The 140,379-nt window shown below is 40.2% G+C and overlaps 6 protein-coding genes and 2 non-coding genes across 23 annotated transcripts in view; 6 read left to right on the plus strand and 2 right to left on the minus strand.

Annotated features, from left to right (window-relative positions):
- Window positions 1–291: 291 nt before the first annotated feature.
- Window positions 292–22,059, plus strand: lonp1 (lon peptidase 1, mitochondrial). The gene is made up of 21 exons (XM_040048406.1): window positions 292–976; window positions 1,595–1,683; window positions 6,009–6,128; window positions 6,269–6,437; window positions 8,347–8,460; window positions 8,585–8,646; window positions 8,982–9,111; window positions 9,525–9,608; window positions 9,700–9,768; window positions 10,617–10,768; window positions 14,100–14,238; window positions 14,344–14,522; window positions 15,191–15,278; window positions 16,533–16,655; window positions 16,734–16,850; window positions 17,434–17,574; window positions 17,815–17,980; window positions 18,060–18,146; window positions 18,373–18,500; window positions 19,696–19,860; window positions 20,463–22,059. The coding sequence occupies exons 1-21, from the start codon at window positions 446–448 to the stop codon at window positions 20,616–20,618; spliced, it is 3,009 nt and encodes a 1,002-aa protein (XP_039904340.1). The 5' UTR covers window positions 292–445; the 3' UTR covers window positions 20,619–22,059.
- Window positions 22,060–22,179: 120 nt separating this feature from the next.
- LOC120744208 (leucine-rich repeat-containing protein 24-like) lies at window positions 22,180–40,457 on the plus strand. 5 transcript variants are annotated; one of them, XM_040048408.1, is made up of 9 exons: window positions 22,180–23,220; window positions 23,479–23,578; window positions 28,505–28,692; window positions 30,616–30,702; window positions 31,859–32,050; window positions 32,143–32,311; window positions 32,512–32,774; window positions 33,130–33,702; window positions 39,221–40,457. In XM_040048408.1, the coding sequence occupies exons 3-9, from the start codon at window positions 28,522–28,524 to the stop codon at window positions 39,623–39,625; spliced, it is 1,860 nt and encodes a 619-aa protein (XP_039904342.1). In that variant the 5' UTR covers window positions 22,180–23,220; window positions 23,479–23,578; window positions 28,505–28,521; the 3' UTR covers window positions 39,626–40,457. The 5 variants fall into 5 exon arrangements, with proteins under 5 accessions (XP_039904342.1, XP_039904343.1, XP_039904345.1 ...); XM_040048409.1 differs by having other exon boundaries at window positions 23,479–23,564; XM_040048411.1 differs by lacking the exon at window positions 23,479–23,578 and adding an exon at window positions 33,821–33,899 and having other exon boundaries at window positions 39,221–39,361.
- Window positions 40,458–49,819: 9,362 nt separating this feature from the next.
- trnat-agu lies at window positions 49,820–49,893 on the plus strand. Its single transcript has one exon. It is a non-coding gene; the product is annotated as a tRNA-Thr (tRNA).
- A 1,692-nt stretch (window positions 49,894–51,585) lies between these two features.
- On the plus strand, window positions 51,586–51,659 carry trnat-agu. The gene has a single exon. It is a non-coding gene; the product is annotated as a tRNA-Thr (tRNA).
- A 2,531-nt stretch (window positions 51,660–54,190) lies between these two features.
- ahsg1 (alpha-2-HS-glycoprotein 1) lies at window positions 54,191–57,102 on the plus strand. 7 transcript variants are annotated; one of them, XM_040048498.1, is made up of 9 exons: window positions 54,191–54,421; window positions 54,775–54,885; window positions 55,046–55,130; window positions 55,704–55,873; window positions 55,959–56,075; window positions 56,371–56,448; window positions 56,555–56,645; window positions 56,679–56,738; window positions 56,772–57,102. In XM_040048498.1, exons 1-9 carry the CDS (start codon window positions 54,224–54,226, stop codon window positions 56,993–56,995), a joined length of 1,134 nt encoding a protein of 377 aa, XP_039904432.1. In that variant the 5' UTR covers window positions 54,191–54,223; the 3' UTR covers window positions 56,996–57,102. The 7 variants fall into 7 exon arrangements, with proteins under 7 accessions (XP_039904432.1, XP_039904430.1, XP_039904429.1 ...); XM_040048496.1 differs by having other exon boundaries at window positions 56,679–57,102; XM_040048495.1 differs by having other exon boundaries at window positions 54,192–54,421; window positions 56,555–56,738.
- Window positions 57,103–57,423: 321 nt separating this feature from the next.
- sass6 (SAS-6 centriolar assembly protein) lies at window positions 57,424–73,141 on the minus strand. Of its 3 annotated transcripts, XM_040048491.1 has the most exons (16): window positions 72,329–72,807; window positions 71,674–71,734; window positions 71,485–71,564; window positions 71,276–71,380; window positions 70,502–70,670; window positions 70,061–70,138; window positions 69,580–69,699; window positions 67,462–67,653; window positions 67,056–67,250; window positions 66,119–66,208; window positions 63,944–64,123; window positions 63,484–63,565; window positions 61,704–61,813; window positions 60,497–60,594; window positions 58,006–58,097; window positions 57,424–57,741 (listed from the first exon to the last, which is right to left on the minus strand). In XM_040048491.1, the coding sequence occupies exons 1-16, from the start codon at window positions 72,427–72,429 to the stop codon at window positions 57,689–57,691; spliced, it is 1,806 nt and encodes a 601-aa protein (XP_039904425.1). In that variant the 5' UTR covers window positions 72,430–72,807; the 3' UTR covers window positions 57,424–57,688. The 3 variants fall into 3 exon arrangements, with proteins under 3 accessions (XP_039904425.1, XP_039904426.1, XP_039904424.1); XM_040048492.1 differs by lacking the exons at window positions 57,424–57,741; window positions 72,329–72,807 and adding an exon at window positions 72,831–73,141 and having other exon boundaries at window positions 57,794–58,097; XM_040048490.1 differs by lacking the exon at window positions 57,424–57,741 and having other exon boundaries at window positions 57,794–58,097; window positions 72,329–72,808.
- A 2,414-nt stretch (window positions 73,142–75,555) lies between these two features.
- nfic (nuclear factor I/C) lies at window positions 75,556–128,211 on the minus strand. 4 transcript variants are annotated; one of them, XM_040048569.1, is made up of 13 exons: window positions 127,192–128,211; window positions 103,292–103,462; window positions 102,706–102,882; window positions 100,947–101,130; window positions 99,807–99,881; window positions 99,308–99,382; window positions 98,102–98,234; window positions 94,955–95,076; window positions 91,612–91,725; window positions 88,349–88,506; window positions 86,898–87,081; window positions 85,693–85,781; window positions 75,556–85,351 (listed from the first exon to the last, which is right to left on the minus strand). In XM_040048569.1, the coding sequence occupies exons 1-13, from the start codon at window positions 127,285–127,287 to the stop codon at window positions 85,331–85,333; spliced, it is 1,599 nt and encodes a 532-aa protein (XP_039904503.1). In that variant the 5' UTR covers window positions 127,288–128,211; the 3' UTR covers window positions 75,556–85,330. The 4 variants fall into 4 exon arrangements, with proteins under 4 accessions (XP_039904503.1, XP_039904505.1, XP_039904502.1 ...); XM_040048571.1 differs by lacking the exon at window positions 127,192–128,211 and adding an exon at window positions 115,721–116,018; XM_040048568.1 differs by lacking the exon at window positions 127,192–128,211 and adding an exon at window positions 114,351–115,714.
- A 10,830-nt stretch (window positions 128,212–139,041) lies between these two features.
- The window catches only part of lrrc40 (leucine rich repeat containing 40), a 10,157-nt gene continuing 8,819 nt past the window's right edge, over window positions 139,042–140,379 (plus strand). Inside the window, exon 1 of the mRNA XM_040048367.1 lies at window positions 139,042–139,259. Within this exon, the coding sequence (XP_039904301.1) occupies window positions 139,118–139,259 (142 nt within the window). The 5' untranslated portion in view covers window positions 139,042–139,117. The remainder of the gene's footprint in view (window positions 139,260–140,379) is intronic.

Raw genomic sequence — 140,379 nt, forward strand, 5'->3', positions numbered from 1 at the left:
TTTTTTTTACTATAAAAACAAAAACTCTCTCTTCTTGCTCTCTGTCTTTCTTTCAACAAACTGTGATTTGCTTTAAAAAAAAATCAAAACAAAAGACTCCCAGAAATTTATGTACTAGATAGTGGGAAAACGGGGATTTGTTTGTGTGTCATTTAATTTTTTAACTATTACTTAACTATTTTGGAGTAGTATGAATGCCAGCTGGTGAAGTCTTCAGTCAGTACAAAATCTGTAAAACCTAAAGTTAAAAACCTATGCACTTCATCATTTTTCCCCCCCAGAAACCTTAGGGTAGACTAGACAGGAGTCTTTCCTCGGTCGATTCTGGCCCCCGACCTTACGTTTGACACCACTGTTCTAGAATCGTTGCGTGAGCAACACTACGTCATCAATATTGGACGGAAGACGGATCGTCACGTGCAGCCGTAGAAGGCTCCAGATAAACATGGCCACCTGTGTCAAGATGATAGGAGCTGCTAAACAACTGCACAGAAATTCGGCTTTTGTTGCTAAACTACACTGGCCTGGCGTTGTCTCCCGCTTGACCGAGACATCACCACTGAGCCGGCAACAGCCAGCGCGGTTCTACACCAGCATCGGAACCCCACAGAAAACATGCACGTCCCCCACCACAGCACTGACAGCTGGCAGCAGGCTGACCGGCAGACCTCGCCGGTGGATACGTGTCGGGGCCGTTCCACACTTCCAAGACAGTGTCCTCACCCGGAGCTGTGGACCGTATACGCTTCAATGTAGGATGTATGGAAACCGGGAAGGTGCGGGCTTCTCTGGACAGGATGGCGAGGACGGCGCAAGCTCCGGGGGAGAAGAGCCTGGGGGAGACGGCGGAGCACCTTACAACGGGGTTCAGATGACGGCTCTCACCCCCATGATGGTCCCCGAGGTGTTTCCCAATGTGCCTCTGGTTGCCGTTAGCAGGAACCCGGTGTTCCCCCGCTTCATCAAGATCATCGAGGTGAATCTGATGTAACCTTGCACATTCTGTCCGCTACTTGGTCTGGTTGAAGGGAGGGTGACGCAATCACGCAACAAACTGAGAGTGATTTGACATTTAAACGGTCTTCGGTAAAACTTAGTACACCTTAGGTTATCAGAGGAAGTCCAGTCTTAAACTGAAGAGGCGATAGAGCCTTCTTTTTTGTGGTGGCTCCTAATCTTTGGAACATTTAGTTACAGTCATGTATAGTGTATATGTTTTATAACCTGTAAACTCTGGTTAATTAAGGTTGTTAAAATTGTGCTTCAGACGTAGAAGTGTATCTTCATTTCACTTAATGCCACATTACCATTATTATCTCAGTGTCTGTTTAAAACTACACATTTTGAAGAGAACACTATGTGACTGGCACAAAGGTGTGTGAGGAGTGGGTAGAAATGCTGTTGCATAGCACGTTGTTTTTTGCTGTTGTTGCTGCTGTTTGTTTTTTCTTTTTTTAAATTAAGACTTAGTTTCTCTTCTTTATTTAGTCAATAAAGTAAAATGTCTCACAACCGATAAGGTCATTTTCCAGACAACCCCTGGAAACTACTGTTTATTGTATTCCAGTGTGTGATGTTTCTCTCTTCATGTCAGGTTAAAAACAAAGCACTGATGGAACTGCTGAGGAGGAAGGTGCGTCTGGCTCAGCCATATGCTGGAGTCTTCATGAAGAGAGATGATGCGTAAGTTTGGAAGTCACTTCTCCAGTTGAATTACTGATCACCAGGTTGTTGCATGCCTCAAGATGAATACTGATCTCAGTGGTGTGTTTTTGCTCCATGTGGTTATACAGTCTGAGTGTACTTTACAAATATAATTTATTGTTATACTCAATTAGTTGATGGATTCATCTATAGGATACTAGTTGAGTGGCGTTTTTAGTTTGACATCTGCATCACAGCAGAGGGGTCGGACTGAACAAGTTACTAAAGCAGCTGTTTTCTTAAAGCATTTTCATAGAATTGCCATCCTTTCAGATGTCAGCACTTCTCCTTTGCCTTGGGGGGGGAAACTGAATGCTAATTGATTCACGATGTCATCATTGTGGTATAGACAAATAATACGCAAAGAGCGCTGTAGAGCAACATCAGACTTCAGGCTACAGTATAATGCGGGCCAAGAAAAATAGTGCAGTGATTAATAAGTGAATCATCCAATGCCAACTCAGACGTCTGTCTGATGGATCCATTGAGCTCACAAAGACATACTGCAATTGCTAACACTATTGCATTCCATTTATCCAACACTCACAGTGAGACCAAAGGCTTTGGGAAATGGCTAACCCTGGTAATTATGTTTCCCAAGCGGCAGTACCTGTACTGTATGCAACATTGCAGGTGAAATAGAAAGGGATCTCATAGCTGTTAAAAGTTTTACTTTAAACTTTATTCACATCAGAAGACTGGACTGGCTCAAGACTTTTGCACAGGACTGTGCATCTCACTTATGCTGCAATAGGTGTAGGCTGCTGTAGGGCTGTTCGATATAACGATATATATATATCGGATGTCGATATGAAAACGTCTATCGTTTCATTTTACGCTATCGTTTGTTTCGTGGTGTCACAAAATAAACTGTTTAGGACAATATTTTTTTATTGTTTTGGTGGTCACTGTAGAATTTCTTAAAGTTCTCTCTTTCTCTTATATTTAATATAACCACACTACGGACAGACAAACGACTGTTTTTAACAGTAAAACCATCGTGTGGCTCCGCCGTTGCACCTTCTTATCTAGTGCACGTCTTTTATTTTGACAGCGAATGCGCACCTGCGGACCACTTATGTGCACCCCTGATTATAAGGGGCACTGTCGATTTTCAGAAAAATCAAAGGATTGATTTTAAGTGTGCCGTATTTTCCAAAAAACACGGTAATAACGACGGCCCGCTAGCATGCTCTACCAAAAATAGTGCTTTGTTTTGTATCTGATGGACGAAAGCTAAACCAGTTCCACACCACTGAAGTTGCAGCATTTTTACAAACCAATTCATGCGGATACCCTTTTGGTTCATGCGGATACCCATTTGGTGCCAGCTGCGGTCACAAGGCTGGAGCCAAACAAAAACACCCTGATAACGACTGTGTTTAGTCTGTTCCTTCCCATTCCATGCAAGGCCACCTGGGTTGGCTGGAAGACTGTTTACTTAGCCTAGCAGGGCGAAGGACACTGTCTCAGCTGAACTCTGGACACACACACACATACATATACACTGATATGCACACACTCATCCCCCCTCCCTTTCCAAACACTGTGGACATTTATGTGCTTTTTTTGTGCAGAGGAGTTTTTTTGTTTCCTGTTCTCATGCTGGGCTCCTGGGAGGACAGCATGAGAAGAGGTCTCTTTTTTTCCTCTTGTACTTTCCCATTGTAGTGTATATTTCAGTGGGTTTTTTTTTCTGTAACGCTACCGATCTCCGACCTGTATCCCCATGTGATGTCTGTGTAAGGTCGGGGGGGGGGGGTCGTCCTATTTCACTGCAGGGCAACCTGCATGTGGCGAATAAAGCCTTGATTGATTGATTGATTGGTTCATCCGTTTCATTCAGCAATCCGCTTTCGCCCTTCTCGTTCTCCGTCGCCGCCATGTGCGTATGAAAACAAAGGCACTGCTCATGCGCGTTTTACCCATATTCTATCGTGATATTTCATTTTCTTATCGTTGCCCAACATTATACCGGTATTACCGTGAACGGTATGATATGGCCCAGCCCTACTCTGAACATAAACACAAGCTATGCGATGTCTCTGATGTTTATCTGTTTCTACCTGTGCTGATGCTAGCATGACTAAAGCTAGCCAAGCAGCAGTAAATATGTGAAGCAAGGCAGAAGGATATACTCATAAAATGAACAGAATCATAAGAATATAAGACCACAAGCACTGCATATGTAACAAAGGTATGTTGACATCAAATGGTATGTTATTTGAAATCTATATGAAACAATGACACATCTATTTTTTTCCCCAATTTATTTTTTTTCCCCAATTTTCCAAATTAGTCTGTGATTGGCTTTAGTGTCCCAGAAATCTTATTTATATACAACTAAATATGACTCAGCAAATATGTTTTAAACGAATGATTCCTCACTTGATGACAAATCATCCATTTCCATATCTGCTGAGTCCTAAATTTGATGTCAGTGAGCTTATCAGTGGTTGGTGTTAAAAAAAAAAAAAAGCCCCCAAATCCCCTATGAGCAAGCACTTGGCGACAGTGGAGAGGAAAAACTCCCTCTTAATAGGGAGAAACCTCTGACAGAACCGGGCTCAGGAAGGGGTGGCCTTCTGTCTCGACCGAGTGGGGTTCAAATGTTCACTGACAATTTAGTTGTATATAAATGTGATTTTTAGGACATGATGTTGAGACCAATTAGGTGGAAAGGCAACGCAGCCAGTTCCGCTTCTTCTTCTTCTTCTTCTTACTTGGCGGAATCTCTGGCAGGCTCTTAACTTCAGTCTCGAGTTCAGCCACCTTCACAGTGAGCATTTTCTGTGTGTCTCGTAGTCTTTGCAAAGATTCCTGTACAGACAATGCAGCTGACTCTTCTTTTTCTATCTTCTGTTGTTCTGTGGTGTCTTTTTCTTTCAGAGCCTCCTGCAGAGACATTGCAGTAGATGGCAGTGAGTCCTCTTTTTCCATCTTCTCCTGTTCTCCAGTGTCTTTTTCTTTCAGAGGCTCAGATTTTGACATTTCATTTGCATCGGTGGAATTTTGTTCTTTTTGCTGCTGTGGGATTTTAAGTGAGGAAGCTTTGGCTTCTTTCAGCTCCCACTTAAGAGTCTCTACCTTCAAATCATGAAGGGCCTTGTTGGAGCAGAGCTGGGATTTGAGGTCACTGATTTCTGTGTTGACTGTCTCCTGCTCCTGCCTATGTTTAATGTCCTGTTCTTTGAGTTGATTTTCAGCTGCTAGGAGCTGTTTCTGGAGCATCTCTATCTGCTCTTGTTGATTCCTACATTGGACCTCAAATTCAGCCTCCTTAGAGGACGTCAGGCCTACAGAGTGTGTGTGTGTGAAGCCTCCTGCAGGGTAACCATCACCTCATCAAGTTTGACAATTGCTTCACTGTCATTTGTGAGAGCCTCTGTCTCACTGTTGCTATTGGGCTTATTACTAGAAGCCTCCTCCAGCTGCTCTATGAGGTCTTTAATCGTTTCCTCAGGATTTCTCTTGTTCTCGTGCATTTGTGCATGAAGGTTGTTCACCTGAAACAGGTGATAAGAAGCCCTCTTGTTAGCAGCTACCATTTTCCAATAAAGGGCGTTCTGATGGCTCTGGGAGACTTCCAGTTGCTGTCTGAGAGCAGCATCTCGTGCCATGGTTTAAACTGGACACTGCCCTGATGGGGTCTAAATCTGGGATTGGGCTGATATTGCCAAGTCCCTCCATTAGGCCCAGGGTTTGGTCTGCTGGGGTTATTCACGTTTCCCTCTCTCTCCATATTTATGTCCTCCTTTGCTTTTGAGATAGTGAGGGATTCAGCTTTTTCCCTTTCAGAAGTGGCTTCAGTGTTTTCTTGCATTTCTTTATTTCTCGGGTTTGTTCCATCAGCTATGTTGTTTTGAGCTTCAACAAGAGCGCAGGCATATGCCCGAGTAATTGGTCTTCTTGGTTCTTCAGCCACTTTTTGCTTTTTTGTTTTCTTTGGTTTCACCAACATTTCATTTTGAGCTTGTGCCACAGGAGACTTTTCAGGATTTGGTCTTCTGGCTTTTTCAAGCTCTTTTTTTGGTCTTTGCAGGATTTATTTTTGGTGTGATGACCATTTCGGTTTGTGCTTCTGCCATCGTAGATGCTTCAGCGTTTGCGGCTGCGTTTCTCTGCGTCTGCCTTACCTTTGATTTAACAACCAGGTTGTTTTGTGTTTCTGCAGTCTAGGTGACTGACTGACCAATTTATCCACCTGATAAAAGCATTGTTTCATTTTCCTGGACAAGTCCATTTAAGAGACCTGCTCTCTGTCTGGTTTTTTGATAGTAAACATGTCTTTCTGTCTGTTGCAGTAACGAGTCGGATGTAGTGGAGTCTATAGATGCCATCTACACCACAGGAACCTTTGTTCAGATTCATGAGATGCAGGACTTGGGAGACAAGCTGAGGATGATTGTCATGGGACACCGCAGGTTAGATGTACTGCTATTACTGGTGGGTGAGAAATTTTAGGTTAAAGGGCATAGGGATTGGTGTCATTAGAACTCTGGAGACAGTGCTCTCACTTATGAGTATGTATGTTATTTCTTCTGTATATCATCTGGGCTGTAAGGATCCGGATCACAAAACAGCTGCAGGTGGAGCCTGAAGAGGAAATAGCTTCAACTGTGTCAGAGTTGGAGTCTGAGCCAGAGTCCCACCAGAAACCTACACAAAGACGCAAAACCAAACGCAGCCGCAAGGACCATCTCAGTTCTCTGCCAGAGCAGCTTGAGGACAAGGTGAGAAACAGGAGCCTAATATCACATATGCCTTCTATGCACGCAGTCGAGAGAAGGACACAAAGATTCATTTCACCACAGCGTTCATTTTCTTTTGGACCTCCTCTTAAGTTGTCTCGGCTTTAAATTAACTGTCAGTGGTGCAACGGATCACGGTTGAAGTTTTCTGAAATCCGAACGGATCCCACTCCACTTTTTAAGTCTGCTGGTCCTTAACTTTGGGAGAAGCAACCTGTCACTGAACAGACTCCTCTGGTTGTTTATGGCCGTGTGCAGAGGATGCCCAGCATGGTCCATAATGTCCATATTGCACCTTAATTTGTTTTTATATAAGTGAGTGGAATGAGTCTTCAGTTGAATGTTTTTTAATAGGCAAAAATACTTAAATAAGTAAATGGCGAGTCAAATTTTTGTTTTTTTGTTTTTGTTTTTGCTGATCCGAAAATTGATCCGATCCGTGACTTAAAACCGTGATCCGATCCGAACTGTGAGATTTTTGATCCGTTGCACCACTATTAACTGTATGCGGTGGTCTAAGGGGGCGTGCTTTTACATAAAGTTATGTGTAAGCAAAACAGTACAAAGAAAAAGTCATTAACAGGAACGCCTGAGGTTAAACCAACACAGTAGCATTGTTTAGGCAATGCTTCCTTGCACATGCCTAACTGCAGGAAACTTCAAGGTAACCACATGTAGACTAAACCAGCATCGTTTCTAAGCACAGGGTTCACAAGCACACTAAACCTGCTATAAAAAAGCATGGCAGGTTTGATCAGATTTCCCCCAAATGTACATAATCACAGTGTAAGGCGTTTTCACGTTGCCGCGTTGCTTGTGTCGTAGGTGTCGCTTGACGATTTTCACACACCCTGCGTCGTGAGACACAATCTTTGTGTCCCGTCGGTCGGTTGTGCACATCTTGAGCCGGGTTGAAGATACAACTGTACGGTTATGGTTTAGCTCCATTTTAATATTAATCCTGAACAGAAGCTCAGAGACATACACAGAGGAAGATGTTGGAGCAGTTTGAAATCGGTGCTTATGATTTAATCACACTCTAGATCTTGTTGTAACATATGATATAGAAACTGAACATTTTAAGAGTTTCTTGAAAACCCCTTTCTTGTCTGATCATTTCCTAATAACATTTCAATTTAAAATAATTGATCACACAGCAGTGGGGAGTAGAGTTCATTACAGTAGATGTCTTTCTGAACCTGCTGTAACTAAGTTTAAGGATATAATCCACCCGCTGTTATCATCTTGCCCTGTAACAACACAGAGCAGAGCAGCTACCTGAACACTACTGCAAGAGAGGTTGATTATCTTGTTTATAATTTCAACTCCTCACTACGTACGACTCTGGATACTGTAGCTCCTGTGAACAATAGAGCCTCAAATCAGACGTACTTGACTCTCTGGTATAACTCTCATACACGCACCTTAAAGTAGGTAGCTTGTAAGCTGGAGAGGAAATGGCATATCGCAAACTTAGAAGATCATCATTTGGAAATAGTTTGCAGCTTTATAAGAAAGCCCTCCATAAAGCCAGAACATCTTACTATTCTTCACTAATTGAGGAAAATAAGAACAACCCCAGGTTTCTCTTCAGCACTGTAGCCAGGCTGACAAAAAGTCAGCGGCGGTGCATGAAGCAACCACAGCGGAGGGTACATTGGCAGCTTAAATAAATAAAAAAAAAAAAAAAAAAGAAGTTCCTTTTATAGAAGTGTGTAAGCTTTCAACATGACCTACATTTGTTAAGGATGGTTTGAAACTATTTGGCTCAGTCAGTGTCCACCAAGCTGTGCATCTTGGTTTTGATAATGTGTCATTAGTGATGGGTATAGTAATATTTATATTTTACAGTTCTTTCCACATTGATAGTAATTATTTTTGTTCTATTCAGATATCAGAGGCAGACCTGAGTCCAGAGCTTCAACCTTTGCCCTCCTCCAACATCCTGATGGTCGAAGTGGACAATGTTCAGCATGAACAGTTCACCGTCACCGAGGAGGTCAAGGTACAGAAAACGCATCAAAGTAGCGCGTTATTACATCATCTTCAATCAAGTGATTTTTAAAAAAAATAAATAAACTGTTTGTCATTCTTTAACACACACGTCTGTAATGTCATGTGTTCTACAGGCGCTGACAGCAGAGATAGTAAAGACCATCAGAGACATCATTGCACTTAACCCCCTCTACAGGTCAGTTCTACCATTTCAGTTTTATCATATGCAATCTGTAAACTTTCATTTTACTTTACTTTTTTACTTTGTACTGCTTGTAGTTTCAGGTTTCCATTCTATAAACCTAGTAAGGGTGTTCTGCACTCAACATCTTAAAGCAATTTCCAGGCAATCTGTGCTCAGTGCACCTTTTCAGCTGATGCTGAATTAGGCTGTTTTCTAATTTGCCAATGAAAACACTTTAAAGTCAGATGTTTATATTAGTACCAGGCTGTCGGGATGAAAACAAAATCCAACTGTAGTATTGATGAAAGGGAAGTTTTCTGAAATGTGCTTGTTTGTGTGTGAACCAGAGAGTCGGTCCTTCAGATGATGCAGGCTGGTCAGCGTGTGGTTGATAACCCCATCTATCTCAGCGATATGGGAGCAGCTCTGACGGGAGCTGAATCGCATGAACTACAAGACGTCCTGGAGGAGACTAATGTGAGCAGTCTGCCTGCTTATAGACCTTTATGACACTCAGTGTGTGAGCATTTTCCAGAGCAACCAGTGACGTGCTAACTCGTGACTCCTTTTCTTATCCTAAAACTTGTTTTTTGATACACTAATAGTGTCCAGTTGATTTTCAACTCTGAGTGGAGTGTCTTTATTTCATTCTAATACCCTCGTTTATGCGTGTATACAGACTTATTAAGAAACGCTTTTCTCATACAAAATAATAATAAATCAAGAAAGCAGCGTTTTTTTGTTTTGGTTTTTTTTTTGTTACTGAGAGATTACTACAGAAACGTCATCTCCAACTCTGCTGTTCTATTTCATGAAATCAGTGTAGCAGAGTTCTGTTCATTAAAAGTTCTGTGTGCAGTTCATTGAGTCCTGTTTCTGTGTCCATGCAGATCCCGAAACGTCTCTACAAGGCTCTGTCTTTACTCAAGAAGGAGTACGAGCTGAGTAAGCTACAGCAGCGCTTGGGTCGTGAGGTCAGACGTCATCATAATGTTGAAGTATTAAATAACTTCTGCTTAGGTTGTTACCCTTGGCCATTCATCCGTGTCTCTTCTATGTCCTCAGGTGGAAGAGAAGATCAAACAGACCCATAGGAAGTACCTGCTGCAGGAGCAGCTCAAGATCATTAAGAAGGTACACCAGACTAATCTGTGACAGACCACCTCTGTCTTCCCTTTGCCTGACAGACCCAAAGTCGTTCAGGAGAAACACTTGGGCTCTCAAAAACTCTGGGGACTTGCAGCAGTCAATTGCCAGCATACTGTTAAGACACGTCTTACAAGCCAATAGTCTCAATCCGGCACAGCTGACACCTAAAGCACCTTTTCCGTTAGTACCTACTCCGATCGACTCGCCACGATTCAACTTAGATCGACCGGTTTTCTTTTACAAACAGTGCTATCTGACACGCATGTCGTCAGAGCGTCCCGCGAGGTAATTAGTATGCGACACGAATGCTACAACAAAGGTGGACGTTGAGGCAAGAATATACCTGCAGCTCGGTCTGTGGCATTTTGTAATTCTCTGGGATCACGGCGATGTTTTTGTAGCCATTTCTTGTTTTCAGGTTTCAAAAATGGCAGATTTGATTTTCGGGAACTCATCAAATGATCAGCCATGTAGTGGCATGTAGTCGTCTGACGTCACATTTTAGCACCTGCTCGTATCGCTTGGAACCCCGGGCGAGCAGGTACTAAAAAAGTACCTGGTACCAGGTACTACAGCATGACGTAATTGAAAACTGACTGGATACTACATCAAATCACCTGTCTGGTGTACTTTGAACCATATTTTCCATTTATATGCTTTTGGTATTGTTCTCTTGGCAGGTGCATACACAGTTTCAGATTCAAATGCATAATTTTATCTTTATCATAGGCAAAGAAAATGTGAGCTGCGCTCAGAGTACAGTAGGAGCATGTGCCGTGGATGCAGGTGTGTGAAGATGTGGCTCATAAAATATTCTGTGTTTTTGTCATTAGGAGCTGGGTCTGGAAAAGGAGGACAAAGATGCTATTGAGGAGAAGTTTCGTGAAAGACTGAAAGATAGGACGGTCCCTCAGCATATAATGGATGTGATCAACGAAGAACTCAACAAGCTGGGTCTTCTGGACAACCATTCATCAGAGTTCAAGTTAGTCATCTTGTTTTAGTCTTCAAAGGCCTTTGAACCACAATACCACTTTACACTAAAAAAAAAAAACAGGAGTCAACTTGAAAACTACTAAACAGAATAGAGGGAAATGTAGTTTATGTAGTTATGCTATTGGAAAATAGAACAGAGGAAGAGGAAGCAGAGTTTGGCTAAGGATACTTTAACACGTGTTATCTGAACCCCTCTTTGCTCCATGGTGCGTGTGCGCGCGCGCGTGTGTGTGATTGCATTGGTATTTGCACTTATGCAGTATCTAACGAACCCAATCACTAAAACAGTCTCCTGGCTAACACGTTACCTTGGAGACTTGGTTCGCGCACCCTCACTTCCTTTTATCGCTCCATTTTCTAACAAAATGAGGCATCTTTGCTTTTTAGCTGCAGTTTTATAGAAACATCAGGTAGGTGTGATGTGTTTTGCATTTTATTTGATGTAGTTCTGCTCCCACCATATTTCGTGCACTCCAGCTGTGTGTCACACCACTCTTATACAATACTGGTGTATAAAAGACGTCACGAAGCGAACACCTGTGTGTCTCCAGTCACAGCTCCCCTGGCAGCCTCCTTTCTCCTTGGTCCTCTTTCTCTTTGAGTTTAAATGAAGTAAATGAGTCGAGACAGTACGACGAGCTTACGTAAAGAGAGACAAAGGAGAGAAGATGAAGAGGAACAAAATAAAGAAATGAGAACATTTATGAGAAAGGAAATCTCAGTTAGGGCAGCAGCTATTGATTATTTTAGTAATTGAGTAATCTCTCGATTAGTTCATCGATCAGTTGAGTAATTAGATAAAAACAATAAATATTCAAAAGAGAAAAACCACAGGTCTTTCAGAATGAACTGTTTATTTCCATTTTAGGTATTACAATGTTTTAAAGTTTAGCTGCATACGGCATCTAATCTAAAGAAGGGCATCAAAAAAGCCAAACACCATTACAAAAAGAAGGTAGAAGAACACTTCTCCAACTCCAACCCCCGACGCATGTGGCAAGGACTCCAGACCATCACAGACTACAGGACCACCAAACCCTCCCCCGCATCCTCTGATGTCTCCTTCCTCAACGAGCTCAACAACTTTTATGCTCGTTTTGAGCGAGGGAACCCCACAACCACAACCAAAGCAGACATGACGCCAGACCACCAACCTCTGACTCTCTCCCCCACCGATGTAGGAGCGGTGCTGAGCAGGATCAATGTCCACAAGGCTGCAGGCCCTGATGGCATCCCCGGGCATGTTCTCAGAGCGTGTTCTGGGGAGCTTGCAGGAGTGCTCACAGACATATTCAACCTGTCCTTGGCCCACGCTGTGGTACCTGCCTGCTTCAAATCCACCTCCATCGTCCCGATACCCAAAAACTCCAACCCATCTTGCCTCAATGATTACCGCCCAGTAGCACTCACCCCCATCATCACTAAGTGCTTAGAGCGACTGGTCCTAGCACACTTCAAATCCTGTCTTCCCCCCACCCTGGACCCCCACCAATTCGCATACCGCCAGAACAGGAGCACAGAGGATGCAGTCTCCATCGCACTGCACTCTGTCCTCTCACACCTGGACAACAACAACACCTACGCCAGAATGCTGTTTATAGACTTCAGTTCAGCATTCAATACAATCCACCCCTCACAACTCATCAGGAAACTGACAGACCTGGGCATCAGTTCCCTCATCTGCAAATGGTTACTGGACTTCCTGACCAACCGCCCCCAACATGTCCGGCTGGGTAACCACTGCTCATCTACCATCACAATGAACACCGGTGTACCACAAGGCTGTGTGATGAGCCCTTTCCTCTACTCCCTCTTCACCCACGACTGCAGACCTGCTGATGGTTCCAACACCATCATTAAGTTTGCAGATGACACCACGGTGATTGGCCTCATCAGTGACAACGATGAGGCCGCCTACAGGGAAGAGGTGGATCGTCTGGCTGAGTGGTGCGACACAAACAACCTGCTGCTTAACACCGAGAAGACCAAGGAGCTCATCGTGGACTACAGGAGGAATGCTGACCCACATCCACCCATCCACATTAAGGGGACGGCTGTGGAGTGTGTGAGCAGCTTCAAGTTCCTGGGAGTCCACATCTCCGAGGATCTCACCTGGACGACCAACTGCTCCAAGCTGGTCAAGAAGGCTCACCAGTGCCTCTTCTTCTTGAGGACTCTGAGGAAGAACCACCTGTCCTCAGACATCCTGGTGAACTTCTATCGCTGCACCATCGAGAGCATCCTGACCAACTGTATAACAGTCTGGTACGGGAACTGCTCTGCCTCGGACCGGAAGGCGTTGCAGAGGGTCGTGAAAACTGCCCAGCGCATCGCCGGAGCACCACTTCCTGCCATAAAAGACATCTACAGGAAGCGGTGTCTGAAAAGGGCTGGGAAAATCATCAGAGACCCCAGTCACCCATCGCATGGACTCTTCACCCTCCTGCCCTCTGGGAGGCGCTACAGGAGCCTCCGGACTAAGACCACCAGGTACCGGAACAGCTTCTTCCCACAGCTGTCAGACTCCTGAACTCTGCCTCCTGACACCTGACCCACGTTAACACATGGACTGAACATACACACACCCACAATGGACAACTGTACCCTCAAACACACAATAATAACATGGACTGAACCACCACTCACAACCACTAGCACTTTATATAGCCTCTGTAGAAACTATCTACACCCTCACTTATCTTAACTGCACTACTGTATAGCTCTGTGTAAATAATCATTCTGTACATTCGATAATCTTTAATCCTACAACTGTTTACAACTTGCATAGTTCCCATTTCTGTATAGCTGTATATCTCAGATTCTGTAAAGTTATTTATTTCATATTCTGTATAGTTTTTCATATTTATATCCTGTTCATAGCCTGTACATAGCTTGTACTCACTACAGCCTGTACATACTTATAGTTATAGAATATTCACAACATACTTCATACCGTGTACATTATAACATACCATAATAGACCCATTTCTGTAATATACTCACATATCTATATTATTGCTAATATATATTGTAATATATCTATATCACTAAAGCACTTCTGGATGGATGCAAACTGCATTTCGTTGCCCTGTACCTGTGCATGTGCAATGACAATAAAGTTGAATTCTATTCTATTCTATTCTATTCTATTCTATCTGTTAAAAATAACTTAATGGGCTTAATGTTGTCAAACGTTTTATTCATATGCTGCTCATAACTACGTCTCCGTGTAGCAAAGCTCCATCTGTTTTAACATTGGCTGTCCATCTGCTTGTTTTATTGACTATTTGCAGTAATCAGGAATCTACTGTTTGTTTCAGTGTAACCCGCAACTATCTAGACTGGCTGACCAGCATGCCCTGGGGTACCAACAGTGAAGAGAACTTGTTACTGGACAGAGCGAAAGAAGTCCTGGAAGAAGACCATTATGGAATGGATGATGTTAAGAAACGCATACTGGTACGCACACACACTCTAATACTCTGTATTTGATACATCAGATATATCCACACCCACAGAACAGTGGATCCTTTTTTATAGAAATGAACATCTTTCTTTTTACAGGAATTTATAGCAGTGAGCCAGCTTCGTGGCACCACCCAGGGGAAGATCTTGTGTTTCTACGGTCCTCCAGGTGTAGGAAAGACCTCCATCGCCCGCTCGATAGCCAGAGCTCTCAACAGAGAATACTTCAGGTTCAGCGTGGGAGGCATGACAGATGTGGCTGAGATCAAGGGGCACAGGTATGATCTGTGCTACTGTTATTTCTGAGAGACCTTATCCTGGATTACATTGTCAGTATCATGTGCAGAGAAGGTGGCATCCTGCACAAGGGCAGATAATGGTAGAATTAAATGTGATGGACTATGATGGGATGCAAATCAAGATCAAAAAAGGCAACTGTGCACACATCCAAGCAACAAAAAACTTGGAGTGCTGTGGATTGAGTCGTTTAGTTGTTTTAATTGGCCAGTGTTAGTGTATTCTTCACCAAAATTTGTAATCATGGTGGAATTTTTTATGTCACTACTAACTATGGAATGAAAAATGATAGGGCGGCACTTTGCTAGTAACTTAAAGTACTGTTTACCTAAACTGCACAAGTGTTTTAGAGCAAAACTTGGATGGCACTGATGAACAGGTACGAATGGTAGAGTAATAACTTAATTGGCTGCTTGACTTTATAAAGGAAAAGTGAAATCTTCCTGGATGCCGCTTTCAGGTTGCCTCTCTGTGCGTCTCTGAACCAGTTTAAGACCTTCTGTAATTGTAGATCTCTTACGGATTAATGGAAACATCCACAGTGTGTCCTGGTCTTCTCCTCTGTGTCCAAATGGCAACAATTCAACTTTCATTTTGAGGAAGACGATAAAAATCACTCACTGTAAAAATTGCATGTGTGTGTATCCAGACGGACATATGTTGGAGCAATGCCGGGAAAGATAATTCAGTGTCTGAAGAAAACCAAAACGGAAAATCCTCTGGTGCTGATAGATGAGGTGAGTGTTGTGATGATGCTCTTGTCGTTGTCTGTTGATTTCAGCATAACGTAACCAAAGCAACATTAATATGAAGGCCATCTGTTCATGTGTGATTTTTGTGCTGATATGATGTTTTAGCTTCACTTTGATAAACAGATATTTTTGCTTCATATAATCTGGCACTGAATGACATCTATAACTATAACGTTCTGTAGTATATTGTTCATGGCAGTGCTAAAATCATGCACTCTATATCAAAAAATGCTCAGTCAGTAAAAGGAGAAACTGTCAAATTAATTTAAAGCCACTGAGTTGTTTTGCTGACAGCAGTTTGAGAGATCTGTTCAGGGACCATCAGTAAGTCAAACAGCAGTGTGATAGTTTATAGGCTGGGTAAAGTAGAAGCTCAGGCTTCATACTGCTCTGGATTTCTGTCATATTTTTTACTTTTTTCACTTTGCTGAGCTGATACAGTATCACGTCCTGTTCCTGCTACAACACACGTTGGGGGATAGTTTATCTGTGTAGCCCATTTAATTAACGTAACTTTAGACAGGTGTTTCATAGTGCAATCATAAAGTTTTATCTCACATAGGAGGTCATCTGATTGTTGGGGTTCTCTCTTTTTTCGGTATTGAACTAGCCTTTTTACCTTACAATGTAAAGTGCCTTGAGGCGACAGTTGTTGTGATTTGGTGCTATAGAAATAAAACTGATTGTATTTAACCCACGCAGACATTAGGATAATGCACATAGAAGTGTCCTGCCCAGATGATGCGTTCAAACCCCGGCCATCTTGCTGTGAGGCAACAGTGCGTCCCTGTTCTGGCTCAGCCAAAGGCTTTTCAAGGAGATTGTAGAGCAACCTGATAATGATAAATTCTTTAATTATTACATCCTATTAAGTAAAAAAGGGATTAACTAGTTTTTCAGCACTGTTCTAAAACAATATTTGTCTAATTATAACAATATTACACCAAAGACAGAAAGCAGTCCTACATATTTAGAAAATATTTAATATGCACATAGGACATATCCTGGTCAAAATTTACTCCAAATTCCTTTTGCCATCCAAATATCTGGTTATACAGCATGTTTCAAATGATTATTTTCATGGATCCAAACTGTCAGGCCAGGTCTGCAAGTGAACCTTGTGCACTGATTTTTGTGATCTAACCGGTTGGCATGGAGTTGTTGGTTTCCAAGTTTCATCAATAGTTATATAACTGGTGATAAAATGATGTGATGATGTTCATACCGTGTCATTACCAGGTTGATAAGATGGGTCGTGGTTACCAGGGCGATCCATCCTCTGCTCTGCTGGAGCTCCTGGACCCTGAGCAGAATGCCAACTTTCTTGATCACTACCTGGATGTTCCTGTCGATTTGTCAAAGGTAGGTACTGTGTAACGAGTGCTCCACAGCTCCTCATAATATGTGGTTTTAATGTGCACCGTCTCTCCTCCTGTAAAGGTTTTGTTTATTTGCACGGCCAATGTGATAGACACCATCCCAGAGCCACTCAGGGATAGAATGGAGATGATCAACGTTTCTGGATATGTGGCTCAGGAGAAACTGGCTATTGCTGAGGTAAAATCTGCAAATGCGGGTTACACGTTACAATGTCTGTAAAGCTCTGTTAAGGGATGAACACAGTTTGTTTAAATATATTACCACAGTGGGTGTTTTCATTGTGGTGGTGTAATAACGGCGAAGGTGACAGAATATGATGTGAACTTTTAATCTTCTTTAAACCATTCCACAAGCTCTTGCTCCCAGTGGAAGGGCCAGTTGCTTCAGTTTAGTTCGATTTAATTTTAACTATTTTAATTACCATCAGAATAGAAATGTTTAGGATAAATATGATCACTCAGAATTAATCAAAGAGCTAGCCCAGTGTAGCTTAATATTTAGGGGAAATCGCAATATTTGGGCTTTGCATCCCATGTATTGTAAAATTGAAATAATGATTTTGACACAAGGTTTCTGCCCTTGGCCGCCGCCCAGCATAGACAGTGCACCCGACCCTACAGCACCTCCTGCGGGTAGTGGACACGTCCTTTAATAAGTGGAAGAGATGGATGGATGGGCGGGCATTGCATATTAGCGTTTTCTTTTCTTTTGGCTCAACCTCAGAGTATTTTTTTGTTTGTTTTTTCATTTCTGTGTGTAGCGTTACTTGGTGCCACAGCTGCGCTCACTCTGTGGTCTGACAGAGGAGAAGGCTTCAATCTCATCTGATGCTCTCAGTCTGCTCATCAAGCAGTACTGTAGGGAGTCTGGAGTCAGGAACCTGCAGAAACAAGTTGAAAAGGTAAAATATTGTAAAAGTGCACTCAGAAAACAACATTCTGCTTGTAACAGAAGCTAAAGACTTCTTTGCTGGGAGTAGTGGTATGAATATAATGTGTGTATGTAGTTGCTGGTTCTTTGTGACAAAAACATCCTTTTTCATTTTAATAGCAGTTGTGCCAAAAATGATTTTTTTTTTCTGTGTCATCCGATTTTTTATCTTTTATTTATCTGCTTATTGTTCTTCGTTTATTACCCACAGGTTTTCCGTAAGGTGGCGTTCTGTATTGTGAATGGTGAACAAACCGGAGTGATGGTCACTCCTGAAAACCTGCAGGAGTTTGTGGGTAAACCTATTTTCACAGTTGATCGGATGTATGATGTCACTCCACCGGGAGTGGTTATGGGGCTGGCTTGGACCGCACTGGGTGAGAAAGAGAGACACACACGCACACGCAGCACCAGCAAAAGTTACCTGTACTGAGTGTGCATTTATCTCCTGTGCAGGAGGATCGACGCTGTTCATCGAGACTTCACTCCGCCGGCCTCCAGGAGGAGCGGACTCTAAAGGAGAGGGCTCATTGGAGGTCACAGGTCTGTCAGGAGTTTCCCATCTTGCGCCACCGCATTGAAAACAGTGTGTGGGTGTAGGGAAAAACATTCTTCCCTCAGTTAGTCCTTTACAAATGTAATCTGAGCTTTGTGTATTGGTCATAGGAGAAACAGAGCTAGAAAGTCTTCAAACCATTTCAGAGGTTTTAAAAACATGATCCTTAACAAATGCAGGTAAACTGATACTAAAGATGTGGCTCTCCTGCAGGTCAGCTGGGTGATGTTATGAAGGAAAGTGCGAAGATCGCTTCAACCTTCGCCAGAGCATTCCTTATGACTCAGGAACCGGAGAATCACTTCCTCATGAACTCCCACCTGCATCTGCACGTCCCTGAGGTAACCATTTATTTCATTTCAGTTCCATTTTATTTTAAATTTCATAAAGCGCCAAATCACAACAGTTGTCTCAAGGGGTTTTATATTGTAAGGTAAAGACCCTACAACACTGCAGAGAAAACCCCAACAATAAGGTGGTGCGGTATGACCAAGTATTTTGATGACAGTGGGAGGAAGAAAAACCTTTTAATAGGAAGAAACCTTGAGCAGAACCAGGCTCAGAGGGGGAGGCCGTCTGCCACAACCAATTAGGTTAGACTGACTGACTGAGTGCATCATGAGAATCCAGCAGCAGCCTACACCTATTGCAGGATTCAGGGTCACCTAATCCACCCCTAACTTTATGCTTTAGCAAAAAGGAAAGTTTGAAGCCTAATCTTAAAAGTAGAGATGGTGTCTGTCTCCTGAATCCTGACTGGGAAGAGAGAACAGGTGCACAGGCGACCTCCAGACTCACAAACAACTTCTTCCCCTGGGCCATTCGGACTGTTAACAAACACTGCCCACCCTACACTCCACTCCTACCCACCCACCTCACCAATCTGATCATGGTCTGAGTAACCTTCATCACTAAGGTCACTCACACACAGACTCTATACTCAGACCAAGTCCTTTTCCACTGCTTCCAAGCACTTTGTTCTCCAATTTGTGGTCGTCTATTGTTTGTATGCATTTCTCCTGCTTGTTATTTATTCCTCCTGTCTACCATTTATATTTTATTCCCACACAGTTGGCATGCAGCACCCATAATTTCGTTGTACATGTACGATGACAATAAAGGGCTCTTCTATTCTATTCTATTCTATTCGAGGGGGCTGAAGCTGAAGGCTCTGCCTCCAATTCTATTTTTAAATACTCTAGGAACAACAAGTAAGCCTGCAGTCTCAGAGTAATGTGCTCTAATGGGGTGATATGGTACTATGAGGTCATTAAGATAAGATGGGGCCTGATTATTTAAAATAAAATAATAATATAAAGCAACTAATTAATTAGTTCTAACTTCTGTTAGTGTCAGTTAAAAGCCTTGCTGCAGCAAGAAAGATAAAAGCTATAAGGGACTTTTTAGCCTACAGCCTACAATAATAATGTAATGAATGCATGAACCAGAAATATCCTGTTGATGCTTCTTGCGATAATGGTAGAACTGAACTGTGGCTGGCAGTGCTCATTCCTGTCTATTTTCACTTGTTTCTAGGGGGCAACTCCAAAAGATGGACCAAGCGCTGGTTGCACTATTGTCACGGCACTCTTGTCCCTGGCAATCAACAAGCCCGTGCGTCAGAATGTAGCCATGACTGGTGAGGTGTCTCTGATGGGCAAAATACTACCAGTAGGAGGGATCAAAGAGAAGACTATTGCTGTATGTACAACAAATATTCTTTGCTCATTTCTTTAACATGGATATCGTTCATTAACTAACAGCTAAAGTAACTGATGCTCACAAAACAGTTTCATGAAGGATTTTGAGGTCAGTACATCTCCCATTTCAGCAACTCTGAAGAGGTATCATAAATGTTAACATGGCCAGCACACATATTAATGTTAGCTGTTTAAAGAGTAGCTATTGCTCGATAGCTACATTAGCCATATACTAGCAGGTCATGTCTGTGGCTAACAATAATGAAACAGTTGCATTATTGTGGCAGCTGAGCAACAAGTCTTATCCATTCTGCCAGTCTGTAATAAAGTGTGTTCATTTAACAGAATAACACAATTATTTGTGTTGAAAAAGTGTTGAAATGGAGCTTACACTAGCCCAGGACAATAGTGGCAAGTCACCAGAAGCGTGTGTGTGTGTGTGTGTGTGTGTGTGTGTGTGTGTGTGTGTGTGTGTGTGTGTGTGTGTGTGTGTGTGTGTGTGTGTGTTAGCTGTCTGTCATGTCAACAAAAAATTATGATTACTTTCAGAGAAATCACTTGGAATCACTTTTAGTTAACTTTGGTCGTTTGCTCCTCTGTCAGGCTCGTCGTGCTGGTGTGACCTGTATCATCCTTCCAGTTGAGAACAAGAAAGATTTCTCGGACTTGCCAGACTACATCACTCAGGGCTTGGAGGTCCACTTTGTGGATCACTACAGTCAAATCTACCCCATCGTCTTTCCACAGAACGAGTCTTAGCCTGTTTTCAACTATAGCACCTGACCAAGATTGATGGCACTTGACAACTCGGTACCTATTTATTACCCAACAGCAATAGCGGTGTCATTCTCGTCGTACATGGTGAAATCAACTTGTTACTTTTTGACTGAATGGACTCTGAGGTCCTGTTATAGAGACTTGGCACTACATCATCTGTTGCAGTATCACAGTGGAGCAGCAGCCTTGTTGGTCACTCGCACATGATCCTGTTTTGGTTACCATAGAAGCCTTTACTGTGTGGGTACAGCTGTGACGGAGACAACAACACTGAACTGAAATGTGCCAAATATGGACACGGAAAGTCAAATGGTGACGGTAACACGTGACCATGTCACTGATTAGCAGAAGTCAGATTGAGGACTTTGCTGCCAGGCAGCTTGTTCATCCAGGTCTGTGGATGGACTCTTTCATAGATTTTGTGCATTTGTAGTATACCAGATGTCAGGATGATGATGTTGAAATCAACAATAAACAGACATAACTGAATGCTGTTGCCTGTTCTAGCCCACCTCTGACTGTGTGAGGGCATTTTAATGGTTTGATTAAGTTAAATAGACTGGAATTTATAAACCGCTTTTGTACTCTTGGTGAGCAATTAAAGTGCTTGTTTCAACTTTATAATTTTAAAAAAGAAGTATGTAATTAGATGAAAATGACAACAAATGATCCAAAAGTGTTGCAAACAGTCAAGTTTGAATCAGACATGATGAGAAAGATAAACGGAGTGTAAAAAACTTTGACTGATCACTCAGATTAATGCTATATAGATGCCAGAGCATTCCAAAGAATGGAGTGTTCTACTTTCAACTCACGCAGCTTTTCTGCACCAAAGCTACTTCCTTCTTTTGCATTTTTAATAAAGTTAAAAACCCATCAAATAATGACTTAAAGTAAGTTTCAAAGTAACTTTTTTTTTTTTTTAATTTCTGCTATATGACTGTCATAGACCTATGCAGTGTTGTAGCAAAAAAGGTGGCTACGAAGGTCTATTGTGATTCTATTATTGGAATTGAATTGAGCCCATACACAGTTAGCACAGTGTCAGAGTACATCTCATATACAACAGTTCACCACAGGATAACCCACTGAAAACTCTGTGGAAGAGATCAGGTTCAAATTAGCTTTAACATCCTGTCAGGCGTCTGTTTGGTCAAATAAAAAGCTGCTGATACTACTCAAGCAACCCTGACAAGTAGAAGCTGATGTATGTTACATGTATTATCCATTATGTATTTTAAAGTGTGTGGTTTTATGTCAGACACTACAGATTTGCTCAATGTAGATAATCTTGGGATAAAAGTAATTAAGAACTTGTTGCCTTTTCCTTTTTGTCTGGACAAGGAAACACATGTTTGTCCTTAAAACTGTGCCTACAGGTAAAGGCAAATAAAATCTGGGCTTTGACTAAGCCACTTTGTAAGCACCTGTCTGCTTTGGGTCATTCTTCAGTGGTTTTGTTAGTGTGTGCAGAATTCATTTCCTAAAAGGAACTGTTCCAGTTCATCAAACAGATGACCTCGCATCACTGTCACGCATTTGTATTTGGGAAGAGCAGTACAAAGATTAATCAGTGATGAGGATCCTCTCATAGACCTGGACCCGAACGTAGAGTTCTAATTTTTCTTGAAATAAAGGTGAACTTTTTGCCGTCTCTGTGATTACAGTAACTTGATACAAGAAGTTGCCTACCAGCAGATCTTCTGATGTCATTTGGATTTCATTAAACACAGTCGCTTGGGCTGGATTTGCAGGGCTGACCAGCCCTGAAAGCTCGGTTGTCATTAGATGATCGCTTGCATGTATCAGAAATCCTTTTAAAACCTCGCCACACTTAGTCTTTTTTGAACACACACTTTTCCAGCTGGGCTGAGATGTTCTTGAAACCCTGGTTGTCTTTGATGCGTTTGAAGACGCGATAAATGTCGCCTTCTTACCTTGTTCACGTGACTAATAATTGTATCTATATTAACCATTTCTGTTCCGTTCCTGACACCTGAGAATATTTTGTTGGCACTGTGACGGTGAGCGTAATGAAAATGTCCACGGTTTCCACGGAATGCAGATTTTACGCACTACGTTAGCGTGAGATGGCAATCTGCAGGCGAACGACCACAGATTCTTACACAGATGAGTTTGATGCACAACATTTATCACGAAGACTTTGCTGTGATTAACGTGTGCAGGAGACGCTTCTGTGCTTCTTGCGGAGCACTGCTGACTCGACGATCGTCCTGAGGAGCAGCAGCGTGGGGTAAATGGATGGGAGGGTTCACTGGGAGTGACGAATGAATGAACAGCTGGATGATGGCATTCAACAAAGACATGATCTGAACCGATTTGCACTTAGTGCTACACTATCAAGCCTGCCATAATATTTCGCTGCTGGCTCCCGTCTTTTGTTGACATCATAAGCGTGTGTGCGACGGCCCGCGGTCCTCTGCAAACTGTCGATTTTTTCCTCCCCTCTTCTACTTTCATTTATTTGAGGCAAATTATTAGAACCGTCTGCTAAGAAGGAATAAGAAGACGTCGTGCAGGTCGGACGTCCTTATCTGGGTCTCTCACGTCCTCCCCCAACGAGGTATTTATTCTTCCACACGCATCCATCATGGTGCTTCTTATCTTATATGCGTTTGTCTTCGCAGAGTCCATTTAATCACCCTTTGGCATGCACGCTGCCATCAGATACTGGTTACTGTTATTGTGTAGCTTCTGTGTTAAGGTGGCCTTTAGCACAGCATATGACTGCATGTTTAGCTGCCCTTTTAAAGACAGCTTTTCTGGTTTCATTGCTGTCAGTCAATGGAAATATTTTATGTGTTTCATATCTTACATACAGAGAAACCCAGTTCATGCTGCAGCAGCCCTGTAGTTACACAGTAGAGGACGTTTACAGGCGAGCAGCGGAGTGAAGTGGCCTTGATGGTAGATCCTTTTATGCAAGTCAAATCCTCTTGGCATGAGCTGTTTCTATGGTGACAGAGATTCACCAACTGATATGAATATGGAAAAGATTACATTTATTGAGATGTTAATCAGAATAAAACTACATTTACAGTCATGGTTTAAAATAAATTACACTCACCTTTAATTCTAAGGCTTTAGAAAAATCTGGTCCTTTGCAGGTCTCAAAATGCAGTAAACATAACGTCAGATAAACTACAAAAGCATGTCATAGTGTTATATTTATTTAACAAAAAGTAAGACAGGATGCAAACGCAGTGTGTGAAGTAGGCCCTTGCTGTTTTTTCATAAGAATTGAGAAGGTAGGTAGCAGCCAGGTGCTGCTAATCAGATATTTTTGATCATCAGGAATTATGACCTTCACTGTCAGAAAAGAGGTTTTTCCACTTTATTGTTCTTGGGTATTCAGTTGTGTTAACACAATGCCAAGCAGGAAAGACATCGGAAATGGTCTCACAGAAACAGTTGTTGTTGTTCAATAATCTGGGACGTGCCATTTCCAAACAATTTGAAGACTATATTTTTACAGTAGAAAAATTATTCACAACTATAAAATACTCTGGATTAAACCAGCTCCAGGAAAACATCAAACACCAGCTGTAAGCCCTGAGACAAGTGGATAATTTGTGAAAGGTACAAAAAAGCAAGAGAGGGTATGATCACATTTTTATGGAACCCTTTAAGTTTCTAAAATCACTTTTCACCATAGCAAAAAAGGGAATACCTGAAGACAAGGCAAGAACTAGACACACATTTTGACAAAAGTACAATGACAAGAATTAGTTTGAGCCAACACCTAATCCAGCACCCGTAAGAAGACAGAGAAGAGTAATATGCTTCTTCGAGAGGAAAAGGTTGAGGCTCCCTAGATGTTTGAGGAGTATCGAGTTGTTTGGCCAGGAAGCACTTTTTCTCCATCAAGCATGATAGAGGTAGGCCTTTAAGTGCACTAAAATGAAACGATTATTAGAATCTACAAATACAACAGAGTTGCTGCCATTTGTGTGAATGTGTGTGTGAATGGGTGGATGACTGAATGTGTAAAGCGCTTTGGAGTCCTTAGGGACTAAGTAAAGTGCTATACAGATACAGGCCATTTACCATTTATCTATAAACAGGGTGAATTTGGAAAGCTGGGATTGCAAATCAAGAAGCAAAATCTGCTTTTCTCCATAGTGACATTCTTGAGAATACACCTGGGCGTAGGACTTAGAACAGAGGTGGGGGAACTCCAGGCTTCAAGGGCTGGTGTCCTGCAGGTTTTAGATATCATCCTGGGTCAACACACCTGAATAAAATGATTAGTTCATTACCAGGCCTCTGGAGAACTTCAAGACACGTTGAGCAGGTAATTTAGCCATTTGAATCAGCTGTTTGGGATCAAGGACACATCTAAAACCTGCAGGACAGCGGCCCTTGAGGTCTTGAGTTCCCCACCCCTGATTTAGAAGCATGCGACAACACTTTGGGAAAGCATCTGCATCAGACTGTATAGAAAAAGTCATGGCTGAAATCCACTAACAAGAGGAAACATCAAGATGTGCTAGGGCAGTATCCCAGGTGAAACATAGGTAGTGGATGAAATGGTTAGGTGTGGGGAAAATGGGAGTACCACCTCAGAAGAGTTATGAAAGAGAGAATGTTTGGCTGTATCATCAGATCAACATACAAAACTCTCTGACGGTGTGAAGTACATCATATTAACTGATACAACTGAAATGATAAGGGGAGAGTATTCTGACAAAGAAGCAACAAAGCTGCAGTTCTGGACTCCTGGAGTGGCAACTTCAAGTACCCATTGAAATTGCCATTGCTAACTTAAGATCAGACATTGTACTGTGTGGTAGTGTGTTGAACTCACACTGTGCTGCCTGCTTTATTAAGTTCGCAGTGCCCTGGGAAGATGTCATAAAGGAAGCCAATGGATTGAAGAAACTACGGCGTAGTGAACTAGTAGTGGAAGCAAGGCAGAGAGGCTACATGGCAAATATGTCTACAATGGAGATTAGATGCAGAGAATTTCTTGCATCATCTCAGTAAGACTCTTGAAAGGCATATGTATTAAAAGATAGACGCTGCAACTACGCATGAAAAAGAAATTGTTGGCAGAACATTTTTAAATCATCCTCTGATGAGCAACCGTTGAACCATGAAGAAACTTTCCTTAACTTTATTTGCAATGTATAAAAGCAAAAGGGGGGGAAAAAAGAATAATTTTTAAGGAATAATTTAATTTGTAATTCATGGATGTGTTTTTCTAGCTTTTATTTTTACAATATAAATATATTCCTCATGCCAAAAAGTTGATTCATCTGGACGTAGCGTTTTCAATGGGAGAAACATTGTGTCACTCATTGAAGTGACTTCTTCAGTCTCAGCTGACTGCAGGTTTCCCCAACTTTATAAACAGTACATTTGCATAATGACTGAAACCAGCCCACTGAATAAACAGTGGGCTGTGAGGTCAGTTTCTTCATCACTGAGTGAATGGAGCTCAGTCTCTGTCTTTCTCGCTTTCTCTCATCGATATGGAGGTAATCATTCAAATAAGAGATTTATATAAATATATAAGATATTTATATTTATAAGTAATAGTCTATAGTGGATAGTAGACTATCCACTGGTCAAAAGTTTAATATGCATATTGAAGGACATATCCTGGTCAAATATGACTCAGAGATTGTTCACAGTACTGGATGCCAAGGTAATGCTTCCTAATGTTCCTGCCTAGGAGAAGTGTTTATAAATAATGTAAATACAACTGGTCTCAGCACAACACCCAGAGGAAGTTCATAATTAACCTTAGCCTGTCAAGAACACTTTCCTATTTACATGAATAAACTGGAGTTTATTAGATACAAAAGATATTCAAACCCCTGCAGCACAGTACCTTTAATACCTGTCGCTTGTTCTACTCTATGTAGTAAAATATTGTGGTCAATAGTATCTAATTCTGCAGTGAAGTCTAGCAGGACAAACGAAAACATCAGTTCATTGTCAGAGAGGTCATAGGATCATTCTGAACTTTCTCTAGTGCTGTTTCTTATTGTAATCAATTCTGAATCCTGACTGTCAGATTTTAGAAGAATCAATTCAGTTTTATTTATTTTATATAGCACCAAATCACAGCAACAGTTGCCTGAAGGCACTTTATATGTAACATAAACGCCCTACAGTAATACAAAGAAAACAGAGAAAACCTCAACAGTCATGATCGCCTATGAGAAAGCAGGAAAAACTTTTTTAACTCTTTTAACAGGAAGAAACCTGCAGAAGAACCAGGCTCAGGGAGGGACAGCCATCTGCCGCGAGGAAGACAGGAGTAGACATGCTGTGGAAGGGAGCCACAGTTGTTAGTTAATAAGAATTAATGATTAAATACAGAGTTGTGTACAACTACATATTGAGTAAAAAGGTGACTGAAGAAGAAACACTCAGTGTATCATGGGAATCTCCAGCAGTCTATTTCTTTTGCAGCATAACTAAGGTAGGACCTTGTATGTGAGGAGCAGGATTTTGAATTCAATTCTGGATTTAACAGGGAGCCAATGAAGACAAGCCAGTATAGCAGAAATATGCTCTCGCTCTCTGTCAGTACTCTTCCTGCAGCATTTTGGATCAACTGAAGGCTGAGATATTGCACAAATGGAAGAAACCATTTGTTTGATATGCACATTGAAGGATATATCCTGGTCAAAAATGACTCCAAGATTCCTCACAGTGTTGCTGGATGCCAAGGTAATGCCATCCAGAGTAAGCATCTGATTAGATACCATATTTCTAAAACTTTCAGGGCCAAGTACAAAAACCTCCCTTTTATCTGAATTTAGAAGCATTTAGCGGTAATCCAGGTCTTTATGTCTTTAAGACATTTCTGTAATTTAATTAATTGGTGTGTGTTATCTGGCTTCATGGGTAGATAAAGTTGGGTGCCATCTGTGTAGCAGTGAAAATGTATGCTATGTCTTCTAATGATGCTCACTAAGGGAAGTATGCATAATGTAAACAAAATTTGTCCTAGCACTGAACCCTGTGGAACTCCATAATTAACCTTAGTGTGTTAAGAGGACTCTACATCTGCATGAATAAACTGGATTCTCCATAATGACTTAAAGGTACTCCACTCCATTTAATATCTACAGCATGCTCTAATCGCTGTTATAAAGTATTATGGTCAATGGTATCAAACGCTGCACTGAGGTCTAGCAGGACAAGCACAGAGATGAGTCCGCTGTCAGAGGCCAGTCGCTGTACTGTGATGAGCTCTGAAACCTGACTGAAAATCTTAAAATAAACAATTCCTCTACAGATGATCAGTTAGCTGTTCTACAACTACTCTTTCAAGAATTTTTTTTAGATAAAAAGAAGGTTTGTGATTGGCCTATAATTAGTTAAGACAGCTGAGTTAGCCTGTCAGCCTGGCTACAGTGCTGAAAAGAAACATCAACATGATTGTAATGCAGTGGCAGGAACTTTCTGAGCAACATTATAAAGAACAGTGAGCCAAAATTGATCCACAATAATGTGAGAGACTTCAAGTTGCCACAAAATGTGGTTCCACAAACCACTAAATCAAATGGGATACAAATGGGATACTACATGCTGCTTTTGCATTTTGGCTTTGTTCTTGTTCAGTTTTAATAAATAGGAATTGTTCGGAGTCTGAAATGTCACTAAAACAATATGCCAATGAGACCTTTGACAGAATCCTAGGATGTATCCATTGGATTGTATGGCTCAAGCTGATTTGAAAAATTGTTTGTTGTTACAGTATTATTTTCAGGCTGATTTGTGTAGGAGGGACTTCCTCCTCACTGACCATTTTACATATTTTTGTTCGGCCTCAAAACAAGTCAGAAGAATGCTGATCATGACTCATTCTGTGTTCTCACCTTTCTCAGTTTTATCTCTTGACGTGATGGCTGTGTTTTTGGTGCTTCTTCTCTCCACGCTCCTCCTGTCTCTACACTCCACTCCTCTACGAGCCTCTCCTTCCTGCCCTGTGGGCTGTCGCTGCTACAGCCTCACTGTGGAGTGTGGCTCCACAGGACTGAGGGACATCCCCAAATACATCCCTTTAACCATACAGGTAGGATCGATGCCCTAAGAAGATTCAATTTAATTCAAATGCAAGAAAGTAGTCCTATATATTTGTTTAATGTGAGCATTAAAGGTCTCCAAGATTCCGCACAGTGTTACTGGAGGACAAAGTAATGCTATCCAGCGTGAGAATATGGATACACACAGTGTTTCTAAGATCGTTAGGAATAAGTACAATATCCTCCGTTTTTAGCTGAATTGAGAAGCAGAAAATTAGATGTCATGCAGGCCTTTATGTCTTTAAGACATAAGTTTACCTGGTGGGTGTCACTCCGTTTCATGGATAGATAAAGCTGTGTGTCATCTGCATTTATACATTTTCAGCTAGCAATGAAAATGCTAGATGAAAATGTATACTGTGCTCTCTAATAATACTGCCTGAGGCATGTATAATGTAAATCGGAATCAGAATACTTTATTAATCCCGAAGGAAATTAGGGTTACAGCAGGCAGCACGCTAATGGCGCACGCGCACTTACAAAGGAACCTTCTGACCAACTTTACACAAACATCACATTGGGGAGACATGTCAGAGAGGTAGGCTGATAGGAAAAAAACCCAATGAAAATACATAACATGAGGTAAGAGGAGGAGAAAAAAACCTCCACTCAGACTGAGCTCCTAGTGGGAGAACAGTTTGATAACAGAAAAAACACCTCAGCACAAAAAGCACATGACTATCAATACACCATAGAAACACAAGACAAGCAACAGGGACGGGTAAAGGGTAAGAGAGAGCCGGTGTAGACAGCGCATCCGGTCCTGCAGCATGTCTGCGCTGGTCCAGTCGACTGCCATCTTCCCCGGGAGGGGACAAACATCGAAGGCGTTTGGAAAGGGAGGGGGGATCTGTGTGCGTGTGTGTGTGTGTGTGTGTGTGTGTGTGTGTGTGTGTCCAGAGTTCAGCTGAGACAGTGTCCTTCGCCCTGCTAGGCTAAGTAAACAGTCTTCCAGCCAACCCAGGTGGCCTTGAGTGGAATGGGAAGGAACAGTCTAAACACAGTCGTTATCAGGGTGTTGTTGTTCAGCTCCAGCCTTGCCGCTGGCGCCAAAGGGGTATCCGCATGAAGTGAGGGTGCTTTTTACTTTAGTGCGAACAGCTCATATGAATTTCAAAGCAGTTCTACAGTCCAACACTGGTCTCTCAATCTCTCATTGGAGAGCCGCGAGCTTCGCCATACTTGCGTTCTGTGATGTTGTCATTTCTTGTGCTCAAGGAGCCGATTTCTGAGAACTCACGGCAGTGTGCCTCCCCGAGATGTCGTCCAATTTGTGCCCAGAGATGTTATTCCGAGCTAGCCCTTCCGAGATGTATCCAGTCTGCAGTCAGAGATCTTATTCTGAGTATTCACAGCAGCCATAGCCTTTCCAAGATCTTATCCGTGCTGACTCAATGAGCCCATTTTGAGAAACTCACGCCTCTCCCATCTTTCCAATCCCAGCGGGCAGCCTTGTGGGGGTTTGAACAGCCGGTTCTGCTTCCTTAATTCTTTGATAAGTCAGGGCCAAGCCTGCTCCGATCCGCCAGAACCCTGTTACCATGGTTCCGAATAGGTAGATATCTTCAGCACTCAGGCTCACCCAAGCCCAAACTTCTCATTGAGAAAGGGGTGTCAGTTGCATTTAGGGACCAGTTGATCCAATCCAAATAAAATTGGTCCTAGCACAGAACCCTGTGGAAAACATGAACAAACTGCAGACTGTTAAATGGAGCTCTTCAAATAAACAATATCTCTGCACATGCCCAATTAGCTGCTTTACAGCTACTCTTTGAAGAAATTTTGAGATAAAATGAAGATTTGAGCCTATTAATAGAGATAGATTGATCAGAGCATTAATCACAATGTATCAAATGTTTTAAGAAAATAGTGACTAAAACTCCTCTTTTGTCCCTGCTCATCTCTCCATCCAGACCATCTTTCTCCAGGACAATTTGATTGGTCAGATCCGTCGACAGGACCTCACCATGCTGAAGCACCTGCACTATTTGTACCTGCAGGTAATAAATGCACATACACTCTTAAACACTTACACTAAGACTCTTTAGCCTTCAGTTTTAATCTGTTGACTACATCACAGTTTATACTAAGTATGGATTTGTATACATTCTAGCAATGGTATACGCTGTGTTTACTTCACTCAGTAGTATCAAATTATAGCGAAGTATTACCCTCCAAAATGTTTTAATGCAACAGAGGAAGGATTTCACTGAACAGGTTTAAGAATACAGCATGGTTGATGTCTTGTAAGGCTGCAGCAAAAGGTTGTTATTGCTAACTAAAACTAAATTAAACTGAGTTGAAATTTTGGTTAACTGAAATAAAAATAAAAACTAGACTTTTCAAAATACATTGCCAGTCATGGCAAAAACCCATATAGGCCAAAATTGGCTCCAAAAGCAGATGTCTACCAAATACATGGCCTTCTCTTTATACTCAAATTACATTACAGTTTTCATTGTTTTTAAAACCCAGCAGTGCACCTGCAACCACTTCAGAGTTTGAGGTATATTATATTAGAGGGCACTACTGTCACCATGAGCTGCTAGCCTGCAGCAGAGATAAGTAGTTGTAGACATCTAATGAACTTACCTCTTTCTGACTCCACACCGCCAGAAATGTTTAATTTTCAACTCTGTGGTCATCATCTCCAACCAAAGCTGAGAACATGTATAGTAACACTTTCCTTACTCCAGCAAACAGACATTAAGAAAATCACTGGCGTTACCTCTTATGAATCTATTGTACATATTTTTTTGAAACAGTGAAATTGTGAATTGAGTCACTCTCCTCCTTGTGCCAAAAACACTGTCAAATGTTAGACTGCTCCAAATTAAAAGGATCACAACAGAGAAGACAGAAAATGTGTTTCAAAGGCATCATCAGAAGTATTTTGAATTTATTTATTTAAAAGGGACAGTGCAGTTTAACATAGTTCAAGTACAAAACATGAAACTGATGTAACGCACATAAGTTTATAGCTATTGCTAATTTTCAACAATAGTCCCTTGTTGGGCTTACAATCAAAATAGGTACGTTTTACAATAAAACATAAATTTTCATAAAACCAAATGACATCATAGTAGTGGTAGTTCCAGGAGATTAACGAGAAGCAGACATTTTTCTAGTTTTCTTTTCATGTCCCTCTTCCTCTAGAACAACACCATCTCAGCCGTGGAGCCTGGCTCTTTCCAGAGCCTCGGTCAGTTATTGGAGTTAGCACTGAATGGAAACCGCATCCATTTGGTGACAGCTGACATGTTTCAGGGACTCGAACATCTACGTATTCTGTACCTGGCACGAAACGACATCACACGGCTGCTGGACTACACCTTCCGTGGCCTACCGGTACAGTCTCACTTTCCTGTTCAACACAGCAGCTTTGCTGAGCCCTATATGAAGCTTCATAGATAATGTACATCATTCTCTTGATGTCTCAGCGTCTGCAGGAGCTCCACTTACAGCATAATAGTATAGAGACGTTAGCCGACCAGGCTTTAGTTGGTTTGACTTCTCTGGCTCTGCTGGACCTGAGTAGGAATAACCTCCACACAATTGGCCCTGCAACACTGCGGCCTCTAGTGAGCCTGCAGGTCCTGCGTATCACAGGTGAGGCTCCTTTACTGATGACATTGGAACCCATGTTGTGTTTTGGGTTTTTTGTTGGGTTTTTTTATACAGTTTCATGCATAATAACATATGCTCACTGAGTTACAGATAGCTACTCATGTACAGCCTAGTAATAAGGTAATCATCATGACTCTTTAGGGCAGAACATTAAGTGGCTTCTGTCTTGTGCTATGCTGCAGATAATCCATGGCGCTGTGACTGTGCGTTGCACTGGCTGAGGACCTGGATTGATGAAGAGGGTCAGCGCCTGCTTAGCTCTGCAGAACGTCGACTAGTTTGCACCGAGCCACCACGCCTGTCCCATCTGAGCTTGGTGGAGGTTCCTCTCAACAGCTTGGTCTGTATCCCTCCCTTGGTGCAGCTGGAGCCCAAGAGGCTTGCAGTGCATCTGGGAGAGAGCCTCAGGGTGTCGTGCCATGCCACCGGTTATCCTCGGCCACAGGTAATGATAATTAAAGTGAAATAAAGTGGTAATTAAAGTTTTAATATTCTTTTAAATTATTTTGTTTTCCCCACCATTTGCCATAAGTCCTGCCTATCAAATGAGTGAATTTGTTTGTACTGGTCTTCTTTGACTGTTCCAAATACACTGCATGCAATCAGTGTGGTCAGCTAAAGTGGTTACTTCAATTTTCCTCCTTTTTTCATTTATTTAAAACCTCTTGAATGAATCATCAGTTACATACTCCAGTTCAGGTTGACAGTACTGTAACAGTAGTATCTGTTTTTCTTTTTGTACTGTAATGGTTTATCCTTTGTAAGACCACTGAAGAAAGAAATGTCAATACCTTTTGCAGGTGACCTGGAGGAAGGCTTCCCAGGGTAAAGTAGTCCTTTCTCCCAGAGGCCTGGTTCAGGAGTTGGATGCAGGTGGAGGTGGAATGGGAGGAGCAGAGGAGCCCTCGCAGGAAGGCAGAGTCAGTCTCCAGAAGACTAATGGCGAACTCTTTGACCCCGACACTGGCAGTGGCATGTTGTTTCTCAGTAATGTAACTGTGGCTCATGCAGGCTTCTATGAATGTGAAGCATGGAACGCAGGAGGTGTGGCTAGAGTTACCTTTCAACTTGCCATCAACTCATCAACATCCTCCTCATCTTCTTCCTCCATCTGGGCTTCATGGTCCCAGGTGTCTCTACCGTACTCACCTGCCTGGCCTCGACTGAGGAGCCACGGTCCTGCTTTGGGCTCAGATGTAAGCCGGGAACCCCTGTATGCTCTGGGCAGCATGGCCTTCAGTGCTCTGGGAGCTGCCACTCAGACTGCCATTGCTGTGGGCATCTCACTGCTGACTTTGACTGCTCTGCTGCTAGTCGCCATGATCTACAGTCGACATCACCAACGGGACAAAGAGGCTGATGGGGCTGAAAAGGTGCATATATGTTCAATACTACAAATGTGATTGGCATATTTAAAAGTAGAATAAAGGCATTTATCCTCATAGTAGATAGGAATTTATGAATTAATTTTCAATTATTTGTCTGTGTCAGTGTAACACAACAAAATCAGAGGAAGCACAACAAGATGACAGAAGTAAAACTGCATTGACACACACAAATGTTTTGTCAGGTGAGCATTTGACATGGACCATCTGTTTGTCGAAAGAGTTTTGTTACAACTGAAGTAAAGTGCGATGTCGAAAATACAGACAAATGTATTGTCCATGTAAACAGTGTTCATGTTAACAACTTTTTGGCACAAATGGTACCTTATGACCACATGTGTCAAGATATGTTTTATGAGCTTATGTTACGATCAGTGTATCTGGTTCAAAATAACTGTTCTTGTTATAACTTAAAAATTTGTTATGTGTGATCAAACAAATCTGCAGCAGTCATATAACAATAGAGATACACACAACCTGATGATGTAGATGCGGTTTTATGTATTTAGGTTTGCTCAACAGTCTACATGTGTTCTGTGGACTGTGGAGGAAACTTTTCCACATCCCTCGGAGTATCCTCTGGGGTCTGCTTTGGGACCATGGTGTGTCTGTCCTATTGATATTGCTATTACAGTAGCTTGGTTTACATTGCAAGTCCGACTTGTTCATGGTGCATGCTGGACTCCACCAGGGCTGCCCTTTGTCACCAATTACGATCCTACTTTTAAATATCCCACAATTAACCGAGGAGTCTAAGAGTAAAGTGTAGGGCTTGACCTTATGTGTTCAAGACCTTGTATGGAAAAGGATTTTAACTTTGATTCATGTGATTTCACATGGAATCAATGAAGAAAAGCCAATATGAGAGAAATAAAACTCAGTGCAGCCTTTAACTGAAGGCTTTTTGGGAAGTTTTTAGGACATCCTGATAATAACGAATTACAATAATCCAGTCTAGAAGTAATAAATGCATCAACAAGTTCAGCATCACTCAACAAAGGATGTTTCTAATTTTAAAGACATTGCACAAATGGAAGAAATCAGTCCTACATATTTGTGTAATATCCTGGTCAAAAACGACTCCAAGATTCCTCACACAGTTACTGGAGGCCAGTGTAATCCCATTTAGATTAAAAGCTGGGAAGTAATGAAGTACAAATACTTTGTTACTGTACTCAGATTTTTCCGGTATCACTCTATAAAGACTGGCTCACAGCTGAGCCAGGGACCACACCTCCTCCAAACAATACTTGAGGAAAGTACAACTACTCTGTATTCTGATAACTTTTTATTTTTACTCCCTTCATGTTTAAACAAATATCTGTACTTTCTACTCCTTACATTTTCAAAACAAACTCATTATTTTAGGTTCAACTGTATCATCTATAGCGTTTATAATCCGAGTTAAAATGGGCCGGAAGGGGTGCAGGTTTCTGTAAGTTGTGGTTGCGGTACTTTAGAATCTAGCTACCTCAACACAAGAGGAGGAAGCATGAAAAGAGTGCTATTTTTAAGTAACAGGTAATTTGAAGTTCAATGTTTCTATCAGCTCAACAAACATCAGCAAGCACACCAAACTGTTTGTGTGCAGTTTGTTGCACTGTGTCTGCTAGCTAAAGGAGAGAAAACCGTGCCAGATAACTTCACTCGATGTTGGACGACAGAAAAGGAGAAGAAGAAGAAAGGTTAGATTTAGAGAAAAGTTGAAATACTGAAGAAACTTCCTTACTCAAATAAAACTGAAAAAGTACAGGCTTTAAAATGTACTTAAAGTACAAAAGTAAAAGTATCTTTTAAGTAGAAGTACAGATATTTGCATTAAGTAGAGAAAGCCTGTGCTTCTGCCACCTCTGTCCAGGGTAAGCATACGTTAGACACCATATTTCTAAGATTTTACAATACAATTTTGCAAGTTCAATAACCCCAGTTTCATCTGAATTTAGAAGCAGGAAATTGGAGGTCATCCAGGTCTTTATGTCTTTAAGACAGTCCTGCAGTTTAGTTAATTGATGCATCTGGCTTCATGGATAAAGTTGGGTGCCATCTGCATAGAATACGAAATACGAATACAATACGAATGACAAAAATTGTATATGCAGGAATAAATAACACATTAATGTTTCAACTCACTGTAGAGTGTCTTCTCTTGTACTCATGTTTATTAAAATTATTACCAACATATGCCAGGGGGTCCACTGGGGGTCCTGCAAATTTTGGCCAGCCATTGGTGGTGCCCCTGAAATAATTAGCTAAAACAGCAAGTGATTGCTTTTTAAGTAATGGCTTAATCACTGCCAGTTTAAAGGCTTCTGATACATGGCTCGGTACATAGCCCAGTAATAGGGATATGTAGATCATAGTTTAAATTGAAGCATTAATAGACTTCTCAAAGGACTTCTTTGAGCACTCTTGTAAGATGTAGGGGCCTAATGGACATGTTTATGATTTGGAGGAAGTAATTACTGGAGTTAACTCAGAAAAATCAATTCAGAGGCTAATAGATAGAGAGGCTAAATTATCAATAGAATTGGAAGAAGCTGTACATAATGATACATCAGTCAGATGGTTATGAATATTTTTTCTCTAAATAGTAAAATTTTTATTTGTCAAGAAATGTGAAGTAACGACTGGTGAAATGCTTGGCTCGACAGAGTTCTGACTCTCTGTCAGCCTGGCTACAAGGATGAATAGTAAGACTTTCTAGCTTTATGGAGAGCTTTATTTTAAATAGAGCAACAATCTCTTTTTTTTCCAGGCTAAATGAAGATCTTCTAAATTAGTGAGATGGCATTTCCAGTGTTGATCAATTATTAAATCTTTTACTAACAGGGACTAAAGTTTAAGAATCCACAGTTTTACTCTTTGGTGCTATATTGTTCTTTCTTTGTGATTTTTTTTTTTTTTATTTTTATTTATTTTTTTTTATTTTTTTATGTTTTTAAATCATTTTTGCTAAAAAAAAATTTGGTTTGTTTTTGGTGGTCTGGGAGCAACTGCAGTCTCTAAGGGGATCGAGTTTAGGGGATGACAGAAGGAGACAGGCTGCAGAGAGATGTAGACAGCAAGTCTGCTTCATGATCCCAACTCCAATTCAGGAATCCTGGCCTACAGAGCTGAAAACAGGCTACATTTATTACAAGAACCATTATTAATAAAGGAGGCCGAGGAGTAACTAAACATCTTGCACATGGAGCAAGAAGGTGCAAGATGGACAGGTGAAGATGCTGTGCTTATAGCAAGTTAGCTATGAGCTAAGCTAAGCTAGCAAATCCCTACAGACACAATGACTAAATACTGTAAATATAATTAGCAGGTGATTTAACAGAGTTTGCTTTGGATAAAGCAGATGATATTATGAATCATCTGCACTACAAAAATCATCTTCATATTACACTATGAAAAAATATGTTTTCCAAGAGTTTAAATTAAAGGGGCTAGCTACACAAAACACAAGAAGTGATAGTGTACCACAGAAAGAGCAAACACCAGGTGAGAGTGCCACCAACCAAGTTTAAGTATCTTGGGATCTTGTTAGTGAATGAGGCGAGAAGAAAGTGAGAGATTAACAGATGGGTTGGGCTACAGTTGCAGTGATGCAGATGCTGGACTGGTCCATTGTGGTAAAGACAGCTGAGCATTAAAGAAAAGCTCTTGATTTATGTCCCTACTCTCTCCTGTTATCATGAGTTCTGGGTAGTGACCGAAAGAATGAGATCATGGAGGCTAGTGGCAGAAATGAGCTTTCCCCACTGGGTGGCTATCTCACTTAGAGATTTAGTGAGGAGTTCAGTTATCTGAGACTGGCTCAGTTTACAGCTACTACTCACATTGAAAGGAGCCAGATGAGGTGATTCGGACATGCCTCCTGGGCACCTCCTGCATGAGGTGTTTTAGGCATGTCCTACCAGAAGGCAGCCCTGGAGCAAACCCAGGACATGCTAGAGAGATTAGATATCTTGGGTGGCCTGGGATTGTCTCAGTGTTCTCCCAGATAAGCATGAGAAGTTGGCTGAGAGAGGGAGGTCTGGGCATCCTTGTTTAAGCTACTCCACCAACGACCTGGCCCAGGACTAGTGGAAGAAAATAGATGGATGGAGGAGTAAGACTTGTAATTTTTTAAAGAGGTCTTGAGCAATAGTTCTCCAATCCATCTGAAAGTAGTTTAAAGTTTTTCTTCGGCCATTGGCAGATTATTTTCAGTCTAGTTCTTGTATGTGATCATTTTCAGATAATGTTATTAGTCAAAACTACTTACCACTGACCTGTGAATCACTCAAACATACAGGGAACCTAACATGTATCTTTAGACCCCTTACCAGCAGCCTGTGGCAAAAACACACATGTATTTTTGTCACTCTTTAGTTGAATCTACCAAGTAATGCCACACATAACTCAATTTGACAGGTATAAATTAGTATTTTTGTGCTAGCAACTTCTAAAGAGCTATTAGCCTAAATCTTGCATATCCCAGCGTGGTTTACAGTCTATCCTTAAAAAAAACTGAAGAAACTATCTGTAAGATGAAGATGAACAATATCTAAAAGTTTATGTCTTCAAGAAAAAGGGGAAAAATCCAGCAAAGACCTGACACAGGACCTAAGTAATGTATCTAGACCCTCTGTTGTAAAGCCTTATCAGAAACAATCTTAGTGGTTGTCAAGAAGCCATTTTTAAGGAAGGAAAGACTGAGGTGTGTTACACAAGACCTGAACTAAGAATCATTGGCAACAAATCTGATGGAGTGATGAATCCAAATTGTTGGTTCAAATTCAAATATCAATATTTATATCGAGGAGGTCGGGAGTTTGATGTGTACAGCCATTTGTAAAACACAGTGGAGGCTCTGTCAAGGTTTGGGACTGCATTTCAGCCACTAGTGTTGGATATTTTGTCAAAATTGATGAAATCTTGAGCACAGAGAAGTATTGTAAAATTTTGATTGACCAAGCAATATCATCAGAAAGAGTCTGATTGGCAACAACTTTATTTTTCTGCCAGATAATAATCAGAAACACAGTGCCAGAATACCTGGATAGGAAAATACAATGCAACTCTATCAGTCACTGATAGTCTGATGAAGAGCTTTGTGTTGAGTTTTCTTGTAAAATATATAAAAAGAGGGGTGACTCAAGACTTTTGCAGGGCACTGGGAATTCAGTAAGAATCCAATAAAAGGAAAGAAAATGAAATCAATTAAATGGGGCTGCAGTGTTTATCACTGAGGGTCTTGGATTTGCACCACCTTCTTTTGCCAGTGTGGGCTCTCTATGTGAAGACTCCTTCCACAGTACAAATGCTTGTCTCTAAATTACCTGTTGGTCTGAATGATGGTCTGTCTCTCTGTGGTCACCTGAGCACAGGATAGGCTGCGGTCCCTACATGTAACGCCTGTTTGAATTCAATTTAATTCAACTCAATTAAAGTCACCTCTAGGCGCTTTATATTGTAAGGTGTTTTTTTTGTCATTTACATTGTCATATTAATGAAGGTGAATTTGAATTCACAGGAGGAGAGCATCTTGTATGTGAATGACTACTCTGATGGCCCCACTACCTTCGCCCAACTGGAGGAGTATCGTGATGAGCGTGGCCATGAAATGTATGTCCTCAACAGGGCCAAGCCTGTGCTTCCTCCTGCTCCGCCAACAGCTGTGTCCACCACTAACCTGGGCTGTTCAGCACCATCCGATACCTCCAGCCACACCCTCTCCTCGGGCCTTGGCCAGACCATGAGCCCCACTCTGGCCCCTGACAAGCAGCAGCAGCAGGATGGTGACATACGGACCATGAGGAGAATGGCAGGGGAAGGAGGGGAGGCAGAGCCCGTGATCACATTAGAGGCAGAAGGAATGTTTCTCAACCACACAGGCCTCTTCATAGACTCTCCCATTGCTTATGAGATTCACTGCTAAAGGAAGAAAGCAATCCTGGAAGACAGAGCAAAATATGTGTGTGACCCAGTGGTTTACAGCTCAGCCTTTCTTGTTTATGGACTAACAGGAGGCCATTATTGGGATGTACCAAAAAAGGCACAGAAGTACTTTTCTGTGTGAAAGGATTTTCCTTCTGCAAAACTACACTGACAAATGTTAACGGAGTCAATTCCAGTACAAAGCAGAGCTCAAACTCTGTCTGACCTCTAAAACACAGACATACTGTGATGTTGTTTGCCAAAAAAGCGAGTAGGTGAGTGACTCTGTGGTCAGTCAGAGGCTCCTATACTCCAAGACATTAACTACAGCTTCACTGTCCTGCACATGATTAACTTTCACACATTTTAGCATTACTGGTGTGCTAACATCTGCCCCGTCAAGACCTCAGAGCTCACTGGGAGGCTGAGTACAGGAAAGAGAGAAATCATGGCTCCCTCCGGTTCATGAATATGTGGGAAATCTGTGTTATATAGCCTAACTGCTGTCAGTGTCTGGAAGTTTTAATTTAATCCCAGGGTAGAAATACAGTGCATTTTGTAATTATATAACTGTGTAGAAAAATGTCAGTCTGAGTTTTATTCTCATTCCCTCTCATCATCATTTTACTCATCTGTGTTGCTTAGTGTCCTAACAGACACAAAAAATGAATCTCTCCTCTCTGTAGTATGAACTGAGCTCAGTTTACCCCAACTCTTTTGGACTTATCCGTCTTTATTGATACTAGCATGTGCGGTTGGGAATGAATCTGAGTTGCTGCTGAGTTTTCCAGTCCACACGGAGGCAGAGTTCTTAGCTGAGCAAAAAACATCAGCTATACGATACGTATTTGACTGCTTCTGAATGAACGAGCTGTTGTGATTGAGAAATAAAGTTTTCAAAGCAGAAAGAGACAAGGCTCGAAAAAACAAGAAATGAGACTACCTGACTGAATGTTTTTGCTTTTAAATGATCACGTGTGAATTATTGTTGCCTTTATAAACTGAGAGAATCTTTTGTCTCTTTTCTCCTGTTCCTTTGATCTGTTTTTATTCTAAACATGAAGTCTAGCTTTTTACAATGATTAGAACACAGCTACACATTATTTTCGTGGTATACTTTGAAACTAACCACATACTCGGGGCATGCTTTCGTTATCTGAATTGACTCACAGTTAGGGTTAAATTACATACACTCACCGTGACATGGATTTCATGGTAATTTGGGGCTTTGAATTCTTTGAGCGGTTCGTTGTGCGTGGTGGAACGATTGTACAACACACATCTTTTAAAAACCGAAATCATTTACATTTTGTAGTAAGCGGTGTTGGAAGTTCTAATGTGTCTTTTACTTAACAAAGCCAAAGCCTATTTTCGTTAGTGATCATGACGAACAACAACAACTAGTTTCTTTTTGCCATCATAAAAATGTTTTTTTTAAAGAACCAGTATTTAAAACAATGGGGAAGTCTGAGGAATTCAGTGAAGATTTGAGGAGAATTTATATTTACACAAGTTAGACCCATTTTTAAACAACTACACATTCCAAGGTCATCATTTCAAACATTTGTACATAAGTAGAAGTTATTCAGTTGTGTCACCACTTTGCGAATAAAAAAGCCCAAACTGTCACCTTCAGATCACAGGAAATTCCACAAAGTCCACAAATAATCAACAGATTGGCGTCCTGTCCTGAATCACATATTGATGCTTATTAGAAGAATTGGAACATTTTTTGCAGTTTACAGGGAACAGTCCAGTCAAGGAATAAAGTTGCATCTCAGAATAATCAAGGATGGACAGATTTAAACACTACTGAAACATTTTAGACCTTCCTACCTGCACACTGAGAACCAAGGGATCTTTCAGGAAGAGTGATATGTTTGTAGAAAAACCTACCATGGCAATGTATCCCAGTAAGAACAGACAGACCTTTGCAATGTAGAAAACCCAGCTGCACAATGTAAATCACCTGGTTACTATAGCAATCCGCACAGTCTTGGTTTATGATACATGGCCCTTGTGTAAGTCCACAGAAATGTGGACAGTTATGAAAAGTGCGATTCAATTCCAATTTAATTTTATTCAATAAAATTGTATTTATTTAGCACCAGATCACAACAACCACAAGGTGTTTTATATTGTAAGGTAAAGATCCCACAATAATACAAAGAAAACTCAAAAAAATCAAATTACTGATTTCTTAATGGTAGAGACTAATGAGGTACAGATGTGTGTAAAATTCTGTGTAAAACCAGTAAGATTTTAGGAACCAGTGGTTTACGATGGCAGAATATCAGAAAAATAAAATACACCAAGAAGAAACAGACCAGTCTGCTGATGCTGTCTACTTATCACCTTCCTAACTACTTGTGTTACACTGCCTCACAGACTACAGCTCAGTGTTCAACACTGTAGTAAATGGACTGGTTCTTATATAGCGCTTTTCTACTCTATCTGAGCACTCAAAGCGCTTTACACAACTAATTCATTCCCCCATAAAGATAAGACAGCGTACAGAGCGGAGGTAGACGTTGTCCCACTGGTGCTCAGAAAAAACCTGAAGCCAAACATCCTTAAAACAAAAGACTCCTATGGGCACAGACAGGTCCCCTCCCCTCTCTTTATATGGAGAACAAGTGGAATGTGTCTCCGGCTTCAGGTTTCTGGGGCTCACATCTTCGCTGAGCTCACTTTTTTCATCTGTAACTCCCGTAACACCTGAACCGTTTACTGAACTGAAAGAATTCCAAAGGTTCAAGAAAGCAGTGACTCCGCGCTTTTCAGGCGCATTAGGGTGATTACAGTAACCCCAGGCGCAGTGCTGCAGCAGCAGCGAGATTTGGATGTGGCACCCTACCTAGATTTATCGCAATGACCCTAATATCACTGAAAAAGCACAGAGTTGGTTTTAGGAACCATTTTTCGATTTCGCCAGTGGTTCAAGTGCTCTAGCAGAGTACAAACATGCCATGTAAGTACCAGTCCAGTTACCCCAAGCCCACTGTATCATATTAACATGTATCACGGTAATACAGCAGTGTCCGATTCTTTAACCTGCAAGGACCCCTGGTTACTTTTTTATGTTTTTAAAATGGCCCTTTTGGAAAGCTGTATCCTCATCAAAATATTTATTTTTGGTGTGTTTTACCTGGCTGAGCACTGAGCAAGTCTGTTTAGCAAGTGCTTAACATTTAGTGCATTTGGTCACTGGCATCAAGCTTACACAAGACAAAATTCCCATTTAGCAGCATCTTTTAGCTCTTTTAACATCTTGCGCGGGGGGGTTAATAAATTAGTTAGATAACTGCCATTGTAGAAATATACAATGAAATTTTGTTCAGTGACAACCAGCTGCACTGGATAACAAGTATCTTTTTGAAAGGACGCACAATTGTGTCAAAAAGGTTGTTTCAAAGTGCTTTATGCTGTAACTACGTTGCAATGCAGAGTCAGCCCAAGGCATTACAAATACAAAGTGCCTGCTTAGGGTCCCTGAGGACAGAGGGTTTATTTTTGCACGTGTGAGTGATAATTCATATGTTAAAGGTATCAGTGTACAAAAAAGGAGTATTGTGCAAACAGAGGAATGTTTGTGTAGCGATTTGTCCTGCCCCTCCGCTCTGAGCTCTGCTGGTAATGTCCAACGAGCAGGCCGAAGAACAAAACAATGTTAGAAGAATATATCCTCTAGGCACAAAGTACGGAAGAGGATTGGGGCTACTGGGGGAAGAAAAGTGGGCACATCTTTTTTTTCTTTTCTCAGAATTCTGGAAAAGAAGAAAAAAATGCCCACTTTTTTTCCGGTGGCCCTAATCCTCTTCCGTAGCAAAGAAAAAGAAGAGAGGGGGAAAAATAAAAACAAAAGCAAAAACAAACAAACACCAAGATAACGGTAAGTTTCCTCAAGTTAGGGAAATCTCTGTATGAATCATTGACATTTTGAGCCTGTAATTGGCTGTGAAGCAGGTCAGTAGGGATGGACGCTCAATACTGACTTTTCAATTCCGTGCCGAGTTTCTGAAGCACAGATATTTCAAAACACTGCTTTGAAGTGGGTTTCAAAACCCAGGTCACGTGATCATGACTAAATTAGAGATTTAGACAGGTGTCTTACCTGCTACTTCTAGGCAGTGCTTTGTGGCAGGATTCCTATTTTAAGAACCAGGGTTGTTTGCATTTACTGAATTAATGTTTTTGATAGTATGACTGCTATTTATTACACGCACATGTATAAAAGAAAACAACATCTTATCTCTCATTATATTTACTGTGGACTGTGAAGACCAATACAGACTATTGACTATGGACTATTACTTAAACACTGGAATCCACAGTTTAATGAAATAAATATTATTTAATTATACAAATAGTAAACAAAAAAACAGCAAACATTTAATAACCAATCACAAAAGTCATGAGAAAAAAGTCGTATTACTATTTTAAGAAAAAAAGTCAAAATGTCATGTAAATGGGTGTAAGCATCTATATCCTTTGCAGTCCACTGCCAGCCACTTCATTATTTTACAAATCCACTCTTCCAAGTTTGTCTGTTTATCCGTCTCATCAGATCTTTTCAGTGTCCTTACACTCATCCCCAGCCTGTGTTTATGTGCTAAAAGAAAAGTCATTTCCTTCCTCTTTTAAAGTACAATTTCACTAACTCAGAGGGTATAGCAACCATGGCAATTTGTCTTGAAACAACAACTGTAATCGCCACAATTTCTCAAAATAGATTTTTAACTTTAATCTTGAAATTTCAGAATAATATATACACATATATGTATTCCGCCTGTGCGGAACTCATGATGGGTTCCCGCTTTTGGCCAACACCTGCGAGACATCCTCTCACCTGCTGCTCATTATCTCAGCATTCCTGATACTACGGTGGGGCGATCGTGGCTCGAGCCCCGGCTCCCACAGTCTCAATCGTTGTGTACTTGGGCAAGACACTTGACCCTTTGCCTACTGGTGGTGGTCAGAGGGCCCGGTGGCGCCAGTGTCCGGCAGCCTCGCCTCTGTCAGTGCGCCCCAGGGTGGCTGTGGCTACAATGTAGCTTGCCATCACCAGTGTGTGAATGGGTGGATGACTGGATGTGTAAAGCGCTTTGGGGTCCTTAGGGACTAGTAAAGCGCTATACAAATACAGGCCATTTACTTAAGACAATAGATCGACGCTACTCGTTTCACCCGTCTGTGTTTGCCTTCAGTCTAATCTGTGTTCTCTTTATGAATAGACCTCCTACACCCATCTCTGTTCTTCCCTGGAAGTGATTGTCATTGAGTTTGTGAGTGACTAGCAAATCGCAGTTTGTAGCTGGAGATGAGTGAGCGTGACCCACCCTGCTCCCCTGGAGTCCAGTCTTCTTGCACTTTCTGTATATATTTGTGTTGTAAATAAACCCTTCTTAGTTCTACTTTTTGTCGTTTGCTGGTGAACTTTTTTATTACTAATTATTATTGCACTTGTTGTTACACATTGCTGTTACAGTTTATTTCAAACCAAAAATGTTAAAGTAGCTGACTCACCACACACACTATTAGACACTTGGAGACAATGGAGAAAACTTATGGACACGTGCACGCTCAAACACACACACAGGTGTACTGTTACTTGTGCATATGTTGGTTGTTGCCATGGTTACTTTGCTTATTTTTGTTTTGTTTTTTCTTCAGCGGGTGTTGAAGCAGATATTCAGTTCTTGCTCTCTCTCTCCTCAGTTTTTCTCTCCCTCTCCTTCTGTGCACTCTCTCCCTAACTTCTCTTTCTTTTTTCTGTCTTCTTGTCTTGTCTGCTGTGATAGACTCAAAAATTCTAATAAAATATGACGATTGTTGTGTGATACCATGTATACGCTCTCAGAATTTTTGATATTAAGCTTACTCGAAGGACTAGTTACATTTATGATTTGTTTCACATTTATGATTTGTCTTTATATTATGTTACTACATTCTGTCTTTATACTATGTTATCATTTCATGATAAAAGGGGGGAACTGTTGTGATATTTTGATACCATGATAGCATTTACAGGATATTGTTTTATAGTGATATCATACATGAAACTGTTACTCAATAAGGCCCATTTACTAGTTGTTTTTCTCTTTCTCTGTGACCCAAGAATTAATGTGTAAGACTCACAGGCTGGTACCCCAAGGTCGAAAACACCACAGAGACGAGACCACTTCCTTACTCCCATCCTCCCTTCCTTATTCTTTAGAAAAGGCTCGTTAAAGGCCAGGTGGTTTGTTTCAGAATTCACTAATGAAAGAACTGTGTATTTTGCTGGGATGATCATAATTTGTAGCTGAACTGATAAACTACACAAAGGATACTTCTCTGCTCACAAGGCAGGAAGACGTTTCCTTATTTGGTCTGTACCGGTTTGAACTGGGAAAACTGACACACGAACCTTTTTCTCTCTATATAAACTGTTGTGTATCAAATAAACCTTTGAGTCGATTGGGAAGGCAACCTAAAGCAGTCTCTGTTTTCTTGTTCTCCCAAGCTGCTCCCGAGCTCGTACTAACACGCTGAATGGCATACCTGAGTGTTACTTTAAATAATTAGGAATCTTAGAAGGAAAGGACAGAACTCTGCTTATCGGTGCTCGTGCCTTGGAGGGAAAACCGGGATGGACATTTTTTCCTTCAACGATCAACTAGACTATTACAGCAAATGGTCCATTTGGGAACGTAAATGTGTGGGGTATTTTTTGGCCTTCAGACAACAATTTATTTATTTATTTATTTAGGACAGTGCATGTTAATGAACATAAATGTAAAAAAAAAAAAAATTACATAAATGTAAACATGCCAGATTATAGCCAAAGGCTAATTTCCATCTGTTGTCCTTAAACATAAAAAAATAGACATAATAATTCATAAAAATTCATCATTCATTCATAATAAAAACTCCATCACCAAACTTACACATACACACCATTCTGTTCCCAAATAAAACATTAAAACTATACAACTCATACATGATCACACACTTGATTTGTCCATAACCAGTTTTTGATTCTTACATTGCTGGACAGGAACAAAAAAAAAAAGGGGGAAAAAGCCTTTTTTTATTTAACTTCTGCTGGTAAATGAACCCGTTTTGTAGTGTGGGCGGTCAACTGGCTTTAAAAGGTCAATGTTAAAACATGTGACATTATGGTTCATTAACAGACTGTACTTTAGAGTAGGCAAACAAAAGCAGACATTCAACCTGAAAACCTGGCAATGGTCAAAAGCTGGCATTGTAAAGCAAAGGAACAAGTCTAACAGAGAAAGAAAGAAAAGAAAAATGCAACTGAAAAAATGTCATAAGTTTTCTGTATGATATTTAAATCACACCACTCATCCGCTGCCAAAGATTTTCTTAATGAATACTACAAGCTGTATCTTTACAGTATGTTGCAAGTTACTGAATAATGAAAAGCGAGGTCATGAATAGTAAGATGGCTGTCACGGCGGGTGCGCCGGTGTGTTTGTTAGAGTGGACCCAAAAGGGGGGGGGCGATGTATTACTAACCTTGAACCTTTCGAGGTTACAAAATGATGGCCAAAAATCTCAGCCTCGTGATTTTGTTGACTTTGTCAGAAAGCATGACATTCACACACTGCCGTTTGTGTTATAGTAACATTTCCAAAATAGATTTTAAATGTAACTGTTCTTTGTTAGTGTTAATAAGTTTCCATGAACCCAGTCATTCATTCTGTATGCAGACCATAGTTAAAAAGACTGTTTAACTTTAGCTTTCACTACTATAAACAAATCACTTTGACAAGACTAAGGAAGAATAGAAAAAAAGCAAGAAAAACGGGATTTGTTCTTTTAAAATATTTAGTAAACATTTATTTAACAACATTAAACATAGTTTATGTTCTGCACTCTGAGGAGGTACCGTAAGTCTGTACTTGAGCAGAAGTAAATGGACTGGTTCTTATATAGCGCTTTTCTACTCTGTCTGAGCACTCAAAGCACTTTATACAACTAATTCATTCACACAATCACTTCTTCTAAGTTTAAGTGCTGAGTATCTAACAGTCATACACATTCACACTCCGATGGATGCATCGGAGAGCAACATGAGGTTAGTATCTTGCCCGAGGATATTTGGCATGCAGACAAGGAGCAGCCTGGGATCAAACCACCGACCTTCTGGTTAGTAGCTGATCTGCTCTGCCACCTGAGCTACAGCCACCCGAAGAACAGATACTAGTGTTGAAAAATACTCCAGCAAAAGTTAAAGTACAGATTGAACTTCTTATCAATATTGTCAATATTAATGTGACAATAAAATAATATTAGTAGATAGAAATACCAACTTTATTTCAGTCTAAGTTTTGATTCTAATCAAGGTACTCAGCTTGAATCAGTTACGCAGAACATGAACAGAGAAAAAGAGGGACTTTTTTTTAAATTGCCTACATTATAGAGGGTTACTTTGCCTCTTACCTTTAAATAATAACACAGTTAGCCTACCTCAGCTTGTTTTGTAGTATGTTTGACAACATGGAAAAACATTATGTCAAATATACAGACCCAATATCTGATTTAAACACGAGGACTTAGATGTAAGCTTGAAAATGTCCAGTTTATCACCACTGAGCAGTCCTTACCTTTAAATCTAAGCTCTCTTCCTTTCCTGCCCTCTTTTTTTATCTTTCTCCATCTCTGAGTGGAGTTAGCTCTTTCTTTTCTCTTCCTGTGAAATACAGCAGCTAGTCCTTTAGCTAGCAACACACTGTGTGACAAACTGCACAGTTTTGTTTTGTTGAGCTCATAGAAAAGTTGCATTTAAAATTACCTGCTGCTTAAAAAAATTACTGCCTTTACGCTCGCTGGTCTTCTGTAGAGCAAGCTAGATGCTGAAATACGCAACCCTGAACTTATGGACATCTGCAGTCCTTCCGTGTTGTGCCAAAATTCTACCTGCAGAGTATACAAAGTGTTTGTACTTCGTTACCTCTGACTGCATAAAAAAAAAGGTGAGTGAAGAAGGAAACAGTCAGAGCTTCATGAGAAGCCCCAAGCAGCCATAGCCTATTGGATCCAGGGTCACCTGTTACAGCCCTAACGAGCTGAGTCATCAAAAAGAAAAATTTTAAGCCTAATCTTAAAAGTAGAGAGCGTGCCTGTCTCCCCAATTCAAACTGGGAGCTTGTTCCACAGAAGAGGGGTTGAAAACTGAAGGCTCTGTCTCATTTTACTTTTAAGTACTTTAGTCAGCCTGCAGTCTGAAAGCGAAGTGCTCTAATGGGGTGATATGGTACTATTAGGTCATTAAGATAAGATGGGGCCCGATTATTCAAGACCTTGTACTTGACGAGGATTTTAAATTCAATTCTGGATTTAACATGGAGTCGATGAAGGGAAGCCAGTATAGGAGAAATATGCTCTCTCTTTTTTAGTCCCTGTCAGTACTCCTGCTGCAGCATTTTGGATCAACTGAAGGCATTTCAGGGAGTTCAGTAGGACATCCTGATAATAACAAATTACAGTAGTCTGAAAGTAATAAATCCATGAACTAGTTTTTCAGCTGCACTCTGAAACAGGATATTTCTAATGCTGCACAAACAGCAGAAAGCACTTTTACATATTTGTAACCTTAGTGCATAAAGAATTAGATTTGTCCACTTACATGAACAAATAGGTATCTATTAGATAGACCTTTAACACCTACAGCATGCTCTAACAGCTATAATTAAATATTATGGTCAATAGTATGAGGTCTGAGGTCCAGCAGGACAGGCACAGACATGAGTCCACTGTCAGAGGCCATAAGAAGATCATTTGTAAAGCTGTTTCTGTGATGAGCTCTGAAACCTGACTGAAACTCCTCAAATAAGCCATTCCTCTGCAGATGATCATTTACAGAAGCATTTTACAGCTACAACCTTATAAAGGAAGGTTGGAGGTTGGCCTATAATTAACTAAGACTGCTGGGTCCAGTGATGGCTTTTAAAGTAATGGTTTAACTACTGCCAGCTTGAAGGCCTGTGGTACATACAGCTTAATAACTGACAGAGGCTGATATTAAAAATTAAAACATTAAACTTCCTTGAGCAGCCTTGTAAGATTGGGGTCTTTAAGACAAGTTGATGGTTTGGAGGAAGTAGTTACTGAAGTTAACTCAGACAGTTTAGTCAGGGGAAAAATAGTCCAAATAAATCTAAGGAGCTTGGAAAGAAACTCATCCAGAGGTGCTGTGGCTTAGCTGGTCAAAGCGCCTGTCTAGTAAACAGGAGATCCTGGGTTCAAATCCCAGCAGTACCTCTCTGTTATCTTCTTCTTCTGTTGATGCGTTTGTAATCATCCAGTTAGGAAAGTCTGGGAAGTCTGTGTATGTCCTCAGTTATCCAGCTCACGGTGCTCTCCAGATGCTTTTCTTTTCTTAGACTACAATGACCTACATGACTGAGAACCTTCACAGACTGTCTAAACAAATATCAGTAGCTGTACTTAATGAAAGTTATGAATAATTGTTCCTCTAATGGTCAAAATGGTTAAAAGTTCATGAATTCATTTCTAGTCAGCATTAAAGGAATAGTTAGCTCAACAGTGCTCTGACTTTTTATCAGCTTGGTTACAGTGCTGAAGAGAAACCTGGGGTTGTTCTTATCTTCTTCAATCAATGATGAATAGTAAGATGTTCTAGCTTTATGGAGGCTTTTTTATAGAGCAACAAACTTTTTATCCAGTCTAAATAAAGATCTTCTAAATTAGTGAGAATCCATTCGCTCCAGTTATCTGCTTTTAGGTGCCCATTTGAGAGTTATACCAGGGTGTCAAATACTTCTGATTTCAGGCTTTCTTTTTCACAGGAGCTACAGTATCCACAGTCTTATGCAGTGAAAATGTAGTGAGATTACCAAGTGACATCTGCAGGACCCTTACGATTACTGTGACAGTGTCAGACACTGAATGTTTCAAAGTTAAATTAATGGACTGGCTCTTATATAGGGCTTTTCTACTCTATCACTCAAAGTGCTTTACACAACTCGCCTCATTCACCCAAGAACTGTTTTCTGTGCTCTTTCTAAGTAACTGCTCCTCTATGAGCAAGCACTTTGGCGACAGTGAGAAGGAAAAACTCCCTTTTAACAGGAAGAAACCTCCGGCAGAACCAGGCTCAGGGAGGAGCGGCCATCTGCTGCGACCGGTTGGGGTGAGAGAAGGAAGACAGGATAAAAGACATGCTGTGGAAGAGAGACAGAGGTTAATAACAGATATGATTCAATGCAGAGAGGTCTATTAACACATAGTGAGTGAGAAAGGTGACTGAAGAAGAAATACTCAATGCATCATGGGAATCCCCCAGCAGCCTACACCTATTGCAGCATAACTAAGGGAGGATTCAGGGTCACCTGATCCAGCCCTAACTATATGTTTTAGCAAAAAGGAAAGTTTTAAGGTTAAACTTAAAAGTAGAGATAGTGTCTGTCTCCTGAATCCAAACTGGAAGCTGGTTCCACAGAAGATTAGTAGGTGACCTGCTCTACTTCTAGAGTGGCCTAAGAAATTTTATAAACAAAATAAACATGCAAATGTATACCATAAATTATATTTTAACAGTATTGTGTGTGGTTGTAGCTCAGGAGAAAGAGCAGGGCATCTACTACTTGGCAAGTTAGTGGTTCAACCACTATATAATCCAGTTTCTGACTCATATAATCTCTGACCTCAGCAAACACTTTCCTGATTATTTTATGTTGTCAGTCATTTCCAGTCAGACAGCACCATGTAGTTATGATGGTTATAGTCCCCTTTAGATTCAAAAAGGATTATGCAACATTGTAGCCTGTATGTGATTAACAGGTTGCTACTGTCTTTGATATTGTCTCTTGTGTCCCTGAGATTCTTCCTTCACAATGGGTGAAGGAAGTTAACTCAGAAAGTTCAGTTAGTTCAGCTAGAGGAAAAATAGTCCAAATAAATCTAAGGAGCTTGGAAAGAAACTCATCCAGAGGTGCTGTGGCTTAGCTGGTCAAAGCGCCTGTCTAGTAAACAGGAGATCCTGGGTTCAAATCCCAGCAGTACCTCTCTGTTACCCTTTAAAACCACCTTCTTCTTCTGTTGATGCGTTCGTAATCATCCAGTTAGGAAAGTCTGGGAAGTCTGTGTATGTCCTCAGTTATCCAGCTCACGGTGCTCTCCAGATGCTTTTCTTTTCTTAGACTACAATGACCTACATGACTGAGAACCTTCACAGACTGTCTAAACAAATATCAGTAGCTGTACTTAATGAAAGTTATGAATAATTGTTCCTCTAATGGTCAAAATGGTTAAAAGTTCATGAATTCATTTCTAGTCAGCATTAAAGGAATAGTTAGCTCAACAGTGCTCTGACTTTTTATCAGCTTGGTTACAGTGCTGAAGAGAAACCTGGGGTTGTTCTTATCTTCTTCAATCAATGATGAATAGTAAGATGTTCTAGCTTTATGGAGGCTTTTTTATAGAGCAACAAACTTTTTATCCAGTCTAAATAAAGATCTTCTAAATTAGTGAGAATCCATTCGCTCCAGTTATCTGCTTTTAGGTGCCCATTTGAGAGTTATACCAGGGAGTCAAATACTTCTGATTTCAGGCTTTCTTTTTCACAGGAGCTACAGTATCCACAGTCTTATGCAGTGAAAATGTAGTGAGATTACCAAGTGACATCTGCAGGACCCTTACGATTACTGTGACAGTGTCAGACACTGAATGTTTCAAAGTTAAATTAATGGACTGGCTCTTATATAGGGCTTTTCTACTCTATCACTCAAAGTGCTTTACACAACTCGCCTCATTCACCCAAGAACTGTTTTCTGTGCTCTTTCTAAGTAACTGCTCCTCTATGAGCAAGCACTTTGGCGACAGTGAGAAGGAAAAACTCCCTTTTAACAGGAAGAAACCTCCGGCAGAACCAGGCTCAGGAAGGGGTGGAGTGAAAACTATTTTTTTTGGATGTACGCCACAGGAATAGTCTAAAAAAGAAAAATATTTACTAAGTGCCTTGCTAGTTGCAAGTAAAAAATGTATAACAAAGAAATGGCTATTACAAGATGTACCAACTTTATCATTGTGGTGGGAAATAACACTTGAGTTTATAGGATGGAGGAGTTAACAGCATATGTGAATAACAGAGTAAGTTGGTTTTTGTCATGCTTGGATAAGTGGGTCCAATACACTAATATACATAAGCCGAATTTAATTCTCAAATTTTAAAATCAATAATCTGGCAACTGGTCACTCCCGATTGTTCAGTGTTTCTCTTTTGTTTGTTTTTTTGCAAATTGTGTTAATCAGTACCTGTAACTAACATTGTAAACTGTAAAACTCAGAATTTTTTTAAAAAAAAGATAAGTTATAGTCCCTTTAGATTCAAAACGGATTGTGCAACAGAGTAGCCTGTATGTGATTAACAGGTTGCTACTGTCTTTGATATTGTCTCTTGTGTCCCTGAGTTTCTTTGTTCACAATGGGTCACAATGGGTTTCAAAATTCCATTAATACTAACTAACTGGCCCGACTCAAAGATTTGGTACGCTTTTGATGATTATGCTTGTGCTGATAAGAATTATCAGCCATGTTAAGTGGAAAAGTGTTAATCTTTTAGTCCTGTGGTAAATCAACACATCAACACTTTGCCTGTTGATGTAAATAGCAGTAAATTGCATTTCGCAAACTTTAGCAAATTTCTTTGTATGGTTTTTTGAAATAACCAAATTCTGCATTCTAAATGTGAAAGTCACACAAATACGTTTGCAGTAATTAGTATGCTGACTGGCACTTAAATGGTGCTTTTCTGATGAGAATGCAAAGTGCTTCTATACTTTTCACTTTCTTGAATCTTCATTACAATAGTTTTTTGTTTTTTTGTTGTTGTTGTTTTGTATTATTCTTAGTAAATTAAGCAATAAATCTGGCCATGGATGTTTTTTTTACCACCTCCAGCTTGATGTAATCCACCTATACTTGAAAAAACGCTGTAGCGTTGCTGGGTAAAAGTTTGTCTGAAGCTATTTTAATCTAAAGAGTTCTCTTGGGTCATTGGGTGTAAAATAACAAATAACTCTCTCGGTGTTCTGGCATTTGAATGAAATGATAAAAATATGCTTAACCTCTTACAACCAAAATAAATAACAAAAAGAAAAGAGAAGAAACAAAAAAGTTTTATTAAGTACTTTTAAGGGTGTGGAAACCCCTTAAAAGGATAAAGACCCATGTCCTTGTGCCAAAATTAGGATAGAAGTAATGTTTAAACAGCTACCCTGGTTTATTCTAAACACAAATCAAATGAAAAAGTTGGGCCAAATCTGAACTCTTTTCAAACATTTTGATTGTAATGATGAGCAAAAAACAAAATGTAAGATCTGCAGCTGCTAAAAATCCTACAATAACATCCTTCAGTTTAAATATTGACTGTGTAAGAAGTGTGATGAAACTGACTGGTTCAGCAAACATTTCAAAATATGCTGAGCTCCTCTGATTAAAGTTCACGTTTGTCTTGTGGTCGCTTCTATTTATTTATCATTTATTTCCTAACCCACTGACATATGTTAACCAATCCACTCTATATAACAGCCCCGTAATAGTGGCCTGCTCCAGTCTTCTCCGCGGTACCATGAGGACGTTACGAGTCCTGACACTTCTTTCGGCAGCAGTCCTGCTTTGCAGCGCTGCCCCAGGTTTGGAGCCACTAACATGCAGTGAAGGTAACGGTCCGGCGGCAGCAGATAAGGCAGTGCATCACATCAATGAGCATCACAACCATGGCTACAAGTTCAGACTGCATGAAGTTCAAGGGAACAGTGTGGAACAGGTATGATAGTAGCAGTAAATGTGCACATTTGCAGTTCACATTTGAGTATTTCCACTTTGGCAAGAGGAGCAAAGAGATAATAAACAACAAGCGGGACAAAACTTAAACAATAGAAGAGAGTAGAAAAAACAGTAGCAGTTCTATAAAAGCATGGTGAGTGACAAATCCAAGTCCACAATTCTTTTGAAATGTTTTTCTTTTTTAAAAAAAATATTATTAATGTTTATTGTGGTTTTCCATTACATCAGCTTTTCATGACAAAAAAATCCTTAAAGTCCGTCATGGTGTTCGTGGTGATGTAGGAAACTGCATCAGTAAATATGATTGACAGTCTTACTCTCTGCTCTTTCCAGGTTGATGGTGGATGTAACGTAAAGTTGCAGCTGGATCTTCGGGAGACAAAATGCCACACTATCAACCCGAAACCCTTTGAGGACTGTGAAATACGTGGCATGGGAGCGCGGGTAAATGCAAAGCAGCTGTTTGCTTAATCCACCTGCCTGCACTGACTTCATGTAACATTCACCTCTGGTCAGAAGGTGGACGTGCTAATCTGGCCAAATTATGCAAAGTTACTTCAGTGATGTTATGAAATAAAACTGCATTCTCTGTGTTTCTCTGAAGGCAGTGAAGGCCAACTGCACTGTGTTGATGACTATAAAAGATGGTGATGCCAGCGTAACCAAATATGAATGTGACACACGACAAGGTGGGCTCTCTCTGCATCATAGCTGTTCACCATTTCACTGAGAAGATGCTACTGTAGATACGATCAAATACGATCATTTTTGATTACTTGTTACTCCAAGGCTGTTGGTCTGCCTGTTCAAAAACACACTCGATGTGGCCAAAGACAGACTTTGGCCAAACTTCCTCATTTTTCATAATGTGTCATTTAAGTTTGACTGCAGATAAAAACAGCATTTGTAAAAGCAGTACACTAATAGCAAATATTAAAACTGTGGCATTAAGTTTAGTTTAAAAAAATGCTTATTTAGAATTTAAATCATTTAACATGTCTCAAAAAAGTTGGGACAAGGGTGACAAAATACTTTGTGTGTAACGCTAAAAAAATACAATGAAGAAACTCACGATTGAAAAATGATTTCAAACAAGCATCCTAGTGAAGAGGAGTCTTTAGGAAGTAAACATGGGGAGAAGTTCATTATCTTGTGAAAGATTGCAAGGGAGAATATTTGACAGAAAACGCTAAAGAGCCTCAGCGAGTGACTTTTGGAACCCTCTGAACGTACACTCAGCACAATTCTTTGTGTGTTTGCAGAAAAAACTAACTTGGAGATGGTACGCATCTGCCCTGACTGTCCTGTGCTGCTGCCTCTCAACAACTCTGAAGGTCTCAAGTCTGTTCGTGAAGCGACAGCAGAATTCAACAAGAACACCAGTAACCAGCATTACTACATCTTGAAGGAAGTGGGGCGGATATCAACTGGGGTACAGAGGATCCTTTTCTTCCTCCCCCTCTTTGTGAACTCATAAGATCAGTCATTGTTTAACTTTACACTTTCTTTTCTTGTAGTACATAATGGGATTAGGAATGAACTACTATCCTGAGTTTGCACTTGTGGAGACTCATTGCCCAATGGGCTCTAGAATCATAATTGAGGCATGCATTCCACTTTGTCCTAACAGAGCTGTAAGTACAACTGATACACTTCAGAAAATCCTGAGCCACATTTTGATATGCTGTGTACTAAAATTAGTAAAGTGTTTAGCTGTGTGTATTCAGTGAGATCATGAGTACCACATCCCATTAAAATTATATCACAATGTTAAAGAGTAACAAGCGATTTACTGCACAGTTGTAAGAAGTATTAAATCAAATACAAACAATACAGATAACCAGCATTTCTAATCCCTAAATGACAAATACCTTTTTATGGCTTATTCCTGTTAGTTCTCTCATTGTATATATCCTTCCTTTTTTAAAGCGTCATGCTTTCTGCCGTTCATCTTACTCCAGTCAAAATGGACTCCTGTCCACTGAGTGTGATTTCTATCCTGCAGAGGTGAGACCAACAGCAGCTTTGCAATAAATTTCCTTTTTTATGGCAACTTATTAAGAAACGACAACAAAAAAACAACTCTTGCATTTGTTGTCTTTGTTCTCAACAGAACACCACTCTCCTTGGGCCTGGTGAGAAGGAGCCTGTCTGTGGACGTCATGGAAGACGCCATCCACATGGTCATGGTGGCCCCCCTCCACATGCTCTCGACCATGGTCGTGGCCCCCCTCCACATGCTCACGACCATGGTCATGGCCCCCCTCTAGATGCTGGCAAAGAAGGACGCCCTCCACATGCTCACGACCATGGTCGTGGCCCCCCTCCACATGCTCACAACCATGGTCATGGCCCCCCTCCAGATGCTAGCAACGAAGGACGCCCTCCACATGCTCACAACCATAATCATGGCCCTCCTCCTACTGGTGGCAAGGGTAAAGGGTCATTTCACCCCCTACGGCGCTTTCATCCATGTCACGGATTCCTAGTCAATCCTGACCCAGCTCTCCACCCTATTTGCCCCTGGCCTCTTCCTCACCGCCCACACAACTAATCCAGAATTAGCTGAACATTGCCAAATAAAGAACATGGTTGTTTTGCATGCAATGTGCCAAAATATAGTGCATACAAAATAAACCATCTAGGTGTTGACTACTTGAAGCTGGAGTAAGCACAATGATTGTTATTTCTGAGAATCAGCAGACTCAGAACAGCAGTTCTGAAGTTTGGTTTGGCATCTATTTAATTCCATTATGATGCTGGCAGCAGCAATGATGCACTCAGCTGTGGGCAAAGGTATCAAATGCGAATCTATATGTACAATGGTTGGTGTATGGTTCACATTTTGTAAATTGAAGGTAAACTGATTTGAGGATAGAATATTACTAAACACAAAAAAACCCAGCAGAAAGCACATATTTTTATTTTGGACATTATACTAAATGCGATATTGGATCAATTTTAAGATATCCAGAAATGAAGTGAGACTGGAAAAGTTTTTTATTCAAGAGTACACTGTATACAGTAAAACACAGTTAGGGGCCAAAACATAAGAAAAACAGAACAATTTTATTTCACATACAATAATACATTCTCAGTGATCACTAGAATTAACCATAAGAATCACTCATTAAAACAAATTTATTTAATGCAACAGTAACAGTTTTGTACAAGAGCCGAAGACGTGACTTGATGGTTTTAAGTCCATTTCCATTGTAATCTTTCTGCAGATCCTGAAACTTCTGTTTTATGCAGAGAAGTAAGCTGAAGCTATAGATGGCTTTGTACTCTGAGGAAACTCTGAACACAAAGCAAGCAAACAGAATCAAATTACTGTTACTTATTATCACACGCATTCAGCATCTCAATCAAAAAAACAATTTTTTCTTCGTTTTTGCGTTTTTGTTTTTTTTTTTAAAGGCACCTAAATTAGCGTTGTTGCCCCACAGATTTACTGCTGCATCCCAAAAAAAGAGTTACACTACTAAGCCATGAAATGAAAAACTTGACGCACTGAAATTAATATGTGGTAGATGCTGATCTTTAAAAGATGAGCACTTTTACCTCTTTGACGTGGATTAGATGAAAGACCATAGATCGAGATGCAATCATCTCTCTTCTCAAAGTACTTCGAATCCAGACCTGCAGAGTCTCCACTAAGGACAAAGAGAAAACAAGCCTGAGGAACACAAAATCACTTTGCATTCCTGACCAAAGAGACATATTCACAATGAACATTTAAAGCAAACAAACAAAAAGAGTTTGTTGTTCTACCACTGGTATTGTCGTGGAATCAAAATCATTTTAAATTTATAACTGCTGTAAATTGCATACTGCTATAAAGAAACACATTTATCAGCCTGGATAGAGACCTTAAACTTCTTCCTTCCCTGCTAAAGCAAGAGAGACAGCTATAATGATAGGGAAGTGTATTTCATTTGTACACAAAAGTACAATATCAGACAGAAATGGACCAGATAGTATCTGTAGCAAACTTTTACAGGAAAGTTAGTGAGATTTTGTGCCTATACCTGCATAAAACAGTGCTTATTATTCAGGTGAACACCTAGGTACTAGGGGTGCAACGATATTCGTATCGATATTGAACCGTTCGATACAGTGCTTTCGGTTCGGTACGCATATGTATCGAACAATACAACATTTGTAATTTATTTTATCAATTTTCCTTCTGACGATGCTGTCTGTGTTGAGCGCTCAGTGAATCTGTGTTCGACTACTCCGCCTCGGCTGCACTGTCGAGCGCAGATCCACTGAGCGCTCAACACAGACAGCATAGTCAGAAGGAAGAGCGCAGGGCACCTCCCCCACCCTCATTCAGATCTGGCGTTTGGAATTATTTTGGTTTTCATGTGACGTATGACCCTGAAGGTAAGCGAGTCATGGACTAAAGTAAAACAGTATGTTGGATGTGCCATGCAATGCTCAATTACATTGGTGTGAACTAGTGTGTTAGCGCAGTTAGCTCGTTAAAGTGTTTGCCGTCTAGCCCAGCCCCGTGCACGGAGCGATCGGCGGTAGCTCGTTAACGGAGATTTGCCGTGTTGTGGCGTTAAGGTCATTTCAACGAGATTAACCTGAAAGCACTAGTGGGAACACAACGAATATGACTGCACATTTACGCTGACATCATCCTAGTGCAAAGACAAAAACAACAAGCATGCTACTAACTTTAGCCGAGTCATTTAGACAGCTGTTAGCACATGATTCTCCTTATGCTGCTGAGAATATAGCCCAGAAGTAGCGGATAGTATAGCTTTTATTTTGGAAAGAGACATTTCTCTGTAATAAACTCTCTTTTCCAAAGATGAGTGATTCCTCAATCAGATACAGGGCTTGCAATATCGCTAGCCCGACGTCCCGGAGCTAGCGATTTTTTCAGTCGGGCTACCAAAATCTATCTCTTCCCTGCCCGTCGGGCTATTGTAGGAAAAATATATGTCAATGCTTTTGCATTCTTTCAGAAATGTAGCTGGGTAATTATGTCATTGGCATCGGTGAGCCACTGTCAATATGTGACATATTGAAGTCGCGTTTGAATTTGCGCTTGTTTTTTTGCTTTCACTTTGCAATCGTGCGAACTGTGTGTAGAGAGTGACAGCACTGATCTGTGAGTGATGATAATTTGTGCACCAATTCCTCTGACATCGTCTTATTAATCGTTAGCTTACTATGCAAACATGACAAGTGAAATCTCCCGCAGCAAGCTTAAACATGTGAGAGATTGATCGCGCAGAGAATCGCTGAGCTTATGTGAGTGAGCGTGTAAAAGCATTTCAGTTCTGCTGAGCCAAATAAGACAGGTCAGGGTGAAGAAGTGACAGCCAAAGAAAAGCTTACCACAAAACGGAGAAGTTATGACAAATCAGACTATAAGGCAAAAAGAAAGTGCAGCTTTATGGTTTCATGGACAAAAGAATTTCTGTGGCTGCAATATGATGAGCTAAATAACCAGGGCTGCACATAAGTGGTCCGCAGGTGTGCATTCGCTGTCAAAATAAAAAACACGCACAAGGGTTAGGGTTAAATTTAAAAACTGTACTTTTGAGTTAAAATATATATTTATAATTTTAATAAATGACAAATTAAAAATGCATGAACATTTTTTTGTATCGAAAAAATATCGAACCGTGACACCAAAGTATCGAACCGAACCGAACCGTGAATTTTGTGTATCGTTGCACCCCTACTAGGTACCTATAAGAGTCCACTATCTCAATGTCCACTTCCTGGATTTTCACCGGTGTAGTGCTTCCAATTAGTACATGACCTGCTCTGCCTCCTGAGCTAGACCCAACCCATGTCTGAGAAGTGCACTAAACTCAGTTATACTAACATTATTTTCTTTATATTCACATTTGATATGAGATTAATTACAATAAATGAATACCAATAAAATAATAACATATATCAATAAATGTGTCTAAATACTTACATTACTCAAAGATAATACATTTTATAAATTGCACAGTTTTACTTTGGCTCATTTGTCTTTGAGTGTAATGTATACTCAGTCATACTAAGTCAACAAACTCACATCTGTCTGTTTGATGACTTCCCGAGGTGCTCATCAGTAAGATTGATCCCAGCAGCCGCCATGGGAGATACAACAGGTTTGGCTGTCTGAGGATAAAACTGAAGTGCCAGAAAAAATACAGAGATATCTTCAGGTGGTGTTAGTGCTGTTGATCTGCTATAATGTGCAAACATAAGACTGTTGCACAAAGACACAGAGAAGCCCCTTCAGACCTTCTCTCTACTTCTCCATCAGCACTCTGAAAGCAAACGTCACGTCAGTGATGACATACTGCTGCTCACTGATCATCGCCCCTCTTATTAACTTAGCTTCAACAACTCTTTCCCTTGGCACAGCTTTCTCTCTCTGTAGTTACTACAGCTCTTCACCTGCTTCCTTAAACATTTGTCCCAGTACGCTACTTCTCTTTCTCAGGCATCCCGTCATTCTCTAAGCTTATGTTAAACTAGACGTGATTGTTTTGAATTGATTATTTCTTTATTGTAACAATGCTTCTTGTGAATAATGCATTTGTTGGTCAAACCCACGAAAAACCCACCAAATCTTTTCTGCATTTATTACTTCCAGGGTGGATTATTAGGTTCATAGGCTCATGTTGATGTGTATATTGTTAAATGACAATTCGTTTCAGGTCATTTAATGGAGAAGTTCGAAACTAATATAATGAATAGTTAATAAATTACTGTCTTCTGTGCGTAATTAAATAACGTACAAAAAAGAATGGGATGCCATTCCATATAGGTGTGTGACTGAGCAGGTGACCGGCATAAGGAGGTGGTGCAGGTGGTGCCAGGCTGTTGTGGCTGTGTACGGTCCTTCCACATGCTACTGAGGCCCCTTTTTGTTGAATGAATAAATGCTGATATGTCTCCGACTTCAATCACCCAATCTAATAAATGTGGCGCAACCCACATGCCCAGTGCTGCTGTTCAACCTGCAAATGCATTTTTCTCACACACCATTTAGTGTAACAGCAATTACACAGGCTTTCCAACAATATAACATTTATTGCCAACAAGCATTGCTTCAAGAAAGAAACTGACCAAATTGAAATTTTCTTGCTTTGCCGTCTCTTACTGCCATAATCTCTCACTCAATGACACAAAACATATTTATATTGAGCTGAATGGCACAATAGGAATGAAGCTTGTAGTAATATCTAAGAGGAAGGATGAAGAATAAACATCATCAGTATGTTGTCACCTACCCCAAGTCCTGCTGTTGTGGTTGAGACTGCAGGATTCTCCAGTGATTCCAGACCCCGTGCTTTTCTGGACAGCTGCTTTTCATTTAGCTGCTTGTTAAGCCAATTTATAACTGTGGTAAAATGAAAATAAACACACTAGTAAATGTGCTACACTTAAATGGCAACTTTCATAATGTGAATGAGCTTGCTATTCACAATACAAATTATTTGTATTAATGTTTTTTATGTTATGTCTTATTCAATAATGGAATTAATTCATTTTTCACCTCAAAATTCTACAGACAATATTCCATAATGACAAAATGTAAATCAATTTGTTGATTCATGTATAAACAGGGACTCAGAAGGAGGCAGACGCAGCATCTAAGGGGATGGGTTTTGGAGAGAAGCTGCAGAGAGGCGTGTAAGACAAATGAATCTCTGTTGCTTTGTCCCAACCCATCATGTTCTGGGGGTTTTAATAAATTTGTCCAGATTTCTAGAAATGAGAGCTCCTCCATCCACAATGGGGTGGATGCTGTCTAAAAAGACCAGATTTTCCCCTGAATCCTCTTTGTCCTTGGAAGTCTTCAAATAGAATCTGAATACTATTTTCCAAGGCTTTCAGATCTCTCTGACACCACTTTTATTCTGTTTTAGCTATTCTGGTCTTCTCATTGGATGATGTTTGCATGTGTATACGTATACATGTATTTTATGTTCACGTATGTGTGCTTGTGTACATTTTTAATTCTTTTTTATCATATCATCCCTCTGTTCAGCCCTTTGGCCGACACTTGATGTCTTTTAAATGTGCTATTTAAATAAAGATGACTTGAAAGTTTCCCAATCATCTTTAGAGCCCACTGATTTTTTTACTACTCAGACAGCCAGCAATCAAAGGGAAATAAGTGCCTAAAAATGTCACTCCTGGTCCGATTGAGGAGGGTACCAGAGAAAATGACTAAGCCCAAGATTGTTTTGGTAAAGTTAGTCCCCAATTCAATATTCATTTAGTTACCTCCGATTGACGCAACCAGGTGTCATTACTGTTGACGTGAATTATAATTTTATAAAATGTACATTTAACTTTAACCAGCAGTTTAAAAATTTCCCTGAATGTCACCTGCTCTGGCCCCTGGAAGACAACTATGTCTTTTCAAGGGTCTGAAGCCAGGTCAGCCTAAGCTGCAAAAAGGCTACATTTACTACAAGTATTGTTATTACAAAAGGAGGCAGAGGAGTAACTAAATATCTGACACACAGACACTGAGCAGGAAACTGCAGGAGGGACAGGTATAGAGGCCATGCTGCTAGCGAGTTGGCTACAAGCTAAGCTAGGCTAGGCTAGGCAGGCAAATCACTGTGAATACAATTAGCGGGTGAATCAACAGATTGTGCTTTGGATAAAGCTCACAAAGTTTACACTAAGAAATAAGATGCTATTTAATTAATCTGGCTAAGCAAAGACATAGTGTTTCTTCTTCACTCATCTATAGTTTCCCCTTCCCCCCCCCCCCCATCTCTCTGCAGATGGCTGAGCCTGGTCCTTCCCACTGTCATCAATTTCTTGCTAATGGTTGTGTGATTGTTGGTGTTTCTAATATTGCCAAATCACAACTGTTGTTGTTAACGAGCGCTATATAAATAAAATGTAGTTGTAGTGTACGTCGCCATATGGAAGTGGACTCCATAAACACTGATGGATTGAGAAGCTTTGCTGGATTTGTAAACCTTAACGATTTTGAAGACATGAAAGTCAGTTTTCAGAGGGTCCATTGAACAGGTCTAGCTTCCTTACCATTCTCATTAGTTTTCAGCACTTCTTTGGTTTCATTTAGCTTCTGTACCGTGGCCTCCAACTGCTCATTTAATTTTAAAATCTGAAAAATAAAAAGAATATTTTGCACTGGTTGTTATTCTTGTCAGGAACCTGAGGCTACATTTCACACAGGCTCACCAAATCTGGACAGCAGAATATTGGAATAACAACACCTGGGCTAATAAGTCTCAATTTCTGCTCTGACATTTGGATGGCAGAGACAGAATGACATGAAAGGACGGATCCATCTCGCCTAGTATCGATAGTTCAGGTTGTTATTTTATTTTATGCTCACTTGCATTTAAAAGGACACAGTTCACACAGTACTGTACTTTTTCTTTTTGTATTTTTTTAAAGTACTTGTACTGATTTACTGGTTTGACTGATGAGATCTCCTTTACTGCTTTACCAAAAGAAAAGGCTTCAGTCTGTGACATACCTGCTCCTCCTTAGTGTTGAGCTGCTGCTGAGCGCTTTGTAGATCCTTTTCAACACTCTGAAGTTTCTCTGAAGTTTCCTGGAGAATCTTTTCCTGCGACACTGTCACAGTGTTTTTGACTTTTATTTTTCCTACTAAGGTTCGAACTTCTCCTTGCAGCTTCTTAATGATACCGTTAGCCTGTATATATATAAAAGAAAAAATGGATAGATCAAAAAGAGGAGTTGATCATTTTCAAAACTCACAACTTCTATTTTTTCCCTATAACAGAGATGCAGCCCGTTCACTTTCTTTCCAAAGCAACCAATATCAGTATAAGCGACACCCTATAAAACAGGATGTGGTTCACTGTGTAGGGCATTCCTGCATATTGCTCATTTTATACTACAGTGGTTGTGCCCATTTGCATGGGGAGAAAAGTTCTCAAGCTTTGAAAACATGGTCCTGTGTAGTCCCCCCAAACTAAGTAGGCTGAATGCTGTTGGGTGAGAAGTGAACCAGAAAAGGGAGTGGTGCACGTCTCTTGTTCTGGAGCTTACAGGGAACGGAAGAAGCATGAAAAACATCAAAGACCAGAAAAGAGATAATGAAAAGCACACGTAACAGCTACAGGGGACACGTCTTCATTCTTTTCAGCGCATCTGTTCATCTGTTATAACTTTGCTCTTCTATGCAGCTGGCTGGAAGACCATCGACAGCACAAACAAGAGTCGCCCACAGCTACAACCATCGCCTCCAACTGGCTCACTGCAGGTAGATGGGCTATTCATTGCTCCCTACAGGCTGCGAAAGCACTGCCAAGGGCTGGAACTACCATTTATTTTCGTAATCAAGTATTCTATCGATTACTGCATCGATTAACTGGATAAAAAATACTTTTTTCTTGTTAATGAGCAACAATAAAGATTTTAAAAAGAAAAAACAGGTCTTTTAAGTTGAACTGCTGATTGTGGTTTCTAAAATGAAAACCAGTGTTTTAAAGATTAACTGCATTCATCTGTCAAAAAATGTAAAATTATTTTTTAATTACATTTAATATGGCACATAAAATTACATGGAAAATACAGAAATACTCTCAATTACAGCCAAAGGTCAAAGTCAAAGGGAGGTTCTCTGACTTTATACTGTGACTCAGAAAATATAAATAGTTATTTATATTTTCTGATTATAAGTTATATCAAGGAAGACTGAGTTATCATTTATTAAACAGCATTATTATATAAAATTATCCATCATCCATTCTCTATCCCAGCTACCATAGGGTAAAAGGTAGGGTACACCCTGGACAGGTGCCAATCTGATGCAGGGCTAGCACGGTGGCGCGGTGGTTAGCACTGCTGCCTCACATTCCTGGGTTTAAATCCACCATCTGGCCACTGCCTTACTGTGTGGAGTTTGCATGTTTGCCTCATGTCTGCATGGGTTTTCTCCGGGTACTCCGGCTTCCTCCCACAGTCCAAAGACATGCACAGGTCAATCTGTGATTTTAAATTCCCCACAGGAGTGAATGTGAGCGGGGAAGGACTAAAAAGAAAGTGTAAACTTCATCCTACTCCTTTTTGACCACGTATATATCAGAGATATTTGTAGCAATTAGATTTTTTTCTACTTTGCTTTCTGTTTAAAATATATTTCATTATTTAGATTTACAAATGTGAAATTAAAAAAAACAACAACCTTAAAACCTCCATTCAGATGTATGTCTGAAATCTTCTCCAAAACCTTTTATATAAAAGTCTTGAGTGCTTGAAATATAAAATACAAAACAACGGCTAATGACTGAGACGCCCAGAATGGCTACCCGAAGACTGGAATATCTCGATCCCAAGGATCCCCAAGAATGGATCGGTCCCAGTACCAAATACCAAGGGGCAAAAACACCAGCGACTGGTAGACAGAGAAGTCACTCGAGAATGTAAGAGTAGACTGACGAACCTATGCACTGCCAAGACCCCAATATGTGGAAGGTCAAGGCAGCAGTGGTCCCTGTGCTAACCGAGGAGGCACTTGGGGCAGTGACCCCAAACTGTGCCAGTGGCTCCAGCAGATCCCTAAACAACATCAAAGATCTCTGTCTAGAAGATATAGCAAAGATTCTGTGCTCCAAGGCCCAAGGACTCAAGCTTGAAGGATAAAAAGTGTGAGTTTTGAACACAAACACACAAACTGACAAACCTTTATCAGCTCCTCAGAAAGTGATTTCACTGTAGCTTCAAGTTTTCGAATCTGAAGTTCCTTACTTTCTGCATTTTCTTCCACTGATTCCTATAACAAAAAGCAAGCTGGTTAAAAATATCCGAAGGGCAAAATTTTATTAAACAAACAAACAAACAAACAAAAAAAACCTTGAAGGCTTGATGAACAATCCTGATTTAAATTTGGCCTCCATCAGGGTAGTCTTCTGCTGCACCTCTTCATTTTTAGATAAACCCCTGGCAACCCCTCGTGCAATGCCATGTGTGTAAGTCTAAAAACAGCAGCTTGTCAACTTGAATTTTATTTTGATGAACAAAGTTTTTGTAGGCGATTCCAAAAACACATCTACCTTTCAAACATGCTGTGTTTGTTAGTATGTTGCAGTTGATGCGTGTTCACTTCATTTCAGGTTCTCTGCGTCACATGTTCTTCCTCAGATGCCTCCGGACATCACAACCAAACACCTCACTTATACTCTCATAGTAAAAAAACAAAACAACCCCGAGGCATTCTCGGGGCTTTGAGACCGTATACCAAGTCTTGTCACCAGTTATGACTTCCAACATAAAAGTTGGACCAGTCTGACACAGATGTTTATTTTCTGCATAACAGTTAGCAGCAGAGTTGGTAGTGGATGAGCGATGAAACATTTCTCCCACTGAAAACACAACGTCCAGACGAACAGAATCAACCTTTTGGGATTTACATACCTGGATGATTGAGCGCGCATCAAGACAGAAGGATTCATGAATTAAACTGAATTGAAATTGAATTGCACAACACTGACATCCTGAGTCTAACCATTCGTCTGTACACGGTGACTCCTGGTGACTTCCTATTCATAACGTCATATCATTTCTCTCACTCTGAATCCTTAATGCCCCCCTGTCCCCGATGCAGAAGAGGGCTTCCCTACCTTCTGCTGCTGAGTGGCTTCCAATACTTCTTTGGTGCGGTTCATCAACTGATCCTTATCTTTGACCTCCTGTTCCAGAACAGCCACTCTCATCTGCATCTGGCTCACCAAACGGTCCTTTTCATGGACCTCTGCGTCCAGGGTGCTGTTTTCCCTCCTGAGAGACAGGACCTGCTGCTTTAAATGCTGGCATTCCTATATGAAAGAGAAAGAAAATAATCAACAGCATTCTCTTGCTGTGAGGAGCTTTCAGCACGGCTTCCGCTGCCCCCATGATAGGATGATCTACAGAAGATGGACGGATGAAATGTATATCTGCTGCCAATACACAAATTATAATAAAGTTTCAAACATTAAGAGCAAGTCACCTGGACGCAATAATTCCTCATCCTAAACATTCACTTACCTCGTCTGCACCAACTAGTTTAATCTTCAGGTCTCGGATGGCAGACTCGTTCTTGTATTTCTTCTCAGTCAGTTCTCTGCACGAGGCCTCCAACTCCGTCAGTCGACTATTAAGCTGATGGCTGCTCTTTTTATGAGCAGTCTCCAGCTCCTGACGAAGCTGCTCTGTCTGCTGCTGAAACCTGCTCTGTAACTGGAAGACAGACAAACAATCTCCAACCATTTCTGCAGGGCAATCTTTAGCTTTGCTTTTGATCCCTATAGTTTCAAAGGTTCCAAATAAATGACTGCTTCCACGAGACTGAGCTAAGAACAAAGCCACACGTGGTTAATATTGTGAGACAGGGTTGTTAACTATGCAGAGGATAGTGTTAGTAATTTGTATGGTACGACCCACAAGCATAGACTAAGATTTACAACTGTGTGCAGTGATTTGTGTTCTACTTTTGAGGGCTCACAAATGTGTGCTCCGATCCACAAACAGATACAAAGAAATCTGATCACACGGAAAACGACATAAATGTGCACACATAAACCTGAATAAATCTTTCAGTGCTTACGAATCTGAAAATACATGTAACAGCCCTCTCGCTCACTATTAAAAAATTTAATGCATGTGAACGAATTGCCTGAAACGCACCGATACCACACTGCATGCCCACATGAGGTTTTGAGACAAATTTCACACTGTCATGCAGAATAGAACAGAAATATCCTTTATTGTCCCTCATTGGGGAAATTCATGTGTTCCAGCAGCGTGGAAGTGGCAGGCAGAAAGAGCTTGAGACAAAAAGCTAAGTATATAAAATAAAGAACAAGAAATAAGAGACTGTAGAGGGCAAATTTACAACGTAAGACGTCAATGAATATAAGATGCTTTTAAAAAAAAAAAAAAAAAAAAAAAAAAAACTGTGTAGAGCGATGAAAAAGCGACTTCTACACTTTATATTTTAGCCGCTGAATCAACATCAGATTAAATCTACTACTACTAATTGACACTTTATTCAAAAGACCAATTAAAACTAGTTTAAAATTTGCTGTCAAAATTAACAATGCAAACATATCACTGCACACACTTGTAAATCTTAGTTTAAACTCGTGGATCACATCGTACGTGTTTGTATCACTTTTAAAGGTTCATTTCTCCCACTTTACATACAAGAAGGTAGTAAATGCAAAACACAACTAACAAAAATGTAGCATAAGCTAAGGGAGCTAATCTGAAGTTCCATGTTAATGTCACAGTAATTTGACCCTGACTAGGTCAACCTCGAGCCCCTACAATGACCACACAAATATTTACATCGCATGCTTTTTAAGCACTTGCCATCTAAAATATGAGCTGACTTGTACGGAAGAGGATTAGGGCTACTGGGAAAAAAAAAAGTGGGCACATCTCTCTCTCTTTTTTTTTTTTTTTTTCTTTTCCTGAATTCTGAGATTAAGTCGTCTGAGGAAAAAAAGTCGAATCTGAGATTAAAGCAAAGAGGGAAAAAAGTCAATCTGAGATAAGTGAAAAAAGCCAGACTCTGAGGAAAAAAAGTCAGAATCTGATTCAAGTGATTCTTTAAGTCAGAATTCGAGATAAAGTCAGATCTGATTTCAGGACAAAAAAATTTGAAAGTCGATTCGACTTTTCTCAGATTTTTTTTCCAGTGGCCCTAATCCTCTTCCGTAGACTTGCTTTGAACAATTATTTTTAAGCAATTTCATGAATTATAATGATTTAAACTAATAAAGTTTAATAGATTTGTTTTCCATTTTCTACATTTGATACGTTGGCATAAAGAAGTACAATAAAGTACTGAGTAATGTACACACCATAGTACTCTACAACTCAAAATTGAAAACCTGGAATCTAAACGAAACCTTGTGACTTTTTAGGAAATAACATTTTACTTGTGTGACTATGTTTTTTTTAAACAGATCACAAATCTGTGGAGAGATGCTCTTTCTCCAAATATGTTTTTTTAGCTGCTCTTTGCTTCACGTCAGGTAAAATAACTTCTATCCTGCCGAGCTTCCTTAGACACGGCGCTGTGCACAGCTTGTTTTGACATTAATACCCATATTAAAAACATAGCTGATGAATTTGTGCTGATTAAAAGAGAAGTCTTGCCTCCAGAGCCTTGTCTCTCTCCAGCTGCAGCTCCTGAGAATGAAGGCTGGACAGCGAGCTGGTCTGAGTCGTCCACTCTGAGCGCAGTTTGTCCAACTCTTTGGTCTTCTCAGACAGCGTCTATGATCCACATATGATCACTTGTTCAGCTGCATGTTATAGTTACATAGAACACACCGTGGACAACTCTTTGTGGAACTCTTTTTAAAGGTTGATCTGATAATTACAACTTTGCAGATTCCAGTTTTCCTTGCTATGTTTGACCACATACAAAATAATTATTCAACTTTTGTTTAATAAAAAGAAATTACATGAAAAAAATCAATAAATGGGCAGTTTATTAATAAATAAACTGAAATTTCTATTAAAGAAAAATCACAAAAGTTTCGCTTAACATTAATTGCTGTAACGCAAGAACTACTAAACCGTGAGTACGTAAGTAAGCTGTGTCATATCTTAAAAAATAAAAAATAATGCACACCTGTTGAGCATAATTCAGCTGCCTGGTCAGATCATCTTCAGTCGTCTTAAGCTTCATTTCTAGGGCATGCTTCTCTGCCTGAAACAACAAAAAAATGACATAAACATGACAAAACCTTTTAAAACTCAGTTTTGCTCTGAAAAACAAAATAATTATTTGACTAGACAATTATATTCAAACAAATGTTATACATACATACATACATACATACATACTGCCTTCAGCTGATCAAACTAAACTAAAGCTAAAATACAAGTAAGCTTGAAAACATGAAGCCCACCCAAGCAATACAAGCTCCCATCTTTGGGATTAACAACTACACTTAACATGTACATGACAACGTTTTACTTACATGAACTAACATTAAAATTTGGCATTTATTTAAAGGGTTGGTTTTTTTGATGAGTGGCATAAAGTATGAAGAAGCTAAATGGAACCAACCTTCAGAGAGGAGAGACAAACTGCCAGGTAATCTTTAACCTCTTTGTCAGAAGCTTGAGAAAGTCGTAAAGACAAGTGGTTAAGGTGCTTAAACGCGTTTGTCTCTATGACACTGAAGTTGGCGGGACCTTCTAGCACTGGAGACTGACATGACAAATGAAGAAGAAATCTGTGGAAAGGACAACAGTTAGTCTGTGCAAAAGGTTTTAATTTATATCTTTCAAATTACTAAGTCAGTAGGACATATTTGTAATGTTTTTAAATATTCCAGTGATACTTAATGATGAGCATAGGGACGTGCAACAAGCAACTTTATCGTTCACCAATTTCAAATTCCAAGGCAGAATCGTGTCTACTTTTATCACAGCATCACTTGAGACGGGATGACACTGGCTGATAAAATACATTAATTTTTTTCTCAAAGATTTATTTATTGCTTTTCCAACAACATTTTAACCAATAGGAAGAGACAGTTCAAATAAAACAGAGGAGGAAATTAATTTTTAAAAATATTGAGTGTATAATAGTAATTTATGTACATCGTGTATGAACAGTGTTGGGGAAACACATAGATATAGTTATACATACTCTCCCATGTAGATCATTCAGATATTATTACAGAAAAAAAAATTATATATAGATAAGTAAAATAAAACAAAACAACCCCCCCCCCCAAAAAAACAACAACAACAACAACAACAAAAATACATTTATGGCATATATTTGCTTAGCTTATTCAAACAGTGTGATGTCATGTGTCGGTTTTCTTCATACCTTGGACTGTCTGACGTTTGTTCGGAAATGCACAGGTTAAGCAGGTCAATAAACTTCTGAGGAAATGATGCAAAATCGATCAGTAGACCCTGTTGGACTTTCAAGCTACACAACAATTCAAACACAAATGACATTAGTTAATATTGAAGATGCTTTGTCCCTTAACTCTAACACAACACACTACTTCATACAAATCTTTTTACACTTACCTTTGGAAATCCTCTTCTGATATTGCAAGGTTGAAGAGAAAATATGGATCTATATCATCTGTTATCCGTACTAGAAGATCCTAATGTAATATGTAAAGAACAGGAAATGTTAAATGATATAATGTAAGTGTAGTGTAGTATATAGTATAGTTCTCTCTTTATTTTAAAACGATAAAACGTCCCACTCACTCTTTTGTGCACTGGACTTGTTGTCAGCTGAAGTTCAATTGTGACACGAATATTTGCTTTTCTGTAAAATGAAGCAATTAAACATTATGTTTGGTGACTCAATAAGTCCTATGTGAACTTGTATTTCAGTGTTCAGCTCATTTCAAAAATCCACGAACAGAATAAAGACAGGAATATGAAAATGTTTCATTTTCCCAACAACATTAGCATGTCACCTGCCTTTACCTTTCAGTATGCCAAAATATTAAAACACTGTGCTGTTAGCACTAAGTGTCCGCCCTTCATTTTCATCTATGCCAGTAATCTTTTCCTGTGTCTAATTTACCATCAGAACTTCGCTGGTACTGCTGCAGTGAACATTGCTGTCAGAACACCATCTGGTTCAAGATACAGATGTGTTCTCTCACAACTGTTTGTGTATGTGAAGCATACTTGCACACTTGTACAGTAAAAGAATTTTGAATGGTTACCAAAACCCAAAATGCACAAAAAAAGTTCTACTCTGTTTCCATTATTGTGTATATTTACATTACAAGTATTCTGACAAAGACACATTTTTGTGATTTTGTCTCTGTAACCCACCAGGGTGGATTTTAAATCAAACAATCCAGATGCACCTAAAGTGAAGACATTTAGTTTTAATTCAGGGGTTTACCTGCAGAAACTGCTTAGGACATACAGCAGTTGGCATACACAGACTGCCGTTTTCAGAGGCTCAAACATAATTAGACAAGCTAAAGTCAAACCCACGGACATCACTACATGCTGCCTTGAGATGCTCTGCCAGGCCTCCAGCTGTTTGTCTCTGAATCTCTCGGCGTTGTCTTCTGTAACTGAAAAACATGCTGCTGGGTTGAGAACAGCCGACTAACTTTACCATTCAAGAATATCCCATTTCTTTGCCTTGAGAAACTCTTGGATTTGCAGTACGCTTTGGGTTATCATTCATTTGATTAATATTAACGTGCTTTGCATTAGTCTGTGCAACACGTTTGTTTGTTTTCCCCGGTTGGATTTGACCGACAGCTGTTTGCCGCAGTCAGGATGGGGAGGTTTCGTGTGTGCCGACAGAATAACCGTAATTATTCTTCTCGTCAGGTGTAACTTCAAACCAAGCTGTTTAAATAGTGCGTCCGTGTCCGTGTGCACAGGCTTACCTTTCCTCGCAGTCCCTGCATCTGACATTAACCTGCAACACTTTGTTGAAGAGCTCCTCCATGACAAAAACCGTCTTTCCCTGCGGTGCCGCTGTGACGAGTTAGAACATCGATCAACGTTAAAGGTTCGTATATCAGACTATTTCTGAGTGATGCTGGTTTTCATCAGTCAGCTGGATCAGTAGTGTTTGGTATCTTTCAATTTGGCGCTTTTCAGGCGCCAACCGTACAAACGGAACATATGGTCCCTTTTTTTGTTCTACGCTTTAATGGTGGACGGCAGACATGAAGCCTGGTACCGCCACCGCCACCTGCTGGCCACAGTGGAAACAGCACACAGCGACCCACACGGTAATAGTGTGATACATTTAATTTAGTTTAGTTTTAAAAAGCCATATGCTATAATGATAGAAATTGCTTTCAGGTAGGTAAGTCCTACCTTGAGTAATCTTGAAGAATCTTGAATAATCAGGCCCCGTTTTGTCTTAAAGACCTTATAGTATGGTAAGGACTCCACAGCTCTCAGACTTACTTGTCATTCCAAGAGTGTTTAAAAGTAGAATGGGAGGGAGAGCCTTCAGTTTTCAGTGCCCTCTTCTATGGAACCAGCTCCCAGTTTGCGTTCAGGAGACAGACACGATCTGCTTTTAAGATTAGGCTTAAAACGCTCTTTTGTGCATATACAGGGAGTGCAGAATTATTAGGCAAGTTTTATTTTTGAGGAATAATTTTATTATTGAACAACAACCATGTTCTCAATGAACCCAAAAAACTCATTAATATCAAAGCTGAATGTTTTTGGAAGTAGTTTTTAGTTTTAGCTATTTTAGGGGGATATCTGTGTGTGCAGGTGACTATTACTGTGCATAATTATTAGGCAACTTAACAAAAAACAAATATATACCCATTTCAATTATTTATTTTTACCAGTGAAACCAATATAACCTCTCCACATTCACAAATATACATTTCTGACATTCAAAAACAAAACAAAAACAAATCAGCGACCAATATAGCCACCTTTCTTTGCAAGGACACTCAAAAGCCTGCCATCCATGGATTCTGTCAGTGTTTTGATCTGTTCACCATCAACATTGCGTGCAGCAGCAACCACAGCCTCCCAGACACTGTTCAGAGAGGTGTACTGTTTTCCCTCCTTGTAAATCTCACATTTTATGATGGACCACAGGTTCTCAATGGGGTTCAGATCAGGTGAACAAGGTGGCCATGTCATTAGTTTTTCTTCTTTTATACCCTTTCTTGCCAGCCACGCTGTGGAGTACTTGGACGCGTGTGATGGAGCATTGTCCTGCATGAAAATCATGTTTTTCTTGAAGGATGCAGACTTCTTCCTGTACCACTGCTTGAAGAAGGTGTCTTCCAGAAACTGGCAGTAGGACTGGGAGTTGAGCTTGACTCCATCCTCAACCCGAAAAGGCCCCACAAGCTCATCTTTGATGATACCAGCCCAAACCAGTACTCCACCTCCACCTTGCTGGCGTCTGAGTCGGACTGGAGCTCTCTGCCCTTTACCAGTCCAGCCACGGGCCCATCCATCCGGCCCATCAAGACTCACTCTCATTTCATCAGTCCATAAAACCTTAGAAAAAGCCAGTCTTGAGATATTTCTTGGCCCAGTCTTGACGTTTCAGCTTGTGTGTCTTGTTCAGTGGTGGTCGTCTTTCAGCCTTTCTTACCTTGGCCATGTCTCATGAGTATTGCACACCTTGTGCTTTTGGGCACTCCAGTGATGTTGCAGCTCTGAAATATGGCCAAACTGGTGGCAAGTGGCATCTTGGCAGCTGCACGCTTGACTTTTCTCAGTTCATGGGCAGTTATTTTGCGCCTTGGTTTTTCCACACGCTTCTTGCGACCCTGTTGACTATTTTGAATGAAACGCTTGATTGTTCGATGATCACGCTTCAGAAGCTTTGCAATTTTGAGACTGCTGCATCCCTCTGCAAGATATCTCACTATTTTTGACTTTTGTGAGCCTGTCAAGTCCTTCTTTTGACCCATTTTGCCAAAGGAAAGGACGTTGCCTAATAATTATGCACACCTGATATAGGGTGTTGATGTCATTAGACCACACCCCTTCTCATTACAGAGATGCACATCACCTAATATGCTTAATTGGTAGTAGGCTTTCGAGCCTATACAGCTTGGAGTAAGACAACATGCCTGAAGAGGATGATGTGGACAAAATACTCATTTGCCTAATAATTCTGCACTCCCTGTAGAGTAGAAAAGAACCAGTCCATTTACCACCAATGGTTCTCCTCAGTTCTCAGACATCCAAAATAACCTTTTTACTTCCTTTGATGTGTGTTTTATGCTCTAAATCAACTCAAATCACTTTTATTGTCACATCACATGTGGAGGTACACTGGTACAGTACATGTGAGTGAAATTCTTGTGTGCAAGCTTCACAAGCAACAGAGGTGTGCAAAAATACAATAACATAAGAACAAGCAAAATATAAGAATGGCTAAATCTGAGAGTCTATTGTAAATGCAGAGTGTGTTTACGAGAACTGCAATTTATAGCATGGCTTTATTTACACTTTACACAGTGTCACCACTTTTTTGGAAATGGGATGATCATTTCAAATTTCTCTTCAAAAGAGATCTTCACATTTGGAGGTCTGTTGGAGGTCCACTAATAAATCATTCTCATTATAATAACAGCAGATATGAATGAATGAACAAACACAGAGCCTGCTGGCTGAGTTTTAGAATAGCATGTTTATTAATGGTATATTTTTGCATAGGGAAACATACTCATTTCCAGAAATGACTTCATTAGAATCTGTCAATAGCAATGTCTAAATGTGGTTCTAAAGGTTGAATATCCCCCACAACAGATGAATAACATAAGGTCATAAACACTGGTTCAGACGGCTTTCACGCAAACATTATACATTCAAAGAGGATCAGACCGGTAAGTGCGAGACTTTAGTTTATGCCATGCAAAAATATATGACTGACAATAATTTCAGCTGAAAAACAAACAAAAAACAAAAAATCCACATAGTAAAAAGTACTTAAAAGGCTCGGTAAAGCTGCCAAGAAACTACTTTCTGCTTGAAGCAGCAGCCCTTTCCACAGTAAATCTCGAGGTCAGGATTAATGTCAGCACTTCAGCTTTCCAATATGGAATGGAATGGACTCAGCTCTATCCAGATGTTAAAACTGTGACCAAAGTACACAATAATGAACACAGAGGCGTTCCCATATCGCTGTAACAGGGGACCGCTCTCTGCTTCACTGCAGCGTTGTTATTTTTAGGTACCAGCGTACCTCAGTGTGCATCATGCATGCCCATTTTAAGTGATAAAAAGATTTTGTTGTTGTTATCACATGGCTAACTCAATTCCAACTATAGAGTTAATGTGAAAAGGACGACAGTCTATGTGAATTGCAGTCATGCAATAACTGATGACATGTTTTAATGCCTATGCCTTCTCTGATGTAAGGGATATATGTCTGGAAGCAAGCAAGCAGTTTTTTAATATAATATCTGGAAAAGTTATGATGGAAAAAAAATGTTCAAATATGCATTCAAATATTCTCTGAGAAAAAAAACTTTCATTCATTACATACTATCTTGAGCACATGGAGTAAACTGTGCAGTAGCAATGTACTTTCAGTTACACAAACAAATCAATATGGCATCACTGTCAGAGGAAAACCTGCAGCTCTACAATCCCATTTTTAGTAACCAAGTGTGGTTTCCTGCTGTAAGTCTGAATTACAGGAAAGGTTTTCAAAGGCCATTAAAAAAAATTAAAAAGCAAACATGCATTTCAAGTAACAGCAAAAAAAAGAAATACATATTGGAGTCACCAAATCAATGGAGTTGTTCCAGGAAACAGCAGCAGTAGGGTAGAGCATTGAATATCATTGATAGTTCATAGAAAAGAGCCCTCTGCAGTCCCTTTGTTCCTCATACAGCAAACAGTTCAACATCTGATCATCTGCAGCCGTGAAACTAAAAAATAGGAAGTACCACCTGCAGTACGACTGTTTGCTCAGAAACAGCTGTTCACAATACTGAACATGACCTGCTAATCACAATCATCGAGCAGTTTGGACTCTGGTGTGATGCAGTGTAACATGAAATATATGGACACATACATTGATTATCAGAATTTGAACTATAATAACAGTGGCCGCCTAAACAGCACTTGTTTGTCTTTAAACCACAGAGTTTCAAAAAAATCTAGAGGGAACCAAGTCAACCCCACGCTCAGTTAACGCCAGTCTGTATCTGTGGCACAAAATAAATATGCATGTATTTACTGCACTGTGTGTTTGTGTGTGTGTTCGCGGGGGTGGGGTCTTACAAAACACGGTGAAGCGAACTAGCTTGCAGGGGGAAATAGTAGACAGTGGGTGAAAGCAAATCACAGAGCTGATTACTACAACTGACACATTATTATAACTGCATAATAATGATAATACAGACCTCCATGCACTGACAGCACACTGCAGTGGATAAATCAACTGATACAGATGCTCCGTTTGTAATGTGGCATCACATTTGTGCTGCATTTATAAGGTTTTTCACGCGTGACCTATAAAAGCTGAAAATAGAACACAGCTGTAGGCCCCGAACGTAGTACAGCATAACATGAAGTACCATAAACTGCAAAACCTCTGAACTTTAGTGTCCCCCAAAATGCACACTCAGTGTTATCTCTAGATTTCCTTCAACTCTTTGGTTTGTTGTATGGCTTGTTACTTCAGGACCTGCACCGGTGAGGGCAACGCTGTTTGTCACCAAACCATGTAGGGTCTGAAAACAACACCTACAGCTTACAAAATACCTCCAACAGTAAAGTGATAGGCACTGCTTATTGACATTGTTTTTGGTAGAACTTTTCAGTTGCTGCTGCCCTGCTGGTTTATTTGAATAGAGCGAGGAACTTGATGAGTTTGCATGTCTGTACACTTTCGGTAAGAGGACACTGTCTGCATGAGAGCCTGAACTGGTGTGTCGCTTTCTTTAAAGTTGAATTTTATAGCAAAAAAAAAAGATCATAATATCAAGACACATCACATGCCAATTATGATTAATTAATAGCTGTAATTCTTGATAAATTTGATCTTGATTTCAGTATTTTATGATATGATGATATGATTATGATAGACCTCTATTTCAAACATTGTGTAAACATGCTGCACAAGCTTGAAACGCTATCACCTTAACAGTACTGGGCATGTGTCTTCCACTCAGCAGAGTGAGTGTGTTACTTAGGCATCCTGTTGTCAGGTTTTCGTTTGGTGGGAAACAGAAATGAAGACGCACATCAACAGTTCACACTGTTTCCTGACAGCATTGCATCCAAAATGTGGATTTTAAGTCACGTGCCAGTAAACTGTGCGTACATTCTTTCCACAGGTGAAGGTTTGCGTGAGTTTCTATCGTGGTCGTCAGCTGGAGGAGAAGGAACAACTACAAAGCTTGTACAGTTTTTTGTAAACCACTTGCACATTTTGCATGGGCATTTTTGGCTGTAGTGTTTGTTAACAATGTATTTGAAACTTTTAAAGCAACTAAATCTAAAAGCAAGTTCTATATTTCCTATACGCGTGAAGAAAAAACATGTTTGCAAATAGTGGGCCTCATCACAACTTAACCGCAATCAGACCCATCATAGGTTAATACTCTGCTTCATCGTTTTAACATTAAGTAAAGTACATAAAGATTTGGTAACCGTACAAGCAACACAGTCTGTCTTCATACAGTTTTGGATATATCACCATAGTCAGGTTACTAGATATCATTCGAGCCAAAATACATGTCATTTAAGGTTTATAATCACAGCCACTATCAAAGTCCATATAAAGCCCTGAATTAAAGCTTCTACCACTCAGCTTCGATCTATGATCTTGCAGCAACAATTACACTTTCCACTTTGGCTCATAATTTCTGATGGAACTCCCCTCAGGAGGTCTCTGATCCTCTGATTTGCTAAAGTTGTACACCTGACCAGGATTGGTGGGTTCTTGCTGTATTGCTACAAGTCTTAGGTCTGTGTGTGAAGAAACTAATACCTGAGGGCACGCCCTATAAGCTCCCATACCATCACCACCCTCAGCGGGTAAAAGTGTTTGTGCAACTGATGTGCAATAAAATGACCAGATATTGCTCTTTTCTAACTTGCTAGAGCGTCACGTTGCTGCCATTCTCTCTCTTTCAGTGTTTGCCCTATTATGGATGACGTGTCAGTGGTGAAGACCTTTATTTTTGAAGCAGCGATGGACCAGTATAGTCCAAGACTGAATGCTTTTTTAAAGCCCTATTTCGTTTAATTTTCACCAAAATATTTGGATAAATGATTCCTTGTTTTATACCATTTCTGCACACAAGTACTTGACCTAAACATTTTTAACTGTTGACTCAACCTTCATTGACGCTTGCAAAAATAAGGCCATATTCTTATAAGTGTGGTGCTACAGTAAGAAGAAGCATTTCATTAGTCAAGCCCAATGAGTAATTTCAAACAGCTCGATCCTATAAAAAAGTTTCAATATTTCAGGACATAATTTATGTATTACAAAAACATTGCTACATGTGACAACATTTCTTTATCACAATGACACATTTAGGAGATTGTGAAGTCTTAGCAGTTGTGCATTGTGTCATTTCACTTCAGTTGACGTCCAAACCAAACAGCTTTGTTGTCCACATTTTTCTCTAAGAGACACAATTTTCCCCATTTCATGGTTTCCACTTACTGTATAAGACAGCCACAAATGATTTAAACATTCTGTACATCTTGATAACTAATAAGTGCATTTTGTATATATTTTTATACACACTGATGTGTTTAAAACTATAATTCTAAAGCAAAGTAATAATAACCCAAGGAAAACCTAAAAATAACCTAAAGCGAAGATGAGTAAAAATAATGTTAACTCAAAGTCATTTATGGCCTTTTACCACATGCTGAGTAACAGGATCAAAGTCGTCATATAGGCAATTGGACGGTGTTCTCATCACCAGTCATAAAGCTGCAAAGCCCTGAAATCTAAACCTGTACATGTTTAACATGCTTCCATTACATGGCAACCATACGTGGCCATACTAGCTAAAGCCCAACAAGATTTTTCCCTGCAATAAGAACCTTTAAATGTGTCTATATGCATCTAACATGGGACAATAAAACGTTAAGTAGATAGAGCTGAGCAGTGCCTCTGAAAATGGCTTTTGTTTGTATTGCGAACATTTAGGCAGGACTTACCACCAGACTTGACTTTCTCAACCCATGTTTTAGCCTCTGCAAAGTGTATTTTCAAATCAAAGCTTCCATCCATTAGTCAAGCCCATGCACCACACCCAGAAAAAACATTTTACTACAACACAACGGTGTCCACATTTTCATATAACACATATCTAAGCAAATATCAAACAATGTGTGCATGTGACTTTACACATAGCAACACCAATAATGTTCACTTACATTAGCCCACAGACACCTCAGCCTACACGCCAGCCTTAAACAGCACAGCCACTGAATCCAATCAGCTATATGAGTGCAGGCAACACCTGAGTATCTCAGATAACACCAGAAAAATCCACAGAGTCTAAAGGAACTGGGAAAATACTGGGAACTGCAGTCTTTTCCATGTGTCCACGTGTTTTTGTTGCAATAAATCAAGCATGGGACCTAAATGATATATATGACAGCAGGTGTATATACTTGGAGGCTGGATCACAGTCTACAGTTCTCACACTTAGGCCTCAGTCACACCAGCCTAGAGACCTGTCAACTTCTGGGAACCTTCCAGTGAAAAATGGATATTTCCCAACCAGATGGCGAGTGGTTGCTGGGTGAAATTGCTCACACAGATGGTGCTGCATCAAAAACTTCCTTGTGATTGCTTTAGATGCTAGCAGACTGCCACAGTAGTTTGCATGGAAGATGCCAAGTTGTCTCTAAACACTACACCCGCAAGAGCAAAACTTGCTATGCAAAGTGAAAAGACAGGACATTAGCCTTCAAAGTAAAAGTCAAGCCTCACTGCTTCAGCCAACCAGCTGTAAAAGGCAAAACTTTTAGTTGGACGGCACAGGTTGTCCATTTCCGGTTTGTGTGGCACTTTTCACTACCACTCGGAGTAGCCGAGGACACGTTTTTCTCATGTGTAGTTGCCAGATGGTAGTCAACTGATCTCCAGGCCTGCGTCACTGGGGCCATACAGACCAAGTTCACACTTTCAGTAGGTCATGATATAACAGCTGAGCTACCTTAATTGCAACCAAATGTATATTATTTAGGGAACAAAGTTGTTTTCTTCATACGACAGTAAAAAGAGCATATTTCCGCAAAGTTTCACACACTTCCTTTCACACTGTAAAAATTGCTCTATCTTTAGGATAACAGAGTAGATGATAAACAGCTAGTGGAAGCTTTCATAGAGCTTAGCCGTAAGTTACTATCTCAGGTGGCGCACCACCACAACCAAAAGATGTGCACTTGCTACACTGGTTAATGTCGAGTAATCACACATGCAGCTTTTTTGTACCGTGAAACATATGATCATGTTTCCATAAAATATTACTGTTCTTTAACTAAAGGCAAGGCACATAATGTGTTTTACGAAATATCGTGCAAAAGTTTAACAACAGAGCTATTATTAAATTCAAAGAAACATATAGCCTTCCATCCACTTCCCTCTGATGTAGTCTGCAGAACAGAGGGAGGAAAAGAAGGATGAGGAAGAGCAAGACAGAGATGGAGAGGTATTATCAAGTTGAGCCATGCATTGGTTAGGTCAGCACAGCGACCAGGACAGCACCATGCAATATACATCAGCTTTAAGACAACTTTAACTGAACCTTAAACTAAAATCCAGTTCATATCAACACTTTCTGTCCATGTCATTGATCCCTTGTAGGCACTAAATTAACTTAGCTATAGCCCCCAAACCGTGGGAAAGAAAAAGGAAATACACCGACATCTCTGCTCTAATGCAAGGTAAAGTACATTTTAGGTGTGGCCTGACAGAAAACAGACAAGATCAAATCAAATTTCAAGATATAAGATTCAAATTATATGGGGACACGTCCAAGTAAGATTCCTTAGAAATTGATCATTCATGCTCATTCCCATAGTAACTCACACAAGCATTTATAAATGTAAAGACAACAGGAGGCAGGAGAAACAGAAGGAAAATGTTAAAATGGAATTTCTGTTTTTTGTCCGAATTGCTGTACAAACACACACGTGAAGCCTGTCCATATCTGTGAACTGCTGCCTTTTTCTGCTGCTTGGTGCATTTTGGTGCAAGGCGTTTGCATGATCCCACAGATGTTTGCTTCCTGTATCTTGCATGATCAAAACTGTAAATATCACTGGAAATCCTGGGTCCAATATTTCCAGTGACTATACCACCTGCTTTGCTAACAGTTCACTGGAAGCCCAGTGAAGCAATTTTCTATCTTCTTCAGCTGTTGAACTTCAGCACATTCTCTTTAAAGCCTCTGCTTTAACTTGAGCAGGTCTGAGCGTAAACCCTTTTAAATACACAGCGCCACAAGCTTAGGGGTTCAGAATTAATCACGTAAACAAAACTTCCTCACGCAAAAAGGTCAGTCATGAAGTTCCATTAGATTCTGTACTGGGACCAGTACCTACATTATATATGCTTCCCTTACGGACTATTATTAGAACACACTGCAAACATTTATTTTATCTACTGAGCCAGTTTTAGTGCTGTTGAGCCACATGACAAATTCAAATGGCTAAATGCTGCTGGGGCACATGCACTTCTCCTCCCCTTTTTCTCACTGTATTATATCATAATGTTTACCTTACCATATAAAGACTAAACTGGTGCTATGTGAATATTATAGAATTGAATCATTGTCCTGCTGAATGATAAAATGTCCTCGGGTGAGTTTTCCATAGAACGTGGAAACAAAGCTCTGCAAGATTCTGTTTTCTTTTCTGAGAACAGAAAGTGTTCAGACCTACATCCTAGGGAGCATTGGGTTTCCTAGTTAAAGCTGAAAATATATGGCTCTCTGAACCAATATTCATTTTATTATTTCGCATTGAAGGTGCTGAAGCATAGGACTTGAAGAAAACTGTCATTGGTCAGACCACAGCAGTGGGGACACTTTAAAAAAAACTTTCTTCCAATAAGAATATTTGTTTCCAGGGAGATGGAGACAAATGTGGGTCATGGAAACAGCCTACAACAACTACACCAAGGAACAATGTCTGGAGTTTTCTCTTACTCTCTGTGCACAGAAAGCAAGTGGAAAAAACTGACGGACTGCAGAAACAATCCAGCAGAAAATTTCCTGTGAATAATACAGGTTACTCGGAAACTCTTCTCGTGTGGTATCCAATCAGATCAATCACATATCAAAAACACATTTTTACATCGTTACATCCACGGAAAAATAATATGCCGACAAGTGTTTAGGAGACTGCTTTAGACTCACCAGTTCTTAGAAATAAAGTATGGCACAGACTATAATGTATTACTTCTTAAAAATCTTGACATTGTCAACATGTAACACTATCTTACACAAATGACATTGTGTAAGATTTATCAAAGGGCCATGGTGCACATGTCTACTACTGTTTCTTTTAGAGTTTACAATGAGTTTTATTTGCCAGAACTGATGATGTTTAAGGTGCATTCAAGAATCTGATCCTCAATTTTATTCCTTCTTTCATCATTATGTTTTTTCACCTTTTTAAATGTTTCTGAAGATTTCAGTCAATGTTAAAATGTAGCTTGCAAGCCTTTCAGTAGACCACTATAGAAATGTATTTGGTAACTGAAGCTGTGAAACGTCAGCGATAACAGAACACTGCTTTGCCTCGCTAGCAATAATGCAAACTCTATATCAACATTTACACAGAAAACCAAGGGCTCGACCTACCTTAAAATGCTTAATTTGTTGATGTTGGCACTTCAAACTGGAAAACAACTCTAGCACCGTTCTTCTGTTCACCTGTGTCGCCCAGCCCAGTCCCAAATCAAACCCTACTGCTGCTGTTCCATCACACGTTGTTCAGATTGGGTTGGGGTTGAACTACACAGAGCAGAACTTGTCAGGGACCACCACTTATTCTACAGCTAGACGACACACCCAGATTTTGTCCACAGTTCAAGTCATATATGCATAACATGCTCATCAGCATCAACAACTTCATCAAAAACAAAAAACAGTCTGCTAAACCTCCAGCTTGGCAACATACCACATCATAACTTTTGAAAGAAACGTATTTTACTGTAATCATAGTGCAGCACCTGCTTTATCTCTTTCTAACCCACCCACACACAAACACAGATCCTGTCATTTTGAGACAAACAGAAACTACAGGACATCTCTTCAAAGCAGGAATGAGTGTGGAAATGCAGGAACCATCACATTCTCATACACAATCATCTACAGACACACGCGCACACTACATTACACAACCAGGCTACAGTTCAGCCACATTCAGCAGCCAATGTACTGCTGGCTGTGCTGCCACATCATCCAGGTATGTGTTTGCCTTTTGATAATTCTACTGAGGAAGTCACGTCAATGTCAAACACTGTACGTTTGGAACTGAGGTCATGGCCCACTCATGCACTCTAACATGGCATAGTAAAACTGGGCCTTGCTCCACACTTGCTTTCAGCTGTAGCATTGTGTGCTGTGGAGGAGGAGGCATGAATATAGCTCTTATATTCCACTATTACTCGTTGTTTTCTACCAAAGAGCACAATCAAACAGTCTTACAAACATGAGCCTTGCAAAGCAACTAAATAATTTCAGGTGGATGATTGTCAATAAAAAAGATGAAGCCTCTGTGTTTTGTTGGGAAGAGTGAAAGAAACTGCGCTATTCAGCTTGTAATTTTCTTCAGACGTATCAATGACATACTTAAAAAGTGCAAATAAACATTAAATATTAACAACCTCTTCTGGTCGGTTCAGAAATTAAAGGAGGCTTATTTGCATATATTATAAGCAGCACCTGCAGCGGAGAGTGGGGCATTTTAAGTGTTGAGGGAGGGATGAGGTCTATATAGGCCTTGTAGTTGACTTAGTGTCGAGATCCAGGGTACAGGGGTCAAGGCTGACATCCATCCCAGGGAAACAGGACTCATCCTGGGGACACAGTTAAGTTTCAGGCTTCTGAGAATCTGATGTGTTGATGCCTGGTTCTGGTCTGTAGTTCATTTGGACCAATGAAACCTCTGCATTAAGTCGTTACTTTTCTTTGAAAATATGCCATTTGTGACAAACATGTAATGTCATAAAGCATAGTTCATTCTGGGGATATAAAACGGCTGAGAGAGCCCAGCATCCTTCTTCCATCCAGGACGTCTCTTTACACATATATAAATATATTGCAACGTATATTTATATATATGTATGACCAGAGGTTAATATATTTTTCCTCTGGAAATGTCTTCACAATATTATTTTCTCCCCCCAGAAGTTTACTGTCATGACAATCACGTTTCCTCCAAAGTTCCCTCAGTTGCCCAAATACCAAGACTGGAAAGGAGACAGACACACAATTAAAACACAAATACAACGACTCAGCTTAGAAATGTACAAAGTCAGAGTTCCTCTCACACACAAGTATAATCCAAGACTTTCTTGATCATGTTGAACTAAACACTGCTACTGAAAACATTTATGTGCAGTATTAGAGAGACGTTTGCCAGCAGCAGCTACAACTCAACCTTTGAAACTTCCATTTGGGAATACACGGCACAGAACTAAAAATACCAGAATTTTCCAGATATTGAACAGTGAAATCTCTAAATTTCTGGTGTTTGGGGTCATCTAATCCTTCCTGAAACGACTTTTACAATGAAGTAAACCATACTGACCTGCGCTTGGTAGAGTCCACCTGGGTCTCGAGGGGTGACTCCCACGAAGGATGATCGATTAGCTGGAGGGGTCCCCGGGGCAGAGTATGCTGAGGGTTAACAACATCATTCTTACACTATCTCCATGAACTCACAATTAGTTGAACAATGCAACACCTTACACAATGAGTTCCGTCAACAGCAACAGCAACAACTATAGCATAGTACAGCATCAAATGCCCTGAAGTCAACTCTGCTCACTGTAGAATATTTGGCTGAATTAAGTTTGCTTATTGTTCGTCTTTCCCTTCAGAATTATCTGAGAAATTGATGTGAACTGGGCAGAGTATTGCCCATCTCCTCTTTACTCTATATTCTATAAATATATTATATTTATTCTGTCTGTATTGCAGGTTGGAAGTTGAAATAAAACCCCAAACTCCACAAATGTCGCCCAGCTTAGATCTGGGCTTTAAGTGTCCACTGTATATGAAATACAACTGACACACATTTAAATGTTTACACAAAAATGAGCAGAAAGGTTTGGAACAGCAATGTAAACAAAATATTCAATTAACTGCTAACTAACAACGGCATTGTAACAACACTGTCTTTATCAGGTATTAACATCAGTCCACCTCCTGCGTCTGGACCTCCCAGTCTATTCTCATACCTTTTTTTACAAGAAAGTGCAAATGGGTCACCTGCTCAACCAAGTGAGTGCAGAAAGCAGTATCTCAAAAGGCAGAGTTAATTCTTTTCATATTGTGTTTGAATGATAATGACCATCTCCTAACAGTGTCGTTTTTGAAAAACATTTTCCACTTTTAATGTATGTAGTTGATCTGAATAACAGTATGGCATCAGATTTCTGTCAGAAATCACAAACTTGACAAAATATGAGAAAATTCTAATATCGTGCATTGGACATGGAAGTGTACACAGCAGCTTCCACTGAACTGTTTTATTCTGGGCAGCATATTAATATTTGCTTATACTTTGGAAAATCAAATTTGCAGCGTTTACTAATAACTTTTATTTGACCAGCTTGTTACTGAAGATATACTGGAAGTTATTTGATTTTATGGAACAGATCATTAGTTGCTCTACTTGTCACTGATGCTCTAAGCCTCATTTTCACCGGTATTCACTGAAATGTTTTGTACAAACTGTATATATATGTATATATTATCTGTATATATAGTAGATTATTTATGAATACTTACTGGGTGATGTGGGGGAGTTTGCTCCTGCATCAGAGGACGTGGTAGTAGCTTTTGACTCTGTAGGAAGGGTCGGCCTAGAAAGGGAGGATGGGGGACTCGCCAGAGAGGGTGCAGGTCCAGGGGGTGCCAACATTTGTGACGAGATGTAGTGACTGGGCACTTTGACCTGGTTACTTCCATTCAGCTGGAATATTTTGGAAATATGAAATTTATTCATTAAAGAAGCATTAAACCCACAGTAATATGAAATATGCTAGTGTTATGGACAGAGGTGATGTCATGTGCCTCTGAGGGTTTTCTCCTTAGGGTGGAGACTGGAACTCACAGGAAGTGGTCTAATTTATACATTGCACTGTGGATATCCAGTGTGGAATAAAAAATTAGATGCGATTTCCTCTTTCTTTTGGTTGCTGCCTTTACGGGTCGCTACAACAGATCATCTGCGTCCATCTCACCCTATCCCAGCATCCTCCTTGGTCACACAAGCCCTCTACATGTGCTCCTTTATTACATCCATGAATCTTCTGAGGTCTTCCTCTTTTCCTCCTGCCTCTCAGCTCCATCTTCATCATCATTCTCTGTCTGATATATCTGCACTCGCTCTCCTGCACATGTCCAAACTATCTCAGCCTCTCTGGCTGTCCTTCTGATGTCCTCATTTCTAACCTTCTATATTTCTACACCTTGCATGTTCACCTTTCCTCCTGTCTCCCTCTAATTCACACACACATATCCTGACTTGCTTCTACCTTCACCGCTCCACATTCAGGGTTTTTTTTTATGTAAAAAAAGTACTTGCTGCATCAAAGTTCTTCTCTTTGTGTCTTTTTTTACTTTTATGTTTATACATGTGGAGATATTGTCACTCTCCATCTATAGACAGGGGTGCGCATAAGTGGTCTGCAGGTGCGCATGCGCTGTCAAAATAAAAGACGTGCACCAGATAAGAAGTTGCAACGTGCGTTTGCGTACATAAGATTTTCTGGCTTCAAACAAATGCCAGCTCACCTCCTGCAACCACTTTTCAGAGAATACGCGCTTTTGTTGCGGTTCCGACTCCTTCTAACATTTCTTTGGAGGTGGAGGAACACCAAAGTAATTGCTTAAAGGAGCTTGCTTCTTTGACATCTTTAAGAGTTCTAAACAAACGTCTGTCCTCCTCCAGAAAATCTTATGTACGCAAACGCGCGTTGCAACTTCTTATCTGGCGCACGTCTTTTATTTTGACAGCACATGTGCATCTGCGGACCACTTATGTGCAGCCCTGTCTATAGTTACAAAGTGCTGCAGGTCTGGAGGAACTGCTAATATGGTGATTGAATTGGTTGCACAAGAAATATCTGTCTTCAAAAACATTTGTACTTATTTTTGCAGCATACATGTAATACTAGCTTGAGGTGAAGTGGAGAAAGGGAATAGTGTGTTGGCTTGTGTTGACTAGATGTACTCACTGAGCTAGGGGCTTGATTGGCAGGGTCACAGGCTAATGAAACCAGATCCTTTAGAGGGTCTTGGGCAAGATGAGGAGGATAACGGATCGCTCCATGGGGGAAGTAGGAGGAAGATGGGAAATGAAGAGATGAGGAGGGATGTGGACTCCGGGACAGACCTGAGAAAAAAAATGACATGTTGTTCTGTGCATCCTTTAAGTAAATAACAAATTAACATATAACATTAACATTAACACACACACACACATATATATATATATATATATATATATATATAAATTCACGGTTCGGTTCGGTTCGATACTTTGGTGTCACGGTTCGATATTTTTTCGATACAAAAAAATGTTCATGCCTTTTTAATTTGTTATTTATTAAAATTATAAATATATATTTTAACTCAAAAGTACAGTTTTTAAATTTAATGTTGCTGAAACAAAAGTAATTAAAAAAATAAATCTGATTGAGGAATCACTCATCTTTGGAAAAGTGAGTTTATTACAGAGAAATGGCTCTTTCCAAAATAAAAGCTATACTACACGCTTCTTCTGGGCTATATTCTCAGCAGCATATTGTAGCGGGTCAGGGCTGTTCGGGGTTCTGTTTGTACAGTTATGTTTTGTTTATGTTGCCATAGTGACGGGTGACGCCCTCTCGCTGCGACGGTGTGTCCTTCCGGGGTCAGAGGGCGCCCTGTGTGTTGTTGTTGTTGTTGCTGTGCGGTTGCCGCGCTGCGCAGTTAGCTAGCGGCAGTGTTCTTCTGCAGATGTCAATAAACGGCTGTGCTCCCTGGCTAGCTCACGGGAAGCAAGACCAAACGACACCTCCGTCTCCTCGTTGTCTGAGCTCGCCACATTGGTGTCAGAAGTGGGATGATGGTGGAACCCCATGTTCTGACCCGAGTGACTTTTCCCCCGCCGGTCGTGACCGGCCGGTGCGCCAAAAGAAGGCACCTGGACATTTGCAAAGTGAAAGCAAAAAACAAGCGCAAATTCAAACGCGATTTCAATATGTCACATATTGACAGTGGCTCACCGATGCCAATGACATAATTACCCAGCTACATTTCCTAAAGAATGCAAAAGCATTGACATATATTTTTCTTCCTACAATAGCCCGACGGGCAGGGCAGAGATAGATTTTGGTAGCCCGACTGGAAAAATCGCTAGCTCCGGGACGTCGGGCTAGCCATTTTGCAAGCCCTGTGTTACAGGCATGGCCCTTTAAGGATGAAGCATGATGGGAAATGTATTCGGGATGTGTGTAGCGGGACTGCCTGGTGTGTGTGTGAAGAGAGAGAGCGGAGAAGGGGGAAAGTAACGGTTAGCTACAGAAGAGACGAAAAGAAAATAAATAAAAGGAATATAATAACTCCCTCGACAGCCAGAGTTGTGTCGGCGATGCTCGCTGTGAGTAAACTGTTTCAGCCCACTGTACGCGGTGTTCGTGCCTTAGAGAAGAAATAAAGTTCGGTGAAGCAGTTTCCTACGCCTCCTTCGATCTTTTTGCTAGCGGAGTTGACCTGTATAGTAAGCTGTTGCCGGCTACGAGTCAGTTACGGAACCTTCAAGTAACTGCCAGAGGTTTCCTTACTACGGTTCGGGGCCGCGGATCTGGCGCGGTAACACCTGTATCTGATTGAGGAATCACTCATCTTTGGAAAAGAGAGTTTATTACAGAGAAATGGCTCTTTCCAAAATAAAAGCTATACTATACGCTTCTTCTGGGCTATATTCTCAGCAGCATATTGTAGCGGGTCAGGGCTGTTCGGGGTTCTGTTTGTACAGTTATGTTTTGTTTATGTTGCCATAGTGACGGGTGACGCCCTCTCGCTGCGACGGTGTGTTCTTCCGGGGTCAGAGGGCGCCCTGTGTGTTGTTGTTGTCGTTGTTGCTGTGCGGTTGCCGCGCTGAGCAGTTAGCTAGCGGCAGTGTTCTTCTGCAGATGTCAATAAACGGCTGTGCTCCCTGGCTAGCTCACGGGAAGCAAGACCAAACGACACCTCCGTCTCCTCGTTGTCTGAGCTCGCCACATTGGTGTCAGAAGTGGGATGATGGTGGCACCCCATGTTCTGACCCGAGTGACTTTTCCCCCGCCGGTCGTGACCGGCCGGTGCGCCAAAAGAAGGCATCTGGACATTTGCAGGACTTTGTGTGGGGTAATGGGGTCGTCGGGGACGACTGACCCCTTAGGTGGGGGCTATGTAGCGGGTCAGCGCTGTTCGGGGTTCTGTTTGTACAGTTATGTTTTGTTTATGTTGCCATAGTGACAGGTGACGCCTTCTCGCTGCGACGGTGTGTCCTTCCGGGGTTAGAGGGCGCTCTGTGTGTTGTTGTTGCTGTTCTTCTGCAGATGTCAATAAACGGCTGTGCTCCCTGGCTAGCTCACGGGAAGCAAGACCAAACGATACCTCCGTCTCCTCCTTGTCTGAGCTCGCCACAATATTAAACATATCAGGTCCCCATAAGGAGAATCATGTGCTAACGGCTGTCTAAATGACTCGGGTAAAGTTTGTAGCATTCATGCTTGTTGTTTTTGTCTGCTTCCACTTGTCTTTGCACTAGGATGATGTCGGCTAAATGTGCAGTCATATTCGTTGTGTTCCCACTAGTGCTGTCAGCGTTAATCTCGTTGAAATGACGTTAACGCCACAACACGGCAAATCTCCGAGCTACCCCTGCGTGGGGCTAGACGGCCAACACGTTAACGAGCTTACTGCGCTAACACACTAGTTCCCACCCATGTAATTGAGCATTGCGTGGCACATCCAACATACTGTTTTACTTTAGTCCATGACGCGCTTACCTTCAGGGTCATACGTCACATGAAAACCAAAATAATTCCAAACGCCAGATCTGAATGAGGGTGGGGGAGGTTCAATTTGCCATGTTGCAAGGAGAGCTTAACTTCTGTCTCGCTAGCTTGCCCTGCGCTCTTCCTTCTGACAATGCTGTCTGTGTTGAACGCTCAGTGGATCTGCGCTCGACAGTGCAGCCTAGGCGGAGTAGTCGAACGCAGATTCACTGAGCGCTCAACACAGACAGCATCATCTGAAGGAAAGTTGATAAAATAAATTACAAATTTTGTATTGTTCATACATATGCGTACCGAACCGAAAGCACTGTATCGAACGGTTCAATATTGATACGAGTATCGTTGCACCCCTAATATATATATATATATATATATATATATATATATATATATATATATATATATATATATGTATGTGTGTGTGTGTGTGTGTGTGTGTGTGTGCTACTGACCACTGTGAACAGCTATAACAGGCCGGTGGTGCTGAGTAAAGGAACCCATTCTTGGTGAGTCTTCCTGGGGAGAAGGACTGTCCAGTTCTGCCTTCTTCACCGGGGGAGACAGCCCTAAATGAATCCCACAACACACAGACACACACACAGACACGCACACAGACACGCACGCACACACACAAAAGCACCCAAAATTTTCTGTCATTTGTACTTATGTCAGTTTCTCTAGAAATTGGTCTTAAAATAATATAATATATAATCATGAAGCACACGATCCTGACTCAGCAGAAACCAGTTGTGTACTAGACCACAGGTATTTGCATGGCTTATAATGGAAAGGTTTTCCAACTGTTTCCCTTTGTGCTGATGTTGCATTTTAAAACGTTTTGTGGCACCTAACCAAAAAAGTAAGACATTGTATGTAAGTGATACTCAGCTCCATCAAATTAGAATCAGAATTTCCAGGTTAGGCGCCGGTGATTAGAACTTTGTTAGAGTGGCGTGAGGAACCTGTCATTCTTAAATGTCAGATGTGGTCTGCCGTTCTTCTTTGGTATTTGGAAAGTATAAGGCAAGGAGTGCAGGCATTGGTGCCCTTCCATGTGCATACGTGGGAAGCTGGAAATGAGAATAACAGTAAGAGCCCCTCCCAGAGCCCCCCAGAGTAGACAACAGTCACAGAATATGGACTGACTGAGTCACATAGCATAAATGTGGTGGGATGCAAAAGCTAAAGCAGATTAAAATGCACAGTTTTCAGTTTCAGTTTTCAGTTTTATTTGTCATATGCAAGTTAGCACAGGGTCAACATTGCAATGAAATGTGTTTGACGAGCAGCAGTCACTCAGCAGCATGATACAGTAGGAGAAAATATAATAAAATAAAATAAATAAAATAAAGTAATAAAAAAATAGAAAAATAGTAAGGAGCAAAATATTAGAGAGATGTGGTAAAAGAGAAAAGATGACTAAATATATATGTATCTATAAATATAAATATATGTACACTAGTGATTAAATAAGAAAATCTTGAAAAGAAATATGACGGGAGGGCAGATGAGATATTGCACAGGAATAAGCAGCAGAAAATTACAGTATTGCACTTTTTAAATATAAATATCAATGACAATAAAGTGGAGTGACCAGTGCAGATTAAACAGAGTACTTGTGAAGCTGCAGGTAGCTTCTGAGTGCGTCCTGTGGACTGTGTTGTATGTGTTTAAGTGTTGTGGTTGAGGTGTCGTATGGCTTGGTGGTAAAAAAAAGTTTTTGAGTCTTGTAGTCCGAGCAGACAGGCTCCTGTAACGTCTGCCAGATGGTAACAAGGAGAACAGCTGATGTGCTGGGTGGCTGTGGTCCTTGATGATGCTGTGTGCTTTACGGAGGCATCGCTGGAGATAAATGTCCTGAATGGCAGGAAGCCTCGTGCCAGTGATGTGCTCTGCTGCCTTCACCACCCTCTGTAGTGATTTACGGCTGCTGGCAGAGCAGCTTCCGTACCAAACTGTGATGCAGCTCGTCAGCAAGCTCTCAATTGCACACCTGTAAAAATTTGAGGTGATGTTGGCGTTCATGCCAAACTTCCTCAGCCTCAGGAGAAGTCCTCAGTGATGTTGACTCCAAGGAATTTGAAGCCGCTGACCCTTTCGACCTTGACACTGTTGATGTGGATGGGCTGGTGTTCTCTGACTGGTCGTTTCCGGTAGTCCACTATCATCTCTCTAGTTTTGCTGATGTTGAGAGTCAGGTTATTTTCCAGACACCACTCGTACAGCGCCATCACCTCCTCTCTATAGGCCGTCTCATCATTGCCTGTGATGAGGCCTATGATGGTTGTGTCATCCGCAAACTTGATGATGATGTTGGACTCTTGTTTAGCAACACAGTCGCGTGTGAACAGGGAATATAGGAGGGGGCTAAGCACACAACCCTGTGGCGTACCTGTGTTTAGGATGAGTGGTGAGGAGGTGTGCTTACCAACTCTCACCACCTGGGGCCTGTTTGTGAGGAAGTTTAGAATCCATCTGCAGATTGGTGTTTCCAGCCCAAGGTCGACGAGCTTCGTGGCAAGTTTTGAGGGGATGATGGTGTTAAATGCCAAGCTGTAGTCGATGAAGAGCATCCTTGCATATGTATTCCCTTTCTCCAGGTGAGTGAGGGTGGTGTGCGTTGCCAGGGCGATGGCATCCTCTGTGGCTCTGTTTGTCCGATAGGCAAACTGAAGAGGGTCCAGTGTGTCAGGGAGGGAGGAGCAGATGTGACCTTTGACCAGCCGCTCCAGGCACTTCATGATGATGGATGTCAGTGCAACAGGACGGTAGTCATTCAGACAGGAGACCACTGATTTTTTGGGAACGGGAATGATGGTGGATGCTTTGAGGGACGTGGGGACCACTGACTGCCTCAGGGAGAGGTTGAAGATGTTGGTGAACACCTCTGCCAGCTCGTCTGCACACACTCTGAGTAGCCGGCCTGGGATGCCATCCGGTCCCGGAGCTTTGTGAGGATTGACCTTTTTAAAGGTCCATCTCACAGCTTCTGTTTTCAGAGTTAAAGTTGCAGCCTCACTGTCCTCCTGAGGGTAGAGGATCTGCTCTCTGTTGTCTGCATCAAAACGAGCATAGAAGTTGTTAAGCTCGTCTGCAAGAGATGCAGTGGGCTGAACACTGACTGTGTTGTCCTTCTTGTAGTCAGTGATGCAGCGCGCCCTTCATTGCAATGTATAGAAGGTATCTGCTGAGCCAGCAGCTGATACAGGCTGCCTGAGCAAATCCTATTCTTATGCATAACAACTGTCCAGAATCTGTTCATGACCCTGCCTCTTGATAAAAATACTGATAAAATATATGAATTCATTATTATTTAATTATACTACTGACTAGCTAGTATCGTTTTGGTGAATAACAGGATTTTCCTACATGCTAATCTTAAATATAATAATCCAAATAAGTGCATCACAAGATGCCAGGGCCAGATTTAATAAACAGGGCAAATTAGCATCTGAGCACAATACCCAAATAGGTTAGTTTTAGTTAATAGATTTAGTTGTTAGTTTTGATGAATTAGCAGTAAATTGCACAAATGTACTAACACAAATGTTAGTACATTAGTTTGCATACTTGATTTAAATATTCTCCTCACAGAAATAGATATACAACATAGTCAGTCACATAAAAATCCCGCCTCTTGCATTCAATTATGTCACTGTGCTCTCTTCATAATTACCAACAATATTTTTTTAAATGCCAAAAACCCGTTTGTGATGGTGCAATGTATTAGTAAACCTGGCCCTAATCTGTTCAGCAGCATGACTGTAAATAGGAAAGTCGATATGGTAGTCTTACCTCCTTCCATGTCATCAGTCCAGTTCCTGGAGCTGCTGGCTGGTGAGGAAGGTGAATGGTAATACTCCCCACCTGGACTATCAGCCTCTTCCTCTATAGAGCCAGACTTATGACGTTTACTCCTGAAGACACATAGAGAGATGCTCACACATTTAGGATCCTGGTTTCACTGAGCACCATGTGAGGAGATCAAGCATAGTCCAGTGTTAAAATGCATAAGGTAAGATTACTGTGAGGCCATAAGGACCTGTGTGTGGGCTGAAGTCAACTTGCTATTTAGCAGCATTACTGTTTCCCGTTTCATTCAGAGACCCAAATCATTTACAATCCAACCCTGGCAGCCCATTTTCATTTAACCATTTCTGGGCCTTTCTGGCCTTTGCTGCATGTCCCCCCCCCCCCCCCCCCCCCCTCTCTCTCTGCTTTCCTGTCAGTCTCTACTGTCACTATTAAATATTATTAATATTATTAAATAAAGCCAAAAAAGGGCAAGAACCAAAAAACATTTCTGTAAACTATTGTGTACTGTTATCATGTCAGATAAATTCTGTAAAGAATAAGTGGTGTTTCTTACTTTTCCAACCATATACTGATTTTAGTCCGCACAATAACACACTGCACACTTAATGTTCCTCCTAAGTGCAATTGATTTTCCAATGAATACTTGTTGCAAACTTAAGATGCCTAGTGAATAAAAACATTCAACTGGATACAGTGGAGGAAATAATTCTTTCATCTCCTGCTGAATTTGCTAGTCTGCTCACTTAGAAAGAAATGAACGGTTTCTCGTTTTTATGACAGTTTTGTTTTGATGGAGAGATTGTCAAACAGGAAAACACATTAACTAAAAGTTCTGAACGGATTTTCACATCATTGTGAAAAAAGTATTTGATTCTCAAGAACAGTAAACCAGCAAGAATGGTAAATTGTCTGATTCTTATATAGCACGTGTCTACTCTTCCAGAGCACTCAGAGCGCTTTATACAAAATGCTACATTCACCCAATCGTACAAGCACTTTCTTCTATGCTTTTAAGTGCTTACTAACTAACGTTCACACACATTCATGCTCCGATGGATGCAAGAGCAACTTTGTCCAAGGACATTTGGCATGCCCACTGGGGTGAGTCAGGGATCGAAGCACCAACTGTCTTATCAGTAGATACCTCCTGAGCTACTTCTTACTGCTACATGCAGGAAGAAGTTTCTTGTATTTGGTCACCAGGTTTATACACATCTCAGGAGGGATTTTGGCCTACTCCTCTTCACACACTCTCTCTAAATCCTTTAGGTTTCTTGGCTGTTGCTTAGAAACTGGAAGCTTTAGCTTTCTCCACCTTAATGTGCTTCATCTCATCAACGTCCTGGCTGAGAGAAGGAGGTTCTCATCCAAGATTTTATTGTGAAATCATCTTTAGCAGAAAAACAGGCCAAACTATGATGTTTCCAACTCTGTGTTTGATTGTGCGGATGATGTTCTTTGAGTCACATTCAACCTTTTTCTGCCTCCAAACATGGCGGGTGGAGCTGATGTCAAAGAGGTCAAATCTGGTTTCATCTGACTGCAGCATTTTCTTCCAATCCTTCTTTGTAAGTGAGCAAACTTGCAAATTGTGCAGATATGTGTGTGTGATATGGCCGGGGAAATCAAAAGTTTGCCACAGACGTGTGTTTACCAGGCCGACTGAATGAAAAGCTGACTAATTCTTCACTGTGACAAAGAAGAAATTCTGCCAGCCTTTCCTGTGGTAGTCGCTCATTTATTACTGCCTAACATTAACCCTTCAGCACAGATACAGGCTTGGCTGAGCTTAGTTTTATCTTATTTTTGGCACAAATGTACTATAGAAAGTTTATTTTTGTATTGGGGTCAATGACTAAAGGTGTTTCTGTACCTACAGTGAAAAAAGTAAGAAAATAGTAAGAGAGCAAAGAGCAAAACACGGCCTTAAAGAAAGAGACTTTTGTTTGAATAAATTCTTCAAGTTACTTTATCCTATTAAATGTGATTTAAATGAGCAATTCAGAAAACTGTGCTCTCCAATAAAACAAAGGCTGAAGTGTTAGAAAGGTTAAACAAGGACAGGAAAACTAAAGCAGCAGTGGGCTAAACAAGATGATCACTGAGGTATTTTTCTCAGGGGTATCCTGCCATACCTCACAGCACTGTTTACATGAATCTTACTGCAAACAGACATCAGAGCCTACAGTAACTGCAGTCAGGGGATGAGTCTCTGTACCATTTCTTGGCTGCTCATCCTTCCCAGTGAATCCGTTTTAAAATAGACAGGATTATTGGACAAATGGATTTCCTACTTCCATCTTTTTTCCAAAGAATTAAAAAGGTAAACCTCAAAAACCTACAACTCTCACACATCACTTGTCATCACTTACACTTTTACAGTGTAAGTGTAAACCTCTACCTTGCAGAAGTGCAATTGCTCTAAATATTTATCAGCCACCTTCTATTCAAAAGTTTGTAAAGTTGAAAAGACTTATATTTCAGCAAGTCAGTCCAATCTTTTTGATAATATTTCTGAAACTTTTCAGTCGGCTTTCAGTGCCCAGCCTTACCTGCAGGCATACATAAATGTACAGTACAGTATATGTACAGTATATAGGCATCATCCTTTATATGTCAAAAAATCTGACTGAGCAACTTTAGGCATAGACCCATCTTATGCTCTCAGAGTACAGGCCTCCTGGTTGTCCCTTTATTATCTTTCTATGTATTTGTTTTCGTTCTCCTATATTTTAATGTGCACTTGCATTTTGCCTTTTATGTGCTTGAACATTCACCAGAAATTGAAGTCTCCATTTACAACCCTGTTTGTGTGTGCATGTTTAGGCATCTTTGTGAGGACAGAAAATTGTACAGTCCCTTATGGGGACAAAATGCAAACCCGCAGGTTTGAAGACATTTTTGAGGCTCAAAATGTGGTTTAAGTATCAGTGTTACAATTATGTTTAGGCATTCATTTTTCATGGTTAGGGCAAGCGGCTAGGGAAAGCATTATGTCAATTAGATGTGCTCACTAAGACATGAAAACTAGTGTGTGTGTGTGTGTGTGTGTGTGTGTGTGTGTGTGTGTGTGTGTGTGTGTGTGTGTGTGTGTGTGTGTGTGTGTGTGTGTGTGTGTGAAATTACCCGCTGGATGAGGTGCTGGCCAGTGATCGTCTGAGACTGACTGGCTGGTTAACAGACTGGTTGAGATCATAGGCCAGATGACCCTGGAGCTCCCCCACAGAGAAACCAGGCCCTACTCCTGTTACAACAGGAGCTACATGGGAAAAAGACAGATTGTGTTTATGAGTTACGCACTTAAAACAGAATATCAGGTACACAAAGTGTGTGGCAAAGCCCAATACTGTGCTAATTGACTAGTCTTTAATTTCCTATCTAGATTTCATTATATCTACTCACAAAGCAGCAAGGAAAGTTTGTTAATCATGTACATGTAATTCACTGACTTTCACAGTCAACGCTTAAGATTTTGCTATGGCCTCCTCCACTTAGTTCAGATCACCAGTCATACCAGATCAGTTTACTTTTAAAGGTCACGAATAAAAACAAAACAAAAGGCTGTAATGTTTTCTGTTTTAACACTTTACATGGTTAATAAAAGAGACAGTGATTCCACATGTTTAGAAATTCAAGTCCATTTAGAGGAAATGAGTTGAGTTGTTCTGTGGGTCCACTTTTATCCTGAGATCAAACTATCCTGATAGGATTGATGTACTCCACCATGACATGTTCTCCACCCCCAGGAGACAAAGGCTCTATAAACAGCTAAATGAGGGTGAAAATTGGATATGGATATCCTGTTGTTACCATATCTTACCAAAAAATAAGGCCAACAAATTAGAAATGCTGTGCTTTTCTACTTTACTTGAGCACTCAAAGCACTTCATACAGCATATCTCACTCACCCTTCTACACATAAGTGCTTCCTATTGAACATTCACACTCTGAGGAATGCATCAGAAAGCAACCTGGGGTTCAGTACCTTGCCCAAGGACATTTGGTATACAGACTGGAGCAGTCTGGGATCAAACCACCAACCTTCTGATTAATAAACTGCACTGCTGCCTGAGCTACAGCCTCCACCAGTGCTCTCAATTGACATCATGAAAAACGACTTGAAATTGCACTTGCATTTTGTTCTTATATTCTCAAACTAGTCCAAGAATAATATGCCCTTCAACATTTTTCAAATTCAAATATTTAAACCAAATCTGTCAAGACAGAGCTAAAGAAGGGTTGGTGTTACAATGACAATACTAGCCTCTGTAAGAACACTGCCAAAGGTAGCGTAGCTGTGTAAAGGTAAACATAATGGTAAAGCAGGCTTACTTCTCGAGACCTGAACAAGCTCAGTAACACTAAAAACTCCTGATGTTACAAAACTCTCCTGGAACTCTGGACCATCTGCAAAAATAAAACAGCAGCAGTTACACACTAAGAAAATAGATAAACTAAGGTAGTATTTATATAATTACACTTTGGATCTTGATGTTTAATTAAACAGATATGCCTAAATAGCTTATTTGGTCTTTGCAGTCCAAAGCAAAAATATAACTGATAAATTGAGTAGTTTTCTTAATTTATACAGGTCTATGTTTCCACTTGTAATAAATATTAATAACAGCATTTAAAACTTGTAAATACAAGGCACAGCTCAGATTACTGCAGTCTTTGTTGTTACTTTGTGTCTAAGAAGTCAACCCATGCTCTAGCAAATTAGACTGTTTATGTACAAGATATTTATTTTATCTGATCATATTACCTGATAGAGACATATAGAGATATGTAAACAGATTAAAGAAAAATAAAGAAATATACTTTACATTACCCATGGTGGCAGTTCGACTGTCCTCCTGATCAGAACCCACACCAGTGCGACTGGGACTGCTGCTCTGCTCGGCCTCTGAAAGGAGAGAGCGAGAGTGAGACAGTGTTTGTGGACGAGGCAGAGAACAGAACAAGATTTCAGCAATTTCAACAAGCAAAGTAGGTCAGCCAATATATTCTTTCTTATAGGAAAATATAAGAACAAGCATATTTAAATATTGTTAGCTCCATCCTCAAAAAAGTTTAAAGATGCAGTAAAAACACAGAATGGATATGTATATATGTTTTTTGTTGTTTGTTTGTTTGTTCTTCACTGACATGCTCATCCAAAACCAGCAGAGGGCATATTTTAACATATTAACTGCATATTTTGTGACTGAAAACCATTTTCATGGCAGATTTTCTTGATTTGTTCAATGTGTTAAATAAGATCACTCATGTTCATTTTCTATTTAGCAACACAACAGTTTTATTCAAATACACCTGGCAAGCAGGCATGTGATCACCATCCATCTTTTATAACCTCTTTATTAATGAAAGTCACCATTTTGCATTGTTATTCATACATTAAATCTTTAATTTATTCTAACTCAATTATTATAATTATTTTCTTAACATTAGAAAGTGCAGCATTTGTCATAAATTATAGTACAACATAAAAAAGTCTCTTAAGACTTGCAAAACATATCTATTTAATGTTAAATGTTAATTTAAGGGTTTTTTTCCCCATTTGGGGACTAATGTTAAATTTCACACCAGTACAGGTTCTGACAATGATTAACGTGTGTTTGCATTTAACACAAATTATTCGACATCTGTGGCTAACAGATGAACACTGTTCTGACACTAATACCAAACTCACACATAGAGAATACAGAACGGCATTTTAAAGTGAGAAAAGTTAAACTTTCCAGGATATCCTGAAATCATAAGAACAAATTTTGATATAATAGGAATGTAGAACAGAGAATCTTGAAAGAAAGAAGTTTTTTTTCTTCTTTACAACAAGATGCAAGATGCACCGTCACCATGTAGCAATCTCATATTTTATCTAATATTACCAGAGGTCTACTATATTTAAATGTACACATGAAAGTCAGCATGAACAGCAATGTTGAAGTATGTAGTATGTAGTGCATACCTCTCTCTTGCACATAGTAAGCAAGGTAGAGGTCGAGCTCCTTGACAGAGACAGAGATGTGTCGAGGCTGGACACAGAGGACTGGATTGGAGCACTGGCCTCCTTTCACCAGCCGTTCACCATCTGTGCTTTCCAGTGGGATTCCTTTAAAAAGGATAACCATCACCAGGTCTAATCTCCACACCTTGGAAAAAGAAAGCAAAAAAAACCCCACTTATGTCTGACTAAAAACATGAGTCTCACTCTTGCTATGTTTAGTGTGAAACTGGTCCCCTGAATGGGCCAAGCATCCATCCTTTTCCTTGACCGCTTAAGACACAGAGTTACGGACTATCAGAGACTGACAGGCAGGGTACATACAGAGCCCCATTTTATCACAGGGCGAACAGATTCGGAATTGTAACCAATTTAGAATCACTAATTAACCTTGCAAGCATGTCTTTGGATTGTGTAAGGAAGCCATAATACCCAGAGAGAACCAGTACAGGCACAGGCAATGAAGCAAACAGTTAGCTATAAATTTAGCATTTCCTAATTTTATTAAGCCAACTTCAGGGTTAACTAAAATTGTATTACAAGTTTCATAAAGGCTATGATTTTGATTCGCTATTCTGCTTGACTGTCTCTGATTTTAGCGTCATATATCAAATACTTTTCAAGATATAAAATGGTCCATCAACCCACTTTCAGGCCTTTTTTTGAGGCAATGTTTGAACAGGAAGATCACAAATACAATTAAAGATCAGAGCCTAAACAATTCACTAACTTTTCCTACCATTAAAATAATGATGATCAACAACTGGCAATCTAACTTTTTAACACATTGACTTGCTCTGGCTTCATCTGTTACTAGACTCAACTGGCTTCTTTGAAAATGGAAATGAACCCACCCACCACTTTAATCCCACTAAACATCTTGTTCTGATATATGGTGTAAAAACTGTACATTTAACAGTATTCCCTGAAAACCCTCTTTTGTATGATCACAAAGATAAATGTGTACACACGGGCGATACAATTCATTACAATATAAAAATAAACAGAAAAAGCTGTAACTAAATTTAAAGACGTACGGGGAGAGGTGGAACAGAGGGTTCAGGGGCACAGACAGTATGGTGATGGTATATTTATAAGACATTTTCTTAACTAAAAATCAGATTCTTTAAAAAGTAGAAAGGTTATAATATTTAACCACCAATTTTCAGCTACTGTGAGTTGTTTGACCTCCTTTAATTAGGCAAGGCAAGTTTATTTATATAGCACAATTCAACAGCAAGGTGATTCAAAGTGCTTTACAGAGACACATAAAACAAACCTCCCTGTCTAAGTCTGGTTCTGCTGAAGGTCACTTTTGTTAGTTCATATATTTTTCTTCCTAGCCTCATGTTTGATGTAAAATCCTGAAAAACAAAAACCTGATACAACCTTGTATTGTCACAAAAACTTTTTTGATGAAAAAGTCGTGGAAAATAGCATTCATAAGACAAGGAAAATCAGCTGTTAAACCCACTCACAGCAGCGATTGTGCAGTTCAGGCAGAAACAAGCCGGCTACAAGTACAAACAGTAGGTAAATAAACTTACCTTCGACGGCAAAGTTGATGTCACTGCTAGTCTGAGTTAGACTGAGTTAGTTTAATTAATTAAAAACTGCTTGATATTTCACATCTTTGACAGCAATTTTAGTCTGGGGTTAGAAAAACTATCTGCATTTCTATCTCTCCAGCCAAAAGAAAATACAAACCAACTTTTTAATTTACCTTGTCAGCTTGTCGGAGACAGTCTATGCGTCTCATTTTGCCTTTCTGGTCAGGGTTTGATAAGACACAACATGCAGCTTTCTTCCCGGTGATTGATAGGACGAAGTCTTCCCTGCATTCAGGTCTAATATCCTTTCTTAGCTTAGCCAAAAGACGACTGGCCCACTTTTGTTTCACCTAGGAACAGAATAAGAAACAGAAACTCTAACTGAATAAGTCAGCTTTGTTCTAGCATATTCTTAGTGTAATTGGGGAAGATGCAATATAATATGGGTATGATATAAAACATTGATTGCTAAATATAAAAATCAGACTACTGTAATTCATTATTATCAGGGTGTCCTAAAAACTCCCCAAACTCCCCACTGTCACCAGTAAGTGCTTGCTCATAGGGGGTCGTCTGATTGTTGTGCTTTTTGTTTTCTGTTTTCTTTGTGTTATTGCAGGGTCTTTACCTTACAATATAAAGCACCTTGAGGCAACTGTTGTGTGATTTGGAATTCAAATTATTAGAATTTTAAAAAAAAAAACTTTTTAAAATAAAAAAAGTAGTGCTTATTTCAGTTATCCAATATACTTATACCACCTCTGCCTTCTCCCCAAGTAGTTCATCTTTGACAGCTCTCTCTTCTTCTTTAGTCATCCTCTTCTCATGTTTTTTGAAGTACTTCCTTTTCCTGGCCTGGAGGTTAAACCACGTGTAGGCAAAGGCACGAACCTGGGGCAGCAGAGCCTCAATGAACGGATGGAACTCATCCTGGATGATAGAGACACACAGTACAGACTCAGCAATCAGTAACTAAACCACTAAAGCTCAAACACAAAGAGTAGGAGATGTAGCTTTGGATACTAACGATATACTGGTAACGAAACCCTTAACAATGAATCTGCTTCTTGAATATTTTGCCTACATTGTTTAGATTTGACTTGTGCATCAGCAGCAAGACAGAACACTGACATTTTACACATCTGGATAAGACGCACATACTAACAGTCTCTATGATATATAAACTAATTTTAGAAGAAGGAATATAGTTTTCTGAGAAATTAAGTGTATCAGATGGAGACATATAAAACGTGCTATTAAAAGGTTTAGAGATCCTCTTTCACATTAACAGAATGTAGCATTTGGGTACATTGCAACAGTCAGTCTACAGCAATATCCCAGAGCACAAGCAGCACACTTCACAGTAGAAGACTCTGCACTCTCCAAGTCATGTCAGGTCAAGACAAGGGATAGCTACAGATGATAACATTGTACTGATGCCAGTACCAGATGACCAGGCCAACAGGTCTGATTCTTCTTTAATAGCCTTACTGCTTTCTGTTCAATGTATCAGAGAGCATGTATGTTTTTTTAAAGGTAAAAAAATAGATGTTTTCAGGAACAATGTAGCTGTTCCAAATCTTGATACAGTGGAAAAACAGGGTCAAAAAAGAGCATGCATGAGACTTGTGTGAAACAGCTCCACTGTTTTGAATGTAATCAGAATAAAAATAATTAACAAAAATAAAAATGAATAGAAATAATGGGACACCAAATTCCTATTCAGAAACAGCAAAGATGGCATTGGTCCCACCCATACCGTAAAGAGTCAAACTACAGCATCAAGAATTAAGAATTAAAAAAATGTTCCATAGTGTTTGGAGCAGTCTCAAGGCTGAGCTTTTGACTCAGAATGATCTCTTTTAAATACACTAACCAGTTTATTTGAAACTTTGGTCATGTGTCATTGTAACAGTGTATTTATGGCAATTTAGGAAAAAGCATAATAGCTCCACTTCAATTTAAATACTTAAAATAATGTTTTCCATATCTACACATTTAAAAGCTATTCCCTCTAAACTAATACAGACTTGTAGGGGTAACCATGTAACTCTTGGAATGCACACAATGGTAAAAGTGACCATTCATTCCAAATTTCTCTTTGATATTTGGGCTGACTGGGGCCCGATGGATGTAAAAACAAAGAATTACCAGATAATTTTTTTACCTGATTTTTGTTTCTAAGAAAAACGAGAGCCACATATGAGGATATTCATTTAAAATTTCAATAGAACAGTAGCAGTATAATGTCCTCGTAAGTGGATATCAGGAGCTTGTAGAGCTAAATTGAGTATTTTGGTCTAAATAACCCAAAATGTGATGTCCACATATGTGGAGGTTAAATAAAAAATATAAATTGAGTTTCAGATCATTGAGTGAAAAAAGCATTTTTTCCCTTACAACCCAGCCAGCATTCTGGCATCCAAAGACTGTCTGTGTGCCACATGCAGTCAATTAAATTTTACTTATATAGTGCCAAATAACAACAACACTTGCCTCAAAGTGCTTTATATTGTAAGGTAACGACCCTACAATAATACAAGAAAAAGAGAGAAAACCCCCAAAAAGCTCTTTGTGGGAAAGAAAAACTCCCTTTAAACAGGAAGAAACCTTCAGCAGAAACAGGCTCAGGGATCTGACAGTGAGCAGATGAAGACAGGACAAAAACATGCGATGAAAGAGAGCCAGATATTACTAATAACTAATAATCAAATGCAGAGAGGTGTATGAACACACAGTGAGTGAAAAAAAGATGACTTAAGAAGAAAAACTCAATTATTCATGGAAGCCCTCAGCAGCCTATATCTATTGCAGCATAACTACGGGAGGACTCAAGAGTCACCTGAACTATATCATTTAGCAAAAAGGAAAGTTTGAAGCCTAATCTTAAAAGTAGAGATAGTGTCTGTCTCCCAAATCCAAACTGGGAGCTGGTTCCAAAGAAGAGGTGCCTGAAAGCTGAAGGCTCTGCCTCCCATTCTACTTTTAAATACTCTAGGAACAAGTAAGCCTTCAGTCTATGAGAGAAGTGCTCTAATGGGGTGATACGGTACTATAAGGTTTTTAAGATAAGATAAGGCCTGATTATTCAAGACCTTGTATCAATAACAGACAGTCCTAGTTTCAACTCATTATGTGAATAAAGCACACGTGTTCGCAGAATCAATTTCTTCCATTCCAAACGATCCACCACTATGAGCAAGACAAAGGCTGTCAAAGGACATCAGGAAGAAAACTGTTGATGTCCACAAGGCTGGAATGAGCTAAAAGAACAACTACAAGAAACGTGGTGAAAAGATGACAGCTGCTGGCGCAATTCTTTGAAAATTGAAAAAATATCAAATCACTCAATTTGGAGTTTCATGGAAGATCTGGCCTCATGGGTGAGGATGATCATCAGGCATGGAAGAAAGCACTGCAGTCAGATAAAACCAAAATCGAACTTTCTGACCTTAACTTGACCTGCCACTTTTAGAGGAAGAGAAATGCTAAGCATGACCCGAGGAACACTAACCATTTTGGTGCTAAGAGTACGAGAAGACCAGCGGGAGAGACCTTTGAACAGGACCAGTACTATAAATTTTCGGACGAGAACCTTCTTCCCTCAGCCAGAACAGTTAAGATGGGTCATGGACCAGTCTTGACAATGACCAAAAACACACAAAAGGCTAAAGATGAAGCACACTAAAGTCATACCTCGGCCAGGCATAGCCTGTCTCTACACCTCATTCCTATAGAAAATCTGTGGAGGAAGCTGAAGTTTCAAATTTCCAAGCAGCAGCCAAGAAACCTGAAAGATTTAGAGAGATTCTATATAGTGGAGTCAGTTAAAATCCCTCCTAGGATGTCTATAAACCTGGTGACCAATTACAAGACACTTCGTACTGGTGTCTTTGCCAGCAACGTCTCAACCAAGTACTCAGTGAGTATTAGGCCTTTATAACTATACAGCATCAACAATATGGTCAGGTCTTGGGGGTCCAGGGCTGGCAGCAAGGTCACTGCGTCCACCCAGCTGAATTCTGCTGATACATTAATTCCTACAATTTGATCATAAAAGACTTAAACACCACCACTGCCAGTAAGTTACTGCTCAGTTTAATTGTCTAATTCACAGTAGTTTAGTCCTTCTGCACTAATCGTAGTAACCAGCAGGACTGAGGAGAACACTAAGCAGTTGACCCTAATGTGCGCAGTTTGCACAGTACCAGCATGTCTCTTTGAAACTAAAAAGAGGTCATTTAATCTGGTGCGGCTAATTCCAAAGCATGACACCAATCAAAACATTTTTTTTTAAAAAGGAATATGTTGAGGATTTTGTGCGCTCACAAAGAGCTGTCCCTAATGTGTTGTGATTTAATTGATTTACTTCAGTACTTAGAGAAAATGTCTTTGTTGTCTGCCTCCTGCTTTGCCTATAAGGCAGATATTTTTGCACTTTTATAACTGTGTCTACATTTCACCTTGACTGTAGTTTGTATAAATCATTTTATCCTTTTTTTGCCTTTTTTTGTATAGCAAAGTGACTTGATACCAAGTTATCATGTCTGTGAAAGTTCTCAGTGATACCTTGATACCAAGGCTTTCCTACATTCCTACCACAGTTGGTTCACATGGTCTTCTAGCTAGCCAAATGGTTTGCTGTAGTTAATCCAGATTGCTCAAAGACAACACAAAGTTGCAAAGTTATTGCTATTATTAAATTCAAATTTATTGTTAGGGCCATGGGATTTTGGACACATTCAAGCTCACATTAATTTGACAAAAGTTACATTAGTCCATGTCCATGTAAGTTCTCAATCATCCAGGTCATGGTAATCTAAAGAGTTTGGAAAGAATGGCGACTGGACTTTAAGTTTCTTGAAGACGTTTCACCTCCCATCTAAGAAGCTTCTTCAGTTCTAAAACCAAATGGTGGTGAGTCACAGATATTTAAAACCTAGTGGGAGTTTCCCTTAAGAGGGTCATTAGACCAACTATTGATCATGTCCCTCATCACATGAGTCAAGGTGTCAAAAAGGGTGTGGATCATTATTAGCAGAGGTTTCAGGTGAAACCATTGTGAGAACTTGTGAGATGTGAGTGGCGCCTGAGAAGGGATCTCAAAACTGGATTGTAGGTGGCAGACAGTTTGTGTCCTTAGCCACCCCCTCTGTTCAAGGATGGTCGTTCACAGTGGACAGAGATGACTTCTTTCACTCCTCTTTCAAACCGACTGTCTCCTCTATCCAAAATGTGAACATTGGCATCCTCAAATAAGTAACCTTTAACCTTTAGATGCAGGTGTAAAGCTCAGTCTTGTCCTGCCAAGGTGGCTCTTCTATGTTTTGCCATGCATGTATGGAGTGGCTGTTTGGTTTCTCCTCACTGTACTGCAGTTTTGTCCTCAGGATGAACCAGTTTTTGTATGAAGTAGCTTAGGAGGTCATGCTTGTAGAAAATTCTCCTGAGTTTCTCTGATAAACCTGCTACATAAGGGATGACCATGTTGTTCTGTTTGTCCTTCTGATTCTCCCTAGTTGGTGTGTGACCTTCTTTCCAGTTCATCTTTGCTGATTTGATGAAAGCCCATTTAGGATAACCAAATGTTTTAAGAGCTTTCTTTACATGTGTGTTCTTTTCTTTCCCTTCTGCGCACAGCACAGTCCAGAAATGGCAAACTATGACCTTTGTCTCTTCCCTGGTGAACTTTATGTTTTTATCCACTGAGTTGATGCGAGCAGTGAAGGATTCAACTTCTTGGGCAGTGGCTTGGTGCTGTCCTTTTGAAAGAACCAAGAGCTTTACTTTCTACTTCCTCCATGTGAAGGTTGACTACAATGGATGACAGTGGAAAGCCCATGACACATCCATGTTTTTGTCTGTATAAACCCTTGTTGTATTTAAAATATGCTGTGGTAAGGCCGAGATCTAACAGTTTGCACATTTGTTTGGGGGTAAAGCCGGTTCTGTTTTCTAAGGAGCTGTCTTGCTGTAGTCATTTCCTGACAGTTTCCACTACCTCAGTTGTAGGTTTGCAAGTAAAGAGTGAGACCACATCAAAGGACACTATGGTTTCATCCAGATCCAGTGTAAGTTTCTGGACCTTGATGGTGAAGTCAGAGTTTCTGATGTGATGGATATTAAATTTGAAAGGCAGTTTTAAAATTATTATTGAATTGACTAACAAAACAAAAGTTATGTAAACCTACCTGGCCCCATGTAAAAAAAAATAATTACCCGCTAAACCTAATAACTGGCTATGTCACCCTTGATAACAAAAACTGCAAATAAGCATTGCAATTACTCGCAATGACTCTTCCACATCACTATGGAAGAATTTGACCCACTCTTCTTCTGCAAAGACGAGTGGGTCAAGTGTTTTAATTCAGGCACATTAGAAGGTTTTCCAGTACGAAAGGCCCGCTTAGGCTAATACCATCTCAATCTGATTTAAGCCTGGACTTTGACTAGGCCACTTTATTTTCACTCCATTTCATTTTGTTTTTTGAGCAACTTAGAAGTGAACTTGCTGGTGTGTGTGTTTTGGATCATTGTTCTGCTGCATAATTGTGCTTGACGATCAGGGCCTGAACTAATGGCTGTTCCTTCAAGATTTCCTGGTAGAGAGCAGAATTTACGGTTTCATCAAGTACAGCAAGTCGTTTAGGTCGTGAAGAAGCAAAGCAACCCCAGACCGACACACTACCACCACCATCTTTGACTGTTGGTATGATGTTCTTATGTAAATGTGCTGTGTTAGTTGGATGCAGTTAGTTGACTAAACAAAAATGGGGTTAGTTTCCTTGGATGTTTTACCTTCAGGGTTGGATACTCTGAGCTTAATTAACAATTTCCATTTTATGTGTAGCATGATTGATGACATCACTACTATGATGTCTACAATCTAGAATGACGAATTTGCAGTTTTCTAAATGATTTTGTTGTAAGCCCTACTGAACAGCTTATGATGAAGCTGGTGTTAAGCAATTGCGTTTGAAGTTCCTCTGTGTTCATGCTATGAAATACAGCATCATTCTCCGAGGAGGTGCAGCATGTGTCAGGATACAGTTAGCATGGGTTTGAGTACTTTTTTTGAATGTTCCTATTTCAAAACAGCAGCCACAGCTTTATCAGTAGATGTCAGGCAGACATCAAATTAAATCCACTCCCCATCTCTCTATATAATTAACAAAACATCAAAAAACTGTCTCAGAGAGCTGTTTACAAGTTTCCTGACTCAATATACAGTGTGTGTGTGTGTGTGTGTGTGTGTGTGTGTGTGTGTGTGTGTGTGTGTGTGTGTGTGTGTGTGTGTGTGTGTGTGTGTATTGTAATAATTTAACTTAATGTTGGCTGTTTGCAAGAAATAAAAATGAATTCATATTATGAGTTAAAAAAATTATAAAAACTTAATCCATCACTTAACCCAGCTGCCTTGGCAAATTCTAGGCCAATCTCCTACCTTCCTGTCATCTCAGAAATTCTTGAAACTATCTATAAAACTGAAAAACATGCTTACCGAGGCTGGATTATTGGAATTCGTTGTTATAAGGCTGGAAAAGTTGTGTATTTCTTCATATTTCTCCAATAGTTGCATTGATCCATAGTTTTACTGTTAAATTTGAAATTAAATTTGAAATCATTCTCCTCATATACAAGGTCTTGAATAATTAGATTGTATCTCATCTTAAAGACGTCATAGTACCATATCACCCCATGAGAGCACTTCACTCTCGGACTGCAGGCTTACTTGTGGTTCCTAGAGTATTTAAAAGTAGAATGGGAGGCAGAGCCTTCAGCTTCGAGGACCCTCAGATAACCTCTCTACTTGTAAGATTAGGCTTAAAACTTTCCTTTTTGTTAAAGCATATAGTTAGGGATACTCCGCTGCTGGGCGTGTTGCCATGATGCACTGAGTGTTTCTTCTTCTTTTGACACGCACTATTCGTTTTTAAGCCACTTTGTATTTAATCATTAGTTATTATTAATCTCTGGATCTCTTCCACACTGTATCTTTTGTCCTGTCTTCTTCCCCTTCCCTTCCAACCGGCCATGGCAGTTGGCTGCTCTTCCCTGAGCAGGGTTCTGGCAGTAGTTTCTTACTCTTCACTAAGTGCTTGTTCATAGGGGGTTGTGTTTCTGTTGGTGTTTTCTCTGTATTTTTGTAGGATCTTTACCTGGCAATACTAAGTACCTTTAGTACATAGCACTGTTTTTAGTGCTATGTAAATAAAATAAAACTGAATCTCTGTCTGATTTCCACACACAGCAGGCAGCATTAGACAGTGCAGCTTTATGGAAATATAGCATTTTTGAAGAGTTAAAAAAACCTCCTGCGTTTGTAGAGTGCATTGACTGGTCAGTAAAACTAGAAAGATGCTATGTAAAAAAGTATCACAATCCTTCCTGATTCCTTTTGTTTTTGCACATTTGTCACAGTCACATATTTCACATCATCAAACAAATTTGAATATTAGACAAAGATAACCTGAGTAAATAAAAATTTTCATTTATTAAACAAAAAAGTTATCCAAACATGTGCTATACAAAAAAGTAATTGCCCCCTAAACCTAGTAAGTGGTTGTGGCAGCATTCAGAAGTGAACTAGCCTGAGTTTTAAGGCTTGAACTACTGGCCAGACATTCTCCTTCATGGATTTCTGGTAGAGAGCAGAATTTGCGGTTTCATCAACTGCAGCAAACAGCAAAGCAACCAAAGGCCATAATACTACCATCACCATACCAACAGGCTTGTGCTGATATGAGGTTCTTTTTATGAAAGGCTGTTAGTTTTATGCCAAATAGTTTTCCAAAGGTCTTGGGGATCATCAAGGTTTTTGGCAAATGTGAGACGAGTCTTTGTGCTCTTTTTGGTCAGCAGTGGATTTCCCCTTGAAACTCTTCCATGCCATTTTTGTCAAGTCTCTTTCTTACTTACGTTTCTTATCATGAAACCTGACCTTAACTGAGGTTATCTGTGATTAATCTTTTAATTTTTTTTTTTTTTTTTTTTTGGAAAGCTAAGTTCAATTTCACTAACCACACTCAGGGCTGATTCTTCCAGACCTGCTGAATCAATAAGTCACTTAAATAGAACCTTTCTGAAAAAGTGTAGTAGGCTAAAAGAGCTCAAACACCAACACATCATGCCACAATCTAAATAAACAGATGGGAAACAAAGTCATTGACATCTAATAGTCTAGAAAGAGTTGCAAAGCCATTTCTAAAGATTAAACATTGGAAAAAACACAAAAAACATTCTGCTGATCTCCAAGACCTTTGGGTAAATATTCTGTGGACTGATGGGACAAATGCTGAACTTCAGGGAAAGTTTGATTCCTATTACATCTGCCATAAAACTAACACGGCATTTCATAAAAACAACATCATACCGTGGTCAGACATGGTGTAGGTTTGTGCGCTGAAGCTCAACTGTGTTTGGGTTTTGCAGCAGGAGAATAATCCAAAACACATCAACAAACCCACCTGTGAATATCTCAAAAAAGATGAAAAAAATGAAGGTTTTGAAGTTGTCTAGTTAAAGTCCAGAATCAAACCTGATTGCGATGCTTTGGGAGTTTAAACAGGACGTTCATACTGAAAAACCTTCGCACTTATTGCTTCAAAAGGTGCCACAACCAGTTATTAGATTTAGGACACAATTTGTCTTTCACACAAACCCAGATAGGTTAGGATAACTGTTTGCTTAATAAATGAAATCCTTGTTTAAAAAGTGCATTGTGTATTTACTCAAGTTATCTTTGATAATCTGGAAGATGCAAGTGTGATAAATATGGAAAACACTAAGAATCAGGAAGCAGCAATTAAAATACAATTTTTTAACTTTGTTGTTAAAAAAGGTTTTTTTTTCCAGAAATGACACCACTGATATGTAAACTACTCTCGTCCACAGATACTGGGAAAACACTTGAGCACAGATACACACTTGCAGATGCACACACAAGTATATGTAGGCAAACAAATCTCAAAAAGTTACTGTAGAGAAACTGAAGTCTGTTAACCAGTAACTTCAATGCATTCCAGCTACAAACTCCATGTTAATTCCAGCCCCTGATCAGCAGGTTTGCTGCAGTCTGCAGGATTTGTTTCAGCCTTCGCGTATGTGCCTGCTTTTGATCAAACACGAATTTATATTGCGACACTGTTTGATTGAAGATGTCAGTCACCAAACAGAGTTAGGTCACATATAACCAGGACTGTCAAATCAACAAAGGCTGTCTAGACTAAAGCTTCCTTTCAAAGTGGGAAAGCTTTCCTTTAACAGCTGAAGTGTAACAACTGTGGTGTAGTTTTACCTGAGACAGCGAGAGGGACGAAAACATCATTTTGACGAGATGGAGCTGAATCACAGCAGGCTGTGCGTTAACATAAACATTTAAATCCTCATAGCGTACTTATTTGTTTTTGGAGATATCTGTATGTTCTTCCATGTCGGGATTCAGTTAAGCAGCGATCCCTCTGGGCGGGAGAAAACGCTGCATTTCCTGGGCTGTTAAAATGGGCTTTTCCAAAGAATCCACATATGAGAGCGAACGACTGCTGTGTCAACTCCAGAAACGATCACACGCCAGAAAAGTTTCGGCCCCGGAAAAATGTCCCGCGGGGGGAAAAAAGAAAGTTGTTCGGAAAATATGGCCAGAGGTTTAACGGAACATGGGAGTTGTGTCATTTAGAGAGGGAAGGAGATGAGGGGGCGAAGAATAAAAGACAGAGAGCTGAAATGACGTTATGAATTCAGCCCATCCCAAACTATGAGCTTAAAGCTGCAGCTGCGCTCTCACTGCCCAGCTGCCCTATAACGCGCACAGCACTTTATCTCAATAACAGCTGCACCTCCGTCCTGCAGTCTTAAAAATCATGGATTCAAACTAGGTGTTCAAAGTCCTGTCCGACTGCATTATAGTGAAATGAGAAGCATTAAAAACCTGACCAAGGTTTATATTATAATTGGATATCTCATCCACAAATCGGCACAATGGTTCCGCGATATACAGGCAAATGGTCAATTAGAGACACCAACTCCTATTAATGTGTTAGTAATCCAACCACGTGCACCCAGAACCTTCTGCAACGTACCCCATCACCTTAATAGGTGTTCAGCAATATCATCAACAGGCACAGCATGTGTTTCACAGTATTTTCCTGCTTCTCAAACCATGTGAGTCATCCTGTCCTGTGGACACTTGGAAATATTTCATCACAGTAAAAGTGATTACTCAGAATAAGTTTGTTTGGCTTCACTCGACCCTCTAAGATGACTGTTGACCAAACTTTCCAAACTGTGGCAGCAAGACTGAGTACTCTCAGGGTAGATAAACCTATTTCTGTTCCATTCTGCTTTAAATGTTGTACTGGTCTGCATCTACATAGCACCTTTTAACCTTAGTGGTTAAACAAAGCACATTACAATGTTATTGTCCATTTTTCCACAATGAGACACAATAATGGTGGCAGAGCTGGCATGCAAGAGAATGGCATGTGATAGCATTGTTGTGTCTACAATTAAACTGTATCCCATATTTCCTGCAATTACTAAGTACTTTATATTGAATTATATTGATAGTCAAAATTATAAGTCAGGGTATTTACAAATGTTTTATATACACATTCAACCAACAATAAGTTCCACTTATAGCCTATAATCATACATTTGTACTTTCATGATATATTTGTGTAACACGCATGTACTTCCTTTTCTACTCAGAATCCTTACTTTTGATATTTAAATATAGTTAGCTCATAATGACTGGTTTTATTCGTGTGGTACACAGTTTACAGTAGTCGTTTTCAACACTGGATTTACAAGATGTGAATACCTTCACATAAAGTCCCAAGACACAAGAGTCGTGTACTGTGTGAGCAGGGGCATGCCATCTCAGTCGGTTGAATAGGCTAAAGCTTTTCCTCAGGCAGACATTCCTCTGGGTCATGTACCGCATTTAGAGGGACTGATGAGGGGCAGCATCTGACTCTTTTCTACTCTTGAGCGGATTCTCGGATGTTTGCTCACCTTGCAAGTTGAACATGACTCTTTGAGTGTTTCCAACTGATGTGGTTCAGGAGGACTGCCTCCACTAACTGCATTTTTTCTCCCTCTTTCAGGCAGCTCTCTGACTGGGCTGTAAGCCGGGGCAGGAGGCCCTCTGTCGGCCTGTCATTCTAACTCAGCCCGCTGGCTGTAACTGCGGCCATTTTCTGCTGACTAACACAAATGCCCAGAAACATCCACACATCCACAGACCGAGAGGAGGAGGCGGAGGAGGAGGCTTGAGCTGAACTTCAACTTGGCCTTCCACCGTCCCGCGTGACGAGTGGAGCGGTGGCGGAGGGCCTGCTGCTGCACGCGCTTCAACAAAGCCCCTAGCTCAACAACTTTCACCCCCTACTCCACACCTGATACGCACACAGCAGGGCATATTTTCCGCTTAATCGGTCGAAGTCAGGGCCCGGAACCCATAGCCTGTGGGAAGAAGCTTGTGTAACGCTAATACGCCACGTTCAAAACTTCATTCAAAATTACAACAGTTAAATAGTTTTTGTTTTATCGCTGGCCTAACTAACATTCCGTGTGTAACATGAAATCATTTCGTGTCTAAATACATTTTTGGCAAATTCGGTGCGCATAAAATACTCAGAAAGAGCTTTACGGCAACGAAATTTCCACTTTCATAATCGTAATTGCTGCTGGCTTCCGCCTTGCACTCAGCGTTTGATGGAAAACGTCAGCTGGATAAAAGGGCAACCCGACAGGCAAAGTTAAGATTTTATTGAAGGGTGGGCTTTAACGTGTATCATATGTGTGCCGAATTTAAGGATGGGCCCTGACAGTTCAACCTTGTTCCCACTTATGTTTTGACTGCGTGTATATTTGTTGTCATGCGCAGGACAATTCATTTTGCCATATTTTGAATGTGATTTAGCGGGCAGAATCTCTCCAGGAAAACGCCAGGGATCGGACCGTGTTCAAATGCTGAAACAAACTAAAAGAAAAAATGAGAAATACGGACGCAGGCTTGCTGACATTAGGACGGAACTATCGCACCGCTTTCTGCTCCACTTTCAGCTGCGTAGCCTGCGTTACTCAGTCAACTCCTCGCATTGCGTCTTTTTCGGAAAACACGAAACAGCACACCAGTGGGAAGGGACACACTGCTACATTGTTGTACCGGAACAGGTTTTGTCCTACCATGTCGAAGCTGAGCCGCCACCGGGGAAAGTTAAAGCTGATATCAGTGCCTGCCCATCTCGCGCTGTCGTTCGTTACCATTCCATATTCATTTCTACCATTGTGCGCGTGCCAGCTGGAGTATAACCGCGGTGCTCGAGACCAGAAACGTCCCGCGTCAAGCTTCGGGCTCCACGGCAATAACCCCCCCACCACACACGCGCGCGCGCGCGCACACACATACACATACACACACACCGCCTGGAAGGCTGCGGCAGAACAGACCAGTGTTACATTAACCTTCCACCTGTCTTCTGTTCAGCGTTTTCCTCGCTTCTGTCTTCCTCATATTAGCTCTTCTTCCTGATACTGTGAAACGTTTTATTCCTTCCTTTAGTTTTTTTTTCACTTTTTCCTTTCTCACTTTGTTTGACTGCTTTGTCTTCATGTCTCTTCACCCTTTTTCTAAGATCGTAGATGAGCAGATTCAGTCCTTAGAGAGAATTAAGGGTGAGCCTTCATCTACAGTAGTCAGAAATCCTTTTCTTTATAAAGACTAAATATTCACTTTCTGCCAAGGTTTGAGCTTCATTTGTCTTTGTTTTTTCCTTGGGACACACTCCATAAAGTGAAATGCAGTGTTTTGAGACCAGAGCTGTGATTTTATTATTAAATTAAAAGCTGAACAATTAATGAATCCATCTGCTGTTCCTGCTGTTCGACAGTTCCAATTAAACTACATAAACAGTGGTAACAATGTAAGCTTGTGAAGATTTAACTGTGATCAGACAAGGCTCTCGTGTCTGTGGCATGGTATCTTATGTTTTGACCTCTATGGATTCAGTCAATCTATTGCCGGTACTAAAAAACGCAAAAAAAAAAAAAAATCGGAATCTTTTGGTATAACGTGCCATATTTTATTCCTGTTAATGTTTGCCTTTGTTTAGCATTCACTAAAAATAATAAATTAGTAATAATGCACATAGTAACGTGTTACTTTGTGGAATCTGTATGTAGACTGAGGAGATATACATATAGAAAGCATCAAAGTACTGATAGATCTGCTGCTGGTCACCAGATGTCAGATTTCCCATCTGGGTCCCGACAGTGTGCCTTTCTGGATGAGCAACAATACGGACCAGTCATTAATAATCAATCTGTAACTTCACATTAAGCAGTCTGTGTGAACTGAATAACCACTAACAGCAAAACCAAAGCATTTCCCAAAGTGGGATGAATAAAGTATTCCTTTTATCTTTATTATTAATTCAAAGCATCTTTCATGTATTTTTTTTTTAAAAGAATGCATAATGATTTCAGCTCATTCATTCAGTCATGAATGCAATTTATCATAGAAAGCACTAATGCTAAACTTCCACTAACATGCATATTTCTCAAGTTTACAACACATTTGTTGCACACATGAATTAATGTTTCTTTTACATTCTTTAATAATTATCCAAATATGTATTATGTGATGGATACATGAATTTACATAAATAAACTTAGAGGCATATAACTGCCTTTAAAGAGACATTTTGCTGGTTTGCAGAACGGTTGTGGATCCTAGCCCTCTTAGGCTCTTCCTGTGTCCGCATGGGTTTTCTCCAGTTTCCTCTGGTTTCCTCCCGCAGTCCAAAGGAATGCATGTTAGGTTAATTTGTTACCAGTTAGTCTGGCTTCTTGTGTAAGGTGCTCTAAATGGTCAGGAAAATTAGAAATGTGTCATGCACATCATGCCACATCATGTGGTTTGCCTGTTTCGTCAGCATTCGGGTTCTTCTTCCAGGTTCCCTGTTACAACGTAACCCTTAAACCTTGGATCTCTAAAGGTTTTATCTTTATGAAGCTACCTCTAAGCACAAAACGTGGGCTGGGAGGTGACCTTGGAAGCCTGCAATGAAAAGTTGGTTTTTGGTTTGCAGTTTCTTATTTGAGTAAGTGGTATCATAAATAAATTGCCCAACACAAATTGGCTGGGTGACTGGCTCTCTGATAATATATTTGCCCCTTACAAATGAGAGAAAACTGTTTAGGCTGACCTTTTACAACACAACTAATATATTTATCTAGGTGACTGACAATGCGACTCGTGTCTTTCGTCAGGGAAGCAAACTGTGTTATCAGTAAAGAAAAGAAAGAAAGGAGATGGAGAGGAAGTGAAGTGAGGCAAATAAGTTGTTAAAACAAAATGCAACTAACAAGTTTAGGTATGAACAGAAGTTAAATACAGGGACCCAGCGTCAGATGCGAAACGTATCCATCATCATCATAACCCAGCACAAATGAACACCATGAAACCCATCACTCAGAGAGAGTGAAACAGCATTAGTTCCATCTCCAAACCATATGACACAAGGTGAGATCAGATAGTGGCAACTAAAGATAATCCCAAGCAATCATTTGAATCAACAGCAGGGCAAATCTTTTTGAAGAAGCCAGTGTGTTGGATTTGAATCCTCTGGCTGACTGAGGCCTTTCTGTGTGGAGTTTGTATGTTCTCCCCATGCCTACGTGTGTTCTCTGGTTTTCTCCCACACTCCATGCATACATGGGTTAGAGTAAGGCTGAGGAATGAAGGTTAAAATGTCATAACATTTTAAACTGTGCAGACTTGTAGATATATATATATTTATTACCTATGGTAAATGACCAGTAATTACTGGCTACTCTAATGGCCAGATTGTTGTGTACATTACAAGAAGGAAACACAGACTGCTTATGTATAGGACTCAGAGTTCTAGTCAATGCAGCTGTCTATAATGGATACATGCATTTTGATCCTCTTTGAGTCTACTGAGTCTCATCTATGGTAACACGTGGTGAGACATCACTTTGTAAACTGTAAAACTGCAACACTATGAATTATTATGCCGATCTATAGCATCTTATACTCCTATACTCCTAATACCCTGTACTGCTAAAATGTATTCATACATTTTAGTACATCACAATAACACATATTTTTGTGAAGTGTTGTCTTTGCACATCTTATGCATATTTCATGGTTCTTATTTTCATCATCACTTTACAAACTGTTGAACTACATAATTTAAAGCATATTTAAAATATTCTTTGCAGATTTTATATTCTTTTCTCTTGTAGCTTTACTATATATCTTTTCTAATATGTTCTTTGACAATGGTTGCTCTCACTTTCCTATTTTTCATGTTTTTTGCCTTATTATTCAGAATCAGAAACAGAATATTTTATTAATCTCCAAGGAAATTATGATTGATATGCGCCAAAAGTCGAAGACAAATTCCTTTTAGAATTATCTTCAGTTGTCAGTAGAGACTCTGTAAGCTTCAAACAGCATCCACGTTAGGATCTGCTTTGTGTTTAAATAACTGATCTTCCCACATAACAGACTATTGGACCAAACAGGTATCATTATACATGAGTGTGTCCTAGAAAAAAAAAAAGAGTAGTTGCTGACTCAGCTTACTCCAATCTGCATAGTGCCCCCTGTTGGAGGCATACATGTTCACTCACACAGATGCATAAACTCACTGCCTGAAGGTCTTTTTACATACGCAACTTAAAAGTTGGTCATAGTGCTGAAATATGAATAGTAGTAACACAAAGCAGAGAGGAAAGGTAAGCTTTGCATAATCCCTAGCAGTTTATAATTTCATGGAGTCAGCAGACAAAATGAGATGTTTTGGCCGCAGGCTGGATCTGCATGACTGCAGAGTGAGCAGGCACAGAATTGCAAATGGGTATGATTGGACTTCATTGTCTGCCCAGTATCACACTTGATGCCCAGTATCTTTTCTTGCTGTACGTCTTTTATGCCCCCCTATCTTTTTTGTGTGTTTGTGTTGCTGCTAGAGGGCAGTGTTTACCTTTTCACTGTAAATCAAAGCAGCTGTGCTTTTTAGTGGGCACACTCTCCATCTAACCTTCTGGAGCTGTGTTTAGGAAGGCTATCTAATGCCTCTCTTAGCATCCAGGGGACAGATGTTGGGGAATTCATTATCTGCTTTAAGACCGCTCAGCTGGACTTTCAGTGCCCAGAACCTCAGTTTTAGTCCAGCATGTTGGACAGCTACTATCAGCACTTTTTTTCTGTAAATGTCAGGTAAGCTATAAACATGTAGAAATCCTGGATGACTCCCTCAAAATACAAACCGCAACAATGAGAAGACAAGTGTTGTTAGAGATCAACTTTTAAGCAAACAAGCTTGGTTGATAGTGGTGGTTTAGGGTTAAAGGTCATTGTCACCACCTGTAAGATCATACCAGGACCCTACAGAAGTTGCACTGCCTGTCCAACTCCTCCAGGTTGGCAGTATGTACCATTGACAGAAGGTTTGCTGTGTCTTTCAGCACAGTCTCAAGAGCATGGAGGATATTCTGGGACATAGGCATACATGTGACAGACATGAAAGGGGTATAGAGCATGGAGAATGTTATGTTGCCTGTAACATCGTTCAGTATGAGCGATTTGGTGATGAGTCAGTGATGGTCTAGGGAGGAAATATCCAATGGATGGACGAAAAGACCTCCACAGGATAGGCCAGTGATTTTCAAACTCCATTGCGGTTTATTTCACACCTCAAACATTTAGTAAACAATTAAGCAAATACAAGTAATCTTCAATAAATTACAGGTAGTAATAAAATACACTACTAACTCTTTTACACTATGTCCACACCTGCACGGGTATTTTTGAAAACGCAGCTGTTTCTATGCGTTTGGACATTTCGTCCACACGTAAACGGCGTTTCGAATCACCGAAAACGGAGATTTTTTTAAAACTCCTTTTTGCATTTACGTGTGGATGAGAAATACAGAGTTCGTCAAAGGCATGTGCCCTTTTTCACGTCACGCAGTGCGCCATGTTATTGTTTACGTGAGATGAATTGCAGAATGGCAGATAGAGACAAAATACTGTTAATATGACTATCTGCAGGTTTTACACCTTACATATACACGCAGTTACTGTCCCTCCATTTAGAAAGGCAGAGGCGTCACGGTGTGATTATTTTGCGTGTAGTTGTTTTTTTCCTGTGTAATAATATTCAACATTGCTATCAATACATTTTTCAAAAAAATGCCTCTCTGTGCAAAATGGGTTCAAAAACATAAACAGCTGTGGGATACTGTTTGTCCATGATTTAGACAGGGGGAACAAATCGTGGCAGGATCAGCCTGATGTTATTTGGATCCAGCTGTAACTTTACTGTATAACGAGCTAACATCTCCAAAATGTCAGGAGTAGTTAGTCATTACAAGAAGTGTTTGTGAACTAAAAATCAAGAATGTGCGATACTGTTTGCCCGTGATTTGGAGAGCCCAGCGCTGCTCCCGACGCAGGGAAAACCAGTTCTGCAGGGGAGACCTACCTCGGCACTTGTGCAGGTGAAGCCAAAGGGAAGATATGCTTCACCATATTTTCTAGTCTTTGGCTTAGAATGAAGTTGGTTTGGAAACATATTCAGCGATGCTTCATCTCCTGCTTTGCGTTTGTGTGGGCGCCCCGTCAAAAACCTGTCCATTATGCTAGCAGTGTCCAAGCGTTCTTTTTTTCCCCTCCCTTTTCATGCCCCCCCACCCCCACCCCCCAGGGGGCGGGCCCCACACTTTGGGAAGCTCTGGGCTAGGCAATGGCACCCTGACTGTCATTAAGTATTGACATGAAATCCTTGGACCTGCTGGGATGAAGTGGGCAGGATGTGAGATAATAAGACTACTAAAAAGAGTGAAGAATACATGTGGCATAGTAGTAAATAGTTTAGAGGGTCAACCAAGGCAACTGCAGCCTGGAAAGTCTGCTGACTCGCCATCAGCTTCAAAGTTATCTGCAACCGGACACAGATTAGTATTAGAAAATCATTGTGTTTTAAAAAGGTTGGGACACAATGTAAAAAGTTTAAAAAAAAATTAGAGTTGAGTTTGTAAATGCAAGCTAAATTGACACTCTTTTTTAAGGCCCACAATCGTAAAATGTCTGTTTATCAGTGATGAAAGGTAAACTAAAGCAAATCAAACCATCTATTAGTTATAACTGCTTAATCTCCACAGGGTGATGTGTGTGTGTGTGTGTGTGTGTGTGTGTGTGTGTGTGTGTGTGTGTGTGTGTGTGTGTGTGTGTGTGCGTGCGTGTGCGTGTGTGTGTGTGTGTTGGATATTTTCCCTGGGATAATCCTGGAAGCATGTTTTTTTTCCTTTTGGTGATGCAGAGAAACATCTTACTAATTAATATTAATAGAAACATCTGTTTGTTGGACCTTATGTATGTCTTGTCATTGTAGCCCACAGTCCTGCATTTTTGATATCCACCATCTGTGGATGTCTCTGGCTACTAGCCTTGTTTTGACTTGTGGCTAATACTCCTCTTCACTGCTGTCATCTAGTAAAGGACAATCCAACTGCTCTTCAGGCAGGTTAAGTTTTGAAGTCCTGGTACTATTGGGTGTTCTTAGCTTGTCAATGGAGCACTTTACTGTCAGACTTGTATTGGATCCGAGCATTTGTGATGGCAACATCAATGAAATGACTGATGACACCTATCATTCATTTCTTTGTTCAGCATTCGGTCACACGGAAACCTGGACATGAGCCTTCTGCTACAAATATCTTCTGGAGCTTTCCCAGACACAGTCAAAGCCATCAGTACTGTTATAGTGTAATGGTAAATGGGCTGGTTCTTTCGCTTTTCTACTCTATCTGAGCACTCAAAGCACTTTTACACACATACACCAGCAAAAGTGCTTTCTATGTAGCATTCACACGCATTCAAACTCTGATGGATGCATCGGAGAGCAACTTGGTTGCCCAAGGATACTGGCTGACAGTCCAGTCTGTCTTATGGCCTCATGGTCTTATGTTTTACGATCATAAGCTAGTTTGCTTGCCGTGAGCAAGCCGTCAAACTATTTGGTGAATGATGGTTCAGGCCTCCTCCAGACAATCATTAGAGATGCTCCCCGACCCTCTTTTCGTAGCTGCTTATCTCCTCTTAGCTAGCATGGCTTTGGTTCTTCAATGTAGTTCCAATTGCTAGAAGACCTTTTGCGAACAAAGTATCCACGATATTAATTGTTGTGCAGTATCGAGCAAAGAATATGCAAGTTCCTGTCTGAACATATTTAACCAATTGCAAGACAACTCCTAATCTTTTTTCCCTGAATGCATTTTCCCCGTTGGTACACAAGGAGAACAAAGACTTTTAGGCCAGTAGGGTTTGGCTTACGAGAGGCGAGGTACACAGGTCACTAGTTTATCGCAGGGATAACACATAGACAACCTTTCACACTCACATTCACACCTATGGCCAGTTTAGAATCATCAGTTCACTGTTCTGTTAATCTGTACATCAGTGAGCATTATACGTAAACACACATGCACTCATGCTAGTTAACAGAGATGCAGCGCATAAGATGAGCAAATAAACCAGCAATATGAGGTTGTTGTTTTTTTTAAATTAACAATATAGTTTTAAAGGAAAGCAAAATTCTAACTAAACCTTACACACATTAATTCCCTATGTTTTAGCAATACCAATCTGACTAAGTAATATAAAAGATATATATAACCAGAGATCCATTTTTTATGTGTATAATTTACATTGTAATTTTGCTTTAATGTAGGTGAAAAATCAGAATTGCTCACCCAAGCTTTAAGATGCCATTTGAGTGATATGTGCGTTCCTAATGCTCTTTTAAAGAATGAAAAGAAATTAGTTCTGGCAAGCAAAAAGACTTCCTGCAGAAATGGGAGCAGCTCAGAGGATTAAGAGGGGATGTTCTAAGTGCTAAGCACCAATGGCTGCCATTCAATTTGATCACTGTGAGAGAATTTAACTACACAAGTACAAGACATTTGTTAGACTTTTATGAGTCTCCAAAATCACTGATTTCAATTCAAACTTTCGATGCTTAGAATTTTTATTTAACAAAACAGTAACAACCCCCCCCCCCCCCACACACACACACACACAGCATTTTAAGTCAACAAAGATACATCCCATGTTATTATTTTCAGTATTGCCAAGCTTCTGTGTAAGTTCAATAAGAAAGATCTATAATCCCTCATCTGCCTGCTTTCCTCTGTTAGGTTGCTTTTCAGTTCTTCAGCCACTTTCTGTTCAACCACTTTGCCATGCTGTCAATCCTAGTACTGCCATTGTTACTCTAGTCCAATCAATTGCCTTCTTTGAGCCTATCAGCCTTCACTTTGCATGGCATAATTCTTTGCTCTCTGTCATTTTCCCTTTCAGACTCATTCATACAACCCACCTCCTCCCCATCTCCACCTCACAGTCACCTCAGTCATAGCTCCATCCAAGCCTCAGTTTTCATCTTCACCTTCTTCTTCTAGTTGCTCAGCAGTCCTGAGCAAGCACTTTAGCAACAGTGGGAAGGAAAAACTCACTTTTAAGCTGAATGCTCTGCCTTCCATACTACTGCATACAACTACTACAGATGGGTTTTTAAGTAATGGTTTAATCACTGCCATCTTATAGGCATGTGGTACTTAACCCAGTAATAGGGATAAACTGATCATATTTAAAATTATAGTATTAATTAATGGCAGGACTTCTCTGAGCAGTCTTGCAGGAATGGGGTCTAAAAGACACGTTAATGAATTGGAGGAAGTAATTACTGAAGTTAACACTGAAAAATCAATCAGAGAGAAACAGTCTAAAAAAATTAACAATATTACTGAAAGTAGCTGTACATAATAATATTATAAGTAATTTTTTCTCTAATGTTTATTTTGCATTTTTGAAGAAATTTATGAAATCATGACAATTTAAGGTTAAAGGGATGCTTGGCTCAACAGAGCTCTAACTCTTTGTCAGCCTGGCTGCAGTGCTAACAGAAACCTAGGGTTGTTCTTAATTTCCTTAAAAAAAAAAAAATAGAGCAATAAACTATTTTTCCAGGCAAAATAAAGATCTTCTTAATTAGTGAGATTTCATTTCCTCCCCACCTTACAGATTATCTGCTTTAACGTGTATGTTTCAGAATTGAGTACTTCTATTAAATTGTTTACTAACATGGACTTAGAAGAGCCAGATAGTGTTTAATAATCCACATTTCACATTTTTACTCGTTGATGACGTTGTGGATACTATGCTGTTCTTTCTTTGTGATTTTTGATCTTTAAATCATTTTTCTCTGATTTTTGGTTTGGTTTTTGGTGAAGACCGAGTCTCTAAATATGCAAGGCCTTTCCTGAAAAAGATATTTTCTGTTTGAAGCACATGTTGTGTATTCCTTTCAGCACTGAATGATGCAGCACTCAGTGGTGAATCGTGTTCAGAGCATGACAGCGCTCTGACCTGCACAGTGAGCTGTGTTCACACAGTGATTTCTGGAAGTATTTCTGAGACCATGCACTGATTTCCATTACATAATCATACCTGGCCTTATAGCAGTGCTGCCCGAGGGCCTTAACATTATATAAACATTTATAATATATAAATTATAATACATTACATTACATTATAATAAAATTTAATATAACATTAAATTTTTTTATAGAGCACTCAACTTTTTTTTGAATTGGGTTTGTAATTTTTATAAACAGAATTTTATAGAATCAGCAGTTCTATTAAGTTAGGATCAAAGATACTAGGTGAATTTTCTTAGACAGTGTAAAGTGGAACCTATTATACTGACATGACAAGGTGTAAAAAAAAAACCCTCTTTCAGACATTAGGAAAAAGGTTTTGGATGCTTATTAATCTCCAATGGACTGAAAAATTATTGAAATAAAACTTACAATTATCTACAAGTTGTGAACATTTAAAACAACGGCTGTTCTTTCAAGAACTGATTGGCTCAGCAAATTCAGCCCAGGAGCAGACCGTCGTAGGCAAAAAGAAATTTGAAGTTTTTCAAAAGCAACTGCAACAGATTCTGTTAGCAGTAAACTTTTAATCTATTCACATTTTACCTGAAAGAAGCAAACTTTTTAAATTTCGTTAATAAGCAAAATCCAGATTAACATGACATAGCTGAAAAACTACTGCCGTAATGTGAATGATAGAAACAGAAAACAACCGACTCTCTTATCTATGATATATTTGATGGACACACTGTATCTAGGTCTCTCTTTATACAGCATAAGCCAAATTTGAAGTTGGCCCATTTGGGTGCAACTCAGCAGGGTTCTTGTAATTCCACTTTGATATAACTGTGCCTGACTATCCTGCGCAAACAACGTTAACTTACAATAAACTGACAAGAGCACTGCTTCGAGGAATGGTTTGAACCTTGCTCTCCATGCGATTGATACATATTTGCGTGGGATTTATGTTTTGTTGCATTTCTGCATTTAGAGCACAGTTACCTTCAATGCATGTGCAAATCTCTGGGCATGTGCTTAAGATAAACAAAAAAATGTTTTTAAATCTGTTCCTTCCATTTACTATTTTATACACTGTTGGTACGATATAAGTTGCAGTATGTGACAGACATGAAAGAACACTTTAATAGTTTTCATCTGTCTGTCTGGGTCTGTTTTCGAGGCTTCACATGCTATCGCCCTTGCTCCGCGACCACTCCTCTTCTTCCCTTCTTACAAAGATTATTACTGCCAGCTGACCTCCTACACACCACTTGCCACCCAGTAAGTTGTTTAAATACAAATAAGATGGCGGTATAAGAAAACACTGGAAGCAGAGTAAATACTACAATTATCATGCTTTTGTTTTGTTTTGTCATGTCACACAGTAAAAACAATACAATATCCACATCTCTGCAGTATTAAAGTGTAGAAACCCTGAATACTAGCCATGTCTTTAATAATTCCTGATCTAATCTGAACAAATCCAAAAGGCACATGAAGCACAACATTATTTTAAAAAAGCCTCAAACTACAAAAACATATCAAAATAAGTGACATTAAGTAACATTAAAGTACCAAGATAATGGACAAAAATGATCTTAGTCATTTTTTATAATATATGGTGTGTTCAGCACATTTGACTGAATATAAACAAGAGGGCAGAATGACACGCAAATTTAATGCCATATGATTATAACGTGATTCATCATAAAACATGAGCTCTTATTCTGACTCATCTCATAAACAATGTGGAAACAGAAAAGGGATTAGAGAACAACAAGCCCTCTGTCTCTCGCTCTCTTTCTCACACACACACACACACACACACACACACACACACACACACACACACACACACACACACACACACACACACACACACACACACACACACACACACACACACAGAGTTCAGCACCCAAACTCCAGCACAGACCTCACACTCACTGAAGGGCAGAGCCGAAAACAGCAGTCTGCTGTATGTTCATCCCTCATAATTCATAATTAAGATTCAAAGTTTGTTTAAGGAGGAATGAATCCTGTGCAAGCTGTTAGTGTTGTTGCTTTTTCTGTGGGAAAAAAACTCCAACTTTATTTTATATTAAAATTAAAATACCAAAGTCATAAATCTGACAAATAAAATAAAAACAGATTAGCACCATAGTGCTCATTATTATTGTACTCACCATCCACCATGTCTTGGCACTGACATCATAACACAACTGCCACTTCACCGAGCTGTCTGCTTCACCGCATCCTCCTGGTGCAGATGACATTGCCATGACAACAGAAAGGGAGCAATCAAACCATCACTTCATGGCTTTTGAGGAAAACAGAGGACTCGATGATAAGTGATGAGCTGCGCTTCCCGTGCTTTTGTCTGTATTTCTCAGCCTTTTTCGGATGCAGTCCTGTGCTGTTGTAGTTCAGCTCTGGGTCTTTATACAAAGTTCCTGAGAAGAACAGAGCAAGAAGCAAGTGGCAAACTAATGCCCAAACCGTCCAGTATCTAAAAAGAAGGGCTTCAATGTTTGGTTTCCAGTGCAACGAAGATTAATGTACATTTGACATATTCAAGAATCCTCTGACATGTGTCGACACTTTGTGTTGCTTGTGTATGATATATTCTCCCTGCTCAACAAATCAGTCAAGCCTCCGAAAAACAAAAAGTTAGTTATATTTAGTGCAGTTTTAAATAAAGCCTACATTATAAAAGCACAAAAAAACAGCCTTGAACTATATAGGAACCCTGATCCAGCACCGTTTCTCCTCTCTGTCCCACTGGACTCCCACTAAATCCAAAAACTATCAGGCAGAGAATTTCAAAAGTCCCACTCCACCATGGTCCATTTCCAGTCGTCAGCTTCTTGCATTTCTTTCTTCATACAAAAGCCGAGCTGCTTACCTGTCACGTTCTGTCCCCCACAGCCTCGAGGAAAACCTCAAACTTTGAACTCCAAACAAAACTCAACGTGATATTGTCCTCTTGTCAGTTATGCTTCCCCTGATCATTCCCTCATGTGGCTCCTGACAGTCTCTTCATTTTGGAAAATCAAAATAAATAGGCATTAGTTATTTGTAAGTACTGAATATATTCCTGTATTCTTTTTCCAGGTCCTTTCAGCACCTGTCCAAGTTCAGCAGTATCTCTACAGAGAGTCCCATTCAAAAAAGTTCAATCAAGCTCCATTCTTTCTGACAATTTTAAAGTGGAGGAAAAACAGCAGCCAACAACCAAACCGACAAGCCAGCCACCCCCTTTCTTTATTCCACTGAGTGGGCTGTCACTTTGAAGAGGCGGATTAAGAACTAGTAGACACACATGCGGGTACACACATACATCAGATGCTTGTTGCCAGCTGTCTAATCACATACATGTACAAAAACATACACACGTTGCTTTAAAAAACACTAATGTGCAAATAAAACAAAAATGAGCCAAAAACCCTTTAGGTCGAGATGTCCACTGTGACTCAGTGCTCATTTTGAAAAAATGCACTGACCTTTCTCTGTCTCTCACTCGCTCGCTCTCTTTTTATCCAACACCCCCACAGCAGCACGGGCTGGTACAGGGATCCTCAAATCTAACTTCTTCAGTGGTTCATGGAAACGTGAAGTTCTCTAATGTCCTATCATTTCAAATCTCTCTTATGTTAGGAAGAGACACTTTCGAGTTATTCCACAATCAAATTATAAAACTCAAGGTGAGAAGAAAAGATGATACGTGACTGTGAGAAGCTTAAGAAAAAGTGGATACTAATACTGCAAATATTGAGATTGTTAATACCCTAAATATTTGGGAATTCACAACTATATAATTGCTCCTAAATTTGCTCTGATTCTATTGTTTTGTAGTATGTGAGTTTTCTGTTATGATTGTTGTGCTGGAAACTCACACCTGCCCATTCTGCTCTGAGTCTCCTCTGTCAGCATGACAAAACGTGTTAAAATTATACGTCAGGACCACGGGAAGAATCTGGTGCCTCACAGCAAAAAAGTCTTGCGTTCGACTCCACCACCTTGCTGTGGAGTTTGCACGTTCTCCCCGTGTTTGTGTAGGCTATCCAGGTTCTCTGGTTTCCTCCCACAGTCCAAAGACATGCAGTTGGTGAGGTTAGGTTAACTGGTGATTCTAAATAACCATAAGTGTGAATGGTTGTCTGCCTCTCTGTGTTAGCCCCGTCACAGGGTGTACCCCATCCCTCGCCCTATCATAGATGGGATGGGCTGCACCCCTGATAAGAAAGAGGACGTGTGTATCGAGTCAGATGGACATAGCTTTGGCCAATACCCAAGTAACCAGGTGAGTCAGCAGACCCTCAGGCTTTGAAGCTTTGACTCCAGCACACTAAGGCCAGTGTACGTGGGCCAGTTTCTGAAGCGTTCATTCAAACCATACTATTAGTTTTCCTACTCCACTCCCCTCTTTTCACCACCCGTGCATTTTTGTCCCTTTAGGAATTTATGTGCATTTAGGTGTTAATAGTCTTGATCTGCTCTCCCCTGTGCTTTTGTGTTGCCACGCTTGCTAGTTGTTTGTCTCTATATTTGTCATTTCTTTTTTATCTGTCCACAAAGTCCAACCAATTGTGGAAAAGCCCTTTACAGGTCTTCTTCCTGTTAAAGGAACTTCATCCTCATAAGAGTTTGTCTAGTCTAGTTATTGGCATTTTCTTTATCTTACTTTATAGCTGATCTTGAGATGACTGTTGATGAACTAATGTTATGTCAATTAAAAATAAATGAGCCAAACTGAACTGCTCGGTATTGTACCTCAGCCGAATGCTTCTGGCTTCCCAGGAGCACGGGGTCTAACCATTTTGGAGACCTGGGGGCTGCAACAACTCTACAGACCAGTTTTAGCAGAAAAAAAACTAATAGTAAAATTGCTGTTTTGGTTAAATGTACCCAGCCACTCACCCACCCACCTACAACCACACACACAGTCTCGCTAGATAGATAGATAGATAGATAGATAGATAGATAGATAGATAGATAGATGTCATTTCGAATCATACTTCCTTCACAGGGATTTTGCAATTTTCTTTTAAAGTAAATTAACCAATTTACAGTACTACCTCTGCCCTTTGCTGAGCTGCCTTGTCTAGAGGACGGGTGGTTTTTCAGGGTGTGGTGACAGTGCGGTTGACTTAGTGTCTATGTCAGCCCATAGAGTTATAGCCTTACAGCTGAGGGCTTGAGGTCTCCAGATCAGGCCAACCACAGCCCACTGACGAGAAGGTCAATACTCCTCCACCAAATGTCAAACTGCTGTTTTAGGCTTGCCTTAAACTGGCATTATTATTTAGGGTACTATTGTTCTTCCCTGGTCTTTTTAGTAGTTTTTCCCTTTAAATGCCTAAATACTGCTTTAAATACTAGAGAGGATGAAAACTTACTGAGGGTTTAGCAGTATGAAACAGCCCACCTCTCACCACACACATGCACATAAATTTAAAACACAATCTTGTAATTACTAGTTCAATCAATCATCTCTAAGGTTCCACCCCCTCACTTAATTAGACAATTAACCTCCCTCAGAGGTGTAAACATGCAGCAAATCAGGCATAAACACAGCACTGTTGGTCCACAAAAACAACAGGACATAAAGGGAGTAAATTACAGGTCAGAATAAGCACACACACACACACACACACACACAGTCCAGTACCCAAACCCCGGAACAGACCTCACACTTACTGAATGACAGAGCAGAACAAGCCTCTTTTCTTGACTTCAAAATCTGCTCTACTTTCTTGCATTCATGATCGTTGTCCAACAAAATGTAATCTTATGATTCACATTAAACACGATACTTATATATAATCAGCATAGCTGGGATACACAGTTCAATTTGGTTTTATTTATATAGCTCCAATTCACAGCACCATTCATCTCAATGTGCTTTATACATTTATATAAGAACACTGAATTAAAACAGAAAGCACCCCAACAACAATCTGATGATGTCCTGTGAGTAAACACTTTATAAGAACCTTCAGCATGACCAGGTTTAGGGAGGGGCAGCCGTCTGCCTAGAGAAACAACAAACATATTGATATATATTTTATTTAATAGATATATATTAAACATATTTGATTTATATTTGGTTGTATTTGAGCAGAAACTGAAGTGGCTATACACATGCACTGTAGTTTGTGAAGTTCAGACAGTTTTTGATTTATTTATTCAGTGGGGTGGCATGTTGGTGTGGTGGTTAGCACTCAGCAGGACGGTTCTGGGTTCAAATCCAGGCTGGGGCTTTTCTCTGTGGAGTTTGTCTGTTTTCCCCATGTCTACCAGGTTATGTCCATCTATCTTCTTCTCAAAGACACGCATGCAACGGGCTAGCAACTTCCCAAGGTCAACCAGCCTCTTGCCCTGTGACAGCTGGGATAGGCTCCTGTCCCCCCAACCCTGAACTGGATGAATAGAAGATGATGGGTGGATTTATACACATACCAGATGTTATCACGGGGAACTTCTTAAGTTATTAAAGTAAATACAAATTTGCTATTAAACAGTCACTTCGGGACAGTGATTCCAGCTCTTAAGCAAGCTACAGTGGAAAACAGCGCTCGTGAAGCACAGTGGGCAGCAGTACGTGATACACAGATGTAGGGCAATGGGGCTCTTGATCTCTGAAGCCATTTAACAGCTTATAAAAGGCTTAAATGCTTTGGCACCACCTGCTGGATGTTTCCAGTGCTGCTTTAAACAACATTACTCTAGATCAGGCTTGGCCAACTCCAGGACTCGAGTGCCGGTGTCCTGCAGGTTTTAAATAGTACTCTGGGTCTACACACCTGAATCAAATGATTAGTTCATTAGTTCAAGACATGTTGAGGAGGTAATTTAGCCATTTGAATCAGCTGTGATGGATCCAGCAGGACACCGGGCCTCGAGGCCCAATTTTGCCAATACCTGAAGGTTTTCAAACAACTCTTCCTCTTCCTCTCTGGGGGATCTGCCAGCATCCACAACACTGAATTTGGAATAATATGTTGTTTGGTTATCTTTTGAATAGCATAGCTCAAAATGTGTTAAATGTATTTATATCTGTAGCATTTTTAGCTCCCACTGGTCCACTCCTGCCACCATTGTGCCCTCTTACCACTTTTTTTCCACTATGGTGATTGTGATAAGGAGGGAGCGGTTCAAAGAAAAGAGACGTTTCAGAGTCCTGTCGATGGATGGATTGATCTAGTGAATAAAAATAGTTCTTTATGGATTAGAGACATATAATGTGCATAGATGACAGCGCTGCATGAATAACTGAGTTTGCAGTAGGAACAGGAAGCTCACTGCTGTGGTTTGTAGCTGACGTTACTGGTTAACAACCTTTAACAGATTCAGCTTCTCTACAGTAACTTTTTGAGTTTACCTTCCTACATATACTTGTATGTCCATCTGCAATCGCATTTCTGTACAAAAGTGGGGGGGTTTTTCTGTGGATGAGGCTTGTTTATATATCAGTGGCATAATTGCTGGAAAGAGACTTATTTTATTTGTTGTTGAGGGTTTTTTCCATTTATTTTTTTTTAAATTGCTGTATTTAGGGATGTCGGGTATGTTGCTGACATTGACATTAACACACATACAGTGCTGTGAAAAAGTACCTGCCCCTAAATCTAATAATGTTTTGTGCCACCTTTGGCAGCAAAAACTGTAATTAAGCATTTGTGCTAACTGGCCATGAGTCTTTCACATCATTTTGGAAAAATGCGGAACCACTATTCTTTGCCAAAATGTTTTTATTTAGTCACGTTGGAGTCTTTTGGAGATTGACTTGCTGGTGTATTTTGAATCATTGTCTTGCTCTTAAGCTTCAGGGCATGAACTGAAGCCCAGATATTCTCCTTCGGGATTTCCTGGTAAAGAGCAGAATTCATGGTTTCATTATTCACAGCAAGTCGTCCGGGTCCTGAAGCAGCAAAGCAACCCACAACCATGACACAATCACCAGATCTGACTGTTGGTATGAGGTTCTTCTTCCCAAATACTGTGTAAGTTTTACTAACAGACAAGTTTTGTTTCCATAAATTTTTTGATTCTTGATCAACATGCATATATTTGCTCAAATACATTTATGAAGGATACAAATTATTTCAAAGCACAGCTTTATGTAGGGATGCATAAAAAATAAAAAGACGACAGGATATTGGAAAAAAAAAACATAATCACACCACTTCTTCTTCTTTCATTTATTCTTGATTAACATATGAAGCAGTGGGATTTGGTACGTCAGGTGTGAGCTCCAGTAGCTCTGGTTAACCAATAAACCAGTAACCAACCAGACCTAGTGCATCATTGTAAACATAACCTTTAAAACTAAATATATCATATTTTGTTTTATTTTATTTGCAAAGAAAAAAACCCAAAGTAAATTGCAACATTTATTTTTAAAGAGCAAAATGTAAATAAATGCCTGATGTTGCAAATACAACACAAATCAAAACTTAATTTGTTTTGTAAAATGTTTATCATAATTTATAATTCAGCAACAGATTCTATATTGATCAAATATTTGATATAAAATAACTCTAAAATGAATTAAGACACTACATGTAGGATTTAAATTTCCAGTTTTCCAGAACAGTTCTTGGCTTTGCAAATAATCTCTCACCTTCCTCCCGTTTCCTGTCTTTCTTACATCTTTCTCCATCTGTCAGTTTTGCACATGAATGTTTTTTTCCTCTCGCTGGAAAATACAGCAACTCTTTATTTAGCTCACAGACATGTTTTGCGAGAAAAAGTGCAGAAACGCTTTTTGTCTTTGGTGATATTTTCTGATATTTGCTCAACCATCAACTTAAAAACTCGATTTATAGCAATATTCACTAAATATGACCATGATAACTTTATTAAATAAAAACAAGTGAGTGAGTGTGATTTAGCAGAATCGTGCTCTTCAGTTGGTCATGAACAGCTACAGACTGGTTTGATGAATTTCAGCTCCATCCGCCCCTGCTGGCTCGTCATAACCATCCTCCCTGCAGAAAAAAGACAGTGATGATCAGACAGGTTATTTGTTTAATCGCTTTTACCTGTAGCTACCTTTGAATACCGTGAGTGACTTCATAATGTAAGAAAGTGCATCCAAATTTATGTCTAATGGATGTGAATGCTAGATATTTTTAAAGAAAAACAAGGTTATTAATTTCACCACCAAGTTAACTGGTAATTGTAATGCAGAAGTACAGTTTCTATTGTTGCTGTGGAGGGAGGATGTGGTCTGTGGCTTAGCTGCAGGGGAGAGGTGGTACAGTGGTTTCAGGGGCACTGCCAGGGGAGGCTGACTGACCCAGCTGTCAACGATGGTCTAATCATGCCTTACCTATTTCAGTAGCACGCTGGAGCCTGGCAGAGGGAGGACAACACTGGGCTGGCATTGAGAGACAGAGACAAAATGAAGGCGGCTACTGAGGCCTGAAAAAGCCTTTGTAAATAAGCGTAGCCCATACACGCAGTCCAGGTACCAGGTGAAGATGGTTGAGGAGCTGCCCACTCTGCATCAGGAGATTGAGGCAGTGCATCAGCAACAAGATGAAATGCTACAGACCCAGGCCACAAGACGCAGGCGTGCTCAGAGGATCCACCAGGGAGCCCTCAGCCAATGGTGGCAAGACCACAGCTCCTTGCCCCAAAGAGGAGACCCTCCATCACCACCTGAGGGAGAGGAGCTGCCCTGTTCATATCCTAGTAACCTGTTTCTCTCTGCGTCCCTTAATTCTGATTAAAGGATGTGCCAGATTGGACTAGGTTTAACAAACTGATGGGCAATGGCATGTGATGTCTGTGCTGCTCAGAGGGATATCACTTTGTTTTAGTTCTTGTGGATTATGCAGTGAGATGTCTCAAAGCAGCGCTGCTGCTTAGCATTTTTGCAAGGAGTGTAGCACAGATGCTGTTTTAGTTCACCTCCTGAGTCAGCATCCCAATAGAGATACAGATGGACCACGGCACCTTGTCTCACACTTTAAGAGAACACTATGAATTATTGGGCTAAAAGTCTGTTCAGACCAGCGTCTATCACTTGTGCACTGACAGGTTAGTGGGGCATATGAAGAAGACTTTAAAGTCTACGACTCGTAGGTTCATTTACAAGGATGAACACAATTGGCATCACTGGCTAGACCCACTATTGTGGTTGTGCATGAGGTGCCGCAGGACCCTGCAGGATTTTCTCCCTTTGAGCTGCTGTTTGGCAGGAAGCCATGAAGGTTGTTGGAATTAATTAAAGAAAATTGGGAAGAAGGTACAGGAAGGCTATTAGTGTTAGGTGCATGCCATTAAGCAACTTAATTCATTTAAAAAATAATGTTACAAAAGCTTAGAAATAAAGCACACCCAGGGGGCTTGAGCTCCTGGCATAAACATATAGGTTTACAGTTCATCAGCATATTTTATTTTCATTTCAGTAGATTTTCTATTGATTTGTTGTTGTGTAAAACAAACAGCCATGGATGAAGTACGGCTGCTTCTTCAAGTCAAAGTTTGTTTATCAGGTGCCTGCTAGCTTTTTCCCAGTAAAGGTTTTAGACGCTAGAGAAATGCACCTGCACTGTGTCTGCAATGGTTCTACCTTTTCACTCTTTGATCTGTGTGTGTGTGTGTGTGTGTGTGTGTGTGTGTGTGTGTGTGTGTGTGTGTGTGTGTGTGTGTGTGTGTGTGTGTGTGTGTGTGTGTGTGTGTGTGGGCGTTGGCCTCCTTGCTCTAGGCAACGGGGCTAGCTTCTTCCTGCTAGAGAGGTTTTACTGTTTTTACTCTTGTGTTTACTTTTTATTGCTGTTTCGTATTGTGGTAATTCAGTTTTTACATCGTTTAATACATTATCTATGCAATCACTGTGGTAGTTTGTGCTCGTGCAGCACACTGTGCTTCTGCCTAGAAATAAATGAACTTTAACCCTAACCCTACCCTAAAAATACTGACTATTGTGAGGTTTGGTTTATATGCTGTGACATCGCTCATCACCGTTGCCTCCACCAGTGTGTGAACGTGAGAGTGAATGAATAGTGGAATTGTAAAGCGCTTTGAGGGTCTCGAAAAGCACTATATAGATGCAATCCATTATTCTTATTATTATTATTATTATTGTTTATAAAGTAAGCTATGCTTGCATTCATTTTTGCTACATGAGATTTCATATATTTCATATTTCCTCTTTTTTCCCTAAAACAAACCTTTTCTTAAGTAGTCTTTGAATAACCAGAATAATGAAGACAAGGAGAAGGAAACCGACAACAGCTGTCAGGCCGAGTAGCCAGGGCTGAAGGGACACTGGCTTGGATCCTTCTGCTGCTCTCATGCCATTTTGAACACCTGCACACACACAGACTTGCATTATTATTGGGGGGGTTCTAATCACCAGATGATATTGCACTTTGCACAGATTTCCTGTAAACCTTACCCTAAATGCTTACTCTAAACTTGGGTCTACCATAAGCTTAAACTGATTGTTTAACATCATAGTTTAAAGTATGGGTGCTTCTGTCTGTAAAAGGAAGATGAGTCCTCAGTGTGTGCAGAGAATTATAATGACATTTGTGATATCAATGCATAATTGTAAATAAAGTGAAAGCCAATTTAAATTAATTTGTATGTTTTTAATGACATAATCATTTTTTTAAATTTGACGTTAGGCTCAGAACTGCTCCTTATCAAAAACGGAGCGAGTCCGAAGGACAGAGTTTACATTCTATTCATTTCGATAGACCTGGTAATTATATGTAACCTGGTGGAAGCAGTTTGTAGGAATAATTGTTCCTACAGGTTCACATCACACTGCAACAAGGGTCCCATATGTGACATCTTCAATCATTAATGAACAAAATATGGAAACAAAGTTGAGTAACAAAGAAAACACATTTTATGGTACCACAAAGTGCCATAGTTAGACAGATTAGTGTTTCACAAGAACAAGCATTTTAGCGTTTAAGGACACCAGGTTAAAATAAATCAAGTAACTAAACAATGACCTAACGTCTGAGCTGTAAACAGTATAGCAGATAAAAGAAAATCAGACACACCGACGCACATATGTGTAGACAGCAAGACGATATAACCCACACTTGTTTGTAGTAAGAAATACAGAATTATATATGAATTCAAACAGAAGGCGGGACATGTTTTACCTCTGTCAGCTAAGCAGATGGTGGCACACAGCAGCACGCATGACAAAAATATTTTCATTGTGAATTCAGACCAAGTCGATCCAACGGCTCACTAGAAATGGGACTCCAGCTCACCTGACTTTCTGAGAAAACACATGCACCTAACACTAACTGGGGTCAAAGTTCACAGTCCACACAGATAATATCACAGAAAGTTATTGTGCTCTTACATTTCAGCATTTTCGCGTGGTTCATCTACAGCGGCCTCATAAGGGGCAATAGTTAATTAGGCGAGCACTGCTGAGTAAAAATCACAGGGCCATTACAAAGAATCTGAATATACTGAAATATTTTATAGCTTTAACAGCAGCAGTTTAACTTGATTGCTGAGCCTAGATTATCCAAGTGGCATTCTGGGCAAAAAAACAAACAAACAAAAGCGCTTCTTTCTGCACTAACATAATAATCTGGGTAGGCTATTTAAGAGAATGAAACAAGTAGGAGTTAGGTAAGCAAAGGAAAGCAGAGGACAAGAAAAAAAGGTGTGCCATTTTTATGGAAGTTGCCTACTGAGAATTGCTTTGCTCAACATTAAAGTTGCTGAGAAAATCTTCAGTATGCCGACATGTCTGTGTCCTGATGGTAGATTTAACATGAACTCGAAGAAATTAGATTTGAACTCATGAATAATCTTTGGGCTCTCTGTTTTCAATCTAATGTCTGATTCGATCATTCAAAAACATTAGTGAATTTTTATTAGGATATTTCCTTTGTGGATGGATGCATACACCGTGTGTACATCTATCTTAGAGTCTCAGAGCTTATCCCAGCTGCTATGTGATGAGAGGCAAAGTACAAACTGTAGCACAGCTGCCGGCAATTTAGAGTCATTAATCTAACCTAACTCTAATTACCTCGGGAGGAAGCTCCAGAGAAAACCCACGCTGGAGAGACCCACGGTGAGAACATGCAAACTCCACACAGAAAAATCAGATCATGGTGGATTTGAACCCGAGACCAGGGATGGGGGTTTTGATGCTGACGTTTCCTCACTGTGTCGAGCTCCCAAAGCACAGATGTTTCGAAATACTGCTCTGAAGTGGGGTATCACTGGTGCTCTTATGGTTTTCAGATTGTTTGTGCCAAAAAGCGATGGTCTGCCAAAAAGTGATTTCCAGTATTTAAACTGCTGAAAGTAATTTGTTGTCTTTAATATGTGAAACATATGTCAAATCCATCCCTCATGAATGACATCAAGTCACAAACAACATTTCTGCCACGAGGTAGAAGCTGTAATCAGTTTTTTTGGCAAAGTGACTTGTATATATTGCTTATTTGTCCAGTTAAAAAGTCTTGTTGACATTAAAAATGTCTTTTTGAAGAGAGACCTGGCCAAGAAAGCAGCAGAAATGGCAACAAGTATAACAATAGTCCTATAAAGATATTTTAAGTGGCCAAACACTAATCACTACTAATCACTACTCAGGACCTTTTTACTGTGGTAACCTTAAATGCTATGTCATAATCAATATAATAATCATAATTTTTAAGCCTTTCTATTGAAATCTAGCTGGCTAGTATCCATCAGACATCTGTGTCCACGAGTATGTAAGCTCACGATCCCTGTGTGTCTGTCACTGAGGCTTTGATGCAATATAACTGCAGCTGGAGCTGAACTCCTGAACATTTAGCGCCCCCTGTTGAACTCTTTGATATGACAGCGTGTGTAACCTGAGTGTGCGAAATACTTCCAAGACCACATCAAGCCAGAGTTTGATTCGTAGATTTTTAAGTTTTAAAGATCACTTGTTCGTGTTTAAAGGATATTTTCTTTCTTATGCCACATAAATCGATTGATTAGAAGACAAAGTGTGAATAAAAGACCTTTATTCTGAAGGATCGTAAACGGAAACGCTTTTAGTTTTGGCGGAAGACTGTGAGTGGGTGAGGTGCTGAGGTTAAACATCAGCTGAGTTCAACGCGGGTTTATTTCACCATGTCTCGATTCAAAGGGGGGTGTAAGGATTCTCTGGCGGGCTTTAAGGTGCAAACGGCAGAGCCGACTGTTCCGTACGGCCTGCTGAAGGCGGCCCGGAAGAGCGGGCAGCTCAACCTGTCCGGCCGAGGACTGAAAGAAGGTAATTTTATGTTAGCTCACACATACAGCACCACTAAAAGACCAGATCTGCCATTGATTTAATAAAAAAAAAAAAGTAACCTAATATATAATAATAATAATAATAATAATATGACTACACGTTTTCTTCCTCGCTGGACTTCTTTCAGTATATATTTTGACTGAACAAACTGAACCTTGATATTCCCATATTGCTGATGTTTGAACACTGACACATGATCCTGCCTGTTTCCAAAAAGTATATTTTACGCCAGTGTAAGTCTCTCTGCTTAATGTACACTGCTTGTTAATGTAAACATGTAATCAACCGGCCACATGGCAGCAACCCATTTATTCATGTAGACAGGGTTAAGACGACCTGAGTATAAATAGAGTATGAGAATGGGGAAGAAAGGGGATCTAAATGACTTTAAAAGTGGGAGGATTGTTGGTGCCAGTCTGGCTGGTGAGTATTTCAGACACTGCTGATCTGCTGGGATTTTCCTGCACAACCATCACTGGGGATTACAGAGCATAGTCTGACAAAGAGAAATGTCTGGTGAGCAGCAGTTATCTGGGGGAAAATGCTTTGTTGATGCCAGAGATCAGAGGAGAACGGTCACAACACTTTGACCTGTTAGGAAAGCAACAGCAATTTTAAAATAAAAATAAAAATAAAAAAAAAAGTTAGCTAACAAAGTCAGACAGATAAGGCTGAAATGGTTTGGACATGTGCAGAGAAGGAATAGTGTGTGTATATATTTGATGAATGATGATGAAGATGGAGCTGCCAAGCAGAAGGAAGAGCTTTATAGATGTAGTAAAGGAAGATATGTAGAGGGTTGGTATGGCAGAGGATGCTGAGTGAGATGGAGGCAGATCCACTGTGGCGACCTTCTGAAAAGTAGGCCCAGCCGGACAAAGTTTATTGTTCTTGTTGCTGTTGCAAAGGTTAAGATGAAACCTGGGGTCCAGGAATTTATTGGCTTTGTTACTTTGTGACTAGTACCATGTTGTGCATACCTTCATGGCAATGGTCTCTTTCCACAAAAAAATTACACTGGCCTTTGTTGTGTCAGGTGAATGGTAAATGGCCTTTATTCATGCTTATACAACTTGCCTCATTCATCCATTCACACAAG

This window comes from Simochromis diagramma, unplaced genomic scaffold, assembly GCF_900408965.1.
Source record: "Simochromis diagramma unplaced genomic scaffold, fSimDia1.1 OVJJ01000557.1, whole genome shotgun sequence".
Lineage (NCBI taxonomy): Eukaryota > Metazoa > Chordata > Actinopteri > Cichliformes > Cichlidae > Simochromis > Simochromis diagramma.

Bases quoted from the DNA above. Each gene is read 5' to 3' on its own strand.
- lonp1 (XM_040048406.1), top strand. From the start codon at position 446: ATGGCCACCTGTGTCAAGATGATAGGAGCTGCTAAACAACTGCACAGA. The intron at 18,147-18,372 runs GTCTGTCAGGAG...GCTCTCCTGCAG, and splicing joins GGGCTCATTGGAGGTCACAG to GTCAGCTGGGTGATGTTATG. The intron at 19,861-20,462 runs GTATGTACAACA...CTCCTCTGTCAG, and splicing joins TCAAAGAGAAGACTATTGCT to GCTCGTCGTGCTGGTGTGAC.
- LOC120744208 (XM_040048408.1), top strand. From the start codon at position 28,522: ATGGCTGTGTTTTTGGTGCTTCTTCTCTCCACGCTCCTCCTGTCTCTA. The intron at 32,051-32,142 runs GTACAGTCTCAC...TTGATGTCTCAG, and splicing joins ACACCTTCCGTGGCCTACCG to CGTCTGCAGGAGCTCCACTT. The intron at 32,775-33,129 runs GTAATGATAATT...TACCTTTTGCAG, and splicing joins CCGGTTATCCTCGGCCACAG to GTGACCTGGAGGAAGGCTTC.
- ahsg1 (XM_040048494.1), top strand. From the start codon at position 54,224: ATGAGGACGTTACGAGTCCTGACACTTCTTTCGGCAGCAGTCCTGCTT. The intron at 54,422-54,774 runs GTATGATAGTAG...TGCTCTTTCCAG, and splicing joins AAGGGAACAGTGTGGAACAG to GTTGATGGTGGATGTAACGT. The intron at 56,449-56,554 runs GTGAGACCAACA...TGTTCTCAACAG, and splicing joins GTGATTTCTATCCTGCAGAG to AACACCACTCTCCTTGGGCC.
- sass6 (XM_040048490.1), bottom strand. From the start codon at position 72,429: ATGTCCGTGGGTTTGACTTTAGCTTGTCTAATTATGTTTGAGCCTCTG. The intron at 71,381-71,484 runs GTAAGTGTAAAA...ATTGTTGTGTAG, and splicing joins TCAGAAGAGGATTTCCAAAG to CTTGAAAGTCCAACAGGGTC. The intron at 67,251-67,461 runs GTAAGTGAATGT...TCTTTCATATAG, and splicing joins AACTAGTTGGTGCAGACGAG to GAATGCCAGCATTTAAAGCA.
- nfic (XM_040048568.1), bottom strand. From the start codon at position 114,473: ATGCGGTACATGACCCAGAGGAATGTCTGCCTGAGGAAAAGCTTTAGC. The intron at 98,235-99,307 runs GTAAGCCTGCTT...TTTCCCATGTAG, and splicing joins GCTTGTTCAGGTCTCGAGAA to CTCCTGTTGTAACAGGAGTA. The intron at 85,352-85,692 runs GTCAGTATGGTT...TCTCCTTTCCAG, and splicing joins GTGGACTCTACCAAGCGCAG to TCTTGGTATTTGGGCAACTG.